This window comes from Colias philodice, chromosome 6 (genome assembly GCF_061535455.1).
Source record: "Colias philodice isolate Cphi_HAF_F1 chromosome 6, ilColPhil1 Martin Lab GWU primary, whole genome shotgun sequence".
Lineage (NCBI taxonomy): Eukaryota > Metazoa > Arthropoda > Insecta > Lepidoptera > Pieridae > Colias > Colias philodice.
In genome coordinates, this window is record NC_143091.1 from 3,589,215 (window position 1) to 3,706,818 (window position 117,604).

Here is a 117,604-nt window from a genome sequence, read left to right on the forward strand (position 1 = left end):
GTCTTGTCCTGACTTTGGTCGAGTAAAGATATCTAAGAAATATTATATTTGTAGTAAGTACGTAATACCTACCAAATTACCAATACGCGCTACCAAATATGTGTTACATGTTTATTGTATAATTTTCACACTATTGGTTTTAAACTCAAACTCAAACATTTATACAATTAGACTTCTTCTAGAAGCACTTTTGAATCGTCATAACAGTTTAACAGTTTTAACATTTACCACCAATTCAGAAAGCAGTATCTATTGAGAAGAAGAATAATCTATTTAATCATAATCGTAATCATCTACTTCACTGAAACTTTCATCGCTCGAAGAACTCGCCGTCGGAATTTCTTAATGTTATTATAAATGAGCCATTTGGAATCGTCCGAAAAGTAAGGCATGGCGATTTTCGTAAATGTCTGCACGATGATGATTACCTGTGCAAAAGTTAGCCTGGTACAAATGGTTGAATTGTTTTTTTTTAAATCAACTTTCGCTATTTATCCGACGAGTGTGACTAACGCCCACGCGACTAGTCCGCCGGTACCAGCGTTCTGACCATCATTTTTCTTTTTGTCATTACGTACTAAGACCCCTCTAGACCGCCATCCTGTTACAAAAGACCCGAAATTTTGTGTCAGTATCTCCCGGCCTAACATGTGCAATGTGTAAATGTGTTGACGTTCCAGCTCTTCTTAATATACCTATACGTCGGACGTGATCCGCTGTCAAAGTGTTGGAAAAATAATATTGAGGTTAAACAAACAACAAAGCCTGAGTGTGAGTGCCTCTCACTTCTATTGAACGGCAATCTATGTAGATTGCCGTTTAATAGAAGTTAATTGATACCTGCGCTAAGAAAATCGTCAAATGAAGAGAGATGAAAGTCAAACTGTCGTATATTTACCTGGGACAAACTGTCCAATTAGGTAAGTCCAATTTCGGGAAAGAGGTCAATCTTCGAATCTGACTCGGATGGGCAGCGTTCGGGAAACTATACAACATCTTTTCGTCCAAGATCCCGCAGTGCCTGAAGACGAAAGTCTTCGAGCAGTGTGTGTTGCCAGTGTTGACCTACGGATCTGAGACGTGGTCCCTAACCGCGGGCATTGTGCACAAGCTCCGCGTCGCTCAACGAGCTATGGAAAGGGCTATGCTCGGGGTTTCTTTGCGTGATCGAATCAGAAATGAGGAGATCCGCAAAAGAACTCAAGTCACCGACATAGCCCACCGGATTAGCAAGTTGAAGTGGAGCTGGGCTGGGCACATAGCCCGTAGAGCCGATGGCCGTTGGGGCAGAAAGGTTCTCGAATGGAGACCACGTACAGGACGACGCAGCGTAGGACGGCCTCAAACAAGATGGACAGACGACCTGATCAAGGTGGCGGGGAGCCGCTGGATGCAGGCCGCTGGTGATCGGTCGTTCTGGAAGTCTTTGGGGGAGGCCTATGTCCAACAGTGGACGTCCAATGGCTGACGACGACGACGACGACGAAAGTCAAACTGTATATCATTAGAACTTGATGGAGAGATAGTGCCCGAGATGAAGTGTGTCAGTGTCATAGGGATCATGTTTCGCCGTGCCGGGTATAGGTTGAACTTATTTCTATGTAGGTTATTAAAAAAGTAAGTGGTTAGATATTATAGAAAATATGAGGGTTTTTTCCTACTGAAAAGTTTTGAATTTTCATTTCGGGACCTTCTTCCAGACGCCGCTTCAATTATATAAATTTTCATGGTCTTAACTACATCAAGGTATAGGTCACCCCTCTTGTTTTCATATAATTTTTAAAGCGCTTCAAACTTTTTGACACATGAAAAAGAAGCAAAGTAAGCAGGTTTCACGGTACATAGTTTGACACTAAATTCCATTGGACGACGGACGAAGCGAGTCTTTTGAAAAAAATTGCATTAACTACTGTGTAAATTAGTAATAAATAATTATTCTAAGTGCACCTGGTGTTTTCTAGTAATTTCTATAACTAGTCGTCTTTAGATTTGACTGGTTCAAGCACTTCGGGATTCTCGTCCATACTAGCAGCTGTGTCCGTACGAGTCTTGTCCACTGGGTATAACCTAAAAATATTTTTTAGTATATTATTGTGCATTTAAAATCAGTACATTTCAAATAAAGCCATACTTAAACTTAATTTAGTTTGTTAATACATTCATATTATTATCATAAAAATATGAATGCTTAGAAAATAAAAAGAAATGAGAAATCTATTTGTTTCTACACTTGCGCATGCGCAGTTAAGCCGAAATCGAAATTGTCCAAAATTATTCAAAAGATGAGTTGTATTAGAGAAAAACAAATAGTGTACCATGATTTCAACTCTCTTTCTAATCGTGAAAAATACAAAACAGTCGCATGTCTTTTCTACTCTGTCTACAAACTATGCAAACACCACACAGTTTTTTTTATGATTAAACCAACTAACCAATATAAAAAGTAAAACATTTAAAAATCACACTCACCATCTCTGATACAGATACACCAAGAACACGAGGTCATCTCTGAAGCAGGCTACTCTGTGCGCGGTGGGCATCGTTATTATAAACGCGAACACATCATCTATGAACGTGTTGAACGCTTTATACATGAAGGCTCGCCACGGGAGAGCAGCCACAGAACGAAGACGGTAATTCACGAATAATTGTGGTAACATGAATAGGAAACCGAACGCGTATACACCGTTCACTACACTGTGTAACGCCCATGAGTACCAGCTGGAATGGAACAATTTGTTTAATTTAATTGCTCTTAGGGCCGATTTTTCAATGCTTGGATAAAACTTATCCGTCCAATAAAGTATTACACGATAATATTAAAATGTCACGTAAACTGTCAAATACGGGCAATTAGAATAAGTTTTTAAAATGGTAGTTTTATACATAATTCGACGAATAAGTTTTATCCAAGCATTGAAAAATCGGCCCTTACATGGATTATCTATGTTTAAAATATACTTTTGCTGTTCTAGCAGTACGTAGAGGGCGTCTGCTGTTAATAAAAAAAGTAATATATGTACACAAGAACAAGTCTAAACAAATATTTTTGGAGCTCTATAGCAGACAGTAAAGTGCGTCTGTTCAAGTAAACTTTTTTTCTGCGCTCATAGAGCCAGGAAGTAGAGCGCGCCTGCTCTTACAAAATTGTTTTGGATCTCATACAGCAGCAAGTGACACTTTGTCTGTTATAAATTAACTTTTTTCAACACTAATAGAGCATATTTGTTGAGATGGTTGTTAATCATCTCAATAGATGGCGCACGGTGTGTCCCTTAGACACATAAAAAAACTGAAAGAATAGAATAAATTCGATTGCTCTGGTGGGTCACGAGTGGCTCAATTGGTCAGGCATCCGCCCCGGAATGGTGCGAAAGGATGCGGGTTCGAGTACCGCCTCGTGATCGAATTTTTTCTATTCTTTATAAATTTATATTTATAAATTTATACTAATAGAGCGCATTAGCTCTACTGTCACCTCTTGTGCGGCTCGTAGAGCAGCGAGTAGAGCGCGCCGGCGACGCACAGCGGGTAGAGAAGCCGCGCGAGGTAGCCCATCGCCTCCGCGTCCGCGCGCGCCGTGCTGCGCTCGCCCGCGTCCGACCGCTCGCGCCACACGCGCACACGCCACCGCGATACCGATACACGCACGTGTAGTACTTTCGTCACTTTCCACGCCTAAAAATACAACAAAAAAAATGTATGCGTGTACTAGAGTACACACGTAAGAAGTGAAACTTCTTTATGACCTTAAAAATGTCACGAGTAGGGCGTAACGCAAAAATGTCACGCGTACGGCGTAACGCTGAAATGTCACGCGTACGGCGTAACGCAAAAATGTTACACTAAATTTTTGTCCAACCCCGATAAAGCAGTTTCACTTCAAAAATCTATTTATTGATATTAAATCACAAAGAAAAGTATACTTCACACCTATACTTGAGTTATTACAAGGTCTAAAATCTTATTTGAGAGTTAATCCAACTGTTTAACAGGCGTGATAAAATAATATTGAATTAATCATTTTTTAATTAAACTAGTTAAATTTGTTTCCTTTTAGATACTTAACAAAAGTTAGAAAACCTAAACAAAGACTTTTATATATCTTTTAAAAAAGAATTGCTTTTTCTATTTCTGAGCCTTATTAATTAAGTTTATTTATTACCTCTATCACAGCACTTATTCCAGCAGGCACTAGCACCAATAATGAAGTCTTTTCATCGACCAAGTAAAAGAATATAACAAGTTGGGAAAATGCGCGCCAAAACACCGTCCTAGCAGACAAGCCGGCTAGTGAACGTTTACTTCTCCAGAATGATACGTCATTTTTGAACGCCAAGAAATCGAACAGGAGCTGAAAGAAAAAAATTTTTTTTAAAGAACTTCCTATTTAAAATTAATAACTCAGGCCCCAAATAGTGTCTACTAATTCACAATTCGATTTCAAATAGAAAATCTATTGTGTCTGGGACCGATCGGGCCGCTTGGGGCTCAATGGGTTAATATCTAAGGACATTTTATTGTGTATTATGTCTCTAAATTGTATCTATAAAATCAGTTATATTCTTGTATTATAATGGTATGAAATCTAGACAAATATTTATTTAAAAGATAATGTTTATAGCAACATTGTGTGTATATTATTATCATAAGTGTCATATAATTAAGCATGATCTTTTGTATGCATGTGACTAATTTAATATATGTTAACAATTTAACATATTTTGAGGTTGAAAAATGAATATTAATTCTATTTTATATTGTTCAACAAGTAATTTTGCATAGCCCGGCCATTGAAATAAACAAAATTTCCACTCAACAAATAGCAAAAAAAATTTTTAGAATTACATATATACTTATGTTAAAAAAAAATTATGTAACATGGTTTGATGTGACTGTATAATTATTATTCTCAGGGCCGATTTTTCAATGCTTGGATAAAACTTATCCGTCCAATAAAGTATTACACGATAATATTAAAATGTCACATAAACTGTCAAATACGGGCAATTAAAATGGTAGTTTTATACATTATTCGACGAATAAGTTTTATCCAAACATTGAAAAATCGGCCCTTAGTAAGAAAAAAAAATAAGCTGAAAAAATATTTTATTTGTAAACATAAAATTTAGGAAATAAAAAATACTTACCAAGTTTTGAAAAATTACATTTTGAGCATAGGAATAAGATAATAAAGCATGCAAATTGAAGGACAATGAATATGAATATAAATTAGGCAGTGGTGTAAAAAAATGCCTGTAACTAATAATTATTTTGACTGTTTTGTCTCTTATTTGAAGAGGGACCTTCAAATATCAATCTTCTAATAATCTCATTGATCAAACTGGATTTCGTAGGATATTTTTTTTGTTAATAATATGTATTAATATTTATTCTTATAAGTATCAGTAAGAAAAGAGAAATAAATTTGTTACTGTATCAATCAATCTAAGAGTAGTCTCAGAATATTATCGAAATAGAAATAAATTCTAAAAATGGCCCTATTCAATTAGCATGAAAAAGTTAGAAAATATTAATAAAACTCACATGGCAACTGGCAATCAAGACTGTCGCAGACAAGAGATATAAATTTGTATCAGCGAATATGCCTTTAACATCGTCCACATCTTTTTCACTGAATCCCAGGCCTTTCAACTGCTCCAGGGCTAATCTCACATGCAATGCAAGCCGCAAAACTCCATAAGATGTAGGTGCTATATCTACAGTTATATTCACTTCTGTAGTTTTACTTGTCAATAATTGTAAATCTGAGATTCGAGACTTCAAAACATTGTGATGAATTATTGGTAGGAACTTATCTTTTCGTATCCTAAAACATTTTACAACATGTATTATTTTTAAAACAGTAACATAGGTACTTAAATATAATTTGCTATTATTTGGAACATACTTCATGTAAGGATATAATTCACCAGGAACCTTTGTGGATGGAAGATGTAAATTATCTGTTAATATCGACAATGGTGCTACTGTAGAAATATGTGCATATGGTCTTATCTTCTTGACAGGTTTTTCCTCTTCATCTTTCTGAAAATTAATTATTGAACATTTCAATGAATATACATAGTTATTAATGTGTTATTTTTATAAATTTGAAGAAGTAGTTACTTTAAATATAAAGACATACATACTCCTTGCCAGAGATTAAATGTTTCAGCCTGGGGTTCCATAAATGTGATGAGTGGCAATGTATGTACTGCTTCCTGGCGGAATATGTCAATAAAATCATCATACAGGCGATTTTCGTCCAGTAATACAGCATGCATATACAGTGAACCATTATTTCGTGTACTGCGAGGTATGTTTAATTTCACAACCCTAAAAAAAGTATGGATATACACTTAGAAACTTTATTCATTGAGAGCATTGTGTGATAATGAACATCCTATTCATGTTACGAACTTTAAAATTAAAATAGGAATATTTTTTTATTATGAAACTCACATCTTTGCTGCCTTACGATAATCGAACCTCAGGGAAGTGTGAACTTTATTTACTGCTGCTTCAGAGTATCCATTTCTGTAAGGATATTCCTTTACAGAAGTATACAATACTAAATGTTGCAAAGGATTTGAAGATAAATACGAAGAAAAACATCTTTCGCCACGACTACATTCGGGCGGTATAAATATTTCAGCTAAATTCCATATTGTATTAATAACGTATACAGCAAAAATTAAAGATATTACTAAACTAAACGAAATATATTTCATCGCAAGAATAATTTAACTTATTGAAGAAAATTGTGTGATAATTTAGTAGGACGATGCAAATTTTGGATGTAGCGTTCCAACGTGAAATAAATGCGAATTGCGAACTTCAACTTCAAACTTCAAAAATCAAAGTTTGAAGTAGCGTAGCGAAGATCTACGGTTGACATTGACAAGAATTGACAATAAACTGAACTTTATTTTAAAATATTTTCAATTTAAGATTAAATACGGACGGATAAATTGATTGCTTAACTTATTTATAACAACAATAAAAATGGTAAATCTAAATAAAAATACCAATATCATTTATAGGAAATCAATAATCTATCATTGGTAACATTTACTTACATAATAATGGTGTTTTATTTAATTAAAAAATAATATCTTAATTATTAGTAGTGGATATAAATATATCAATCATTTATTTATATGTGTTTATTCATAGATAAATTTAACATACAAAGAATTAGCTATTTTTTTTAAGGGTAATTTAGTCTACGTTAATATTTTTACAAACTAGCAATACGTTGTTATACGCGACAGAAGTGCAAGGAACGTAATAAATCGGTGTCTCCAAGGAAATAATATTGATGTTTTCTAAAATTTAATACTTGTTAAAGGTAAGTACGATACATATTTACGAGAAATTAAGTTTTAATTCATGTGCTTAGTAAAGTTTTAGATATAAAGCTTATGTGGCAGTGTTTTGACAGTTGTCAATGAATGTGTTTGATAATTTGTTTATTTTTCAGAATGAACAATACTTTGATTGGAGAAACAAAACTGATTTATTACGTGAAGTGTACTAGAACATAATTAAAAAGATGCAAAGAAACCAGATTAATTTCTGTATTAAACATCATGGCCATGGACGCTAAAGATTTACGAACAGACTCTGCTCTAAGTGCGTCGATCAACGATGGAAATGCGAGCTACAACCAAAGTAGCAGTCCGCTACAATCAAATCGAAATAAAGCATATCAAGATATTGGATCAAATTCATTGGGTAAAGTGGAATCGCAGGCCACGCGACCGTGTGCTATTATAGGCCCCGATAGAGTATTGCCACCGCCCCCTACCAGCGATGTATATCTCAAAAAAGCATCAGTCGATCCATGGTCATGCAATGAAAATGTTTACCGACATCAACCAAATTTTACACAGAAATTACCAGATTACCAACAAGTACGGAACATATCACCAAGGCAAACATTTCAAGAAAATATGCAGCGTATCATGGTCCCGCCTTCCTATAATTCATCTAAGAATATAGATGATTCTAACTCAAAAAATTCTAAAGTTGACATGCCATTAGAACTTAAGTATTGTGATGTGCCTTATACTATTAATCCAATTAATGGACAAAAAAGTATTAGAAACTCGGACTTACCTTTAACAAGCGTGAACCCGGCTTTTGCAAGAAATGTTCCACCCCATGTGTGGGCAAACGGTACCGGTACAAGACCCATAAGGCCTTATGGTGCACCTGAGTATTATCAGTATCCTGAGTTATCTAACTTTACAACCCCAAGACCAATGTTAAGGCCTCATCGAGCTCCTCATGATGATGCTGCTCAAGTCAATGCTGAACGTCTCTACCAAGAAGGAAACATGCGCTTCAAGCCATACCCAACAATAAAGGAAAGGTATCCTCAAGCCAGGTACGATTATCCTAATAACTACCCTAATACATTTCACCCACATGCACCTTACCCACCTCAGAAATATGATTTATCTAAAAGTATACCTCCTCACCCTTATCCCATGTATTCACAAGTTCCTATGAGACGAATTGCGGAACCAATTTTAGATTCATACCAAAGATCAAACCAACAAACAAACTTTAATCATTACCATAATCAATACATTCCTCCTCCATACGGTTCAGTGCCAGGGAACTGCATTCAAAACAAAATGTACACCCACCCATCTGAGTTATCAGCTAAACAATTAACACCAAATAAATTGCCTTATGATATGAATAATAAAATATATTTGGAGTATGAAAATAATAGAAACAAAATGTATCCTCCTGTTGACAATATGTATTATCCTGATCCAAATAGACCACCTGGATCTAAAAATGATGTAGTGTTACCCGTCCACCCCGGACATATGCCATACAATATGCCTCCACAATATATGTACAGAAAAGACAACATAACAATGAAAACATTTGACAATGTACACTTTCGAGGTGTAGACCAGAATGTACATGTTAATAGCCCTTTATTAAGACATCCTTTACAATTTTCTCCTTCCGGACTAGTAATATCACCTGCAGAATCCAGCACAAGTAATGATGCCATGCAATCACTACAAGAAGACTGTGGCTATGTAAGTCAATCATCTTCAGCTAGTGGAAGAAGCATTGATTCTGGAAACTACAGGATCCAAAGTGAAATGTACAGAAAACATGAGAATTTCTACAATTCAAATATAAAGAAATTTTCAAAACAAGTATCTAGGTCAGATTCAATTGGAAATAGTTCAGATAAGAAAAATCTTAATGTCAGACAATTTTTGCAAATGTGGAATGAAGGTGAAGAGGAAGTAACTGATGGTAATAATGCCTCTAGCAATTCAAATTTTCCTAAAACTTCTGAGACGATAAGTAACCAAGAGCAACTTTATGTTCTTGGGCTTGTTAATATACCAACTGAAGAGTTATCAAAATATGAGCATATTCAAAAAATTTCAAAATTACCTGAAAATATAAAGGGTTACAACAGTATCGAACTTCTTGATCAATATGAGCAGCTGGTTGAAACCCCTGCATTAAGACAAAGTAAAACAATCATGAGAGACTATCAGATGTCACCAAAGCCCTCAGTTAAACAACCCCCACAACTTCCACGTCCCGTTTCACCCTTAGATGTTGAAGCTAAAATAAGTCAATCAGTTATTCACAAAGAAGTAGGATGTAACTTTGAAATAAAGCCATGTAGCCCAAAAATGTTGAATGTAGAGGTTGCCACTCCTGTACAAAATATATTAGATGAAAGAGCAATAGAAAAGGTTATTAACTTGGGTATAGGCAACACATCAGTGCTCTCCAATAAGTCAGAAAACCCAACAACAAGCTGTAAAATGAATTCGCCTTTCATTTCAAATAATGATATAATGAAAACCAGTAATTACATATTTCAAGACCTAGAAAGTAATTCGGGTGTATGTCTTGCCTCTTTGCCTCGATTAGACAGTGATATAGAACTCAATTTTCCCGAAATAAATCAACAGTTTATAGATGCTAACAAATTTAATAATAACAAACCGGGAATTATTGTTAACTCAGATACAACACTTTCTACTAATTCAATGGAGTCCGAACCCAAATTTGTTACTGACAGAGCGACTCCAAAATTAAGTAAATATCGTAAAACTAAAACATATGACTTTTCTTCTGATGATATTGGTCACTGCTCTGCTATGAATCGAACCGACAGTGTAATAATAAAAAATCCAGATAATAACAGAAAGCATGAAGAGTTTGAGACTAATGTTACAACAATTATGAAAGAAAATAAAGAAACTGATGTTATAATGAGTACAACAGATAGTGTTATTGCAACGAGTAGACCTTCACCTTTAAAAACTGTTCATACAATAGACGATTGTAGTAATACAGCAATTGATTTCAGCTTTAGCAAGATAAATGAGAAGCATGACTATAGCACAGAGAGTAAAGATGTACTTAATAACATGCATATCCAAAAAAATGATCAAGAAGTAAAGTGCAATAATGACATTGAATCATTAGAAAATTCACCTGTAAGAGAAGATATAAACAATGATAGTTCAAATGCCAATTTAATAAAAAATAAATATGATACAGATATACCTTTATGTTTGCCTTCTTGTGATGATATAAACTTACAGACGATTTCGGACGAAAAAACAAATACAGACGTAAATAATGCTGATGACATTCAAAATAATGAGAATATAAACGACGACATGCTTAGGGAAGAACACCAGTATAAAAATGTTGAAGCAAGTTTGCAAATCACTGATTGTCTTGATATTGATGATTCAAATGTAAAAGAAAATATTGTATTGAATTTACCATTAATCGTGGAGGAAGAAAATGAGAATATAACAGCTTTAAATGCCACTATGAATACAAATAAAACAGAATATGAAGACCATTTAATAATTGAAAATACTGAATTAATTGTAAACAATCAGGATGAGAAGGAAAAATCCAATTATAATGAAGATTCAAAAACCGAAGCGCACTCGAATTTCTTCCAAACTAATAATGAATATAAAATAATTAAAAATAGTTTTTATAAAACGGGTGACGACTCTTATGATGAAACGAAACAAGATGAGCATGGGAACGAAGATATTTCTCAAAATAACTGTCTAACTGAAGCGTCCGTTATAAATAATTTATTAGAAACAGATAACTCTCAAGAAGATCCAAGCCCTAAATTTTCAGGAGTCGAAAAGGAATGTACAGTCTTGGTAAAGAACACAGCCAAAGCTGACACTCAAATGGATTTATGTGTATCCGAAAAGTCTGACCATAAGGATATGTCTCTTCAAGTTATTTCACATAACAAGGCTATTGAAAGTCACGTATTACATAATAAATATGTAAACAGTAGTGAAGATAATTTACCAACAGATATAGCCGAGCAATTTTTAGAAAGCACAACAACGCAAAATGTACAACGTATGGCACAAAATAATAAACTCGAAATAGATAATACACAATTTTTATCAAATACAACAATAAGATCACCGTCGAGTAAGTTAGATTCGATGAAAATTGAACCAAAAATAATGAAATTACATAACAATGATCATGTAATTAATGACGAAAATAAAACTGATATAATACAAACAAATAATATTAGTTCTGATTATATTATTGACTGTCAAAAAATATTTAATGCAGAAAATGTAAAATGCGAAAAAAAATTTAATATTCTGTCTTATGATGGCAAAGATACGGAAACGTCTCAAATAAAAAACCACGAAATAAAAACAATAGAAATTTCTTCACTATCCCAATCAAATGAAGAAGAGAACCAAACCTCTATTAATATAAGCTTAGATTCATCCATAGATAGCGCTCATAGCGTCATAGCTAACAATTCCAGAAGAGATTCAATTATAAATATGCTAGAAACTGCTAAAGTTGAACATGGCTTAAATAATAATACTGAACGAATAGTGGAAAGCGATTCGATTACAAATATACTTGAAACTGCTGAAGTTGTACATAGCTTAAATAATACTGAACGAATAGTGGACGGCAAAAAAATAGTACAGATTGAAGAAAAATCATATTATATTAGCAGTCAAGAAATGGAGCAAGTTGACAAATTATCTCCAAAAACAACTTTAGATCAAGTTGAAATTAAAGATGATTTCTCATCTCAAGCACCAAGAGCTGCTGAGATTAATCAAATCAAAATGGAGAATACACGGAGTAAAATAAAGACATACTTTACAAGTAAATATTTTTCATGGCGTATACAAAATCTTGATATGTATCATGAGGGTATTTGCAATGGTATAGACAAAGGTGATTATGTTGTAGATGAAAAAATTATGGACGGACCCATCTTAAAAGATATTCAACAGCAGAAACTGGAAATGGATGATATCATAACTGAAAAATGTCCAGAAAATTTTCTAACATTAGTCTTACCATTGGAATCTGAATCTTGTGTTGATAAAACGAATAATAAAGAACAATGTAGTGGAGATTCTGCAAAAAATGATTATAATATCTGTAATCATTCGAATGAAATTGAAGAAACTCAACTTTTTGAAGTTAAAAACACAAAACCAGAAGTATCCAACCGTCGTACTTTAAAACGATCATTATCAGATTCCGCTCTTGTATTGTTTACTGATACGGATACGACTGAACATTCTATTTTAAAAGAGCCAAAAAGACGAAAATTCACGGCTGAGGCAATATTAGAGCCTGCGGAACATGAAGATTTCTCTACTTTCATCCAGAATAATAGAAGAAATTCTATCTCTGCAATATATAACAATCAAAATGTATTTATTTTAATTGATAACGATGACGAATACGTTATTGCTCAAGATGGAGATGATAACAGTAAAATCTGTTTCACAGAAGTGTCGACTGCATTTTGTGATCCAGCTGACGCTATCCTTAATTTGTGCGTCTCTAATGAATCTGAAGAAACTTCGTTTACTGAGAACTTTGTCTCGGATATTTTTGAACCAAATGAAGCGCAGCCTATAGAAAATGATGTAGTTCGTGACACTTGGTTGGAAGATATAGCTTGCGTGGAAACAGTTTTTAATGATGATGTTGCTGAAGACATCACAATAAGTGCACCTACTTCACCAAAAAGTTTGTCTAGGGATGGAAATGACGATGAAAGTAGCACGTGTTCTGATAGTGAAATTGATCATATAGTAAAAATAAAAGAGATATATGGTGACAATTTGTGTATGGATGACGTCCAACTTGTTGAAACGTTATATAAAACACCTCAAATGGACGTTAATAAAACACTGGTCGACATTGAATCTCAAAATGGACAAGAAGTCTGTAAAAATAAAGTAGCCTCTCCACTTACAATGGACGAAGGATCTATGTCCCCAAAATGTAATACCCTACCACAATCAGAACAATATTTTATAAGTAATGATATTAAAGAATTAGATGACAAGGAAAATCAAATTCACAAAAGTCCTTCACAATATGAATGTAACTTTGCCCATGTTGAAAACAAGTTAGACAGCAACGCATTCGAAAAACAGCAAGAATATAGCGATTGCGTGGTAGATTCTTGCGATTTAAGTCTAGATGAATATAAATCATCTGAAAATCAAGACAATGATATCAATTATTCGACATCTAGTTCACCCGAAGTGTCATCCACGACATCTGAGGAAAAAAGCTCCAGTATTTTACTTAAAATAACGAGCGTAAATGGATCCAGAATATCCCAAATAAATAGCGTACCGGACATTTCGAACGATTTAAGTTTTAACTTTAGCGAAATCAAGGATTACACTTCAAACTATAGGCCTCTTATAACCAAAGCTGCTAAAAAATATATCCCTCCTCTAAAAGAGACGCAAGATCTTAAAGTAAAATTAACATTACCTCAACAACGTCTTAATAAATTAAAACAATTAAAACGTGCTAAAGATGAACCTCACATTCCAAAAATAAATCATATAAGTAATCCTATACGACACGACTTTCCTAAAAAAATTAAACCAAAGTTTGAAGATGTCCTTAAAAGTATTGATGAAATTCAATTTAAAAGGCACAAAGAAAAAAACAAAAAACCTAAACACAGTATTCCCAAAGTAGTTATTAAGAAAAACGAGAACGGGGCACATTATGCTAGTTCTGAAAATAAAAAGAAATCTTATAATCCAGACTTAACTGGTCGAAAATGGCAGCCGTGGGTTTTCATAGAAAGAAATGAATTCGTCGATAAGATGGCACAAAGAAACAAGGTTAAAGCTGTATATTGTCACAGGAAGAAAACCTTTGTTTTAGCAGAGAAGTTTAAAAAGTATAAATCAATTTGTACTGCTAAATTTGTTATTAGTCAACCGACTTCTGATAGTGCATCATCAGGCAATTTAAAATATACGATAAGACTGAAACATAACTACTGAGCTTTAGTTGAGTATTGTTTCAGTAACCGGTATTTGCAAGTCTCTGACTGTACCGTAATGGATCCCACCCTAGGATGGTCTCGTATCTAACATTCCTTCTAACATAACTTATTGTATTATTGTAGTTACCTTTATTAGTTTATTGCGTAGATATATAACAGTAAATGAAGCCAAAATTTAATTAGTGTGATTAATTAAATTGTATGTTATATGATGATTCTATTTAATAGTGCAATTTTTCAGATCTGTAATATATTCGTTATATTATTTAAAGTTTAATAATAATCTTTTGTTTTGATTAACTCAGATTCCAAAGTACATATAGTTTATAAAAGTTTTGTCTGTTGCACACTCTAAGCACTGAAATAATTTATCTTTATACATTATTATTATTATGTACATATTATATTCATAGAAAATTCATAGAATTTGTTATATTTAATTTTTGTTATTTTGTAGATAGTTTATGGTGTGTTTACGTATGTCATTCCTTTTAAGATATTATTAAATACTGATATTGTATACAAATAGTTACGTTATGTAATCATTACTAATTTTTAATATTGTTTCGACGTGTAAATATTTTACTCCGACCATCAAACCTGTGTGGTGGTCACTATTGCTCATGTATTTTCTAAGCACACAATATAAAATTGTTCTTTCCCTATGAAAGATGTACCTGTAATGTAGTAAGTTAAGGGTGAAAGTACAAAAGAGAGCGATTCAAAAATACATCACGATGATCATATTTGTTTTAACTTTTGTTTTGGCAATAGTAGTTTACATCGATGAAAATTTGGAGTCTTATACACGTTGTTGCGTCAAAAGTAATAAAGTTATAGCGTGAAATAACCAAAGCCAATACTCACGAAATAATGTTGAGTGAACATGTTTTATTCAAAAAGCTTTTATATTCCTTTAACGTTTTCGAATGTTTGTGATAACACTTCAGATATTCCATATATATTTTTCATATATGCCTTAAAACACAAAGTGCCTCGGGAAATATTTACCCTCTGAAAACAAGTCTCCAGAAGTAATGCTACGCTTTCCTTAATGTAAAGAGTGGGTTCACTTTTATCCCATTTTCAAAACTCAGTGCCTTTTGCGAGATACATATTTCATTTATTTATAACGGTAAAAACGTCGTTTGAAATATTCCATAAAATGTTATACACTTTTTCTGGTATAAAGTTCCAAAGATATCTTGTTTTAAAAATGTATATTTTTGAATATACAAATGGTATTTATATTCAGAATTTAAAAATATAATATGTAGTGTGATAGGATAAAAATATATCTATATTTGCTAATCGAACATTTTTTGCGATGCTTTTAAAGACTCAGATGTTATTTACACTTTCGTCCTGCCATTTTAGGGTCGATGTACACAAAACTCAACAAGTGCAGATTTTTTTTTCATGCATGAAATGAACACATCTTACAGCCACGTTTACAATTTTGTAGGTAGTGGCTCTATTCCAATTGTGAAAAATGTGATAACGGAACGAAATGGAATTAAAGTTTGCATTTGTTGCTTATGCGCCGACCCTATAAAGTCACTGATCTCATACAAATATGCACTCAGTATCGGATTGCACTTTGTGCCTAACCATATAAATATATTCATATTATTACAGGGTGTTATTTAAATATACCAAATAATGTGCTTTTATTTACCTATGTTGCCTTCGTAGATAAGCGTACTCTAAAAGTAAAATAGTGAGTATAAAAGTGTTAAAAGTTTAGTGATTTACTGGACTGTTTAATTTATTTTAGATTTTAATGTAATTTTATTTAATTAAGGTGGGTATGTTTAGAATATTGTTAAGTAATTGTAACAGACATTGTATATGTACAAATGTAATGAAAGGGTATTTCTACTTGATTTTACTGTTCGTGTTTGTAAATATTTACTTTCTTTTGAGGCTAAGCATATTCAATACCGAGTCTTTTGACTGATATTAAAATATTTTTTCTTTGGTAATACGTTTATGTATTTATTTTGATCGTATGTTTGTAAGCACTGTCGAGTGATATGTTGAGTTTTCGTGCACTTTGTTGGCCATTGTTATTTATAGGATTACGTTATATTATTACGGTTGAGCACTATTCGTTTGTAAGGGTTAAGGATTAAGTTTATATAGTAAAAATTTGTAAAATTTTGTTTGTGTTTTAATCGTTGAATGCATATCTTATTATGCCAGTAACGCACGTGATAGTGTATCGTGATAGACGTAAATATAAGCACACTCTGTATTGAGATACTGGAATTCGAGTGTGTTAAGTGAATATTTTTAATGGGTATAATATTTTTTCGAGTGGTACCTAGTTTTGAGAATTGTTCTAAAATTGACCAAATAAATGTGTTCTCAATAAAACGAGTTTTTAATTTGTTTTACGTTTATTAATTATCAAACTGGTATATTAACTTTGACGGCTTCTTGTCTGATGGCGCTGATGAGGTCTTGGTTAATGAGGAACACGAAGCGAAGGCCGGCTATCTGTTGACAAAGAATAATACATAAATAGTACAGCAGTTACGTATGTGGCCAGTTTCACTGCTGGCATTGACACACTAGTCCACAAAATCAATTGTTCGAAGCATACCGCATGCATTGGTGACACTGGTAAATTATATAGAAAGCTTCAGCCTCATTATGTCGGTGTTGACATTTTTACGTTACATTGTCTTTCCACTTTAATATTTATTATACGAAAGAAATGTGTTTCTCGATAAACAAAGCATTTTATTTATTCGTAATTCAAGTCAAATCGAATCATTAATCATAATATTCATATAAACGAAATAAAAATATTTTTTATTGATTATGATGACTTTGACTTGGAAACCTTGAAAAAGGGAAAGCGATGATTAAAAAATACATTATCTTATTTTAATATAACTTCATATTGCCTATTCTTTTTAAAAACATACTTCTGCAACTTTCGTCTGTAAGAAGTCAAAACCTAAGTAGTTGTTATAAAAGACAAGAAATAGTATTCAATTAGCAAGTCCTTACCTCAATTACACTATTGTGATTAAGTTTCACTTTATTCCCTTGAAGAACCGGTCTGCCGTCCACGAATATAGGCCTCTTTCCTTCAGAGGACATGAAAAACTCGCCGCTATTCCTCAGCCTGATGGTGGCCTGCTTCCTGGAGACTTTGGCCGCGGGCCCTTCCAAACTCAGATCGACGTCGATCGTATGATCCCTTGTACTTCGACCCACAGCTATCTACGAAATAAACGATCTTCAATTAGGAACCCGCCAAAAATAGAATGTCGTTCGATCGACTCAAAAACTAAAAGCGGAGCCTCGTTGAATTTATAATACCTAAAGGCAAATTATTGATCGTGGAACATAAAATATTAACAACCGTTCAATGTTTCGTATTTAAACCATAAATTTATACGACGTGAAGTATTTAATGCGATAATTATGAAGTTTATTGCATCTTTTGAATAACACGTTGATAAAGATACAGTTTTCGCCACAATATTGCAAGTAGCTGACACTCACTTAAAAGGTATTGTGTATTGCGGTAATTGTAGTAACGTGTGTGTAGATTGTAATTGGTAGGCTTACCGCTTAATTAAAAGAGAACGTTGATACATTATTAAACACAACACTTTTCTTATCTGTTAAGGATAATCAAGGTCAATAGCATTTCTATTATCTTACTACCGTATGAGTAACAATATCAAGTTTGCTTCTATAACAGAACACCTATTCGAAGTTATCTTTTAATTTTCGTATAAAACTTGGAATGCTAGTACCTAGCTGATAATAATTTACCACGCACGTAACTGTAATTAAAGGCCCTTGAAATTCGTTCGCTGTTATATCAGCTGAGTAACGCTACAAACGCAGTCAAATTCCCGAGTCCACTATCCAATACGAAATAATATTATGAAGTGTCGTCCATAATGTTAAAAATAAACAAGATAGTGTTGTTTACGTGGTTATGTTGCAGATAAGGTTATCGGAGTGTAGTGAGAGTTCGTCAGTATAACAGTGTGGCAAATATTTCAATACATATATACTAGCATGTTACGTACAAACTACAACACTGATTGGAACAATGCCGTACCTCGACTCTGTGTTAATTAATTCGTCGAGCTGCTCACGCCCGTAGCACACCTCCGCTGCAGAACTGTAACAGCGGAACCGCAGTAGTTTCGCTCTGTCTTGTCCCGTGTACGAGAAGCGAAACAGTAGCGAAACTGCCTGTTCTAACACATACATCTAACTATTTTTTATCTCTTTCTTCGCGCGGTTTCGCCGATCTCTTCTAACGCCAGCCACACTACCGCGCTCACGCCGCTATTTGTTTGCGGTGCCGCATTGTTTTCGCGCGTGTTTGTCAAAACCGACAAAAATAAAACGCGGAACTACATTGTTTTTGTAAAAGAGTATGTAAATCATCAAAACTCTGTGGGGTCATTCTAAAAATACATATGTATATGTATAGAAACGATCTTCATGGGACTCGAGTTCTTTACATAGTAGGTTTTCTCCTAATTTCTTTCTTTTTTTATTAATCTCATGCACCCAAATTCTACGAGTTTTATGTCTTTTCAAAGTTAAAGTCCACAATAATATTTCTTCTTCCTCTGACTCCGATAACGACGTCATTTCGCTTCGATCGTTGCTTCCGGACTGACTCGCATGAGGTTTCGCCGATGCCGGTTCCGCTACTCAAACTACACTTGATCACAGCGGAATTCATCTAGCGGTTCCGCGGTCATGGTTTCGCAGCGGAGGTGTGCTACGGGCGTCAGTGTTATAATAGTTTATATGACGTAAGTTAATTATGAGTTTAGTTTCAAAAGTTAAGTACCTATTGAAGTAATTTTTTAGATAAGTTAAAAGTTCCGCGATCATATAAATTCTAATAGGTACTTTTACACATAGAATATCCGAGCATCATGTCTGATATCATATCGATTCGGATTTCCATTTGTTTTATATTTATACAATAGCATTGGCATATTATATGCTAATCTTTTAGCATGTATTTATTTAATCGCATGTTACAGTAAACGAACGACGACTGAAACTATGAAATGTTTATTAACTCCTTTTCTTTTTGAATATTTTCGACTTCTGTAGCTTTACATTTAAGTGATTGTAAACATAGCTAATGAAAAGTGGGAAAATACCGTAGAAAGAAAAAATTAGACACCATTAGCACGTTACAATGACGTCAATGTATAAGAATATGTAGTAAAGTAACAAACTAACGTAGGAGAGATACTCGGAAAGGTCACTCATCTTCAAGAAAAAAGTTTATCCATACTAATATTATAAAGAGGAAAGGTTTGTAATTATGTATGTATGTATGTATGGTTTTCACGCATAAACTACTGGACAGATTTTGATGAAATTTGGCACAGGCAATCTTTAGACCCTCAGAAAGAACATAGGCTACCTTTTATTGCGAAATATGTACCACGGGCGAAGCCGGGGCAGACCGCTAGTACGAAATATAGAAGGAATAATAATTCTAATTTGAGACTGAGGCCTTGAGTTGAACCAAACTGTTCAATTCGCATTGAAAATATAAAGATGTAAATGTTTTCTTTACTGAATAAAGCTCTCGTTTTGCAAATAATAAAAATATATGACAAAAATCCAAACGCAAGATGCAATTGCAATGCAAAAGAAAAGATCATATTGCATATAATCTGATGAAATATATAAACATCGCTCAACGAGGAAAACATTGTTCTCGCTTATCGCAACTTTGTATAACTTTAGTATTACGATAGTATTATGCGTCCTCTGTTGTCATGCAGAAATTCAATGTTATATTTTTATCATAATAAATTGTATCCGAAGATAAGGTCGCAACATGGTCGCAACTTAATTCGATTTCCTGTTAAAAAAAAGGAACGCGCGCTCGAGGGAAAAATGTTTCGACAAGTGACAGTTTTATCTTGATTTTATAGTGAGAAATTATACTTTGAACAAGGTATGTTAGAAACATAGTTTTTTTTTCCAAAAAGAAATGATAGTATTAGGCTCTAATGAATTTATTTATTCTAACATCGAAAAAAAAAAATTCATAGAAGTCAAGGCATTCAAAAAGTGAAGGCAGCAGGTGCGGCAGTAAAGTCCATTTATATATTACTAGCTTTCCGCCCGCGGCTTCGCCCGCTTTGTCTAAAACATCACTATCACTACATAGTATAAAACAAAGTCGCTTTCCCTGTCCCTATGTCCCTTTGTACGCTTAAATCTTTAAAACTACGCAACGGATTTTGATGCGGTTTTTTTTAATAGATAGAGTGATTCAAGAGGAAGGTTTATATGTATAATAACATCCATCAAATAGTGGAGAAGTACTGTTATTTTTGAGGTTTCTAATGTGATGTCGTAAAAAATTACATTTTTTCCGCTTACATTACAAACGCAGGCTGAACCCTACGAGTTTTATCAAAATAATGTACTAAGTATTATACACATTGAAAAGGTCTACAGAAAAGTCCGCGATGGTATATGTCTATCTCTTATGGATAACCCACAATAACTTTTTTTTGTCATTTACTTTTTACGACAAATAATGGCTAATTTTCGATGCGATTTTAACCAATACAGCATTAATCCTTAACCAATTAAATACCTTGAATACATTGTTCATTTAATATAGATCTATATGGCCCTTTACACCGTATGATTTAAGTGAATATTTTCGAAGATATTACAGATTTAAAAATTGCGGGACGTAGCGTTTGCGGCGGTACCGGCCGGCCGCCCGGCTATCGCTGCGGGCCGCTATGTTTTTATATACAACGTTCACAGTTTTTCTGTAGTGTATTTAGTATCAGCAATGCACCCGTGCGAAGCCGGGGCGGGTCGCTAGTAATAAATAATATACTAAACCTTCCTCTTGAATCACTCTATCTATTAAAAAAACCGCATCAAAATCCGTTGCGTAGTTTTAAAGATTTAAGCATACATAGGGACAGAGAAAGCGACTTTGTTATATACTATGTAGTGATGTGTAGTGAAAATGTAGGTATATAAGAAATATTTTACAGTATGCATATAAACGTTATCGTTTTTATAGATACCTATTCGCTAAATACACAGGAAGTAGATACGGATCTACGTAATTCAATGAGATACGGTAAGATTCTGTTCTTTATCTTTAGAAAAATATTAAATACTAGCGGTCCGCCCCGGCTTCGCCCGTGGTACATATGAAAAATAGATGTTGGCCGATTCTCAGACTTACCCGATATGCACAGAAAATTTCATGAGAATCGGTCCACCCGTTTCGGAGGAGTATGCAGACTAACATTGTGACACGAGAATTTTATATATATAAGAAGAAGAAGAAGATAATCATCTACTGATAATTTTCATAACTTTAAAATATACATAACATAAAATTCATACTACTTATATTTATAGCTTCCTGTGCAGTTTACAAGTTTTTGTAAAACAATCAAAGGAATCCTTCCTTACTTCCTTCCTTTAAGTAATAGGTAATTATGTCTTTCGATTTCAGTATTTTTTGTATATTTGTAGGTTTTAGTTAGGAGGCTAGTAAACGAGCTAGTAGTATTTTTAATTGAAGTAAAACATCTCATTCCCAAGAGAATTTCCTTTGAATAGGCGGAAAACTAGTAAGTACATTATAAATGACAGATGCAAACAAATTTACAAAGAATTTTTGTATTTAAACTTTTCGAAGTTTTGATAAATAAACATTGAAAAATCCATTAGTATCATTATTAAACATAACTTAATATTTATTATTAAAAAAAATCTATTCCACCGCGCCAAAACTTTGTACTGTACAATTATATTTTTTAAAATCACATTGTACAAATTGTACAATATGATTTTAAAAAATATTAATAAAATAAACATTCTGAAACCTACTTTGCAGACGGTATGTAACTGACTTAAAAATGATTGTCTACAGTAAATTATTTAATTATATTAAAAATAAAAGGTCAAGAGCGACATACTCTTGACCTATTTAATCCATATTGTATGTAGAATTGTCTTTTTATATAGAAGTCCAACATGTAATTAACAACGAAATAAAACTCACCTAACGGCTAAATATGCAGTAAAACAGAATCTAAAGTATCTAATATCCAGAAAAGTACGAAAATGCATCTCCGTTTCTTTGTTGAATTTTCTCAGGTAGTCGTTATATTTTATATAAAATATCCAAAGAGAGTTTATCCAATACCTAGCGAAATTATGGCAAAGTATGCTCGTTCTCGTTACTATAACAGGTGAGTATATTATTTTGATCAATAATTATACAGGTATTTTATATCACTACGATACTGAACGTAGGTTATTAGGCTTCGCCATAATGAACTGAAATTAGTAGCACTAATTGTTATGTTCGCAAATTTTCTACGGTAATAAAATTATAGAAGATCATTTTTTAATGAATAGTAGGTACTTACAATATGAATTGTTGTGTAGAAAACTGAAATATTCTATAATAATGTTAACCACACGAGCGCAGTACGAGCGAGTATGAGCGATAAAAACACAAATTAATGCATAGAAATGTATTGTATTCAAATAATTATTTAAATTTTGCCTTATCAACATTTATCGAGGCATACATATTCATACGATCATTAATCTACTTTTGCCCTCAAAATGGAAATTTGAAAACAATGTGACAATGCTTCTTGTCTTACCCATGATATTGATAGAGAGTCTGATACTAAATAGGCCGACGAAGGTAAGTGCAAGCCCTATTAGCAATATTTTTATAGCAGAAGTGTTATCTCCACCTATTGTATTTATCCATACTAATATTATAAATGCGAAAGTAACTCTGTCTGTCTGACTGTTACTCAATCACGCCTTAACTACTGAACCAATTTGCATGAAATTTGGTATAGAGATATTTTGATACCCGAGAAAGGACATAGGATAGGTTTTATCCCGGAAATCCTACGGGAACGGGTTTTTCTTTGAAAACGCGGGTGAAGCCGCGGGTGGAAAGCTAGTTTACAATAAGTAGATTATTTAAAAACTTTGCTGAAGAAGTGAAGATCACGAAATGAATAGATTGTATAGCAGAAATGCATAGTTTACGATTCTATAAATGACACACGGTTCTAATCAGTCGACAGTACCTAATACGAGTAGATCTTTCTAAGCGTCCTCACGATTCTCAGTAAATTCCGACTATCACCTAACGGGTATTTATTAAGGGCATTTGCTCATTAGTACCACCATCATAATAAACGCGACAGTTATCCGGTATCGGTATACCGTTTTGTTGTTGCTTGTACTCAGAATATTTAGAAACATGTGTAGGATATGTAAATTGTACAGGAGTCGTAAGTAGGTACAAAACTCAATGCATTTTATTCTTCAATATTGTGTGAATAAATCGTTCATAATATATTTTCTGAAACTATTTCAACATTCATACCTATTTCGAGTAATAAAAATATATCGACATTAAACTTATGGTCATATATCACGTGTAAGTTTGTGAAGTTATGAGTATAATTCGATATTGGAGATTCTAAAATTATTTTACCAATCGCAATAATTATTTTAACACAACTAATTTATAAGGATTTATTACGCGTATAAAAAGTCTCTTACGTACAATTAAAATAAATATGCAAATTGAATAAACAAAATCACTTCATTAAACACTTAAAAGTTTAATGTTATGGTGGTCTCATCCAGATGAATCTGTTAAGACTATATTCCTCAGAATTGTGAATTCACGTTGAATGTAAAATGTTTTAGACTAAACAGTAAACAGAATAATAAGTAAAATAATAATTAAAGAAAAAACTAAGCAACTTTCAAAAACTCTACAAAATTTAAAGGGACCAACTGAAAGGCACTACAATCTTCACAAACTAAATTGGAATTACCATAATATGAATAAAACGACAGTCTTAGATTAATTATATTAAAATCATATGCTAGTATATTCAGTTGTGTAACGATGCGTTAAATCAATAGCAACATAAATATTAACAAAATTATGCGCAATTTCGTTGGTGCCACAATTTATTAAGTGTGCATTTATTAGTCAGTGAATAAATCACATTTAGGATAAATCTTTAATAATTGTAAATATGTTTTTGTCAATAATCTTATTAAATAGTTAGAAGCCATTGCGATCAATCAACCGTGTGCGGTGTGACTGCTTTTGACATTAGCTGTTTTACCCAATGATATTTTATGTATAGATACGTTATATACTCACAATATATCCAAAAAAATGCTTCATATGCAGTGTCAGGCACACACAAATACAAGTTTCATTTTACTTAATTTATTACATTGACAGACTGTATAAGAGAGATGGCTCTAATAAAATGATATAAACAAAAAAGACAAAGATAGTTTGTCACTTCCGCGCAGGTGTAAGCAAAAGTCATAAGAATTCACCAATTAAATATAAATAAACAAATACATAGTTGCCATGGTAATTGGCATAGACTAACGACACAGAAGGTTCAATGTTATAGATGTTACTTGTATACGTAGTATATTATTATTAGTCTGTGATGTTACGTTTCCTGCACAAGTAAACAAATGTGACAATTTCATTTACTATTTAATCATTATTATGATGTTGTATTAAAATGAAAAAAACTTTTTTGAGATACTTATAACTGTATTAAGTATTTATTACTAGCTGTGGTGTTCGTTTTCGGTCATCATTATTTCACCCGATAAACACCCACTGCTGAGCATAGTCCTCCTTATAGAACTCTATAAGGACCGATCTTACGCTATTCGTTTCAAGGCAGTTCCCGAAACCCGTACAAGGTCATCGCTCCAGCTTGTAGGATATAATAATAGTGGTGCCTAGATGAAAAAAAAAGATGAAATAAAAGAAAGGATGAAGTATTTAAGCCTTTTTTATCTAAAACACAAATAAAATTTATGTTCAACCTATATAAAGAAAAGCAAATAGCATTCGTCAGGAGCGATAATATTTTCTTTAATGTATTCAACATCATTTTTGCAAACAAACATTTTTGCCATCACGATTTCATTGTACAATATAATAAATAGATATACATATTTGTTAATTACATGCACTGTGTGGATTTAAATATAAAAATAATCAAGTATTTACCCAAATCGAAATTAATAAAATAACCGTTCTATTTTCAATAATAGTATCTACATGATAATCTTTGAACACAGTGTACGCTAGCTTTGTCACACTAGTGATTGAAGCAATGTTTTATCCCTTTCATTATTTCAATACAAGTGTCAATCATAAAGAATTGTTAATTGTTAATTTTACTCTTAAACTGTAATAATTTAATATATTTTCCTGTGATATGATCTTTCTTTATTTTTTTGCACGAATACGTGCACTGTCTGAACACATAGGAAGGCATTTTCGACAACTTTAATGTACCTATCGGCACATGCGCTCACTGGGACCGGTGACAATCTGACTGATTGCATTGGTCCCAAATAGGACCAATTCACGGAATCAGTTTTGGTGCGTTGATGACGTATCTACCTCTTGTTTCTATATATAATATCATTGGTTTTACCTACTTAATTCTAATAAAATATTTTTCTATAAGAACACACCGCTATCAAAACTCTTTATTGTTTGTCTGTCCATTTCCTTGCAAGACCCTTGTTTCTCAGAATTGCTTGCAAAATATCAATTTGAAACGAGTGCATAATTAGCATATAGCATATCTGTGGTTATAGGTACATTACAGGTTTATATACCTACACTTTTAAACACAAGTTTGTTTAAGAGATTTTATCCTTATCTAACCGAAGGGTGGATACAATAAAAGTTCAGGATGGTTAACAGATGTTAATCGGTTCGATTTCTAGGAGTGGTAAACTAATTTTTGGAAATCTCCCTCGAGGTTTCGATTCCAAAATTCCACCCTGTAAATAATGATTTTGTATGATAGATAACACAACCGTTTATTTACTACAACGTTATTTTTATACAATAAAATAATGTTGTTACCATAGTTGAATATTTTATTTTCGTTCCATTTTGCTCATACCTAATTTGTAATGAAGATTACGAAATTACAACTCAAAACAAACACAATCTATTTACCAACCATTAAGTATTTGATATGTTATCATTTATCATTAGCTTCTTAAATACTCAAGGCGAGCGTTTGTATTGTATTATACATTATCAGGGAACGAAATAATTTTATCATAATTATCTACTTATACATATATGAAACATAACACTAATAATAGGTACGTACCTACACTGAAAATACAAACTACATTAAGCTATCTGAAATATGAAAGAAATTACTCTGTCTGTCTGTCTCTAATTCAAGCCTAAAGTACTGAACCGATTTGGTTGAAATTTGAAATCATCTATGACTGTGCGGGAATATCCCTACTCATATTATAAATTGAGCTCTGAGACTTGAGAAAGGACAATGTCTATCCCGGAAATTCTACAATAACTATTCGAATTATCACCTATTCTATCAATAGTAATTACGCACGCGGGCGGAAAGCTAGTAGGTACATATGTATATTATAAACTAGCGGTCCGCCCCGGCTTCGCCCGTGGTACATATTTACGTTTTCTCTACATAAAAACCATCCTCGTACTTCAAGGAATATAATAAAAAAAGAATTATCGAAATCGGTTCAGCCGTTCTCGAGTTATGCGCTTACCAACACATTTTGCGATTCATTTTTATATTATAAGATTACTTGCTGTGCCCCGCGGTTTTACCCGCACTGCTCCGCTCCTGTTGGTCTTAGCGTGATGATAAATAACCTTTAGTCTTCCTCGATAAATGGGCTATCTAACACCGAAAGAATTTTTCTAATCAGACCAGTAGTTCCTGAGATTAACGCGTTGAAACAAACAAACTCCTCTGCTTTATAATATTAGTATAGATTAGTGTAGATAGATATGAAAAAACACAGATATAATAAGCCACTTTATAGCTATTACCGGTACTAGATCAGAATTATACATAAAAAAAAAGAAAAAAAAATCATAATTGATGTTAGATAACTTCCGTTGTTTCGTCAAAACAGCGTACACATTTGTATCGTACGAAACTACAATGTCATTTATTATTTTTCGAATTCAGACTCGTCGTGTGTAACGTGTTATCTGAATCATAAAGTTTTTATACGCTTTGGGGAACATGCGGAACAGTAAATAAAACCGGCCAAGTGCGAGTCGGGCTCGCGCACAAAGGGTTCCGTAGCAGCAAATATAATAAATTACAGTTAAATCAACCTATCTCAAAAACTATAAGAGATACTTTGATCAAACCAAAAATCGTTGAAAGAGTTAATTAGCATGCATCACCTCTATTTTTTTTAGAATTTTATACCCCGTAGTTATAAAAATAGAGGGGGGGGGACATACTTTTTACGACTTTGAGAGCTGATATCTCAAAAACCGTTCACTTTAAGAAAAATGTTTTTTAGAAAACTTTATATCATTTTAAAAGACCTTTCCATTGATACCCCACACGGGTATGTACATCGAAAAAAAAAATTTCATCCCTCAGTTACATGTATGGGGGGCCCCACCCCCAATTCTTTTTTTTACTATTTAGTGTCATATTTTTGTAGCGGTTCATACAACACATATTCCCATCAAATTTCATCACTGTAGTACTTATAGTTTCCGAGTAAATCGGCTGTGACAGACGGACAGACGGACAGACGGACAGACGGACATGACGAAACTATAAGGGTTCCGTTTTTGCCATTTTGGCTACGGAACCCTAAAAAGTGCACAATTCGATGTTTACATGTCTACAGCTATTGTATTACGTAAAAGCTAAGGATTCGCGTCACAGATAAAATAAAGTACTTTTTCACGCTATTAAATACGTAGATAATAAAACGTGTATAATAACAGTGATTACACACGCCATGAAATCATTAATGGGTCAGTCGATTCAAAAGCATCGCACGGGCACGGGCTACCATCGATGATTTTAATTTTTAACATCAACATAAAACATTGATAAATTATATGAACGCACACTTTATGACCGAAAGAAATTAAAGACGACCGATGATGCTGAAAATATGAAAGAAATTAAATTATCATCGCGAAAAATTTAAATAACCTATTCAATTTTAATTAAAACGGTCGGAATTTAACTTTATGACTTGTGTCCCTAAGACAGATGGCTCCACAGTCCACACTAACATGAATTTAAGGTGTAACTGCATTGAAGTAGCAATACATACATTTAGCGTAATTACGCCATAAACGTTCCGTGCAAAGCTAACCGTCTTGACATTCCTAATTCGGCGCGAAATAAACACGTATCGCGGTATAAAATTGCGGGCGACAAAAAACACTAAAGTCTAAATAATTTATAAAGGTTAACTTAAATTGGCTCAGACATTAACGTTAAAATCACCATTCCACTGTGTTTACACATAAAAAACGTCATGCACTAACTTAAAATAGAAAATATCTTTTTATAATAAACTGATACCGGACATAGGCAGAGTTCCATATAAGTCTGACTTCACCAGATCGATAGTCGATGTTTTGAATGAGAGCCAAACTACGAGCAAACAATAGCAGTGTTGTGTAAACACGTGGGCAGGTGAAATACAAAACAATTACGAATAATTCACATACAGATTGATACAATTGATTTATCAATTTACAGGCATATGCTATGTATTTTAGTCATGCATATAAAGGTACATCTGTGGTATTAGCTTTCTGATGCTAAGAAAAGATGAAAGATGTAAAATACTAATTATAACAATACCGCAGTTTAAAATAATATATAAGATTTTTTATTGAAATACCTCATTTGATATTATTAAAATTTATAATATGTAAAAATAGGTTTCCACAAAATTAATTACACATAAAAACTGACTGGAATAATAATAAAATGTGAATGAACTATAAAAATAAGTCTAAAAATAACACCGGTCATAGTTCAAAGCATATAAAAATGAGGTATTACCATTAACCAGAGAGCGCGCGAAATGAGTAACTATTACCTATCGTTATTTTTTAGGATTTTTTTTATATTATTAAAACTAAGTATATTTACTTATTAATATCTCATTGATACTCATACCCAATTATATCACAGATGAATTTCTGTTTATTTCGCAATACTCTTTCGACGTTTCAAACTTCCATGCACTATTATAATTTCTCTGATAAGAAAATAATAAGACTAAATAATGGCCATACTATAATAGTTACAATAATTTTTCATCGAGGTGAGTAATCAATTTTAAAATGATTATGCAGTTGTTTCTCATTTCGCGTTTTAAAATTTATGGAAATGAGCAGCAGTAAATCAAAATGATGGTACGTCATTTAATCGATTTATCGACGGTTTATTCTAATACATAGTATACGTATGAAAGCTTTTCTATGTGTATGATTAATAATTAATTAGATAACCCCGTGGAGTTTGTTCCAATCCCTACTAATCGCTACTACCCCTATTAATCTATACATATAATAAATCTGTAGAAGGGTCAATTCTGTACATTGAAAATATTGAAATAATAAAAAGTAGGGGGTGTTACTGGATCGATACCAAACCCAATTATGTGATAAAAAAATTTTTTGTCTGTCTGTCTGTCTGTCTGTATGTGAAGGCATCACGTGAAAACTAACGGTTCGATTTCGATGAAACTTAGTATAATTATACCTTATTATCCTGGGCATAAAATAGGATACTTTTTATCCCGGAAAAATACGTAGAAAAAAAAAATCTAAATTTTTCCGCGCGGACGGAGTCGCGGGCGGAAGCTAGTTTATAAATAACTCTGTCTCGATCTTCATTACGCCTAAACCGCTGCACCGAGTTAAATGAAATTTAGTACAATGTTAGTTTCAGAACTGACCTAATAAATAGGATAGGTTTTGTCCCAGAAATCTGACGGGGACTATGCGGAATTTCCTTTGACTACCTTATACCTACGGGAAGCTGCGAGTGGAAAGCTAGGTATCTACCTAGTTAGTATATATTCTACTTTTTCACCGAGCCTAACATACAGTATGAGATAGTAAAACTAAATTGAAACTGAAGCTTTAAAAATATTATAACATTGAAATATCCCAGAAACACCTGCTAAAACGAAACATTACGAACTCATTAATATTTTATAGATACATCATTAACGAGCAACAAATTACTCTGTCTCTTGAAGTAAACAAATGAAGAGAAAAAGAAAATTCCATCTTTTTTGGAATACACCAAATTGTGTGTACATTTTTTAGTAAACACAGTGAAAGTGTTTGACAGAGACATTAATGTCCTTGGTGCAATCAGGTCAGGCCACTTATTGCGTCCTTTGATATCGATCCTTCCAGTGAAATGCTTTCAATTTCTGATCGATACATCATTACCTATATGGCTATATACAAATTGATAGACCTTTGATAGAGATCGAGTGAGCCAAGTTAATGCTATACTCATTTTTCAGTATTTTTTAATACTTCGAAAAAGGCCGATTTAATCAGTATATACATTGTACAATGTATAAAGGAGGAAGCGCTTATGTTACTGTTTCAATTTAAAACAGCTGAACGGATTTGAATGATAATTGGTAAGAATAGGAGCTTTATGATCAAACAATGGTTATATTTGTTGCAGAAAAGTATAGAAAATTTTAAATTTTTGTTAACGCAGATAACACGCGATTGCGAAAATTTGTGAATGGTCCATGAAAACAGAAAAAGAACTTTCAATTTTGAGCCTATGATAAAGATTTTTGGTGTTTTTATTGATTATGGCTATATGTACCTACTGAATTCTAAATATAAAACATAAAATTAAAATTTATAGAAGTTGAATGTATGAAAAAAATTACAAATTCGTAAGGGAAACATCGAGTCTTATTGACTCCCACGGTCAATCAAAACCATCATTAGGCATACTGGTTTGTGTGGTTATACGTGGGAGTATCAAAGCCTATATATGACTAGGTATATAATTAATCGAAAAGAATAGAATGCATTTAATAAATAATAATTACTTACCTATATTTAATTAAAGCAGATTTAAAATTACTTAAGATTTTACAGTTCTGATACGAAGAAGAGCATACATCCTCATCGAATGGTCTAGCTAGCAGCAACCCGAAAATCTCAAACAATCAACCCGTGTAAAATTTTGAGGGATAATTTTTCTACTTAATAAAAACTTGCAAATACAAATTACTTCTATTTAACGCGACAAATCCCTATAAAAATTTACTTGGGCATGAAAGAAAAGATGTAAAGGTTTGTATAAGTATCTACACTAATATTGTAAAGAGAAAAGATTTGATTTTTTGTTCGTTTGAATTGAATAGGTTCCGAAACTACTGGAACGATTTTTAATAATTGTTACATAAACATGAAAGTAAGTCCTTATGACGTTCCTTATGACGACATAGACTAATTTTTAGGCAAAACAAAACTTGAAGATGATAATTATAAAGGACAAACTACAGAGTTCCTTGCCGGTTCCTCCCCCTAGAAACTGCTTTCCGATTCGATGGTAAATGGTAAAACTATATTATGACGATTTAAAAAAGCTTCTAGAAGAAGACTAATTGAATAAATAAATGTTTGAGTTTCAATTGGACCAACGAGATGGTGAAACATCTGTATTATAAAGTACATGCGACTGGCTAAATAGAAAAGCTAGTACATGATCCTAATCCTTCGATAACCACATTCAAAGTAGGTACTCCACAAACATATCCTTACCGATCTAGTAACATCACCATAGCAATACAACATACACAGTACTGACAATGACACATAAAGATTACACACTGACCTCTGCAGTAAACCATTAATCATGAAATGACAGCTGGGACTTTCGGAGTCATATTATTTTCAAGGGACAATAACGGTCAATCGATCGACTAGTCACACGCCACATAACATGGTGCAACTATACTTTTTAATGTTTAATTGTATGTTAATGTAATCGATAAGGGGTATTTGTTGATGCTTGTCAATCGAGGATTGTAAAAGTTGTATTGATCGAAGTTTTATAGTTGTTTCATGATAACTTGTGGGAAATTAGGAAGAGAGGGTTATGATTTAAGATTTTACACACGTCAAGGGAGATATTTAACTATCTGAATAACATAACGGTAATCTTGATTTTTATATACTTGAATAGATTAAAGTTGACTGTATATTATAATGTAGTTAAGAGTTCCGATTGTTATAATATACGAATGATATTGGAAATGAAGGCCGTCGGTCATCAGAGAAGATAAATAAAAGCGACATATTCTAACAAATACATCGTACAACAAACAAATAATTGTAGATATTACGTACTACATCGAACTTAATTTAATTGATATCTATTTAATTTATATATTCTATAAAAGAAAAGACGCTACAGAATGATCCTTGATGAAGTTAATTTATGCGTCATTATTTATTTTTACTTCATCTTCCCCAATACTATTAATTTGTTAATATTCTGATTCCTAAAGTCATAGTCAGTATACAAGAGGACGACAAAACACAGTTAAATTAGAAGGGCTGAAGTATGCTACAGCTTTTTGTAAGTAGAATACAACTTATTTCTTTCGATAATCCTTTGGACTCTAATGAATGCGTCACATACTTTAATAAATAATGTATGTACCTAAAATTAGATTTGTATTGAAATTACTAATGACGGGTTTTACATGGGCAAACCGCCCGAGACCATTTAATAAAATATGTATGAACTCATAAGTTTAATTTGAGTTACTATATTTCTGTTGCTTGTATCCAAATTTAATACCACAAGAAGTGATTCATTAAAAAAACTGCGTATGTTGTTATAAACCAGTAACTCTGTCTGTAATATGTCTTAACGCCAAAAACCTATCCTAATAGGCAGGCACCCACAGAGCGAGCAATCTCGCGAAAAACTATCCGCGCTTATATAGCTCGGTTACGTGCTGGCCACGGACAATTCGCTATAGCGAAAATTCGCGCGGCGCGACTGGCGGCGCGTCTTGCGAATGAATCAAATGTATGGAAATGTACTGGGCATGCCACGCGCAGCGGCGACCAGCGAGACGACCGGCGAATTTCCCCGAGCGAATCGCGCGGCACGACTAGCGATCGAAACAAATGTATGAGTTATTACGGCGCAGGCCACGGAGTCGAGCGGCAGACGCGGCGACTACTCCCGGAGCGAACTTAATTTAAAATAGTTTGTTTTTTTTTCGCGAAAATGGAGACGGAAGCTTTTATTGCAGAAATTCTAGCTAGACCAGCTATTTGGAAGTCTAGCCACCCGCAACATAATTTTTCATCATGCTATATTTTTCATATTTTTGGTGGAATTCTCCGTCTGTAACACGATTTCTATTTAATTCGTGTACTCCACTATATCTTCCAAACATTAAATCTTGAGCAAAAAAGCTGCTACTCTCCAAACAACGTCGAGCTAACTTTGATAAAGCCATCTCGTCTCCTGGTCTACACTGGTCGCGGCGGCGAACGCAACTGCCCGTGGCATGCTTACCGCGCCGCGCGAATTGCCGCGCCGCCCGTCGCGCCGTCGGTCGCGCCGCCGGTGTCCGTGGCCAAGGTGTTAGTGTGGATTTAGTTGAAAATGAAAACGCATGTTAATGTTATAAACGCAACGTATGTTAATGTTAAAAACGCACGGTTTAGCAAAACACACGCAGTTTTTTTTTTAATGAATCACTTCTTGTGGTATTAAATTTGGATACAAGCAACAGAAACTGCATCGGGTAGCAATTGCTTTGCGAGGCTGCTAGCTCTGTGTGGACCCGGCTTATTAATCATACCCCGCGAAATTTATTTCGCAGTTATTAGATTTAATTTATAATGCGACGAGCGCGGGCGTTATATGTAATAACTCAGGCCCCGGAATCACAGACACAATAGAAAATCTATTGTGTCATGGACCGATCGGGCCTCAATGGGTTAAAGAAACATATTTTTCCTTTGTCTTAATCTAAACTAATTAAACAAAAATAAGGGCCGCATATAGTTTGGTCTGAAAAATCGATAAATATATTGTCATCAATCATTAGTATAAAATAAGGCAATAAATCATTTTCGTTTTGAATATTTAATACCATGATTTTGTAAAGAGGTGAATTTTAGCCAATATTAAACTATACAATAGACCTTTATTTTCTTGTGCCTTTATTACCCGCATTACGATAATTAGGTACGCATTTTTTATAAATATATCAAAAAAATATATTCAAAATATTTTATGCTACTTTTATCGACTGACTGGTTGGCTTGGTTGGTAGGGGCCCTGCCTTCCAAGCCAGAGGTTGTGGGTTCTATTCCCACCCGGGGCAAATATTTGTGTGATCAACATAGATGTTTGCTCTGTGTCTGGGTGTTAATTATCTATATAAGTATATTATATTTAAAATTATATATATGTATGTTTATCAGCCATCTGTTTTCCATAATACAAGCGAAAGCTTAGTATGGGATCAGATCGTGCCGTGTTTGAAAATTGTCCTGAAATATTTATTATTATTTACTAGCTGCTCCGCGCGGTTTCACCCCCGTGGCTCCACTCCTGTTGCCCGTAGCGTGATGAAATATAGCCTATAACCTTCCTCGATAAATGGGCTATCTAACACCGAAAGAATTTTTCAAATCGGACCAGTAGTTCCCGAGATTAATGCGTTCAAACAAACAAACAAACTCTTCAGCTTTATAATATTAGTATAGATTATATACATTTTAACATATATTGTACACTAAATATAACAAAACCTCACCTCTCTCGACCGCATGAGGTATCTAACGAGTCGTCCCCGCAGCACGGCCAATGTGTTCTTGTCTAACTCCACATTCCCACCGGCCACAGACTGTACGAGCACTTGCCAACGCGTCAGAGAACATTCTAGTAGCCTTATATCTTTCTTTTCGATTCTGAAACAATTTTTTTTTTAAACTACCCTCGTTTTTTTTTATTTACATGAATGTAATATAAGGAACTGCGAGAGCTTTCATGTCTATGAAGATAATATTTTGATTTTACATGAATAGAATATAAGAAACCAGTGGGGTGAATATGAAACTTTTGACATTCCGGAGCGAATAAAGAAAATTATTTTTGCACTGGGTATATTTAATATTTATGATATTAAGTAACCCAATTCATTATTAGCTGTTCTTTTGATCACTAAAGGTTTCGGAAATCGAGAATTTCAGGACATTTTACGATTTTAATTACCTGTCAGCAAGCTGCATTTCAACATCAATGCCATCCTCTTTATAATCTGGTAATTCTGAATCATTCATTGTTTCCTCCGCATCAGAGAAAGACATTATAGCTTCTGGATCTATAAAAAAGATGAAGCATACTTTTAGTCACAAATCATAAGCATTATAATAAGAGCAAGCAGAATGTTGAAACCGCATGTTGTTTGACCGCCTCCTCGGTACAGTGGTTGACGCGTGAGCGTAACACCAAGGGTTCCTGGATTCGATTCCCGGTGGAGACGAAGAAAAAAAAATGTCTTGGTCTTGTAGGACACAGAAGGCTGATCACCTACTTGTCCCTAAAGAAAATCGATCAGTGAACGAATGTATAATGCATCTGCCCCTTACCCCACTAGGGGACATGGTACTTCACTTTTAGAATGTTGAAATCTGGATATATCATCCTATTTTTCATCTCGAATTCATTATAAAGGGGTATGAATCACAATGTGTTTGGAATTTTACTTTGCACTAAATATTAAAATATAATATAAGCCTTGAATTTCTATTTTCTAGACTGAAAATAGTTCTTTTAACTTGTTACTATAATGATCCTTGGTAATTTAATAATTTAATAAAAAAAATGAAGCACTTACTTTTAGGCAAAGGCTGCACAGTTTGATCAGGTAACAAATGGTATTGCTTTAATAGTTGCCAATGTTCCATCAAACTTTTAGCAGTTCTGGTTGGATAGAACACATGTGGGTTCTGTTCCAATAGCTCTTGGAATTTCTCCACGGCTGGATGGGAGTTCTAAAACATGTAGAATATATATTAGGTATTTTTAAAGTGAAACTTTTATTACATCGTCTCAAACTTTTTGGTATGTGTAGCGCATATCGCGTGACGGTCAAACCGTACCATAATTATTGTACAAATACGATAATTTTGTGCCTAAGTTTCACTTTTACCGTGGTTTCATAAAACCACACAACATGTTTTTAATCATACGGTGAGATTTATAAATGATAGACAGTTTTTGGATAAGTGTAAGTAATATGTCCTACATATTTAAATTTACTATTACATCAAATATTTTGATTAAGAATAGTAATTATTTAAATAAGTGGAACAGCAACAAAGAAGTGAAGATTATTAAGATAAAGTTCCTTCCTTCAGGAAGAGAGCTTTTTTTTAACTTTAAATTACATTGAAGGTTTTAATGTTTCATAACTTGCAATATTAATTTATAGTTTTTTTCTTCACAATTTTACCTGAATAAACAAAGCTTCAGTTAGGAAATATAAAATAAACCTTACACTAGGAAGAGTTCCAAGCAACTCTTCTTCAGCAGTAGAATAGAGTGCTTGCTGCTGCACTGCAGCTACCAGGTCAGGGTGCAAGTTCCTCATTGCAGCAAACGCTACTCTTGAGATCTCTGCATTATATAGCAGAGCATACCAACGGGACTGCAGCTCACCCACAGTGAAACGACAGGAGAATTTGACACCACGGTGAACTGTGCGTAAATCATTGGTCTGGAATATTTTTTTTCCAATATTAGTATTTTTGATATTATATAAAAAGGAAAAGTAAGGACATAAAAGTGTAATATTATAACTATTTACATTACCTGTTGAACTCCCAATATTAATGCCAAATCATCTGTCGGTTTCCATCGTCCTAAATCCTTAGTTGATAATTGACTCAATTGACCTTTACGACGAGACTTACGTCCCATACTTCCTCCAGCTGAAATTTTACTAGGTTTCCTTCGTTCTGGAACAGGTGCTATGGGTGTTGCAGGAGCGCTAGATATTGGGAATTCAGGTAACTGACTCGTGTAAGATTGAGTACGCATTCTCTTTTCACCCTTGCCGAGTGACGCACCCGGCAATCCCAAACTGTATTCGACAAGCTCATCATCAAAACGTCTTCGTTTAATAGATCTCGATGAGCTGAAACATAAATAATTTGAATTTTTGAAGTATCCTCCTACTATATAAATAAACAAGAACTCTATTAATTTTATTGTACCTGCGTCGTTTAGTGTTATCTTGAGCTGATTCAAATTGGGATGGTGTCGCAGGATATTCATTACTATCCGATGCGTTAGAAGGCGTTGCCGGAAAATCCATTTTTAAATGAAAATAAATCAACTGAGAACAAAATTATAGTTGTAAGAGAAGTTCACCATTTTTTTCAAAACAAAAATATTTTAAACATACAATTCTCGGAGCAATTATCAAGCCTGGAGAAGTAACAATTAATTGAACGTTTCTTATATAGTGGCTCTCTTTTATTCAATACCCTAATTAATGCGATAGAAAGAGACAACACACTGTTATCGGCTTGGCATTCAAATCCACATGTAGCCACTTTTTGTTCTAAAAAGGTAGTGCTTGCCTTTACTTTATCGAATACTAAAATATCGATAAATAAAAAAATTAAGTAATAAAATTGCTTGAAGATAATTTAAGATTCGTTTAATTTTGAATTATGGATAGGTAATTTCAAATTTTAAGATTCGTTTAATTTGGAATTATTCATTTACGATGCGTATTGACTGCCTTGCATTGTATGGTAGTGGTATTTATAAAAAAATATTATTAGGTATTTCGGTTTAGGTTGTTTTTATGGTTTCGTAAAAAGGTACGTACAAGCGCGGATCCAGGGGGGGGGTCACGGGGTCATGACCCCCCCCTGGGCTAGGTCCACGACCTAAGTGGACCACTAATTTAATATTAACTTTTTTAAATTAACAAATTAATAATGTTAATTTTTTAAAATGTTAATTTTTTAAATTAACAAATTAACTGTTCAACATGATGTTTTTATTGAATTTTGAGACAAAAGTAATATAGAACAATGAAATCAATTACAAACGGTAACGGAAGAGAATATAACAAAAATTATAGAAAAAGTTTATTAGGGTCGACCTGTGGTCGTAATTTAAGGACAAAAAACAGGTTTTTCGATTTTTTAAAAAATCTATAACTGCGGAATAAAGTGTAATGGTAAAGTTGTATGTAATTATTTTTTTTTTCTACAACTTTTGCTGTTACACTTTTCACACAAAACCTCAAATATCGAAATATCCCAGTTCGTGGATAAGAAATAAAATAGCAAAATTTTTTTTAAATGAACAATAGAAAATACAGTCAAATTACAACAAAAAATCGGCCAAATGCGCGTCGGACTCGCACACCGAGGACTCCGAGCAAACATATTTTTTCATTATGTTGTAACTTACAATTTTGTTTAAAGGATATTTTCTTTATCTGTGCTTGTAAGTGCTTAAGTCGTTGCTTTTAACCAAATTTCAAGACTGTGTTCACGGGAAGTACCTTGTAGGTTTTGATTGATGATTCCCTTGCAAGTATAGTTGCGAATTACAGAATATTATAAAGCTGAAGAGTTTGTTTGTTTGTTTGTTTGAACGCGCTAATCTCGGGAACTACTGGTCCGATTTGAAAAATTCTTTCAGTGTTAGATATCTCATTTATCGAGGAAGGCTATAGGCTATATACCATCACGCTACGACCAACAGGAGAGGAGCCACGGGGGTGAAACCGTGCGGAGCGGCTAGTTACAGAATATGCGGCTCTAATTGCTTTTTCTTTAGATTGCGTTGACATAGAATTTGAATTAAATAACAGATTTAAGTTATTATAGACCTGAGTTCTGATGTGAATATCAAATAAATACATGTAGACGTTCATGAGTAAAGGGATTGTTACATTAAAATGATTTAAAAAATATATTTTTATTTAATTTAATTATTAAATAATTAGGGTTTTCGCAGTTATTACTACATCTGTGCTATAACACGATACTTTTTACTCAATTTCAAGACTGTGTTTATGGGACAGGGTGCTCCCTGCAGGTATTGATTCCCTTGCTAATGTCGAAATCCTACGGTCTACGGTCCCTTGATGCTGTGAAAAATTCAAACGTTTTAGCCAACGCAATCAAAAGATGCAGCTGTAAATGCTGAAATTTTTCGCAAAATTCGACACTCCCTAAGAAATCAAAACCTACAGGGTAGTTCCCGAGTACACAGAGTCATGAATTTTAGTACAATCAAACGTCTTATAACGCAGACTAGCTTACCTAGCTTACCTAGCTGTGAAAAAATCAAACTTATAACTTATAAGCCAACGCAATCAAAAGATACAGCCGTTTATGCTGTAAATTATCGCAAATTTCGACATTATCGCAAGGGAATCAAAATCTATAGGTATTGTGCTACTTGTGTCAGCACAGATAGAGGAAAAATTGCTAAAACATAGTACATTTCATGCTTAACAACATTCGCAAGTGTTGCCAGGAATCAAAACCTACAGGGTATAACTTCCCGTGAACACAGAATCTTGATATTTAATCTTTATTTAATAGAAACTTACGTCTTATAGCACAGATAAAGGAAAAATTGCAAAAAGCATAAATTTAATATTAAAACATATAAAAATGTTTGTACGGAACTCTTGGTTCGCGAATCCGACTCGAACTTGACCAATTTTTTTTTTAAATCTACGTATCAATTAAATTACCAAAATATAGCTTTTGAAAATTTCCCACGTCTATGTGACCCCCCCCTGGCACTAAGGCTGAATCCGCCCTTGGGTACGTATTATTTCCTGTTTTCATAGATTCATTCATAGTATTTTTACATTACACGGAACCCTTCGTGCGCGAATCTGACTTCCACCTAGTTGATCTTTTTAAAAATCAATAGTCCTATCCTACTAATATTATAAAAGCAAAAATATATAAGAATGGACATATTTTGATACTCTTTCACGTAAACACTACTGAATGAGTTTTTATGGAACTTTACAATTATATAGTTTAAACATCAGAATAACATATAAGCTACAATTTACCACAGGAAAATAACTCATTCCCACAGGAAAAAATTGGTACAAGTTTAAAATAAATTGCTTCAAATAAAACAAATAAACATTTATTTTTTTAACAACATTTTATTTCGATACTTAATTACCAAATTACAATATTTATTATTTAAAATAGATGCCACCTTAAACTTGTGGCACAGCATCTCTGCAAAGCACTTTACTTTTCTTCCCGTCTGATTCGAAATGATTTGAACAAGGCCGAGAATGTTTTGAAGGCTTCCAATTTTTTAACTCAAACATCTTTTAATTGTTCTCAAGCCAGAAACCTGCAAATAACAATAAAATCCATACTTAAATACCTTTTTTTTCTCCTAACCTAAAGCAGTCATTATCAATGAAGTACTTCGTTCCTACTCAAGTATCGATAATTGCACAACACTATGGAAGTTATATTTTGCATTTTTTCTAAAAACTAAGCTGATTATGATTTCATTTCAATGATTACGGTTAGATAAAACATAGATGATTAAGAAAATAAAGTAAATTAACTTATTTATCATACAATTAACAAAAAAATTGATCAAAACACTAACCTGTGAAATGACAAATTTCTATCTTCGTCCGATTTCACATTACTACGGCTTTTACAGCCGTAAGCATCACAAGCCATGTTATCTTTAGTCAATTGTCTTTTCATAAAATAACAAATTAAACTAAAACACTCGTTTTTCATTTCAAAAATAATAATTAAAATTACCATGCGTCCGTGACCAGACTGGTCACTGAAACAAATTGACATGGGCACATGTCATTTCAAACTGTCGAACTGACATCTATCTGTCCTCTTTTTTCGCATGACATTTTGCCATAAGCCAAAAAGGCCAAACTAGTGCTATATTGTTCAATTAATTGTTACTTCTCCAGCTCAGAGGAATTAGGTTTATTCCTCTGAGTTCTCCAGGCTTGATAATTGCTCCGAGATACAATTTGACATTTGACACCACAGATAACTTTAAATTAGTCAGAGACAAAACAAATAAAATAAATAATTAACAATTTCAATGATGGACCTATACGGACCTAACGATAAAGAATACGATTTTGATACTTACTGGCAGAAATAATGAGCAATGACGATTTCTTGAACGATTTAAAAGTAGTAAAAAAACAATTCAAGAAAATACTGTCACACTGTCTTGGTATTGTTTTTTTTTTGGAATTTAACTTTTACAATAATCTGTGGCCAAAATTCTATACTACTCTGTGGTACTTCTTTTTTCAACTGTCAACTGTGTGGTCAACTGTCAATTTAATTAAATTGTTTGGGATTGAGGTTATAATTCCAAAAAAATATAAATTTTGTGTAACAACATCAAAACTAGTTCTAAATTGTGATGATTCTTTAAAATGGCTCAATTAATAAGATCATTTGCCTTAAAACCAAAACACGTAATTGCAAGATTATACAACAAGATTGTAATAACGGATGATGGATCAACTATAGTAGCATTGCACAGGGAACAAGAATTTCCCTATGAATGTTCCAAACCTCTGCCAGATGAAGTGCACGAGGATAAATCTGTACTCCGTATGACGGATTATAATGAAGTTAAAAGAGTTTTCAAAGAAATGAAACCAGAATTTGCAAGACAGCAATTATCTTCAATGACTCTCACAACACCTCATCGTTGGTTCCCAAGAGCTAGAGACAAGAAGGCCAAAAAGAATGAAATGAATAGACCTTATTTATAAACTTTTAGTAAAGTATTGTTTGTAGTATAATAATTAGTTTGTAATAAAGTAAAACCTTTAAATTGTTTCTTTTTATGTAACTCCTACCTACTCCACCACCATATTATAATGTTAACTATAACTACCAGTGTCATTTAATTAACCTTAGCCGAAACTAAATTTAATTTAAATGTTACCTTGTGGAATATAGTGTGTAACTTGGTTGTCATCATTCTAATTTTTTTCCGCAACAGCAACATAGATATGCCCATGGACCAATATATATCAAGATATTAGTCCATGATATCCCACAAAATATGTGATTTGGGCATTGACATACAATAAATTATAAACAAATGTATTGGTTTCTTCAGAATGTTTTCCTGTACACAATATAAATGACTTAAAAGTAAAAAAATAAGGTTTTTTGCACCCGCAACAAGTGTGGAAGTTGATGTATTGATTGAAGTTCGAGTTTTCTATTATTGAGCCACCATTGCTTGTTGTGTATACTTTGAAAACAATTCTTTTCAAAAAATTGTCCTCTAGGTAAAATCCTTATGAGAATTTAAGAAAATTACCTGGGAAACCTGGGCCTGAATGTTACAAAGGTTGGGGAACTATAAATGGAGAATTTTAAATAATTGCATCAATTCAAAGTATGCATGAGTCGAGACAATTATTTTGATTTGAACAAAAAAACTGCTGTCAGTTAATCATTAAAAAGCCTAAAGAAACACGTCATATCTGACTATTCAGAACAATATCGAGCCACTCTATTTAGTAGCAGTCCTCCAGAGAAATTAAAAATGCAAATAGGTATGAATAAATATCTTTATTTCAGATAAATATATTACATTCTTACATTTACACGATGAAACAGATGATACTGGATAATCTGAATATTATAATTTATTATCATTTACATGTAGGTACTATAGATTCCCTTCTGGAAAATAATACATAGAGATTCTTATCAGATTTTTAAATAAGCTCTATATTAATAAAAAATATAAATTAAATTGTTAAAGTATCACAGTAACAAATTATTAAAATTTTATAGTACTTCTAAACTTTGGTGATTAAATATTTCTAATTTCTAGCATGTCTACATAAGGCATAGAGATTTTAAAGGCTATTTTTTACATTAATAAAATATTTTTTGCACAAAAATATATGACCTCTGCACAACATATTCAAACATTTTATTATTTTATAGAATCACAACATTCAACAATATATTGCACTTTTTTTGAATAAATCTATTCTAAGTAACACTATAATAATCTCGATAATAAATTCCATGAAGTGCTATTTCTAGGTGCCATTTAAAATTAGATTTGTAAAATCCCTACTTGATTACAGTTCATACAATTATTAAAAATTAACATAAATTAAGTATGAGATTACTTAAATTAACGAAATATTATCATAATACATAATATATCGCGCACACAATATTTTACATATACAGTAAAAACATAACTTTAGTGGTTAGCCACAAGTTAATCTATTAATTCATGTTTATGAGTAAAGATGTAATTTTCTGCCAATTACTTATATAACATGCAGTAAATATTATATCATATGAGTTGATACATTATGTACCTACTTAGCATGAGCATCGACAGTACTCCATAACCTTCATAATAAATCTCAGTTGTAAATATATCAAGAATAAATTCTACTCTGTGTCAATTTGTTTTTACCCAACTTCCAAAAACCAAAGGATTTAGGATGCTCTATGTTAGTAGTATATGTACCTATACGTTTAAAAATATTACTACAACAATCTGTAAAATTAATTAAATAAGGCTGAACAAAATATATTATGACGTAATAGATATTTTACACAATGAGTCAAGTCTAACTGAAAACGAAAGATCAATAATCTAAATTATTGTCGCCTTGCTTTTTGCACGTGCGCTCAAGTCACGAGTTGGCAAAAAGCCTGATTTTAAACCTTGACATATTTCAAGGGGGCAATGACATACCTACTTGCTAAAAATACTAGAAATTGTTAAGCCATCTTCAATTCTCAAAGTCATACCATAGCTGCCAGTCTTAAAAACCTTAACAATTTATGTTTAAGCTGGGAAAAAAATAATTTAACCCATAAAAATTCAACCTAGGAGTTGAAGCAAATATTTTTATGTTTATACAAAATGACTTCGTAATCATGAAAATATGGTTTACAATTTATAAGACGATCAAACATAATATTAATAGAATACTGAGAAGATCTTTGGTATCGTGTTTTAAACATCTCAAAGTTTTTCATAGTTGCCATAAGCTAGAAATTTGTAAATTGGTTAAAACATTTAACACTATGTACTTAATTTGTAGTTAGTTCTAACAAGAATAATTATTTTACAATTTAACAGCGTGATAAACTACAAATAGGTACCAACTGAATGGTACATGAGAATTATTAACAATGCATTGTACTTAGGTTCTTATTTCTTAATGACAATTTTCATTACTACTTGTTTTAAATATTGAAACAGCTAATATACAGATGTAAGTATTAAAATATTTTTCAACAATGCATTATAAGTGCACAGCACATGACACGGTATATGCTTATCAAAATGTAATATTTGCCATGATATTTTGACACATGATTTACCTAGTTCTTGTTTAGTGGTAGCGACTAGTGTAAGCTCGATCGAGGCTCCTTACTCTTAGGTGTTGGCTGCTAAAGTTATACGGGAGCCCGAGAACTGGTTGCAAGGGGGTGTGATGTCAGCGAGCCCGGCAGACTCTCAGCTCCCTGTCGAGGTCTTGCAATTGGCGCACAAAGCCTTCATTGGGATGGATGTCACGGCGAGAACGGACAAGGGCCAACGCCTCAGAGAGGGTCATGCCACGCTTGATCATGAGGAACGCGAGCGCACATGTAGCCGAACGGGATACGCCCATTAAGCAATGCACTAAAACACGACCTGTGAATACGATTTAATATTTACATTTAAAAGGAAAAAATACCACTTCACACTGACACGTAACGAAAATGTAAAAAAAAAACACGACATTTTGACATAATCATTTGAAAATGTAAAAAAATATCAGTATTCCCTGTATTTTTTAACATAAAGTAAGCTTACAATGAGTCAAGTACATTATCAAATTTAAAAATGGGTTAAAAATCACATTAGTTTATCTATTTAACTTACCCCTGCTAATTCCTTCATCAATGAAATTGGCAGCAATATGGAAGTACTTTGAAATATCAGTAGATGGAAGATCCATAAGCTGGAAGCCCTTGTATCGAAGTCCAGGGCAATCGCGATAATACAAGTGGTCTGTATCCACTTGAGTGTAGCGTTTGCCTTCAGCCGTGTTCAATACATAGTTAATACCCATGCGCCTTAAAAAGGCTTTGTCTTTTGCTGCCACACTGTAAAGAATGTTTCTAGTATTATTTTACATACTATGTATGAAACATATTTTATTTGTCAAGTCAACATAATTAATAATTTACCACAATATTTTTAAAAACAATAAAACTTTCAAATGTTATAGTAAATTCACTACAATTTTTCGGAGATCTGACGACATAGGAAAGTTGACGGTATTCCTTATTAGTTACCATGCTTACTGTGGTACTATGAATATGAAAATTTGTACATTTTTCTTTCTTTAGAATTTGCGTATGGGCTTTTTTATATTTTAAATTTTTCTCCACAGTTAAGACCCAATATCTCCGAGGGGATAATTTGATATTAAATAAAATATTCTGAAAAACTTACGCATCACCAACAAAGAGGCCTGGATAAACTTCATCTAGATCTGGCGTGGGTGTATAAGTGATGCCATCCAAAGGCCTTGACCTATAAGTCGATATAGAACTCAGCACTGAAGACTGAGACCCTCCATACAACTGTAAATTTTTATCCTGTTCAAAACAACCACAAAAACACTGTCCCATTTTTTTCAGTAAATACTTGATGAGTCTATATCTACAAAAAATTGTATACATCTCATCCATTAGATGATGAATGAAAAAAAAATGTAAACTGATATTATTGTTTACCATTTAAAAATGGTCTAGCTAAGTAAAATGTTTTTATTAATTAACAATCATTAATGATAATGATCCTTTGTTATTAAGCAGTTGTTTTTCGTTTTGAAAGCCACAAACACTGGTGAAATATAAACAAAGCACACACAATTGTATTATATTGATAAGTACCGTTGAACTTCTTAGATGCGATCCTACCCGGAGGTCTTTAGCTGCGCTGTATGAATGATATCTCGGGTATAGCGAGTACTGCCAATAGAGGGTTTAAAATTTTCATCAACAAGCTGCTATTGTGAATTCATACAAGTTATTAAGGTGCATAAATATGAATTGACTGTGCGTCTTCCATTTATGTTAAAAAATGTAATTCAGTTTTAGATATCAGTAAAAGGGTTACCTATCTTAATCTCGAATTTTAATATTCCGAATATCATAATCCAGAAAACGTTTGGACATTTTTTCATAACCCCGAATTTTAAAATTTCGAAGTTTTGTTTGCCATATAATCGCAACTCCGAATTTCATTTGCCCATTTCTTCATTTGTACGACGTTTTACAATCCAGACGAATGAGTTCCAGACATACGAAATCTAAATGCACAAAATCCAGATGACCGTAATCCATATGCACGAAAGCCAGATTTTTAAAACACAAATTTTTGAAATACAGTTGATTGATATCCAGACAAACAATGTCCAGATTTTTGAAATTCAAATAAACGATATCCAGAAAAACGAAATCCTTCCAGGGGGTCGCAGCACGAACCTAACCTAACCTTCTGAATAGATTTTAACACTTTAACCTTTCTGTAATGGGCAAGTGAAACAATAGCGAGTCGGTTCTGGCACTCGCCGGCCGCTGCCGCGGCACGCTCGCTTCGCTCGCTCGGCTCGTGCATGGGAGGTCACAGTTCAAACCTAACCTAACCTACTGAGTCGAATTTGACACTTAAACCTTTCTGTAATGGGCAAGTGAAACAATAGCGAGTCGGTTCTGGCACTCGCCGGCCGCTGCCGCGGCACGCTCGCTTCGCTCGCTCGGCTCGTGCATGGGAGGTCACAGTTCAAACCTAACCTAACCTACTGAGTCGAATTTGACACTTAAACCTTTCTATAATGGGCAAGTAAAACAATTTACTTACTGGTAATGTTTATTTTCAGGCAATAGTAAAAGGTATAATCACGATTGTATGGGAACCAAATAAAGAGATTATGAAAATCTGGCAATAGTTTATCTGCTATACGATTATATGGGAACCAAATAAAAAGATTATGAAAAGTTGGCAATAGTTTATTTGGAAAATGGTACGATGGGAAACAAAAAAAAGTATTCTGAGAATCTGGTATAACTATATCTGGATTATGAGAATACGGGAAACAAAAAAATACTTTTTAAAAATCTGGTTTTGGTGTATCTGGAAATTGATTCATCTGGGAAATTAAAAAAGGAATTTTAAAAAGTTGTCATTCATTACATCTGTCTTTTAAAAGTTCTAACAACCGTTTTCGGGATTTTAAGATTCGGGTAATAGAAATTCGAGTTTTTAATAGGTTACCCAGTAAAAGTTACATATTGAATACTTCTTTTTATGGAACAATTAACTAATCTTTAACACAAGCTGTGTTAATATATAAACACAAGCGCAGAATATTAATTATAGTTATTTTCACCTATAATAATATGTAAAATTATTATAAAATTATTCTTAGACATTTACAATGAATTGCGGTTTACATATATCATTAAATCATAACTTAATTTTGGAGAATTAATTGACTGAGGCATAATAATAATGTGGTTTGCAGTGTAATAAGCGAAAAAAAATTAATTTAAATTAAATTTCAATGTTCATAACTCACTGTTGAATAATGATTAGATTAACTTTAAGTGCCTAATAGGGTTAGCTTTAGTTAACTGCCGCACGAATTTGTTGGAAATATTTATATTTTTAGTTAGCTAGGTAATGTAAGATTGTAATTCCAAAATATTATCGTTAGGAAACTTGTAGTTTTTTAGTTATTAATTTTTAAAGTTAATAATTTTTTGTGCGAAAAAAGTGCATTTATCCGTTTTGTTGTGCAAAAAAGCGGACCAAGACGTTCCATTTCACTGTACTGTGACTTTACGCTGCGGCCGGCGAGTGCCAAAAGCGATTTTAGGGCCATTCCTACTCAAACAAAAAAAAATCTACGTAGGTAGGTTAAAAAACTATTAAACTTTTATTTTTAATATCCAAATAGGTAGCGAGGAGCGAAGCGACGAGCGTGTTAGGTTTACTCTTGAACTGCCGCACGAGCCGAGCGAGCGAAGCGAGCGTGCCGCGGCAGCGGCCGGCGAGTGCCAGAAGCGACTTTAGGGCGATTCCCACTCAAATAAAAAAAACTACGTAGGTTTTCACAACTTGTTTGTATTTTATTTATGTATGTATCGTAAAATTTTTGTTACACCAATTCCATACATTTTGAGGTTAGAATAGGAAAATTGATTTTTCTCCAAAACTATTGGTTTCCTAACTTTCCCCTTTTGGTAGGAGGGTCCCCCCCTCCTCCCGCCCATCCCCCACCCACAAAAAACCTATAATACGTGCGGCAGTTCTCTAAAGAAACCCCGCCTAATATATAGTTAAGGTATAAATAAAGATGTATCATTTACGTCGCAGAAAAGTGATATGCCTCCTTTTAGATGGCTCATAGTCTCGACCTTGAATCGATGACTGTTATGTTATAAAAATAGTTCTAGGCTATTAAAACCTATTTTTGTTGAATTTACCGCTGGTGAAATTATGCGATTAAACTTATTGAATGTGTGTGGTATAACGTCTTAGAAGTATATTATGATAATTTACTTACAGAATCCCTATAACTCATCTTGATGCGACTTTTAACACCGAATGAACTCTAATACAAATATTTTTATTTTTTTAAACTTCTCCACGATAGCTAAGGCCTTCTTTGTACTTTAACAACCTGAATCTCATTACTTAATTATGAATAGATATAATAATACTATTTATTTAAAATATACACTGTTCTCTTCAATTTATAATAAATCTATCAAGCGACACAACACTTATCCATGATCCATCTGATTATTAAGTGTCAACTGTCAATTGCTGTCAAGTGACAACTGACAAGGAAACATGACTTATTGCGCCAGGTGTTGCCCGCTAAATGGGAACGAGAGCTGCATAGTTTCGTTCACGTTTCGTTCATATTGTAATGGCTACCATTCATTAGCAAATAAGTGGAGAAATCGGTGTGTGAATGAGAGCGCCGCGTTTGTGTTGTGTGTGGACGATACAGATTTGTCCACGGATGGGTATGGCTCGATGTTGTTGGGAAGTTTTAATGAATTCTAGGCATTAAGTAAATCTCGCATATATAACGTACTAGACTAGATTTCCACCCGCGGCTTCGCCCGCGTTCGTCTGCATAGTTCCCCTTTTCTGTGGGATTTCCGGGATAAAAAGTAGCTTAGCTTAGAAACCCACATACCAAATTTAATTGTAATTGGTTCCGTATGTAGTACTTGCGTAAAGGAGAAACAAACATCCATCCATCCATCCTCAGAAAATTTCGCATTTACGATATGAGTAGGACAAGGCCGTAATACAGCTAAATCGCTGCCGATTTTAACTGAAAAATTTTAGAATTCAAGCAATCGAATATAAACGTGCTGACTGCACAGAGGTCAAAATGAGGTGACAGTAACTATGCGCAGTAATCCCACCCTCATTTCACTCGGCGCAATTCTTAAACATCACCGATTATACCTAGTTGAATGTTTCAAATAGTATCTAATTTATAATAAAAACTAGATTTCCGCCCGCGGCTCCGCCCGCGATATCAAAGTAAAACCCGCATAGTTCCCGTTCCCCTGGGATTTCCGGGAAAACCTATTTTATGTGTTAATCCAAGTTTTCCTCTATATGGGTGCTAAATTTCATTGTAATCGGTTTGGTAGAATTTGCGTGAAAGAGTAACAAACACACACACATCCTCACAAACTTTGGCATATAAAATATTAGTAGGAGTAGGATACGTAGGATTACATAATACATTTAAAAATAAACTAAACAACCATCCGAAATAGACTCATCTTCTTCTTCTTCTTATATATAAAAATGAATCGCAAAATGTGTTGGTAAGCGCATAACTCGAGAACGGCTGAACCGATTTCGATAATTCTTTTTTTATTATATTCCTTAAGGTACGAGGATGGTTCTTATGTAGAGAAAACGTAAACATGTACCACGGGCGAAGCCGGGGCGGACCGCTAGTTTTAAATATAAATGTCACAAAGCTAAAAAAGCAACGATAAAGTTTTTCGTACTGATACTTTATTTTCTGTACTTCAATTATTATTTATCTATGAAATAACATGTCATTGTGTCAATTGTCAAAGTCACATCGCTTGACAGATTTGTATTTGTACGCTTTTGTCAGAAATTAGGTAAAAAGCGTAACAGTGATTTTTAGTGTAAATTCTTTCAGCAATTTGTGAATGAAGTGTAAAAGATTTTTAAATTCTACACCCGAATTTTCATGACGAAGAATTTAACTTTCCATTTAGATGAAGATGGATGAAAAAGAAGAATTGCATCTAACCTCTCAAGAGTTACAAGTGCTATCAGAACTTGACAGGTGCCGCCTTCTTGTTATTGTTTATAAATCAAAAGTTTTTAAATAAATTTAATCTCCCTATTATTTTCAATGGGTTTAAAGTTATACTTGTTGGTATACTGCTAGTCTGCTACCAATTAAGACCTTTAACCACTTACTCTAAAGGCCCTAAGGAATTTCAATCTTGTTTGGGTACTCAACTTTCATATTGTATGTTCTACGACGCTATCGTTGCAGTAGCATGTAAAAATGTAATTCTTTTACAAGTGTAGTGCATATCTGTAAAAATTTAAAATCTAAATATTAAAACATTGTTATAATCTATTTAAATATTTATAACATTGCTGCAACAAGTCCTGATCAACGCAATTTAATATTGATAAAACTGCAATATAGAGATGATCTTATTTGCTGCTATATTATTTCATGTAATTTGTTACAATATTTCAGTCGCCAGTTTGGTTTCCTGAAACTACGAGGCAATGAACATGGCAGAACCCGTGCTCTGGTGCTCAAAGCTGTCAAGTATCTGGAGGGGATGTTGGTGCAAGTTAAGGTATCCATAATATTAACAATAAGAAATTTTATATAGCATTTGAATGCTATGACACTAAATATCAAGTATTAACGATAGCTGTGAAAATATATTGAGAAAAGCATGGGTAAAAATTTTAAAAAGCTCATTAATTATCTTTTATGTATATGTATCTCTGATTTACCTGAGTAAAAACTATTTGTGTGAGATAAGCTGTATCATCCACCCATTAGTGAATTGTGATAAAACCTAAAACATCCACTATTATTCATAAATACTTGAGCTTTCTATTGGTGACCTGAATATGAAAATTAAGTAAGTAGTGTATAAGCAGTTTCCATTACAAGACTGAAAATCTTATCTGATATTAATGTTTATTGTCCTAGAAAAATCCCAATTATGTTTTATTATTTAGACAGATCCTTGTGAAACTGTTTTTTTATTAGGAGTTATAAAAATAATAAAATAAAAGAGTTTGTTTTCTCACATCAGTTACATAAAATAAGTTCACACATTTTCAGTACATATAAGTGTGAGACTGGTGCCTAAACTAGTTAATAGAAATTACCTGTATTTTAGGTCATCAGACTTAGTCCTCACTTAGTTGGAACACATTTTCAATTAGTTAGGACATGGTGTAACTGTAGTAAGCAGCTAGAGGTTGTATAAAGAAACTGTCCTAGACTTTAAATAAATCATGGGTTTTTCAACCAACCTACATTGACCGGGTGCACTGATTTTGATGTTTCCTTTTTTTATCTGAGGGTTGTTGCCTACTGGTTGGTCCTATTGCACGCCTCATAAGCGAAGCGTTGAGGTGGGTACTACTGTCACTTCGCGCAAAACATCTGATTTCTCAAACTTAAAATGTCTTTATGTATCATACATTGCACTTGTAAGATAATACATACACACCCATATTAAGAAAAAACACTATTTTTAACGTTCATGATATTTTTGATGTCATTTTTGTTATTTAAACTAGTTAAAAAACAGTTTAAAAAAGTTCTGTCTTGGACGTCCGTGTGTCTGTATGTGCGGATCCTTTTTCTTGTTAACATGATAGCGACCGAAATACTTTACTAATCGAGTCTTTTTTTTTCTCTTACGCTTGAGTATGCTCAGGAATAGAACCCTTTCATTTTTCAGGGTCTGATTCGATGTGGTTTAATTGTTATTAAATAAACAAAAATAATAATTAATAAATATTTATTAAAAAAAAATTATGAGGCGTGCACTTTTGGATTTTCCAAATTATTTCAATTTTGTCTAGTTCTGTCAATTTGAATGGTTTAATTTTTTGTTAAAAAATATACATTCTTACAAACTCTCATGTTTATAATATAGGTAGGTTTTAAAATTTAAATACTTACTAAACATTTTATTTATTTAGGAGGAGGAAAGAGCATGTTCACCTGGGGCGAGACGAGATATATGTATTGATCCAAAAACCTACTGCAAATTGGGTCATTTCCATCTCTTACTAGAAGATTATGCTAAGGGTATGTTATTCTTTCTTATATATAAAAATGAATCGCAAAATTTGTTGGTATTGGTAAGCGCATAACTCGAGAACGGCTGAACCGATTTCGATAATTCTTTTTTTATTATATTCCTTGAAGTACGAGGATGGTTCTTATGTAGAGAAAACGTAAATATGTAGAGATTGTCTAATCTAAAAATGAACGCCCCTCCACTGTGTTTACGCTCACATTCAAAGTACGTGTATAGACGCAATAAACACAAATTGGTCTGCCTTATTGGTCGTTCAGTCCTCCAGTCCAGACCATGCCCGAACGACAGGACCAGTTGGCCAATTAGTGCATAAATGACGCGATGCACGACAGAACGGACGTGTCTTTCCGTACATAGCGCGCTCTCCCCGCCATACAATGCTAGGCACCTGAACTGATCGCCCGATTAGTTGACAGATCAGTGCGCGAGAGTCAAAGTTTGCAGTAGAATCGCCGCGCGCACACATATAAAGTGGTTCAATAATTATTTGTCCTCACACATTGAAACAATTAAGTTTATTGGAGGGGCGTTCATTTTTAGATTAGATAATCTCTACCACGGGCGAAGCCGGGGCGGACCGCTAGTTGATTATAATATCAAGTAATTCATAGTTGTATTTTTTTAAATTATTGAATTTGGTTTGGGAAATAATTATATTGAGTATGATTTCTACACTAATATTATTTGTTACTTTGAATTGAATAGGCTCCGAAAATACTGGACAATACGAAACTACGAAAATATTTTACCATTAGAATCCTACACTATCCCTGATGAATATAGACAAAATTTTATGATGTTTTAATCCTGAGTCAAAAAATGGTTATTTTTGGCAGTTTTTAAATTACCATATTAGAATTGTTTTTCCTTTTACAATAATGTTCATTTAATATCATTCATCATATCATCATCATTTTGAACAGCAATGTCAGCATACCAAAAGTTCTATGCACTAGAGCAGGACAACTGGAAGGATCCCTTGTTCCTGTATGGATTGGGCTTGTGCTATTATCACTACAATGCATTTGATTGGTAAGTGAATTCATTTTATTTTACAAAAGTTGAGTAAAAATCTTTTATTTAATTCAAGAAATGTCTTTGAAGAATCATTTCATTTTGAAGTTTATTTTGGTTTTATTATATAGTGATTATTATAAGTAGATCACTTGAAACAAATAGCAGGCATTTTTTAAGAAACATAATATTAATCAATATTTCTACTCAAAGTCAGTTGGTCATGTATTTGTTCTGTAGTATGTAATTATTCATCATTATGATAGAAATAGTGTATATTTTTATATATAAAATATGTACATAAAGCAGGTATTAGGTATGTTCATATTTGTATGAATATCCCAATGCAAGGGAACATTCTCATCTAAAATTGGGATACCCATATAAATAGTTTTATTTCCATTAAATAGTGTTTTTACTTTGTTACTGATAGAAATTCCGAATTACATATTTACCAATTAAGATGAGGGCTCTATGACTATGTCCCAATATTTGTTCTAAATTCTAAGCTTTCTAATATTATGTAGTTAGAAAGATTATTTTATTTATAAGGATTACAGAGGCTTTTTTTACCTTATGTTATTTACTATTCAATATAGAATTAAATAAATCATTGAACATTATTTAAGTCATTAGCCATATTTATTTAATTTAATAATTTAATAAATATTATAAAGAGGAAAGGTTTGTATGTATGTATGTATGTACTATGTATGTATGGTTTTCACAGATAAACTACTGGACCGATTTTGATGAAATTTGGCACAGATAATCTTTAGACCCTGAGAAAGAACATAGGCTACCTTTTATTGCGAAATATGTACCACGGGCGAAGCCGGGGCGGGCCGCTAGTCAATACATATAATATTTAATAATTTTCGATAGATGGCGTTACCTTTGTTTAAATTAAAGGATCTAAATAGATAAATATAATTCGTTATGTATTGGTATTTTATGTCGTGTTTTATAACATCTTTCAATCATATTAAAGATGGACACATAAATTTTAAATGTCTGTATTTTTTCATACGATTATAATAAAAATTTAAAATATACATAGGTATTTACTTATCCTTTATCTTCTTCTTCTCTCTTATATATAAAAATGAATCGCAAAATGTGTTGGTAAGCGCATAACTCGAGAACGGCTGAACCGATTTCGATAATTCTTTTTTTATTATATTCCTTGAAGTACGAGGATGGTTTTTATGTAGAGAAAACGTAAATATGTACCACGGGCGAAGCCGGGGCGGACCGCTAGTTATATATATATCCTTTATTACATTTAAAATATATATACTAGGTTAGCATATTATTTTTCAGTTTCATTTGATTCTATTTGACTTGGTAAGTAAGTTTATTTTTATCCAACAATACATAATGGATTTACATGGGCCTTATGTTTTGAATTACCTTAATAAGTTCAACTTTAACATTCAATATCATTCAAAAAATAATAATATAGCAAATACTGCGTATACTGCATATTAATAAATAAAAAGAAAAAGTTTTTTTTATAAAAAAAAGCTCGTATTTTTTTGTATTAAGAAGGAGTAGGCTATATAACTTATCGTCTGATAATTGCCAGACTTATTTAAATATTAAAAAAAATACAGAGCTGCTTCTGTCTATGTTAGAAATCTGGTATCAAGCGAACAAACTGGTTTGTTATCAATCCATTTGGTTTAATTTATATTTTCGTGTTTCTTCAAACGTAAAATGGTAATTTGAGCTTGTTAGTTAAAAAAAATACATTCGGACATCGAAATAATTAATATTAATAGACAAAGTTTGCGTTTTAATTTTTTTTACTTAGGTATTATATTTATTGGTTTATACTATTTATGTATAAATTAATAGTAAAGTCTATATGAAATTAAAGATTATTTTTAACCACGTCTTCTTATATATTCAATGAGGTGTTCAACTAGTTGCCATCTAAATAGAAAATCCAAAAAATAAATCATAAATTATGGAAATACACCTACTAACAATAACATTTATTAAAATTACAAGTGAGGGTAGTTTGTGAAGTATAAATATAAGATTATTAATAAATATTCTAGTTTTGTATTAGAACTATATAAATTATAAACCATTAATTAATTATTAAAAAAGCCCAAAAGGAAATAACTAGCCAAATAAAAAGAATTTTTTTTATGCAACAAAGAAGTAATTAAATGCAAGTGGAGTATGTTCATAATAGTTGAGAATCAACAGGTGGGCAAAGGTGCATTGAATGAAAAATTGCAAAATGTATGTATGTAGTTTGAGTTTGAGTTAATTACTTAATTACAATATCGCTCCCTTCAGGGATACCTATTATAGATTTTTATAATATGTATAATGTATATGGCGTTGGTTGAATTATCCAATCTATTGGGTTTTTTGTTAGAGCTAGTGGAAATCACACCTGTGTATTTCCGAATTTCAAATTAAACTTTGTTATATGGTTATTCTCATTCTTTTTTCCTTATCTGGGTTTTTCTTTCTAGACTTTTCAATTTTCCGTTTAAAGCTTAACGGAGTCATCCAATTAATGATCTCAGTTCAGTCTATTTTTTAAAATTAATTAAATTAATTTGGCAAAATTTATCTTTGCTTGGAATTTAGTTTATCCTAATATGATATTATGCTACATATATTTTGACATCAAAATCAATTCTCAAAAAATGTCTCGAGTACCACTAATTTTTTCCTCATCTATATTTTTCAATGACATCAAGACAATTTCCAAAAAATAATTTATTTATTATATAATTTATCAATTTATCATTCTTTTAGAAGACCTAACATAATATTTATTTATGTTGCAATCACTTTTCTTGAAATGTGGTAAAATATTCGCAAACAAAAAAGACACAATGTTTTATTCATCCAAATAAAGTTTCGAACAAAGCCTTGAATAAAACATTTTATGTATAAATTTTCATAATTCTTTTATATAACAATCAATTATTCTTTGTTATATTCAAAATTTTAAAGTAGACGAAGAAGGTGTCCTCTCTTTTATAGCCGAATATTGTCGTTGCGATCCGAAGTAGGTGGTTGTGTCGAAAAAGTGTGTACTGTGGTGTGTACCTATCTATGCCTATGCTGTGATTCACCGGACGTAGGACAAACGCGGGGCGGTCGGTAGGGCCGGCGGGGAGGGGGGCGGCGCGGAAGGGCGCGGCGGCGCGGGGCGGTGCACGTTGCAGCGCGAGGTCGTCGCTCGCTCGCGCCGCGTACTGCCAGTCGGGAGCGGGATGCGGTGACGTAAACTGCACCGGCGCGGGCCGCGAACGTAGTGTAGGACGGGACGTGTCGTGTTTCGATAGTTTTATGAATCGAATGCCTGCTCTGAACCATCCTGTCACTGTGTGACTGTGCTTGTGCTGACCTGTGACGACGCCCCCGCTCTTCACTACGCGGGTCACGGCAACCACATCTGCTCCGGATCCGAGGATCCCCGAAATGGTGAGTGCGGTCGAAGCTCCCGATCGCGGTTTGTTTACGTCGGCCCTTGTGCTGCATCTCTCTCTCACAACCTGCCGCCCGTATACCCTGCGTCGCTTTCGTGCGCGACTCTTTCTATTTTGTTTTGTTTTCCAAAATCCAGACACCTACGTCGACGGCTCCGAAGCTGGTCCCGTCGGGAGATCGCGTTTTTGTTTGTGTGCATGCTTAGTGCATTTTTTGTAGTATCTTTTCGCAGGTAGCCGAGGGATCCTCCCCCAATCGCTTATCTACACGGCTTGCAAGTTCGCAAAATGACGACAAAAAGTGATGAATGTGCAAGCCAATAATGAGCTTGACGTTGCATAAAATGTAGGTCGATGGTGTGTGGCCGCAACAGTGGTGCACGCGATGTCGTGCCGCTCCCTTCGCCTAGCCGCTGCCGGCCCTTATTATGAAACGCTCTTTGTAAGTCACTCTAATTCCCATTGATCAATTGGGTAAATGTTAATGTAAACAATGCAATTTCAAGCTGAACGAGATTATATTAATATTATACCTAACATAAAATATTTACTGAAACACCCTTTACAATATTATTATTTATTATCATATTCGGTCCGTAACTTTGCTTATCACATATTTGAAGTTAACATATGTACGTAATATGTACGCCCATATTATAAGCCACCACAAAAAATGTGGTCGGTACCCACATCCGTTCTATTGTCATTCGTCAGGTATGTTTCTTTCCGGCCCTTTCAAATAGAAAGTATGGAAAGCGTTTAAGTATATTTTACTACAGATTTAGCCATTCACGTCGTCGGTATCTCAGAGTCTTGATTCACGCGAAGAGAGTATCGTAATCATTACGTATAGTCACAGGAAAGTGAGTCATGTTGCCATACAGCCGGTAGTTTCGCGCAATTTTGTCCGCGCGTCATTGGTTCAGTGGGACCGGTAGTGCGGCTTCTGCGATATGCTCGGAAATTCAATGAGAACGATTAAACAATGCATTGTATCACAGCCGGGAAAACCACGATACTGACTTGACACAATCGCAATTACAAGTATTTCAATGGTTCCGAGTAATATTGTTAGATTGGTAGATTCGTTAATTCGATGAAAAAACGTACACGTTTTAAGAATATTTATAAGATTAATTTGCATAATGTTCGGTGACCGGAACTTGTAAGTAATTTGACCTCAGATCGGCCACAGGTATAGCGGTGTCAAAATAGGATCTTTTTTTGTATTTCAAATGCTACATCGAACGGTTTCACCTTACGTTCTATGATCAGCTTACCATCGAATTGCTATCGGCAACCGGTCCGGGCATTATCACCGCTATCCGCCACGGCTAACGGTATCTTATGGATCCCCAAGAATAGACTTGCGTAATTTATAACAGCCTTCGTTTCTAGTCCCTTCCTATGTTTACGTGAGCGCAAAAAGCGAATAATATTCCATATTTCACTGTGATCCGCATTGAAATTATTCATGTAGTATCATTATCATTCATAAATTCATATAGCAGTGATGATGTTACGAATGTTCCAGTCGAGTTACAAATCGAATCCGACTGTTTTGAAGGATTTTACGGTTACATTATTATTCGAGCCGCATATTTTTCGTCATTTATGGCAATGAGAAAAAAAATCATGTGAATAAAATCACGTAATTGCAGGCTTACTTGATCTTAAATTCGAAGAATTCATAGGATTGCTCGCTAGATAATTCTTTTAGATTGCAGATTACCGTAGTCTACGTCTAGTTTCTAAAAAAGTTCGGCCGTATTATTCTTAGAACTCACTGTACACTGCAAACGTTAAAAAAGTCGACGAACTCGAAACTTTTTGCCCCTTGTACATTTCGTTCTAAGAATGCTGTAAATCTTGCATCTTGACAATATTTTTTCATAGCTTGAGCATTCATATGAATGAGGTTGAACGTGTTGTCAGAAACACATGGCTTGAACTTTTTTGCATTATGCAATACCTTCGCTCGTTCTTTAACAAGCCCAGCTGCCAAGTTGAGGTATTTGTGCGATAGAAATGAAATGCTAAGTAATAAGTAATCAATAGCAGCTTGCGGTGGCGCGTGCGACGCAGGTGTAGGCCGGCTGCTGTCACACCTGTCGTCGCATCAGCTGCGTCTTGCTAACCTTTGTTCTACCACACTTAACTATGCACTAAGCTCATAGCATCTGCATGCAAAGCCGGCCCTAGAACTAATAGACGCGAAGTGCCAATAACTCGTATTACAATCAGCCAGCTTGGATGTACATCGTACATATAGGTAACAAAGTTCAATAGCTTACAAACCTTTACTATTCTCTTCATGATAATATTATGGTAGGAGCTTTTCATTCCGTTCAATACTTTTGGTGATTAGTTCATGAATTTTTATTTACCTAGAGGGATTTATTAATGAGACGTGTTGGTTTTAACAATAGAACAAAAAGTTGATGTAGGTACTTTCTCCAATTTCAGTAATCGAAAATTCCATGAATATATTATTTGGTATTGTATTGTATAGATAATAATTATTTGATTACGTAATCGTATGACATAGTGGAGAGCCTTCAATACGTTTAACACGTAGTAACAGTTTATCAGGTGTAGCTTATCGCTTGTAGTAAATTGCACATATACTTTACACTTAAATAGTATTGTAGAATCTATTGTTTATTGTATTTCGTAATAGCCAATCCAAGGATATTTACTTATATACCTATGCCTACTTTTTCTTCAACATTATTTCTGAAAATTAGTTACTTTCTGCATGCCATTTTTATTAGTATTTTCTTAACTGAATATTGTTATTTGTTATAGCGGTTTACAGAGGATAAATACCAAGCTTTACAAAGTATAATCTGTAGTTTCGTATAAAGCAACAAATAAACGCAAGACAAAGCGAAGCAAGGGAGCATTGTTCCTTATTGTTCCATACGGGCCCCGTGGCAATTAGAACAGGTAGTTACGTATTTCTACGAAATCGTGAACAAGAATTAACTCATCCTGTATAGTCAGTCCTTAATGCAGCTGTACACACATATAACAATACGTTTTTATTAATACCTCATTTGTTAGATCATGTTTCACTTATAATTCTATTTGTAACACTTACTCCATGAAGTAAAGATGTAAATGTACACAGTGAGATACGATTCTTTGTTATAGGCGATGAATCATGCCTAAAATATTTATTTACATAATATATTATGAAGTAGCTAATATAATATATTAAAAATATATACTACAAGTTTATCGAGTTGCTACATTTTAGAATGATAAAATGAGATTATCATATAAGATTGTAATTTTTGCGTGAAAAGAATTATCTTCGCAAAATAAAATTGAGACGTAAGGCTACACGAAGCAATGGACGGTGTAATTTCGTATTGACTTAGAAGCGATGTCTTTGACATCATATTTCACCCTTGGCCGTGTCAAAGCCCCGAAGATGTCCTGTAGTTTTCATAAATGGCAAGTTTTATGAGGGCCGGTTATTTACGAAGCGCTCGACGCGTGCCGCTCGCATAATGTGTTCGTGCGATCGACTCGCAGATGTATCGTGCAACGCAACGCATCCGACCTTGCTCCTTTTAACGCTGTACAATATTTCTCGTTCTAGAGTAACGACATAATTCATATCTGTAATTTTATAAACAATAGTCTCATTATTACCTCTCAAGTATTCTTGTACCCTGATTTTGTTAGGTAATGATAGATGGTGTTGTCCATTTTATACTCACTCGTCGTGTTGTAACGTTAGTTACTTGCCATGTAATTTCAATAAATACTTGTTGACATTATACCATAACAAATGCTTAAATATGCGATGTATTCGTGCCAGTTATTCAGTAATACCAATAGTCGTTAAACCGGAATCCGTCGAGTACGTTTCGGCTTAGCCGGAATAGATTTCCAGCGCAATGTTTGTACACAACCTACCTATCGCATGTAGCTCGTATTCGGCGGCGGTCTCCGACCCTAGTTAAATAGTGCATCTATGCATATACGGAAGATGTACGGGCGGATCCCATTTCCCCCTGCCCTCCTCACCGCGTGCTCCGCGTCACGTACGCATCGCCCTTTTACGCATATAGAAGCGCGTTTGAGAGGGGCCGCGCGCGCACTCTCGTCCTCTACCAACTCGCCCGCTAAGGGTACACGTTATTAGCTAACCCCGCCGCTCCCCTTGGCACATCACATTTCGCCCTTCAACGCTTTTCGGTCGTCTAGACGCGACGCCCTCCCGACGCGGAGAATAAATTCACTCAACATTACTCGATGCAACTAATGTAACATTACGTTTTGTATCTAGGTCAGGATTCAGGATCTAAGTACAGCATGGCTAGTACGATGGTGACTGCGCGCGGTCGTCGACACTAACGGATCGCTATTTATACCTGCTTCGTAGTGCACCGGAACTCGCTCGATGCATTCACTGCAAGCGTCTCTTCTCTGCCAATGACCTCTTTAGCATGTTTAATACACTTCCTGAAACATGAGAGTTCAAAAGTGTTTGTCTTAGTATTTATTTCAATATCTTAATATACGTCATTAGCAAGTTCTTATTTTGTCTAAGTTGCGAAATGGAAGTTGTGGCAATTTCGCCCTTCAGCTTGTTTAGGTTGCGTCATACACCGCCTACATCTGTAGGGCTCGCCACCCACGAATGACATGAACTGTGTCAAGCAGCTTGCCCTAGTTTAGTCATAACTAGAGTTTTTTGTAAATTACGCCCATACTTTTTTTCCGGATATCATTTCTTTGAAAATTGTTGAGATATAATTCAACGCAACTCTTATAGTTCACACCTATGTTTAAACACATTATTCGTTATAAAGATTACCAGTTTTATTTAGAATAAGCCTAGAGTTATGGAGGCAGATTGTTAACTAGTGATTTAACATCAGTTCCCTGCGTCTGCGAGTGGGTGCATATGTTTATTGGATCTTTACTCGATGTGCGAGCGTTGGCCGCACTGGAATTTCCGCGAAAAAATCGGCGCGTCACATTACCGCGTCACTGGGTCGCGCAACGTCATAGTACAAGGTCGCAGTCTATAGTCTATAACCAATATTTGATTTCCTCATTATTAATTAGATCAAATGAACGGGACAAAACAAGAGCAATCGTAAGCAAAAATCTAAATTGTGTTCAGGGTCACTTTTTAATCCTGGACTTCTTGAGTCGAAAAACACAGTGCAATTATAATTAAGTACTTAGTAAAAGTAAAATATAATTCACCCCATTTATAATTACTTTTAATAAATTATTGCTAAATTGTAAAGTTTTATTTTAGTTGGAGAATATGATAAAGAATGACTTACTATTTTTAATTGATATAAATTATAACGTAGTGATTGGAATGTGATGACAAATAAATCCGTGACTCAGGTCAATGGCATTCAACATACTAAATCTAGTGATTACGTTGCAAGGTCTTGGCTAAATATATTTTAAATCGCATTCGTATTCCAGTTTAAAAACGCTGTCAATGGATTTAAAATCCGCTTAGAAACGAATTTTATTATATCATATTGTTAGGAACGTTTTCCTATATTTGAACATGACCAAAATGCCCAATATCAAAAGTGATTGTGATAACAAACAAGTTCGCCGGATACGATTTGCGTAGGTGAGAATTTAGTTATCTATGTTATACGCGAAATAAATTGTAGATAACACAAATTGCGTAAGTAAACATATCGTAAGTTACGTACTGTGAAATAATACAGATAACACGATAAAACTGTGACTGTAATGCCAGGTTTTTAAAAATGTTACATTTAAACTAAACATATAAAATAATTTTTCCAGGTTATAAAACAAAAATGTATACAAATGAGTCACGGAGCATAGTTAACAATCCAACGTGATCCTCCATACATAATTATGATACAAGAAAGCTGTTCTCACGGATGTCGATTCGTGCTTATTTAGCTAGCATGTAAACTTGTACAATAGGCATTAGAAAGCGGGCGGTGACCACAAAAAGGGAGCATTGGAAGGGCTCCGTTTCGACTGAGTCGCTTCTTGCAACACGGTGTTACGGCACTATTGAACGATAACCTCTCCCCGCGTCCCACGGTCCACAGTACGCCATACCCCGTACGCAGAATCGCCAAATACAGACGCTATTGTATGCCGAACAATCTCTGACGTTGATGCCTTCTAAATTTTCACAAAGGGTTCAACCCTTCTAAATCGCAACGTTGGGGATGGGGCATAGTTTTTAATTTCATGCATGTAAATAAGTATTGGACTTGTTAGGACACTTGTGTACCGCGAGTTGCAGGGAAGTCGTCAAGGGCACTCTATTTTGTAATGTAATAATAGCGTTCAATGTTGAGCTCTTTTTATGTTAGGGGAGCATCGTTTTGCATAATTCTGTGAACGATTTTGACAACATGTTCGATTTTCAAAGCACAACATAATATTTTAACGTAATCTAAACTGAGGAAGAAACAAGAATTATAATGTTTATTTAACGACGACATAAAAACTCGTTCCCATAATACGAGGCGGCCGTATGTGATAATCTGTTGTTTTAAACATTTATAAAACAGTTCTAGAAACCAGTCTGATGAAGCTTGTATTTGTTGATCTCGAAGTTTTTTTATGAGCGCATCGGGCGTGCATTTCTAGTACTGGTTCAGAATGCAGCTGTACTGAGCTCACTTCCTCATTGCACGGCCTCGCGGTGTCTATGCATTGCCTTCTGCACGTCTTATTTGTGCGTGTTTTATGCACATATGTGAGTTCCTATATTTAAACAACGTTGCTATTCCTTTTGAACACAATTTAATTCTTATCTGTTTGCAGAGAGAATAAAATAAAATAGATTCTCAAAACCAATTAAATGATAACTTAACACAAAGTAACCTCTGCAAGTTAGAAGCCTGAAGTACCGTAAGGATGGCCTCTACGTGCCCGGTCACTGCGAGCGGAATAACCGGCTCGTATCTAATGTTTCCTTAGTTTAATGCAAACAACTGCCTTTCGATTCAATAACTTAAGGGGCCCTGCTCCGAAATGTATGTTTCTAAATCATGGTTTTTGGATAGAAATCATCATATTTAAAATCCTAAAAAAATATATAGCACAGATAAACGTTTGATCTAGTGACTTTTTTGGATAAAAACACAATATTAAACATTTGACTCGATCAAAAAAAAATCAGAAGTAACATCGATTTTAAAAGCATAATCAGTTTTATGAGAATTAGGGGAACGCTATGTTTATGAAAATTTGACATTTCATTTACTAATCAGGTTTTACAGGGAAGTTTTTGGATAGATTTTTAATTTAGCCCTTATTTTTTTCTATATAAAATATAATACGTAAAATGCGACTCGCGCGCACCACGTCAGTGCAGCCAGAGTCCAGCCGGACGTTATCGAGGGAGGACCTGTGCTAGTTTTGCTCCCGACCACGTTGCAGTCGCCGTTCGCGTATTAGAACCGAGCGGCGAGTAAAACGGCGAGCATGTCACGGTATAAATAAATCAGTAGTTTGATTTTGTTAGTTATCCTAGGATTATTGTTGTAAATATAAATTAACTTCTTATTCTATACTATTAAACGAACAATATTTGCATATTAATATATTTGTTTGTAAATACAGTGTGGAAATTTTCGATGGGCCCTGGGTGAAAGTACTAGAAATACTGGAGATAGCAAATTTCCTTTATTTTTAAAAAGAAATAGAACTGCATTCAAAGATTTTCAAAAATTTAGAATACACTAACTTACTTATTACATACTTATATTCAATTATTATTTTGCCTTTTTTATTTGTTTTACTTTAAATTATTATTACCAATATTTTCAGAAGAAAATAAATTAATGTATCCAGAACGAGAGTTTCATTTTAAACTTTAAATGTATGTATAAAATAGACCAAAAAATTTTTACGAGAAATTAACAATAAATTATCTTTTATATTGTTTCTATCGATTTGAATAATAAAATAAAATTTGAAAAAGGAATGTTTCTTTTCAGAAAAATTTGCTATCCCTAGTATTTCAAGTACTTTCCATTCAGGGCACATCGAAAATTTCCACACTGTATATATACAAACAAATATATGTATAAATATGCAAATATTGCTCGTTTAATGGTATAGGATAAGTAGTAAATTTATATATCAACAACATTCCTACGATAGCAAATAAAATCGAACTACTGATTTATTTATACTGTGGCATAATCACCCGCCTTCATAGGTCACCGGAGTTCATGCCGCGCCGGCTCCTGCGCAACGCGGGCGCGAGCCATCTCAGTGCCTAAAATGCCTAAACTTTCAGTACAAAGGGCTCTTAACGCTATATTATTCTATGTCCGTTATATTACAACACCTCGACAGATTTATATGACACTTCTGTTAATGTTCTGGTATAGTTTGTTTATTGCACTTTACCTAGATTTATACGAATTTCGACTCGATTTTGATACGCTAAAGATTTGCTTGAAACTTTAAAGTTGATAAATCAACTATTAGGAGTTAACATAAATTGTACATTTCCAAGTAAAGCTCATTTAGAGAAACTAATTGCTTTAAAACGGCAAGAATCCTTAGCAAGGTTCAGTTTATACAGGTCACGGCAAATATGCGCGGAACAACTGTAGCCATGAAGTTAGAAATACTCTGCTCATAATCCGAAATAGATATTGCATATGAAACTCTAGTATATGTTAGAGTATGAGTGGTAGTTATCGAATCGCACGAAAGTAGGTCAACTTGTATGACGGCAGCGATAAATGAGCCCTCGCTCGTTCATTATCAATTTGTGCAATATATGCGAGCCGCTGCTTTGACTCAAATACAATGTAATCATGGAATATGTCACCGATATGGCACGGTTCGATCCGATTATCCAGCTATCGATCCGGTGACGGCTGAAAGTGAAAATGTGGAATTGCAACTGCGAAAATGGTTCGAGGTCAATTCAAAATATGTATGATCTATATTATAAACGTTGCAAACTAAATTTACTTTCATTCCTGTTTGCATTGTTGGCGCAAGTATGTTTACATAAACAAAATGTTGCCACGGCGATTGGTACGGTTTTGTGTTTATCGGAATGCCTTTGTGTTGCAATTGTAGTTTAATTTGTTATATTTTACCTAGATATTTTATAGAATAATTGTTTATACTGGCAGTATTAACATTGGCTTTGTAATTTGTACAATGTTATTTGCTCGTGTTCTTAATATGCAATATTACTTTTGTCTCGTTTTCCAATGGTCAAAACAGCTCAATGTTTTGTTTTATTTTTACTTTCTGGTGACTTTTTTATTTGAGATACATATTATGTATTTACAATACAGTGTCATTCACTTTTATGTGTCATGCTGCTGAGCTAAAATTATTTTGTATTGGCAACTGTTGGCTGGTCGTTCTTTCCGCCGTAAAAATAAATTTTACAGTTATAAATGCTTTGTTTATTTTTCTTTCAGTTTTATGTCAATTGGTTCACCAATAAAAATAAAAAGTTAACGCAATAAAACTTTAATAACTATATCTTATATTTCATCCGTTAAAATTTAGTAGGTAATTTAAGAATTGTCAATTGTTTATATTAGTTTTGTGTTTCGTATTTTTATTTTTCTGCCACCTATTTAATTGCACATAATTTCACTTGAGCAGTTTAAATATGGTTATAGGTAGATTCATAAACAGGGCCAAGGCTTTTATTGCACGTTTCAAATAAAGTTTGATAGATAACAAGCTAACTTAAATGCAGTTCGCGTTGCATACAGTTGCCGTGGCACCAAGGTCGTGATGCAATGTGGTCAGGTGAATTGTAGGTACGGTAACGTTGAATGCATCGCGTGATTGCGTCACGTTTATATTGAGCGTCATTACTCAAGCAATTTACTTTATTAATGGTTTTAAACTGTATATATGTCATCTATGTTTTGTACTTCCGTTTTAGTTTCCCATTGTACAGAAATTTGTACTGTGTATATTTAGAAAATTGTCGTTGCCAACTGCTAGCATCCGCAAAATCAATATTGCTATACGCGCTTGTATCCATCGAAACGATCCTCTCCTTCAATGATAATAATGGACAAACAATCAATACACTTTCTTACAGTTAACTGAGTTTGAGTTTATTGACCATTGTTTTTCAGATTGCATGAAATTTATCCATAACATTTGTAAAAAATACAAGCATTAAATTTATTTGTTCTAGATCTTAGAAGCGTAGCAAATGCTCGCAAAATATTGACCTCGGCATTTCTTTCGTGACCTGGTCAATCTCGTTTCAATCCCTCGCGTTAATGGGGAAGTGGGTTATTATTACACTTAAGGTGATGAATTAATTTTTCTAACATTTACGGCCCTTTTTAAACCTTCGTAATTTTTATATTATTAAAGTTGTCGTGATGAAAATTCTTGACAAGAAAGTTCAATAGTAACACAATACGTCTACCGTTTTAGAAACATGATTCCATGATATTTTCTCGATAGAAAAAAAATACAAAGTTCTCATTGTTATTTTTTTATAATCTCTGGCATCTTCAAAATAACAAACGTAAAGTTACGACTTTTTGGATATTAACTATAAAATATACAACCTATACGTCTACCGATTTAGAATTTTGAAATATGCGATGGTTTTGAAATAAACAAGAAATACTTGAAATTAGCGCGCGACCAGCCAATATAGCGAGAGCCGCCCTGTACCTTCCTACCCCGATCGCTGCACGAGTCATTCCCGCTACGGCCGTCACACGGGGAACTTGTGTCGCTCGCGCAATCGTAAAAAAGGGTGACAACACGATAAGACAAAATGAGACAAATGGGGACAATAAAGAAAATAAGAAGAAGAAACATAAAGGTTGGAGGAAAAAGAATGCTTACAATTGGAACAAATTAATGAAGTAAGTTGGTTTTATTTTAAATTTGATGATAATTGTATTATAGACGATGTTTGATATGTACCCCTGTTTTAAGTACATAACGAATGTGTAAGATTTTTTCATTTATAGCATAGATAATCTTTTCAGAAATCCGGAATCCAGAAGGAAAATAAACCCACTGATTGTTCACAATGTGAACCCACTCCTTCGTAAGTACCTTTATTCAGTCAAAAATGTATGTTATCAACGTTCTACTGGTTTTATCGCATGATTCCATTTTTAGCAAAAAGCAACAAAGTGCAAAGAAATAAAAAATCATGGTGAACTTAGTGGAAGTATGGCGGACATAATATGGAACAGGAGCTCATTGGAGTAGTATTATATTTAAAAAAATACGAAATAATTTCAAGAATTACATTTCTTAGAAGGTGGTAGATAAGTATGTTGTATAAAGAATTTGATGTTGATATTTATTTCATTTATACTTACTACACCTGTGCGGGAAATTGCTTAGTAATAAAACAGGTTTATATTCATATTTACATAGTAATGTGAGTTTTCATTTCGAAAAATTTTGTGTAAGTATATTAAATTGAGTTCCTGGGTGATCTGGAAACACAATTGGGCCCGGAAGATGGCGCTGCAGTCACTCCTCCTAATGACATGAACCGATTTGGATGAATATTGATTCGCTTTCACATTAGCTAATATTATGTATTTTTGTTGTTAGAAAGTAAACTTAATTTAATGTTTATAATACATTATTATTGGTATAAATAAGCCAGTGTTCGTCTCACATTGCTGTACCTGCCTACCTACCCTACCAGGGCCTAACTTTGTTCTGGCTATTTTATTTTGATTATTTGTAATGAATAATTACAATTATAATAGAGTGCAAAAAATAAATACATGCGTCAATATATTTTGTTTTTTTTTAAACAATTTTTTTATTTAAAAAAATATCATTCCGACCGCGGCTTTGCCCGCGTGGAATTAGGTTATATCGTGAATCCTGTTTTATCCCACAAAAGTGTTCAGTTCGGATAAAAAGTATCCTATGTGTAAATCCAGGCAATTAGCTATATTTTATCAAAATTGGTAATGTAGTCTTGACGTGATTAAGTAACAACTAACAAAAAACTATACAAATTAACATCCAAAGTTTCGCATCAGTTTTACTGTATTAGTGATATCTTCCACTCTTGACTTTGACTGAGAAGAATTAGGGTTTATAACTTCTTTCAGAAATAGTACCTTTCATTTCTGGGCATGATGTAATATCTACGTCAGCATCAAATTCTATCTAAGTCAATTCAGTAGTCCGCGTTATTGAGTACCATTTCATTTTTTCAGAGTAACAATATTTTTTGTTATTTTAAAGATTATTTATAACCTGTATTATTTTGTAATAAAGTAAACATTACGAAATAATAATAATTATTAATAATGTCTAAGTAGTTGTTGGAAAGAAGATTATTTGTTTATAAGCAAGAAAATAAAACCAATAAATCAACAATTGAATAAATGTATAACAATATTATAACTGTATGACGACTCCATACATGTTTGTCCCGAGTCGGCCAGCGGCAGCGCGGCGAGTTTGCAATGAATGACTTCGCGCACACCGGCGTTCGCGATAGCGAGCTATTAGACCCCGCCCGCCAAGCAGTGGATTTTTTTTTGTGTATCGTCTTAACTAACATTCCCCTTTGGTTGTAGATGTCGTGGGAAAGCTTCGTTCATTGCCGCTAGCTACATCACGTGGTCTAGCACATGGGGCGCACCTAACGACTGCTTACTTCAGTTATGTAAAGTGTTATGCTGTACGACGAATGAACTCTATAAATAGCGGTCGATCCGTCCTTGAGCCGCGCGAGTACGCAGAAGTAGGTCAGGCCGAGCCGAGCCTCATGCCGGTGTTACTTCCTCCCCACACTCCTCGTTCCCTCCCCGGCAACACCTCTCGTGTACCAAACGTACAGCTGCAATGTTGGCAAAACGAGAGTAGCTTCCGTGTTTACTTGCCTCATTTCATGTGGGCGATCTAAATTGTACCTACGTCTGAAAAATTTTGCCAAAATTTCTCTTATATTCGGTATCATTCTAATAGTATGACAAAGAAAAAGATCTATATCAAGCAATCTTTACTAAAAGGCAAATAACAGGTAACCGTAGCACGTATCAAATGCTGTATCAAAAATAAATAATCTTTTAAAGAGACCCCGTAAGCCAGGTGCATATTCCACTATTGTCAATTTTGTTTTTTTTTCTGGAGATGAAATATAATTCAAACGCATACATGTATTAAATCGCTCCTGCCATCTTATTACAATAATTTCGTTACCTGAACGTATTGATACCTCGTTTTTGCTGGCAGGTAGCCGGTCGGATTAAGTCCCTCGCTCGAGGTTAAGTACATAATGAATCTTTGCGATAATTTCTCATTAAAATAAATTCACCGAATCTGTCGGGAAATACAAATCTTTATTGAATAAAAATAAATAAAGGATGAAGAATAACATTTTTTTAACATTTGGAAATTTCAACTTATTGTTACAAAGAGCTACACGTGTCATGTTATCAATCATTGTGATATCGAAGTTATTGGTACATGTTAGAATCTGTTTGTTTATTGTGATATTTATATGAGCGAGGGTTCAACCGGTTTTATATCAGAGTCCGCCTGATATTCTTATCTGCAGAGCCTCATAAATTGAGCATGAAGTGTTAAGTAAACATGGTCTACCGATGGGTAATGAGTATACTTAATGGAAAAGCGTACGAGTGTAAGAACAATGTCATGCTTTCGAAGCACAAAAACATCCTTTGATGTTCTGACGCGATCGCCTCGCTCCAAACCTGTCGAGTCTGAAGTATACAATGCTCTTCGTAAGGGGAGGTTGAATTACATTTTTTAGACGGTCCCTTCTTATCCAACGAAATAGCATTGTTAGGTTACAACCAGTTTATGACAAAGAAGTTTTTTTAATCGGAAATATTATTGTATGTATACAGTCTTAAGGTGAAAAAATGACGTAAAACCATATTCTGATGACACAAACAAAATTTTGTAAAAGTTCCCTCGTTACGTAAACACCCTTTGTAAACATTGTATGGCTTCTTTAATAAGGAAATCGGTATGAAGAAATAATATAATGGACAAGTACCTAACATAGCGTGATATTTACCAATTGTTAGTAGAGCCAAGTAGAGCGATACATGTGAATAAGTAATGTTAGATGGCATTAAGTGTATGAACGCCGCTGCGGGCGATGTCGGTGAAAGCTCTCGTCCATTCCTATACTTGTGTGCGTATATAATCGCCATTTAATTTGGTCGGTGGTATCGTGTACAGGACGCCACCTGCCTCACTCCTTTGTTTCGACTTGCAAATGTCAGGCGAGGTCATCTAAATAAAGTTATACCCGAATGCGTCCGATTCGGAACGCGATCGCTGTCTAGACGTTGCGTTGCATCGTCCGATCGATTGCACGAACGAGCCTCAGACGGTCATCGACCCCGCGGGCGCATCGGTGACGTTACGCTCCGGTGATGCGCTCCTCAATAACCATGTCCACGGATGTTACGGACACGTCAATTTTTGTAACAAACTCCTGCGCTGGCTAGATTCTTTTGCTTTTTGCTCGCGTTTTTGTTTGATAGTTGAAAGCCTCCGTTACTTTACCAGTTACCTGAGCTTTTATTCTTTACATAAATTCCATTAGGTACTTCATTTTATGGAATCGTTTGGGCTGTATGGCAATTTCTCTGTGAAGTTTACCACAAAGATTTTTGTATAGTTAAGCTTAAATTATAAGAAAAAAAAATTGTACCTACACCATTAACTTGCCGATGCGTACAAGGAACGCATTTGTAAAGAACACAGCGCAAAAAACATGCATTGAATGTTCCCGAAGTTTAAGGATCACTTTGCCTCACTGTTGTACAATAATATTATGGTTATTGTTGGTTTGGCGTTTGCTTTTATGATTATTGCTTTTTCTAGGTAGCAATGTACTAATAACTGCCTGACCTTCAAGGACATTCAAGAGCAGACGGCTACAAAGACATTACCCTCAGCTTTCGAATTTTTTACGTATTTGCGTTGTTATCTCAGGCAATTATCTAACTATTACAAACGTCACGCATAAAGAGTAAATTACAAATATTTACCGAGACACTTTTTTTAACAATCACTACATTGTTTATTTATTATTCTTTGCGCTTTACTCATTTATTTGTTTATTCGAACGTAACCTCGACCTAGTAGATATTTGTGGGTCAACGTTCATTTATCTTTCTCTCCTTGAGCCTCATTTTAATTGATGTATTCATTGATGTGTACAAATTGTACAATGATCTTAAATAAGTAATCTAAACACTATTAAGGAAATGAAACCACGATCGTTACATTAACCTGCTCGACTACTATAGATCTAGTAGATGGTCTCGTGGTATGTTTACAAAGGGTGGTGGGTTTTTCCTACTAGGGCGACGAAGGCTCTTCAGATGGCGCTCTACGTGTCGCCGGGATTCACGCGGGCGGCCGATGCGCATCTCCGCTTGGCGCTTATGTTCAAGGCGCGGAGACACTGGGGCGCAGCCGCGGTCCACTTCAGAAGGGCAAGGCTCTCCCCGAACCAAGACGCGACCTTCACCAGACTCGAGCTCAGCTTCCACGCTGCTCACTTGCTGGAAGCGAGAGGGCTCAAGAAAGCCGCAAGAGATGCCTATCAACGACTTCTCAAGGAACCTCAATTATCATCCACTCTGAAAGCGGACGTCTGTCGTCAACTAGGTAAGAGTTCACCGTTAAACTTGGCAATAGAAACGGATGTTATAACATAACATTCCATATGTACACCGCCTATTATGTTTAAAAACGTCAGATTGCAAGAATCTTGGCGTGGGAAAATGTTGGGGTTATATGAACCAGTTGCTCAGCATTGAAATGTATGAAATGTAGTAACATTCGTCATTACGAGTGCTATAAAGTATAAACAAACATTACCCTCGTTGTGCTTCCGTGCACAGGGATGCTTACCGGTTATGGCTTAATGTTATTCAACATACATAATTGTATGGAGTATTGTACATGCGAACTGGTTTACCTTGTAGAGAATGTTCATAGCATGAAACCGATTTCCGAATATTTCTAGGTCATTATTACTTTCTTTATAGCTTCAATTATCGACGTAAGCGCATGTTTCTTGTCGATTACAAATTAAAAAAAATCCAGTGTAATGTTGTAAGTAAAGATATGTGCGTGTTTTAAAAGGGGTTGATGGCATCTGCCATCACTATCTAGTGTTTCAATTTTTTAGCATATTGTATGTTTATAACTTTTGTTTGTTACAAGATAACACTTAGGTGTGACTTTAGCGAAAAAATGGAAAGGCACGAGAGAGTAATAAATAAATAAGCATTTTACTTTCACGTTGACCTTGTGTTTCGCAAGAATAATATGTATCAGATAACAATGTGAGTCTGGTGACCTTAAATTTTTGGTAGGTTAGATAGATGTCATGAACAATAGAAACGTATATTTAAGGAGGGTATTGAAACATTTGATACGTGTCTACTGACATTGTTGCTATCATAGACAGTAAACCGGTCAATTAAGAATACTAGAAAGAGATAAAATTCTGCATTCGATCAATTATAAACATCTCCAGGATGCTTAAACGACCGTTGCGAGTCGTAACGACTAAAAATATTAAAGAATCAGGTAAATTTCGATGAGCATTCCATCAATAACCAACTTCCGCAGGATGGTTATACCACCGCTGTGCGTCTCTCGACGAGCCGGCAGCCCGAGCCCGGGCGGCTATCTGGTGCCTGCAAAGGGCAGTTGCGGCTGAACCGGAGTCTGGAGCCGGGCTCTACCTCCTCGGGAGGTGCTTCGCGGCCCAGGGCAAAGTGCACGACGCGTTCATTGCGTACAGGAACTCGGTGGAGAAGTCCGAGGGCAACGCTGATACGTGGTGCTCTATTGGGTGAGTGCTTTGAATTTTGAAACTGATGGTAGTAATAATACGTATTAAGTGTATAAAATATGTATGTTCTTTCTTTGGATTCGTTTTGAAATGATTTATCGTGATGATCGGTCATCTGGGTAATATGGCTTTGTTTCATGTAAACGGGGTTTTCTAAAGGTACTCCGGAAATGCAGATAATGCAATGCGTGAATACCATTTTTTGTTTTAAATTGATCACGATGGCTGTAGACGTTGTGGAATAAAGTACTTTAATTAATTATTTATACAGATGACACAAGAAGAATTATAATGATTGATTCGTTAAATATCGCTTAAAAAGGAAGCAAAGAATTCATCAAAGTATGTACGGAATATTTTTTGTTTTATGTCTCGTTACCTATAATATACATATTTGTCACATATTTGTATTGTGACTACAAAAACTAGTAATTTCAGTCAGCTTAAATAATTGACCGGTTAATTGACAAAAAATCTATATTAATTAGCGTATTCGAAGTATTTTACTCAAGCATAATGATAATAATCTGTTTTTGTTCAAAATTACCATGTTATTATAGTAGAGCCAATTTAATAGGCAACATTTGACGTCTATCAATTTTATCTTCATAGGGTGGTAACCTGCTTAAAAACATCGATTAAAGTGAATTAATCGATACGGACTTGAAACATTTGTCAATCGAACTTGAAACACATGTCAATAATTTATGATAATTTTTATTCCCAAGTAATCAATGCATTCGATTCTAGATGTCAGATTTCGATTTTTAGAGTAACGTCTCTGGTATTTAAAAAGAAGAAAGGTTTATTGATACAAAATTGTAGCGACGTCAGTTCTTTAAATCAGAAATTGTTTATTATGTTTAGAATGGTTTATCAGTAAAATCAAATCATAAAATAACTTGTATCGGTCATTATTATTATAACTATGTAATCGTAATTGAAAAAAGTTAAACAAATGTGCAGTTCTAACAAAACGAAATATCATGTTATTCTATGTCGTGGTTACTAGGTTACGTTGTTGAATTTTGTTGAAATGTCAAATGTTGCCTTTTAAAATGGCTCTACTATATTTGCATAATTTTATTGAAACTGATGCTAAGGAGATTAATTGCGTCGCTGCCAAATATATTAAACATAATTAAATTATTCACTTATTTAACAGGCATTTAGTGTCGAAGAAAACGAAGTCGGTATGAATTTATTTTATAATGTTACAGAACTGGAATATATTCAAGTGTTTCATATCAGTATTCCCACGAATTAATTTGAATGTTTAATAAAATAATTAGGCACGGACATTAACGATATGTGTATTCGCGGACGGACGTAGGATATCGACACCGATTTGTTTTGCGTTCTCACGATTTATTGTCCGGTTAAGGAGGCAACAGGAAAGACGTTTTTCTAGGATATCGGTTACTGTTATATGTGAAAATGTTGTAAAAGTAAGATGATATTAATTATAATGTAAATAGGTTTGAATAGGATATCGGAGTCATCGATCAAGAAAACAGCCTGATTTTTTTTGTTAATTAAACTGTTTTGTTAGTCTTATCATGTTAAAAAGGGTGAATTTACACGCATTATAAGAAGGAAGTTTTTGTATTGTCATATACAGTTGTAGCTTAACATTCATCACGTTTTGTAGACATCAGTTTCATTAGATCATGTTAGGTTAATATCTCAGATAAAGCGTGTTAGCTAACATTACTCTCCTCCCAGCGTGCTATACCAGCAGCAGAATCAGCCCATGGACGCGCTCCAAGCGTACATATGCGCGGTGCAACTGGACAAGGGCCACTCGGCCGCGTGGACGAACCTCGGCAGTTTGTATGAGAGCTGTCAGATGCCGCGCGACGCGTTCGCGTGCTACAACAACGGGGGCTCCGCGGCCACCGCCTCGAATACGGCCCTGAGACAGCGACTCGCGTTCCTGCGGGCGCATTTGGCACACGCGCCCATGCCGTCCGTCACTGGCAAGTGAGTATCCGGTGGTGGGTTGAATGCGGTGTTGTTAATGAACTTTGTTGTGTATTTTTTAGCAACGAACAGGGTTGGGAATGTTTTGTATCGGCTTGTTGTTGTTAATCAATTTTAGTTGATTTCTCAACGATACGTCAATAGAAAAAATGGCTTCTAATTTTAATGAGAATACTAATTTATTTGTACGTGGTTATCAGATTAAAAGAATTGTATTTTTCCATTCGCTCCCCGTTTTTGTACTTAATGAATAATATATTTCTGTATCGCGTTCATAGTTAAAACAAAAACGAGGCGTATACGAAAAAAATAAATGAAATAGTTGGAAGCGTATAAGGACATCATAATTTACCATCATTTAAAAAATGTGAAGTAAAATATTTTTTAATCATGCAATTAACCTATGCGAATAGGTTTTTTGTCCTTTCATTAAATGAACGAATACTAATTGTCGTATGAGCGAGTTTATTTCTCACATAAAAACTCTAGTTAGTGTGGCTGTAGGTTTCCGTTATACGCTTCATCTCTATGCAAATTATACAGACTGATAACCAACATTATAAAAACTATATAAAATCCTTGAAAATTATAATATTAAGCTTAATATAATTGCAAATTGCTGAAACTTTGTAGAGGATTTACTTAAAATATAGAACTGAGAAGATATAGAGTAGTTTCAAATATTATTGTTTACAACAAATTTTGAAATTGTTGATGACTATTTATCAATTACTCTACAAGTCTGAAACTTTTTAGGGGAATTTGTCATAAAAATGAACTATTATTTTTTTTTTAGTTCATTTTTATGATATGAAAACGAATATCTTATAGGTATGCTACATTTTGCATGGACGATATTCGCAATGTGATTTGTGAAATTTTAATATTAATTTGACATTAAATTCTTTTTACTGTTTATTGGAGCTTACAAGTAGTAATAGATTTCTTTTTATATCATTTGTTACACAAGCTGAGTACAATTGCAAATGATAATTAATTAATGTTGCGTATACTATTTATGCAATGTATGTTTTTACATAGACTTCCTTTTAATATGAAATTCTCTAAAGAAAATACTTTGTTGATATTTCTTTATATGGCACATACAGTTCATAGTAAACTAGTAAGTTGTTTGTAAATCTACATAATGTGGCACTGAACTATATGTTAACATTATTATACAATAGTACACATGTTTTTACATAATATTAACTTTATTTAACATTTTTTTTACTTATTTTACAAAGGATAGCCACAAATTGTTAACACTAATTATAGACATACAAGGAAAATGCAATTTAACAAATCAAGTGCAACAATTAATCTTCTTATATATAAAAATGAATCGCAAAATGTGTTGGTAAGCGCATAACTCGAGAACGGCTGAACCGATTTCGATAATTCTTTTTTTATTATATTCCTTGAAGTACGAGGATGGTTTTTATGTAGAGAAAACGTAAATATGTACCACGGGCGAAGCCGGGGCGGACCGCTAGTTATAGATAATTATATGTAAAAAATATTGAATACCGAAAAAATATTTTCATCGATGTTTTCGTCTACACAATGAACAAGCTTATAATATCTAATATTAGATAATAATAAGGAAAAAGCCATTTAATTATTTTCCCCCATATCGTAATCGCCTTTACTGAAAAGGGCATCAGGGTACTCAATTATATTATACCCACACAATCCTCTAATTAGGCCTTCATATATTTGAATGTTCCGTGTACTTTATTTCATACATATTTGTGTATTTTATCATTCCAGTCGCACAAGTTGGCTTCATTACTTATTAGCCACCTCCTCTCTTTTTAATCGTCTTTACTCAAAAAATACATCAAAATACCCTTATTAATTGTTATAATAATATATAATCTGTGAATTTCTGTAAGTGTGAGTGAATCCCTCATGTATTTTATAGTTTCAATCTCACAAGTCGGCTTCTTAGGCCACCTCCTCGCTTCGTAATCGCCTTTACTCAAAATACCCTTATTAATTATTATAATAATATATTTATTCCGCCTAAATTTCTAATGAATCTTAAAATGCCTCATGTATTTTTAGGTTCCATATACTCTATTACATATTTACCAATACTTATCTTTCGTAGACGTCGTCCACTGCCTTCTATCGAAGAAGCGTGGAACTTACCCATATCTGCGGAAATGTCATCCCGGGCGCCCAAGTCCGCGCCACCCCCTTACCCGGGGAAACGAAGCGGGAGTATAAGCAGTACTACGCAAGAGGAACCGATCCCACTGACTCCGAACCAATTGCAGACCTTGCAACACTTGCAGAGGAACTCGCATAACTTGTCGCCGCACCAACAAGTATAACTTTGTGATTTTTTTTATTTTTTTTTTGGATATTTTGTGATTTTTTGTAGAGATGTGTACTGCTGGAACGGTTTTGAACAAATTAAGGGAATAGATCTTATTTTGTAGCAAGAGAAAAATTTTCTGGAGATAAATTTTAACTTCTTTATCAATAGATTGTAACGTTGTATAATATTTTGATAATTCTGTTTTGTATACTTACGTCAACAGGGCAATAGACTATATCGCCAGGCGGTTAATCTTTTAATAAAGTCTTAATTTAAAAATACATGCACTTATTATAATATTTTTGTTCCATACAATATCGTACCAAATTTCATATGTATCGATTTTATACATGAATATAGCACCGGTAACAAGATGCCCATTCAATTAGTGAAATTGATTGAATTGATTGAGAGAAACAAATTATCGACAAACTCAGACCCTCTTGACCCGCGTTCCTTTGGGAAAGTTGTATTACGTTGTAACTTTAAGTCAATTAGTGGCTTATTTATATAGCGTTGTGTTTTATGTGATTACGTTTGAGCGTAACTTTATGCGTTTTCATGTATCTTGTGGACGTTTATGTACTTTATGAATGTTTGTTAGCAAAAATATTAGATAATATGGTTATTATTTATGTATTGTTTTACTTGAAATATGGTAACTATAATATTATATTGTTTCAGGCGATGATGCAACAGCTTCTTCAACAATACAGATTGTCTCAAGCGGCGAGATCGCGAGCGGTTTGTATCTAAAATAAGAGAAAATCCTTATCCCTCCCCCCCTTTAGTATTAAGACGGCGGCAGGTTTTTAGGTCCCTAAATTTAAGAGCGTTATTTGAAAAACTATCTTGAACAAATTTGTGCTTTTTTTTTAACATGTCAATTTTATTATAGTCATCGTCTACGTGAATTTGAATTTCGAACGTAGTCAATTTTTTTTCAAGATAGTTTTTCTTTTTGAAATGTCAAATTTGAATTTGGAACGTGGATTTAAATTTGTTTTTTTCTAATGTTGCCAGGTAGCGAAAAGCGATACCACCGCGACGAGCGGTAGCGACAACGCGGAGTCGCTCGCTGAAGATTTACTTAAGAAGTTCTCAGATACACAACCAGATATTAAAAAGGAGCCCGCTATGAGTGAGTAATATATTAAATTTTTTTAATATAAGTATAAATAACTAGCTGTTCGCCGGATGTAATGTATTTAAAAAAAATGTGGATAAAAACTATCCTATATCAGTCTTCTGGTGTTAAACTTTTAACCAAATCGGTTTAGCCGTTCTTAAGTTACAGTGTAAGTAATACCATGGATAGATACGGTCGCGGTGTAGAAAAATATTTTTGTAAGTACATGAAAAATGTATTTACATCTCTTACAGAACTGTAAACAATTTTTGAATAGATACATTGAGATTAAATACAAAGATTGTAGTGTAGATCTAAAAGTACTTATTATTAAGACAATTAAAAGTTATTTTCAAATAGGTTCTTTTATAATTTCAATGACCGTATTAAGTTTAAACTGCAATCAATCTAATCAAACAATAATTAGAATAAGTTCCACCCTTCCTGGCAAATATCGATTTATTTCATACCAACACAAATTGTTTATTTTTCCGGTAGAAATTGTTTGCGTTTAGGTATCAATCAAAACATAATTTTATTTAACGGGAAGGAAATTCATTTATGTATAATCGACGTGATTGTAGAAGGAAGGGTTTTTCCAAAAATTTAGTTTTACACTATTATTTCCATGATTTTCGAAATAGAACATAATATTATATCAGTCTGTAGTAAAATTCACAAGTGATCAAACTTAATATGATAATTAAAAAATGTGATTTTTTTTAAACGAACTATCGTAAATTTTCTTACACTTATTATTTTATAAAAGGAATAGTTTAAACAGCTAATAAACCTTATAAATATTTTGAAATGGAACTTGAACAAGAATGCACGAATGATTTTTGAATGATTTTTTTCGGTATTATGTACAATTACCTAACAATATCCTAATTTTTATATACTCATACAGATTATTAAAAATATATGATAAATTGTTAAAACACGCGTACTCTATTGCAATAAAACAAAATATTCAATACCGTTACCGCTTACATACCATAAACATAAAGCATTTGCTACAATATCTATGTGACCCCATTTGAAAGCCATATAAGTTAGAGCCATTTTCTGTTATCCGTTCTTGGTAATGTTGAATCGGGGCAAAGCCAAATACAAATGCAAAGACTTTGTATTATAAAACATATTTTTATTTAATTTATAAGAGCCAGTGTAATAATATTAAGAACAATGTGTTACAGCAGAATTATCATATTTAATAATTTTAAATTAAATTAATGATATATTCAATTGGAAAATAGGAATTAGTTGTTTCATTATTTATCAATAAAATCAGCGCAGTATCGAATGCGATATCTCAAAATCAGGTCAAATTACGAGAGATTTACAATTTATCAAACTGAAATTCAAATATTAATTATTTATTGAAATTGAATATGTTTATTTAATTTTGCATATAAATTTATGTGTTATTTACATTTACAATATAAATCCATTCACAAATCATTCATATTAATTAAACTATAGGCAAAGTATTTGTTCCTCATTTGCATTTAGATACATTGTTAATGTTTGGAATGTTGCATTTTGTATTCAAAGCTACACGTGTTTATAGTTTATCGTGTGCTGCCTGTTTTTATACATTAAATATATCAATGGTTTTTTTATATAATGACTTTTTATGATATATGGGCCTAAATAAATTGATAAAACTCTGGATTATGTATTTATTAAAAAATATGTAAATATGTAATATTATATGCTCTAGTAAAGTGATTGAACACACACAAAGTGAAGTCACGAACACAAACATAATGCAAACATTTTAACACAATTGGGATACGATTTCCTTTTGTTATAAGTAGCTCTGAAGTTCTCTGCTGATTGAAATAGTATACGTTATGTAATCATAGTGATATCGCGTAAAATAGGTTAAATGATAAAATTATTAGAAATGTTGTAACATCGGGAATTGTTCGATACGGTTTTGTAATTATCATGTCGTTTGTTTAGATAGTATTCGCGGAGTTTTTATATACATCATGGAGTTTTAATTAAAAATTATACAGTGACAAAATCGTGTCTTTGATACAATGTTGACGTTATATCATAATTCGTTTGACATGAAAATTAAAAGTGAGTATTTGCTGTTCATAAAAATTAAAATTTTACGTCCATACTCCGGTGTTTTTACCAAATAATATAAAACAAAGTCGCTTTCCACTGTCTGTGCTTTTTCTATAAAACTACACAACGGATTTTGATGCGGTATTTTTACTAGATAGAATGATTCTCGAGGAAGGTTCTCATATAAGGTTTTAGACAAAGCGGGCGAAGCCGCGGTCGGTAATAGTTAAATATAATTTATATAAATTGCGTGTTAAAAGTGCGTGTGAACCCTCATATTGCAGGCGATTCGGTCTGTTTATCGCGATGCAGATTGAACGAAACACGAGTTTCTTTAACATCGCGACACTCGGATGCGAGTTGCGATTAACACGCCCGTTCAGTTTCCCTACGATGTAATTGGCGTGTAGATAACGTAATGTAACATGCAAGCGCAGTGTACTATTTTTCTCTTTAAAATAATTTTTCTTGGGTTTTAAAGTAAATGATTTTGTGGGAACAATGTAAATGTAACGGTTTGAGGAATGTTTTTGAAAGAGTGGCTAATTAGTGAGGTCTATGACATCATGTAAAGTTATTATTATGATAGGAATAGGAAGTATACGTACAGAGTAAATATTTGCATATACATATTACAATATTCATATGTGAAGTATATGTTTAGTTATGCACAATTGTGAATATATTTGGTGTCTAAGATTTATGATTTGTGTAAGTTAAAAGTTTTATACCGGCATCGCGAAAACATGTGAAAGTAATACGTTAACAAGAACAATATACAAGTACTTACGTATTTGAAAAAATATAATTTAATTTTAACATTTCCTTCATACAAATTAGGTATTTAAAAAAATTAAATTTCTAAAATATAACAGTAAAAAGTTTGAACAATATTAACAAGACTTCACGATCATCAGTATCGCTGATTCTGTTAGGCGCGGGACATATACAAGCGGCGCGGCGCGCATCGGGCGCACCGCGGGCGCGCTGTTGGCGTCCGAAAATGATATTTATATAGAGTGGTTAAATGCATTTTCTTCATGCATAATTTAGTAAAATTATGTTTTTTGTGCTAAAAGAGATTAACATTAATTTGAAAGTAACGATTTTGTTTTGATAATTCCTTGTAAGTAAATAGCGAGGATAACCCCACGATTGCAAATATATCTTTGTTGAAAATGTTGGAATTTACTTGGAAAATTTTATAGTACTTTTAAAGTAATTTTAAAGTAGTGCTGGTGTAATGATGGAAGAAAAGAAGGTTAAAATAACACAAAATTTATATTGTACTAGCGGTCCGCCCCGGCTTCGCCCGTGGTACATATTTCGCAATAAAAGGTAGCGTATGTTCTTTCTCAGGGTCTAAAACCATACATACATACATACATACATACATACATACAAACCTTTCCTCTTTATAATATTAGTATAGATAAAATATGGTTTTCAAACACAGGTTTACATTTAAACCATATAAATCTTATCATTAAAATCTCAGTTCAAAAGTATTTACAGTACTGATCATTCCACAATATTATTACAATTACAAATAAATAAAAAACACAATCAAAATCAGGATTATCTTTATTTCTGACATTGTAAATACATGGGAACTTTCATTATGCTCTTCTTCATTTTCACTTTCCCTACTGCCATCACCTGTGTAAATCATTTCATCGATTAATTCAATTCACCTTTAAAAACAAAACGAAGAAGGGTATGTAATAGCAGCTCTATATAATTCCACACAGAGAGAACACATTTTTGACTGACAGGCTACCGTCTCCTATAGACCGGGAGATACTGACACAAAATTTCGAGTCATTTGTAACAGGATGGCGGTTCTACAGGGGTCTTAGTACGCAATGACAAAAAGAAAAACGATGGTGTGAACGCTGGTACCGGCGGCTTAGACGCGTGGGCGTTAGTCGAACTCGTCGGAAAAATAGCGAAGTCAAACGATTTGTAACACAAAAAATTTAGAATTTACCGATAGCCCATAAAAAAGAAGTAGGCGGTAGTGTCATGCCATACTTTTCCGGTGTGACTTACAGCCCGCCATACCGACGCGAATGTGTTGATTTAAAAAAAACAATTCAACCATTTGTACCAGGCTCACTTTTGCACAGGTAACCATCGTCGTGCAGCCATTTACGAAAATCGCCATGCCATACTTTTCGGACGATTCCAAATGGTCGCCATACCGCCGAAAATCTGCAAATTTTTTTTTTTGTAAAAATTGTAACAGACAAATGACTCGAAATTTTGTGTCAGTATCTCCCGGTCTACTACCACCCGATTTGTTTTTGATTGTGTATGACCGTGAATTGACCTCTATTTGGATGCGATGGGGGAAGCGCGCCTGCGGTACGCCTGCGGTACGCCCGCGGCGCAACCGTGGCGTGCCGCCTCGTCGCCTTTCCAAAATTCTTTCATACAAAATGTATAAGAAGGACGTGGTGCAAAACAGATTCAAGAGGCGCGCTTATGGCACGCCCGCGCCCGCGCCGCTTGTGTTTGACCCGCGCCTTACATTAATTTAAACCAAGATGATTTATCTGATGCTGTAAGATCATTAAGACTTAGTTATTATTTATTAATTTATACCATGGAATATCTTTCTTGAATATGTAGTCAGCCAAAATGAAAACGATATATTTAATGGCCAAAAAACATTTTAGGATTCGATCCTTCCCCTTTAATTAAACTAACCCATAACTTCAAATAGTTAAAGTTCAATTTCGTCCAACAGAATCAGGAAACAGCGACGCGGTGCTCGGCGGGCGCCAAGCGGTAGTGAAGTTGGAGCCGCTAAAGTCGGACCCGCTGAAGCCGGTCACGTTCAACATCAGCATGACGGCCAAACAGATATTGGACGCTTGCAAGTGAGTATTTGTGGTTTTTTAGGTGCTGGATGGTGATTGGCGGATTTTGTTGGCTTTTTGGGGCATTTTTGTATGGTTTTGGGTTGTTAAGGACTAGGTGCAGAGGTTGGAGGCGGTATGAATTCGTAGATATAGTTCTTAGGACGCTTTGGAGTTTTGTAAATGATTAGAATTGACGTGACTTTACAATTTACCTTATAAAGACAGCGTGGTTAAAATTTTCATTTGATTGTGAATTAATACAAAGTTATTAGGAAATTTATAAAAGATTTTATGAGCAATTTGTCAAAATATATCGTACTTGTTACAAGACCTTTACTGATTTATATTGGACATACTAAAACTATAAGCTAACCGACGAGTCTCAATACATAAATGTTCGCAAAAAAAAATGCTAGGATAAACAAATCCTATGTATTATAAATTATAATTTTTTATAATTCTAATGTGTTTTCCCCATACTCGACACATATTAATATAGTTATCCGAAAACTGGAAGGTTGTGAGTATTTTAGTGGTATACTGTCGATTATTTTAATGGTTTAAAAAAAAATAAGTCAAAGTCCTAATTTATGTGATCATTAACTCACAAACTATTATACTATATGCAAATAATATAGTATAAAATGTTATTGTTACATATTGAGAACACATGCTTGCTACAATTTAATATAATTCATAGGTCTCCTATACAATCGTCAGATGCAATTTCACCAACTTCACACAAAGTGAAGCAAAAACGGTAATTAAAGCATTTACTAGCGACATTCATGCATCCTGAGATTACGAACCCAAAGTAAACAATTACTGGAGATGAGATGAAAATATAAACATATATAAAAAGATACAGATATAAATATTACGAAAAATATTGGAGAATCAAATCGAAAATCTATCGACTATAATCGAAAAAGAAAAATACAAAATTTGTATACATGATAGAAATGATTAATATGTATGATAATTGATAAGTTATAATTATAACATTGTTTTAATGTACACTCTTGAACAGTATTACATTAACTTTTTCATTACATTTTAATGATACTATTTATGTATTATATTTGGGTAACCTTCACCTTAATACCCTACACGGTTCCATTGTGAACAAATTTTATGTACAATTTTTTTTTGTATATTGATTACGAATTAACATTATTTTATACAAAAGTAAGGAATTTTGTGTAAAATTTTTTTTTTATACAAATGTAAGGAATTATACATTCCACGCGTTTCGTATCTGTTTTTATATGCTTTGCATTTTTTAATTGTTTGCCACGATGTCTTCAAAACTGCCGAGAATCTTGCCGGGTCTGCTCGGTAGATGAGTTCCGAACCGGCGTGTAGATTGTAGATACCCTCCAATCGATCCCATGCGCTTAGTTGAGCTTATTTTTATTGATTTCCTTATTATTTTGGTAATCAGATAAAATCGTACGAGTGCAGAGAACTTAGTTGTTAATGGACGGAGAGGTATAATTACAAAATAATAATCATTGCTATAAGAATCAGTCAAGTTGATTAAAATCTATTTTATTGTTGTATGTATCGATTTAGGAAAGTTTGTAAATCGTACGAAGCTTCTCCGTCACCTATAGGACATACGACATTTTTTGTGGGTGTAAATCTGATTACCGTATGATTTCAATGATTTTTTTAATTCGGTGGGTTTTTATTTGAAACTTACCTTCGAGCGGTTTACTTACGAGCGACATATTTTGCAGAGATAACGCGGGCACAGCGTCCTCGTGGTCGGTGCTGGGCGAGGCAGCGGGCCCGCCCTTACCGCCCGGCGTGCCCGCCCCGCGCCTGGCGCCCGAGCAGCTGGCCCCGCCCGCGCCCTTCGTGTACGTGGAGTCCAAGCGCGACGCCTTCTCGCCGCAGCTGCAGGACTTCTGCCTCAAGCACCCCATCGCCGTCGTGCGCGGCCTCACCGCCGCGCTCAAGCTCGACCTCGGCCTCTTCTCCACCAAGACGCTCGTCGAGGCGTGGCCCGACCACGCGGTCGAGGTGCGCACGCAGCTCATGCAGTCGGCCGACGAGAACTGGGACCCGAGCGGGCGCCGCCGCGTGTGGGCCTGCGCCTCGCACCGCTCGCACACCACCGTGCGCAAGTACGCGCAGTACCAGGCGGGCTCGTTCCAGGAGTCGCTGCGCGAGGAGCGCGAGCGCGGCGCCGGCCCGCCGCTCGCCGGCGCGCTGTCCGACTCGGACGGGCGCGAGTCGGGCTGCGGGCCCGCCAAGCGGCGCCGCGGGGCGCGCATGTTGCGCTTCGGCACAAACGTGGACCTGTCGGACGAGCGCAAGTGGCGCCCGCAGCTGGCCGAGCTGCAGAAGCTGCCGGCCTTCGCGCGCGTCGCCTCCGCCGCCAACATGCTGTCGCACGTCGGCCACGTCATCCTCGGCATGAACACGGTGCAGCTGTACATGAAGGTGCCCGGCAGCCGGACGCCCGGCCACCAGGAGAACAACAACTTCTGCTCGATCAATATCAACATCGGCCCGGGGGACTGCGAGTGGTTCGGCGTGCCGGACGCGTACTGGGGCGGCGTCAAGGAGCTGTGCGACCGACACGGCCTGTCGTACCTGCACGGCTCGTGGTGGCCGGACCCGGAGGAGCTGCGCGCGCACGGCGTGCCCGTGTACCGCTTCACGCAGCGGCCCGGCGACCTCGTGTGGGTGAACGCGGGCTGCGTGCACTGGGTGCAGGCGACCGGCTGGTGCAACAACATCGCGTGGAACGTCGGGCCGCTGACGGCGCGCCAGTACTCGCTCGCGCTCGAGCGCTACGAGTGGAACAAGATCGAGAACTTCAAGTCGATCGTGCCGATGGTGCACCTGACGTGGAACCTCGCGCGCAACATCCGCGTGTCGGACCCGCGCCTGCACCGCGCCATGCGCCTGTGCCTGCTGCAGACGCTGCGCGCGGCGGCCGGCACGCTGGCGGCCGTGCGCGCGCGCCACGTGCCCGTGCGCTTCCACGGGCGCGCGCGCGGCGAGGCGTCGCACTACTGCGGCGCGTGCGAGCGCGAGGTGTGGCACGCGCTGCTGGTGCGCGAGCACGAGAAGCGGCACGTGGTGCACTGCCTGGCGTGCGCGCGCCGCGCCAGCCCCGCGCTGCAGGGCTTCCTGTGCCTGGAGGAGCACCACATGGAGGAGCTGGCGCAGGTGTACGACGCGTTCACGCTGCACCGCCCCGCGCCGCTACACCCCCCCGCCCCGCAGCACACCCCGGTGCCGCAGCTCGTGCCCGCTCCGCCGCCGACGCCCGACTGAGCACTTCGGCAGCTCGCGAACACCCCCTCGGTTTAAGTTTCCGGCTAGGAGCACGCTAGTTGAATCCCCGACGACCAACTGTAGTGATAGGCGTTTGTCGCGATCTATTTTTAATACCCGGCGCTCGGTTGTAAAATTGTTACTCGAAATTAATATTTTTGTGGACGACGCGATTTTGTAACTAGATAAGGTTTACACTTTACACGCTCCTCGATCACTTTTGTAATTGTGTGAGATATTCGTAACGACGAGTCAATTCGACGGCGGATTCGCCGGCCGTAGTAGGTTAACTGTTAGTGTTAGCGGCGACCTCCGACGGCGAGCGTGAGACGGTTTCCCGGGTAGCGGAGGGAGGGTTCTGTAAAGCGGAGGTCGGCCCGTAATATGGTCTCATGTACTCGAGTGTTCACCACGTTAAGTGTATTATTTTTGTATAGAAGCATATTTATTTATTTCGTCTGTACGACTCGTTCGACTTCAGTAGGGTAGTCTGCATAGCGAATTAGCACTAAGAGAGAGGCACGGAGAGGCTCTGCGTTTTAGGAGGGTCTGGCGAACAGTGCTGAAATGTCCCAAAGAATGTTTTATACTCGCGTAGGCAAATTGGGGAATCGCACTTTCAAACGATTTATTCTTGTTTGGGATCTGACTGTATTAAATTGTAATGGACGATGGGCGAGCCGATTTCGTGACGCTAATATTAACTTATTCGGACGTGGCTTTTATTGTATCGAAATTTAATGAAATGTGTCGGTCCGGTACAGATTCATCGTGCATAATATTTAGGTCAAAATGCTAAGTTATATTTAATTTTATTGCATGTTATTTTTAATTTAGCGTCTGTGAAAATCGGCTTTAGTAAAATTTGGATTGGATTGTAATGAAATTAGGCGTAATTTTTGGCTCGATGTAAATTAGAATGGATAGATGGATAGTAAAGGAAAGCTCGTTCTCGGCGCGGTGTCGTCAAGAAGCTTATATCTAATACACTGGAGATTTCAGTATGAACTGTAACAAGAAAATATGACCTTGAATGACGCCTGTATGTTTTTTTATCCCTTTCACACCTAACTAACTACCTAGGTGTGAAAGGGATAAAAAACATACAGGCGTCATTCAAGGTCATATTTTCTTGTTACAAGTTATAATGTTCATACTGAAATCTCCAGTGTATTAGATATAAGCTTCTTGGGTGTCGTTATTTCTTTGGAAGTTTTATGTATGTTGTGAGATTCGATGTTGATTGTGTTCTGCGCGCGTCGAGAGCCGAGACGCAGTGTTGGCATACGGAAGTGTTGGATTGTATAGCGAATACCGGTATCTATAAGTAATTATAACATCACTGCCATGTATGACCTTACTGTTTATACTGTAATATTAAATTTTTATTAAACATGTAATAATATGGATTTTGCTTTTTATTTTACCTCTATATACCGCCCTTTACGAAGTAAGACATAAAAATAAATCTGAGAAATGAGAAAAAGTACAAAATGAGACAGAACAATTTATCAAACTTCTTTTTTAATTTTTGTATGGGTTTAGGACCCTACCACAATTTGTGAACTCTGCAATTTACACATATTAGCCAATTTCTGGATCTGTTTCTTTGTTATGCTTATCTGACAGATGATCTATTTAAATATAATTCAAAGTGTCAAACAGGCTATCAGATAATATTATGCACTAACGGTAAGAAGTGAAACCGGTCCTAAAATATTGAAATGAAACAAAATCCATATAATTTAACTACTCTCTTAATAATAACTGTCCGTTATGCTTTCATCCCTTGACCACTGAATCGATTTTGATAATTTTGTTATATTAAATACATACTTTGTATTTCTAGCTGTCATATTCAAACCACTAAATCTAAACCTCTTTTCATGAAATAGATCTCAGTACAAGGAAGTGTAGGAATTAATTATAAAAGAACAAGTGCAAGGTTTTTGCTTTCTCACATATATTTTCTTTACCATCTACTCTAAAAGATCCATCATTAACACTACCAATAAAATTGTACATACGCATACATTAATCATTTTTCAGATTAGGTAGTCGAGTACTATGGCTATGAATATTATATTTTTACTTATACATGGATTGCTCACCAGTTTCACTTTCAATTTTCTATAATTTTTAGATATTTCTGTAATTTTTAACAGTGAGGGAGACAATCTTCTTTTATCAGACTAGCTGTAGATAGATAAATACTAGCTCCCCGGCAAACGTTTTTCTGCCTTACTCTGCCTTACACTTAGGGTTATGAAAAATAGATTTTGGCAGATTCTCATATCTATTTAAGAGGCACACAATATGTTAGAAGAATCGGTCCAGCAGTTTCGGAGGATGATTGTACTATGCTGGCATAGATTCATTTGATCATTTCATTATCCATATAATATAGATATTTTCTCTTTTTCATACATACTGTGTACAAATAATGTGAATAATACAAAATAGCCTCTATAGATCATAGAGACAAAAATTTATCTTTCAAGTCAAGGAAAGGAATTGTCATTTAGGTATCTGAAGACGGAGAGGTGTAAGAAAAACAACATTTACATTGATATTCTTTATTACTACATCACATACGTAATACATTAAATAAAAACGTCTAAATATATCTTAGGCTTACTAAGATTCAACATCAAGTGCAATGAATAATGCAAAAATACTATACTTATGATAAGAAAGGAATTCTGCAGTCACAGAAATCTTAAAGCATAAAGAATGACACAATGTTACAAATCACAAGGCATTGATAGACGGAAGGAAGATCCACGTAAATGTAATAAAAAATCATGTACATGAATTCAATAAAATTAGCTAAATCGAGCAAATTTATAATAGTAACTTTCAATATGGATATGTTAAGAAACTGTGTTTACACGATTCGTTAAGATGGTAAATTTATTAACATTAGTTAGGCGTTCTTATATAAATAGGGTATTCATTTGTGAAATTGCAATTATTTAACCCATGTTTCATTTCCTTAACATCGATCGGAGGAAATCGAGCCACCTTTTTATTCAGTCCTATGATAAAATATCATCACGCAGATAATTATGTATACAGTTTAATATAATGGTATTTATTTAAGTAAGCTTTTATAGCACCTATAGTTATGTCACATTTATATTGTGAACTATCTTAAAATACATGATACAAACATTAAAAATTCGTGCAATAATTATGTATAATTTAAAATTAATTAAGAGAGCGTGGAATGAATACAAATTAAATGCAGATCATATAAAAATATGTCGTATATGATTAGAAAACTAAATTTTTCTCCAAAATTCTCTCGTTTGGCATTGTGATTACACATAATCATTTATACATTTTAAATTATCGAGTTAAACTGATCTTACACCTAACGAAAATACATTAGCTATAATTATAATAAAATAGCAATAAAATATTTGATACCTAATAGTAACAATCATCATTATTATGTGTGGGGTTTTTGACTTCGATCCTTTAAAACAACTAGATACACAATCCTATAAAACGAACTTAACCTGTCCTCAAGAAAGGAACAAAATTGAAGCAGAATCAAGCTTATTGGCATTACTTTTAGGTATTAAATCAACGTACCAAAAGCAATACATATTACTACCATCAACCATGGTTTGTCAGTACACGCGAAATAAATTCAACCTTATTACTATGAATTAAGGTCGGATTTACAAATCATCGTTGATTGTGTATGTAGTTGTTACGAAGGATTTTTACTTCCATTCTTCACTTTTTACTGTCAAACTTTCACAAAAATCTTTACTATAATCCCACTTTACGTCACATTATATAATAATTACAAACACAAACAAAATTCCGTTTTTTGTTTTTTCCCTGCATGCACGTTACCTCCGTTTGTACATATTAAAATGCAATGTTATTATTATTTTTATATACATATGTCTTAAACATAAAATTACGTATAAAATGGTTTACGGTCAATTATAAATAATATGCATATGAGAATTAAAAATGAAAATGTCATTAATTTATCATTTGGAAGACATAATTCGATGAAACTATAACAAATAATTTTATAACTTTAACATGATTATCTATTGATTAAGTAATGTAATAATTATCAGTGCTTAATAATATTATAATTTGTATATAAATTACTTAAAAGAGGCCTTTTAACATACAACTTTGTTTAACAATAAAAATAAAAATATACATTTTGCAAAAAAATTAGGCCTGTATTATTTGAGAAAATAAGTTTCGTTATGTAAATGCACTAACAACATCATAATCAGATTTTGTTTTACTTTGATACAAAATACGATAACATTTAAATACACAAAAAATGTTGTGTGGTTTTATGAAACCACGGTAAAAGTGAAACTGTTCGAACGGTTCCGAACACTGCTTTGTGTAGCGCATGTCGCGTGACGGTCGGCTGCCGAGTAGGTATACCTACTCGGCAGCCGCGATACACGCGACATGCGCTACACAGACCAAAAAGTTTGAGACGATGTAATAAAAGTTTCACTTTAATAATATGTATTAATGGTTATACATATTAATAATAATTCGTATATGGGACCTGTGCGGTTTTAGTTTTTATAGATTTAAACGATAAGTTTCTCTCTCTCTACCCTACAAGACTTTTTTAATGTTTCATAAGGTTACCTACTATTGGAGCAAAGGATCAATTTCAAATGGAAAGTAGCAATAGCTAATATGGATTTATTTTTGTGCTTGACAATTTTTTTATGTGTTAATCAAGAAAATGTCTCTTCAATTGCATTCAAAATATTTAATGTGGAACGAGGATAACATTTTATAAGCACTTCTATTAGCTGGTCCGCTATTCTAACGCTAAATTGTGCAACTTTCCAAGAACTAACATTTAAAACATTTATTAGATTTAACGAGAAAAGTTTGCGCGCTTTTAATTTTGAGCATCTAAACTATAGAGATATTTTTACACTAAACATCTGTGCCTTTTTCTACCTACTTTTAAATGATATTAATAACCAAAAACGTCGCATTTTCTTGAAAAATAAGTAAGTTATATAAAGGATATTATATTAATATTGTAAGGGAACATAATAATATACTATCTACACGTCAAAGAATATAAAATGCATATATTTCATCACGGAATACAAAACAAAGCATTAAAAAAAATCATCCCACTTCTGAATCTACTAAAGTTTCATACAATTTTCATATCTATTTCTTAAAGTTTAAGGTGCACATTTGAGTAAATATTTCAGTGAAATTAAATACACAGGGAACGCACGATCTTTTACTTTATTTTTCTAAATATTATAAGTATTTAAAATTACATACATTTTAAATACGATTTGTCGCGATCGATTCTGTGGAAAAAATGTTACAATACAAGGTTAAAATACCTGTTTAATATTCCGTGAATATTATTAAATTAAATGCATAACAGTACTTTACATTGACCCTTATGTCTTTTATAATAAAGAATAAATTGTATAAACAACACTTTAAGTACCTTGTGAATTCTTAGTTTATACGGGGCAAAGAAGACAATATGACAGCTTTACACGGCTTATATTCTTATAGTATGTATACTATTTACGCATTGAGTTGAGCAAATTTAAATATTTAGCCATTTAAGTATTAGATAAGGTAACAAATTGAAAAAAAAGGAAGAAATATAGACTCACGCATGCATAGATTTAGAATCAGTTTTTCAATTTCAGTCACTTAAATTTTTTAAACTTTCTTTGGTTAAACAATACATATACGCATAATTTTCAAGTTACATTGTCTTCTTCGCCCCGTATAACTATATCGATTATATTTCGTCCTATATTTATAAGTTTATAACATTTATGTAGATCGCAGAACGGGTTTACGCAACAAAAGTGCTGAATCAGCAGACACAATGGGCAGCTCGTTGGTGCAGTGGTATTTTATTAGATGCGGTACACTTTCGAACACGCGGTCTTTGGTTCGTACCTGGAAATCATTGATAAGTTTAATTGGCTTTGCAACTTGCATTTTAAACAATAGTGTGCCTGTTCGAATTTTTCAAATTAAAGTTGATTTTTGAAAATATGTTTTATTAATTTTAGGATGAATTGAGAAAAGAGTACATATAAGACGACATGAAAATGACATGAATAAAAGACACGAACTGATTCTCTAAAATCTAATATTCTTCGTTTTCTTGTAACACAAACCCACATAAAAATAACCCACTGGCTTATTCAGTTTATATATATTTGTGTGTAATTCGTGTAAAAAAATAACACAGCATCCACAATTGCAGTTTTAAGTATGAGTTTGTCTATGCGTGTGCATAGATGCGTCTGTGTGCATCCATGTGTGTATAGTGTCCGTATTTCCATCTGTACACTGTCTGTTATATGTATGTATGTATGTATGTACGCCTTTAGTACACCTACGTATTCGTATGCGGCAGCGAGTCTCTGCGGAATTACTGCGTAGCGAAATATCTGCGGAACGTTAGTACACAGCAATGTTTTCGCAACTTTTTCGCAATGATATGCCAATGTAATTTTCGACGACTGCAGGTGCAGACGTAATTTTTGTAAGTATTTTTATAATCTGCGTGTCCAATTGCATAATACGGGATAATCTCGAATATAATGCAAAAATAATTCAGTATTTTCGGCATCCATGGTGCGAAAATCTGTCCTCACCGACAGATCGCGAGCTGACGCTTTGCGATGCGAAACATCACTAGCGAAACGTATGCGTCTGTGTAATGGCCATTTCGCAGGTCCTTGCGAAACAATACTGACAAGGACGCAACTATTTTATCTATCTATGTGCTAGAGTGAGACATATCATATGCGAAAACCTGCCACACTACTTACAGTTTTTTCGTTGTTTCGCTGCCGCATACGAATGCGTAGGTATACTAATAGTCCGGGATCCATCGCCCATTTTTGCAAGTGATTACTATCAAGCTCATTTTTCGTGAGTAGCTTTATTTTGATGAGATGCCCAATAATTTCATGTACGAAACTCTCGATTGTGCTTACAGAGGTAACAAGGATAAAAATTTTTGAATTGACGGTTCTCAAACATTTATTACGCAATTTGTAGGACAATATGTCTGTTGAATTATATAACAATTATATTAGTTTACCACAATCGAGAGTTTCGTACATGAAATTATTGGGCATCTCATCAAAATAAAGCTACTCACGAAAAATTAGCTTGATAGTAATCACTTGCAAAAATGGGCGATGGATCCCGGACTATAAAGGCGTTATGCTCACCACGCCATTAGGATCCACAAGTAACAGATGCTTGTGAGCACCTCGCCTTGCGCCCGTCAGCACAAACTGGCCCGCGCACGCGCTAGACTCGCGCACCAGGAACTGTCCGTCCTCTACTACCAGCTAGAAATTATATAGGTTAAATTATAAATTATGTTTCGCTTATTTATAAATATAAAAATTATATGCACCTTTTTGTACCCGGTTCTTTAGGATATTATTAAAAAAAAATGTATGCGTGTACTAGAGTACACACGCAAGAAGTGAAACTTCTTTATGACCTTAAAAATGTCACGAGTATGGCGTAACGCAAAAATGTCACGCGTACGGCGTAACGCGAAAATGTCACGCGTACGGCGTAACGCAAAAATGTTACACTAAATTTTTGTCCAACCCCGATAAAGAAGTTTCACTTCAAAAATATTATCTGAATGTTTGTTGAGATTGTTCCATTATTGGTAATTTGTCATTCATAAAAGATAGTGTTGCCCATTCAAATCACATGACTTCACACGCTAGTAACTTGCACCCGTGCTAACGCAATGGATTATGGAACAAAGGCTCGTAGGCTAATAGCGTTGTCTGCACACTTTACCATACCGAACTACTCTCTGGTGAAGTCATAATTCACAAGCTACCCGCATAACTGCGCTTTTTGAGACATCAATGAAGCTTGCGGGACGGCAACGCCGCCTGAAGGCTTAACTTAAAAAAAATGCTTTGTGACGTCATATTTTACAATCACCCGCTCCGTCACGCCCTTCGATATAACACCATGGAATTAGGGCTCACGTGCCAGAAGGGCTGCTTGTACACTTGACCCTATCAGCTCGGTCTCCGGCGCTCCGGTGACGTCACACAAGTTACTCATTCGCAAAACTACGCCGTGTCGAGAAATTAAATCTCGCGAACCAGCAGCTTTACCACTTCATTTAGGTAACTGTGTACTTTCACTCGCTTGATGACGTCACACTTTACACTTACCCGTTCTGCCGCACTCCTCGATATAGCCCCATGGAACCAGGGCTCACGTGCCAACAGGGCCGCTTGTGCACTTGGCCCTAATGGCTCGGGTTCAGGCGCTCCGGGGGAAGTAGCGGGGGACGGGGACGATGACGTCATCGGTGCCGCTGTGAACGGTTCTGGAACGAGATAGACATAGCTATCTATACTAATATTATAAAGAAGAAAGGTTTGTTTGTTTATTAAAATTAGGAGTAACAATTTGAAAAAATACTTGTTTTCTGCTAGAAATCCATAAAAGAAGATAATCATTTTATAGATTAAGAGCCGATTTTTCAATGCTTGGATAAAACTTATTCGTGCAATAAAGTATTACACGATAATATTAAAATGTCACGTAAACTGTCAAATAAGGGCAATTAGAATACGTTTTTAAAATGGTAGTTTTATACATTATTCGACGAATAAGTTTTAACCAAGGATTGAAAAATCAGCCGTAATTCCATTTATCCCATAAATACTCTAAATACTCCTTAAATATTTAGTATTATTAAATCAATACTTACGCATATCGAAAATATCTGTGTGATGGTTGGGTAGTAGTGCAGTAGGCGGCGTTCTGGGAGGCGGAGTCTGGTTTACGTAGTGTCGGACACTTTCTTCGCAACTGAAATAAACACATGGAAGCATAATAAGTATTATATTAGATAACTTTTAAGTAAGAACACGACATATTATTATGTATCAAACACAACACATCCAGAACATCACATTTATCAATACAAACATAATATTATCCTCATTCCTTGTTTATATTATAAAATGAATTACACATATTCAATTTCAATACGTACATTACCCATATCATTTGTAAACTGAATAATAACTATGTTAGTTACAAATCTATACTATTATTATAAAGCTGAAGTTTGTTTGTTTGAACGCGCTAATCTCAGGAACTACTTGACCGATTTGAAAAATTCAGTGTTGGATAGCCCATTAATTTATCGAGGAAGGCTATAAGTAGGCTTATTATATATCATCACGCTAAGACCAACAGAAGCGGTACCACGCGGAGCGCAGCTAGTATTATATACGAGTTAATAATAAAAAATTGGTTGTCTGTAAAGTCGGTTTACTGACGATAGTTGAACGTGACAACGTCCGATTGTGCTTCTTTGTCGCTCGTTTCGCGCTCTCGCTTGCACATCAAGCCTTAACATGGAACGCCTCAGAGCGAGGTAACGCCGCATGAGTCATGTTTTTTCGTGCGTGCAGCCGGCTCTATCGAATTATAAGACGTTGTCACGTCAAAAACAATGAACTCACGAGGATATAGGCGCCAACGAGGCTAGCGGAGGAGGCGGTGGGTGTCTATGCTGAGATATCGGTGGCACTGGCTCGGGCGGGATCTTGTCCGGCATGTCGTTGTAGTACTCTCTGTCCTCTAGGCATGTGACGTCACTCGCTGCTGTGCTCAGCGCACGAGAGCCGTTTATGTTTATCCTGTGAATTATTTCATGATAAGGGAAATCAGGTTGTGAAAATAATCACTACATAGTATAAAACAAAGTCGCTTTTTCTGTCCCTATGTATGCTTAAATCTTTATAATTACGCAACGGATTTTGATGCGGTTTTTTGTAATAGATACGAGTGATTCAAGAGAGAGAATTTATTAGGTTTTAGACAAAGCGGGCGAAACCGCTGGCAGAAAGCTAGTGTAATTTTGGTTTTATAGCTTACAATAAGACCGGTTTTTGTCAAGAATTCTTGGTTTATTTTTTAATGCAATTATTTAGACATTCATGACAAAAACAATCTCATGCTTTATATGAATGACTCAAGCATTAACCAGTTTGTTAATTAAATGACAATGTTTACTAGAGTTCTTAATTAAATATGCTTATAAATTAGTACTGAATCTGGGGAAAATTTTATAAATATGCCAAGTTTAAAATATAAGGTAACGCATCTATTACATTGATAGAGATGTAAAATTTTTTCTTTATTTATTTCAATCATTATTTTTGAGAAATCCATGACTGATATTTATTTATCATTATTGATCTATGCACAGCAATACATGACTCATTGCTATAATATATTGGAATTCTTTACACCTTTTTTTCGAGAATTCCATGAATCATAATACTATAAGGAAATTACCACATATGGCTATATGGGATTTAATCTTAAAAAAATATAACTTATGAATTTGGATATTAAATATTTTAACGGATTTTAAACGAGATTTATTTGTGCAGTTTTGTTTATTGTGTGTGACTTTAATTTCTAAAGGTATAACACTGCGTAAAATCAATCACAAGAAAGTACTTACGAATTTGGCTTAGTAAGAAACTCCTTAAATCTCAGTTCAAATGCTTGTCCAATAGTGGCTATAACATCTTGAGCTAGTCGCCCGCCACATTCAAGCACATAGCAAGCTCTCCATTCAGTGGGCGGTGCTGATTTAGCCACATACGCTACAAAATCTAGTGAGTCCTGTTTAAGAGACATATTATTAGCACAAATTTTAATACAATGACTATAAGTTTTTGAGTTTGACGACATTTTACAGTTTATATGATATATCTTTAGATATTATACAAAGATAACTGCTTGTATATCAAGTCTAGGTTTTATTCCTTAATTATTAATTTCTTTCCTTTTATTAAATATCATCTGCTCTTATAGGGTAAGAAATGCTATGCTGTTTCATTAATTAAACAGGATATGAGAGAAGAGATTATCTAATAATAAGACTTAAGTTACTTTGATTTTGGCAGCTATTGAACAGCAGGCTATTTAGGATATTTTTGTTGTAATTTTCTTATGAAAATTTGTAGTGATAATGAAGATTGAGATAGCATGTGATACAGATCTGATTTGATTTAATTAAGTATAGATTTTATTAAGATTTTATAAATAATTTGATTAAAAATACATTTTTACCTTCTTACAACATTCATTGTATCCTGAATGACATGATCAAGAACAATACATATTGTTTTTTTATCAACTAAGAACAAAACATATATAGACAATGTCTCACAGATCTATCATTGACCCAATTAACCTTATGTTTTTACTGTCAGATAACTAAATGACTTCAGAAAGTTGCATAAGAATATACCTATAAGCATTTAGAATTTCTATGAACAAACCTGATCTCCACCGGACGCAAATGAAACTCGTGGCATATCATGACGAGCGATTGTTTCACCACCTTCCAATGCAGCTAGTGTTATTGCTCTCGATGACACTGTGAGGGCCACATTAGAACCAGAATGTGACATCCTTGGCCTGGGAGCAAGCGCACACGCCGCCGCCTGGCATATACGACGCTTTTTATCTGCAGTTCTTAAGCCTGCAGCTGCACACACTCTGGCAATGCATTCTCTGCAAAATTCACATGTAAAAGTTTATATTCTATTTGAGAAATCATGAAAAGATAGACATTGGTGAATACTCACTTGGCTACTTGTGATCTTGTTTCAAAATCCAATTTCTTCATTGATGTCATAACTTCCATGCATCCTATGTACTATAAATATAAAATTGTTATTACCTCAAATAAAATTAAACACTGAATTGAATGAATAAATTATGCAGTTGTCTTACCCGCACTGCGTAAGTGATTCCATCGCTTGCCAAAACAGAGTCTGGGTGAAGCCACCCCCTAGCCGGTTTTGCGACAAATGGCCCATTTTCCGCCATTTCGTCATTCAGATTCTAGTCGTTCACCTCAAAATGTTTTATTTTCTTTTTTACACCTCGCCTACTCCCAACTAATAACTTTCATTGTGATTCAAATCAATTCAGGTCGTCATTGTAGATGCTAAAAAGTTTTAAAAGCTTTTGTTTAAGAATGATTTTTCGACGTGGAAAAATAATTTAATTATATTAAAACACAATCCAGATAGTTTTAACTCACCAACTAAATAAAACTTTACTGTAAATATTACTTTTCCCTTGAAAATCAAAAGGCAAACTTTTTTGACAAGATTTCTATGACTGATTCGAGTGACATTGTCATAATGACAGGAAACAATTTTTTGATGCAAATCAGCAAATGTCACATGCTAAAAGCGGTACATTATGTTACATGGCAATAATTTAATTTAAATATTATCTCTAGCTATTCGTGTGAAAATTACATTTCTTACAAATAAATAAGAATTTAGATTTCCAAACAACTTAGTAATTGAAAAAGAAAGGTGTACATTATTTATTTTATTTATTTAAAATTATTCTTACAAATTATTACAATAACTTAAGAGCGTATACGCACTATGCGGGTAGCCGCATTGCGGGTAGCCGTCCGGCTGACCGCAAGCACAATTATGTACGTAATATTCATTTCTATGCGCACTGCGATGCGGCTACCGCAGACCGCACAGTGCGCATAGAAATGAATATTACGTACATAATTGTGCTTGCGGTCAGCCGGACGGCTACCCGCAATGCGGCTACCCGCATAGTGCGTATACGCTCTAAGTGTCCCACAAAACTGCACATGCGGTTTGTCTGTGGGAAATGCCAGTTTGTCTGTGTCTACCTTTTTCAATTAAGATTATTCGTAAAAGTATAATTATTCAAAATATTAGAAAAAAAGTCTTATAATACACAATGAAGCATTTATTGAAATATCGAAAACACAAATTAATTATTAAATTAAACATCTTTTCCACCAAAAATCTTTTTACTTCTAATTATTTGAAGCTACCAAGTGCCTATATTTAGATTCTTATTATAAACGTATCTACTTAATAAAAACTGTATGCCCTTAGATTAAGGCTAGCCGCACACACAAAATAATATTGTCAATGCAAGATTGTCAAAAATCTTCATCAATATATGGTCCCCGCACACTACGCAATATTATTGGCAATTTTTCATGGTACAATCTGAATTCTGACTCAGTCGTTCCGCAGCTAGATTACGTGCGCACGTTTAACATAATGAATGGAAAGAAAAGAATCGTTGCATTGAGTATTGCATTAATTTTACTATCTAAAAAAAAGCAATCAAGAAAGAAACGATGGATTAAGGACTGGATGAGAAAAAAATTAATAATTTAATTTAATTTAATTAATTAAATTATTATTTAATTAAATTATTGTTTAATTTAATTAATTAAATTAAATTAATTTAATTCAAAATTCAATTGAATTAAATCTTTAAGCTTTCCGAAAATTTGTTCGTATGGAATTAATTTTTTTCTTTACGTCTTCTCTCGTGCTATTTGGTTTGATTTTTTGACGTGATAACGTCTTTAAAATCATTTTAGTCGGGTGACATGTTCAGAAACTTGTGTCACACCAAAACCTCACGAGCGCGATCGCAGGTATAACGAGAGAGAGACGGACCGATCTCCCGTCTCATCTCGAGCGCTGCCACCGTAGACAGAGAATCCAATAGACACCGGCAATGCGTGTCGCAGAAAGAGATAAAAAAGAATACGTCACAATATTTAGGGTTACCATGTGAGGGAAAATTTACCCCGCAATTTGAAAGATACATATCTCTCTATCATTATTCACATAACATAAGTGGATAATAATGAGATATTCACATTACTTACATGTATAAACTAATTTATACTAATATTATAAAGAGGAAATGTTTGTAATTATGTATGTATGTATGTATGGTTTTCACGCATAAACTACTGGACCGATTTCAAAAATTCTTTCACCATTAGAAAGCTGCATCTTCACTGAGCAACATAGGCTATATTGCATTTTCAAAAAAATTAGAGATCCTTTCCAAAAATGCAATAATATATCCTTAATAAAAATTCTGTCATCGCGTGCGCTGCGGAATCTATTGAAAATAGAACAAATAAATGTTCTACGGTATTATAGAATGGACCAATATCTACAAAAAAGTCCGCGATATTCCATTCAAAAGATATAATGAATTTTTAAAAGTGTCAATTTACAGAAAATAGTAGACCTATACTGTTTAATACAATGAGGAGGCGTAGTGCGGGACAGGGTGACGGTGAGGAGGGAAGGGATATTCGCAAGAACTACTTTGATTCCGATTTGAAAAATTCTTTCAGTGTTAGATAGCCCATTGATCGAGGAAGGCTATATTGTACCATAACACTTAGACCAACAGAAGTGGAGCCACGCGGGTGAAACCGCGGAGCGCAGCTAGTATATTATAAACATATTACTTTTAGATGGGTAATACATATTATGTATATACAAAATACCTATCACTACATAGTATAAAACAAAGTCGCTTTTTCTTTTCTTTTCTGTCCCTATGTATGCTTAAATCTTTAAAACTACGCAACGAATTTTGATGCGGTTTTTTGTAATAGATAGAGTGATTCAAGAGGAATTGGTTTTATTATACATATAATTATTAATTATTATTATATAATTTATTATGTTTTAGACAAAGCGGGCGAAGCCGCGGGCGGAAAGCTAGTATATTATATAATATGAATATATATCATTATCATAATCCCATATGAAAATGTGTATGTAATGATAATGTAGATGAAAACTCGATTGTTTATTTGTAATAAAATACGATATTATGTTTTATTTTTTATAAAATAAAATAAAAAAAATAAAAGAATGTTTATTTTCGTAAGTATTAACAGATGTACACACGTTAATTATATTGACCGACCCGCGAAGGCGCAAAATAAAACGAAATTTACTTAATAATAATTTATTGTAATTAAAAAAATTACATTTAAATTATCTCTAACTTAATTAACTACAACCCTCCGGTTCAATGTTGGAACCAAGAGTGTCCATTGTCTTCGGCGGGGCAGCGTCGCGGTGGTGGTGATTGACGTAATACTTTCTAACCTTCGGTTTTGGTTTCCAATCTGTTCATCCTGTAGCTACAATCCAAATTTGTCGTAAATTATCCGGTTCAGGAAAACTGGAACAAGCCATTGAATATTTCAGTCTTCAGATATTTAATTAAATACACACTGCAGAATATATATTATTATTTCCCATAATAGTGGGTAACAATTTGTAGAAAAGTTGGCAACACAAATTTTTTTAGGTTAAAATTAATAATTGTTATTTTTGTGGTTTTTAAACAATGTATTCAAGTCAACAGCACGTGATACACAACATATTAACACGCTGAAATATCATGAAGGCCTATAAATTGATAAAGAGTTGTATACTTACGAGTGAAAAGACAATCCAGGCATTTTCGTTCCACTATCACTTTTACACCCTTTAACGCTACACCGCACCATGGTATTATTTTACAAAGTATTAACAGTAAGTCTAAATCATTTGAAACCAAACATACCATGAATTACGTAACTTAAAACATGTAAAAACTATATTTTTATGGAAGACGATGGCTAGCTGTCAAACTTTGTTTATCAAAGTAGGTTGCTATTCTTGAAAAAAGCGGCACGCTGGGTGAAACAAAAAATTTTATCATTCTCTCTCATTTCTTTACACAACACCGGCATAAGTTGCTCTTTTTCTTGTGTGAATGCGACATAAGATATCAATTTGTCTATTGGTTTCTCTGTCTACGGCTGCCACCAATGGGGATGGCAAGATAAAACTAATCTCAGATGGCGCTGCGTACGGTTGTTCTTAATGGCGTCAGTTTGACAATCTTGAAGCGTGTAAACAAAGCAAAAAAAACATATTCTGGGGAGACTACTGTCGATTATTCGACAACATGGATGCGAAACTGTATGCTACTTGGAGCGTGCTTGAACTCAAAGCTGAGTTAAAGAGAAGAGGGGCTGATTTAGTGGAAAGGGAAGCTGATTTAGTGGAAAGGTAGGACTCCTACAGAAAATTCTGTATGTTTGTTTTTGCATATGTCTAGGCCAACTTGGACCTTTGAAATCAATTCTCTTACAATGTTTGAACAATTAATATCATAACTGAGTAACTTATTATTCAATAGTTTGTAAATTTATTATGTTTTTCCTCATTTTTCTATGGTAGCAAAGAATACAGTTGTGTAACTAATCTTAAGTATTTAAGTTAGAATTATTGAGGCTAAAGTAATTCAGGATTATATTTATACATACTAAGGCTATGGCTTATGGCTTTTTTAACTTTCAGGGCTATAGAGTGATGTTTAATAGTTTTTTTTTCCAGGTTGGAGCTGTATGACAAAAACTTTAACTTTAATACACCACAACTCTCTCCAAATGCAATGGAACCCTCTATTGTACTTCCACCACTGGAGATGTACCATGACATAAATAGTAACTCTTTGTTACCACCAATTGAAAGACAATTTATTAGATATTATTTTGAAAGGTAAATCTATAATTAATGGTTTTAATTTATTGTGATGATTGTTGCTATTTTACAAGAATACTAAAGTTTTCTGTAATTTTGCAGATTCAACAAAAAAACCGATGCGTCAGAGAAATTATATGAAGCCAGATTCCTCTTATTGATAAGATCTGCATTTGTCGGTGGATACTTCTATATAAAAGGATTTGTCCAGAAGACAATGAAAAAACTTTCTTATCAAGTTGACATCAAGATAGATGACCAGGGTGGTATTGAGGAATGTCATTGTGAATGTCCTGCCGGAGCAGGTACTGAAGCACACTGCAAACATGTTGGTGTGGTATTATTTGCTATACTGCATATGGGAGACTACTGTCGATTATTCGACAACATGGATGCGAAACTGTATGCTACTTGGAGCGTGCTTGAACTCAAAGCTGAGTTAAAGAGAAGAGGGGCTGATTTAGTGGAAAGGGAAGCTGATTTAGTGGAAAGGTAGGACTCCTACAGAAAATTCTGTATGTTTGTTTTTGCATATGTCTAGGCCAACTTGGACCTTTGAAATCAATTCTCTTACAATGTTTGAACAATTAATATCATAACTGAGTAACTTATTATTCAATAGTTTGTAAATTTATTATGTTTTTCCTCATTTTTCTATGGTAGCAAAGAATACAGTTGTGTAACTAATCTTAAGTATTTAAGTTAGAATTATTGAGGCTAAAGTAATTCAGGATTATATTTTTACATACTAAGGCTATGGCTTATGGCTTTTTTAACTTTCAGGGCTATAGAGTGATGTTTAATAGTTTTTTTTTCCAGGTTGGAGCTGTATGACAAAAACTTTAACTTTAATACACCACAACTCTCTCCAAATGCAATGGAACCCTCTATTGTACTTCCACCACTGGAGATGTACCATGACATAAATAGTAACTCTTTGTTACCACCAATTGAAAGACAATTTATTAGATATTATTTTGAAAGGTAAATCTATAATTAATGGTTTTAATTTATTGTGATGATTGTTGCTATTTTACAAGAATACTAAAGTTTTCTGTAATTTTGCAGATTCAACAAAAAAACCGATGCGTCAGAGAAATTATATGAAGCCAGATTCCTCTTATTGATAAGATCTGCATTTGTCGGTGGATACTTCTATATAAAAGGATTTGTCCAGAAGACAATGAAAAAACTTTCTTATCAAGTTGACATCAAGATAGATGACCAGGGTGGTATTGAGGAATGTCATTGTGAATGTCCTGCCGGAGCAGGTACTGAAGCACACTGCAAACATGTTGGTGTGGTATTATTTGCTATACTGCATATGCGCAAAGATAAAATAATATTAATAACAGAGTCACAAACGCAGCAACTCCAAACGTTCCACAGACCAAAAAGAATATTTACAGGAACTCCAGTTAAGGCTCAAAATCTTGTGAAACGAAGATACAACAAAAATGTTATTTTTGAGGCATATCCTATGAATTCTATAGATAAAATAGCCTATAATAACAGAATTCGAAACCTTGTTCTGAATTTGAACTCTAACATGCCAATGAAACAACTGTATGGACCTGCTAACCCCATTGCGGTTATACAAGATCATGATTATTTAAAAGATACTTCAGATGTGATGCTTTTGAAAAGCCTAAATTTATTAGAAATTACTGCAGATCAAATAAGAGAAATAGAAAACGAAACAAGAAATCAAAATTCTAACTGTCTTTGGTATGAATATCGTAGTTGTAGGATAACAGCCAGTGTTTTTCATACTGTTTGTAATCTAAGAGCACAATCTTTAGAATCATTTGCAAAACAGTTACTCAAACAAAAAAAAAATTTCATCCCGAGCCACAGCGCATGGTCTAATAAATGAACCAAATGCACTGAAGAAATATTCAGAAACATATGGGCTGGTTCCTGTGCAGTGTGGCATGTTTATATCAAAAGATAGGCCCTACCTAAGTGCCTCACCAGATGCCTTACTTGGCGAAGATACTGTTTTGGAAATAAAATGCCCATATGTAAGCAGAAACAGGCTTATTAGTCCTGAAACTGTACCATACATTCAGACTCAAAATGGAGAACTGTTATTAAAAAAACCTGTCCATATTATTTTCAAGTACAAGGACAAATGTATTGCAGTGGCAGAAAATTCTGCAATTTTATTATATATACTTTTAAAGACATGAAAGTAATTTATATTGAAAAAGATGAGGTATTCCTAAAAGACATGTTACTAAAATTAGATTATTTTTTCAATAATTATGTGAAGCCTGAAATCATAAATAAATATTTATATAAAGATTATTATAATAAAATAAAAACAGCTAAAATTTATTTATGAGTTTTATTTTATTTTACAATGCACTCTCGGAAATTACACAACATTAAACATATAAAAAATATTTTCGAAGCTAACGGCACATAGTAAGCATTAAGGTCATTTTTTAATATCTTATATGTCTTGGTTAATCCAATTAAGCGCTCTATATGTACACGTTGTGAGGCTATTTTCCTGTCATGTAAAAGAGCAAGACCTGGCAATTGAGCTTTCCCACGTAAGAAACTAGGTATATTTATACCAATATTTTTGGATGCAAATAGGTCCTGAACATTAAAGCCTCGGTCTGCCATTATACTATCTCCTTCATCGCACAATTTCAACAGCTTGCTTCTCTCAATCATTTGCCGATCACTAATTGAGCCACCAAAGCCCTCAGAACAATAGGATAACAATCCTCCAGGGGTAGAGCCCACTAAAAACTTTATCATATTTTTATTTTTATAATTGCTAAAAGTAATTTGCTGTGATTTTGGGTCACTTGGTTTTGTGATGGGTATCTCTGTGCAGTCTATAATCACCCTTGTTGGCATTTTGTTTTCTTTATACTCTGCTGGCATGTAAAAATGAACAAGGTCTCTTTGAGGCCAAATGTCTATCATTGACCATAAGTCATTGACGAAGTTCACCCACGTGATGAAAATGTTTGAAACTTGTGTCTTACTGATACCAAACATTTTCGAAAGTTCAAGATCAGTACTTGCTCTTCGAAGTTTTATCAGCATCATAAGAAACTGATCTTCAGTTGAAACTCCACTTACCCCACTCCACCTGTATTTAAGATGATTTGCCATTGGCAGTAATGTTGATAGAACAAATTGAAATCTTTCATAATTTTCTAAGCCAGTGTAAAACTTTACTGACTCTTCATCGCTTAGTAAAATATCTGCTGAAAAAAGAGACAGCATTGTGGCAGTCTGAGTAGCAACTGATGATTGTTTATTTTGATTAAAATTGTCACCACAATCAACAGGTGGATCAAGGGAAGAAATTTCTAACTCTCTTTGATATTCCATTATATATTGTGGATCTTGAGAAGTCGATGGCTGTGGGCCTGTAGATGTTGAAGGCTGTGGGTCACTTGAAGTAGATGGATGTTCACTTGATTGCTGTTGAAAAAGATCCTTTTGAAGGTTCCTTTTTGCATGTCTTTCGTCTCTTGCACAAGCACTGGCTGATATTTTTTTTTGGTTCCATGAAAAGAGACTCGGTACTGCATCTTTCTTTAAAAACTTGTGTGCACAAGGCAAACCTAAAAACAAGATGAACAATTATTATGTTTTTTTTGACATTATGTAATGTTATTAATTTAGGTTTACAGAGGCTATCTTGAATGAAAGAACTAACGTTTATAACACTCACCTGTAGTCACACTTAATGATTGATAGTCATTTTCATGAAAATGATCTCGACATAACCTCGTCGTTTTTTTAGGCTCAAAGTTTTTAATCCTTACGGCAGCTATCCACTTTCTTCTTATAGTAGGATTTATTGGGAATTTGTGAATGCCAACGTTTTTACACCCAATTACACAACATTTAGTCATTTTGATGATATTTGTGAAGAAATTCTTTATGATGCTATACAATTCGACAGATACTTTGGAACAATCGTATACAGCGCCACTTTGACAGTTGTCTTCCCCATTAAAGACGTTATCACGTAAACACAGAGAAACTGCACAGAGATACCCATCACAAAACCAAGTGACCCAAAATCACAGCAAATTACTTTTAGCAATTATAAAAATAAAAATATGATAAAGTTTTTAGTGGGCTCTACCCCTGGAGGATTGTTATCCTATTGTTCTGAGGGCTTTGGTGGCTCAATTAGTGATCGGCAAATGATTGAGAGAAGCAAGCTGTTGAAATTGTGCGATGAAGGAGATAGTATAATGGCAGACCGAGGCTTTAATGTTCAGGACCTATTTGCATCCAAAAATATTGGTATAAATATACCTAGTTTCTTACGTGGGAAAGCTCAATTGCCAGGTCTTGCTCTTTTACATGACAGGAAAATAGCCTCACAACGTGTACATATAGAGCGCTTAATTGGATTAACCAAGACATATAAGATATTAAAAAATGACCTTAATGCTTACTATGTGCCGTTAGCTTCGAAAATATTTTTTATATGTTTAATGTTGTGTAATTTCCGAGAGTGCATTGTAAAATAAAATAAAACTCATAAATAAATTTTAGCTGTTTTTATTTTATTATAATAATCTTTATATAAATATTTATTTATGATTTCAGGCTTCACATAATTATTGAAAAAATAATCTAATTTTAGTAACATGTCTTTTAGGAATACCTCATCTTTTTCAATATAAATTACTTTCATGTCTTTAAAAGTATATATAATAAAATTGCAGAATTTTCTGCCACTGCAATACATTTGTCCTTGTACTTGAAAATAATATGGACAGGTTTTTTTAATAACAGTTCTCCATTTTGAGTCTGAATGTATGGTACAGTTTCAGGACTAATAAGCCTGTTTCTGCTTACATATGGGCATTTTATTTCCAAAACAGTATCTTCGCCAAGTAAGGCATCTGGTGAGGCACTTAGGTAGGGCCTATCTTTTGATATAAACATGCCACACTGCACAGGAACCAGCCCATATGTTTCTGAATATTTCTTCAGTGCATTTGGTTCATTTATTAGACCATGCGCTGTGGCTCGGGATGAAATTTTTTTTTGTTTGAGTAACTGTTTTGCAAATGATTCTAAAGATTGTGCTCTTAGATTACAAACAGTATGAAAAACACTGGCTGTTATCCTACAACTACGATATTCATACCAAAGACAGTTAGAATTTTGATTTCTTGTTTCGTTTTCTATTTCTCTTATTTGATCTGCAGTAATTTCTAATAAATTTAGGCTTTTCAAAAGCATCACATCTGAAGTATCTTTTAAATAATCATGATCTTGTATAACCGCAATGGGGTTAGCAGGTCCATACAGTTGTTTCATTGGCATGTTAGAGTTCAAATTCAGAACAAGGTTTCGAATTCTGTTATTATAGGCTATTTTATCTATAGAATTCATAGGATATGCCTCAAAAATAACATTTTTGTTGTATCTTCGTTTCACAAGATTTTGAGCCTTAACTGGAGTTCCTGTAAATATTCTTTTTGGTCTGTGGAACGTTTGGAGTTGCTGCGTTTGTGACTCTGTTATTAATATTATTTTATCTTTGCGCATATGCAGTATAGCAAATAATACCACACCAACATGTTTGCAGTGTGCTTCAGTACCTGCTCCGGCAGGACATTCACAATGACATTCCTCAATACCACCCTGGTCATCTATCTTGATGTCAACTTGATAAGAAAGTTTTTTCATTGTCTTCTGGACAAATCCTTTTATATAGAAGTATCCACCGACAAATGCAGATCTTATCAATAAGAGGAATCTGGCTTCATATAATTTCTCTGACGCATCGGTTTTTTTGTTGAATCTGCAAAATTACAGAAAACTTTAGTATTCTTGTAAAATAGCAACAATCATCACAATAAATTAAAACCATTAATTATAGATTTACCTTTCAAAATAATATCTAATAAATTGTCTTTCAATTGGTGGTAACAAAGAGTTACTATTTATGTCATGGTACATCTCCAGTGGTGGAAGTACAATAGAGGGTTCCATTGCATTTGGAGAGAGTTGTGGTGTATTAAAGTTAAAGTTTTTGTCATACAGCTCCAACCTGGAAAAAAAAACTATTAAACATCACTCTATAGCCCTGAAAGTTAAAAAAGCCATAAGCCATAGCCTTAGTATGTATAAATATAATCCTGAATTACTTTAGCCTCAATAATTCTAACTTAAATACTTAAGATTAGTTACACAACTGTATTCTTTGCTACCATAGAAAAATGAGGAAAAACATAATAAATTTACAAACTATTGAATAATAAGTTACTCAGTTATGATATTAATTGTTCAAACATTGTAAGAGAATTGATTTCAAAGGTCCAAGTTGGCCTAGACATATGCAAAAACAAACATACAGAATTTTCTGTAGGAGTCCTACCTTTCCACTAAATCAGCTTCCCTTTCCACTAAATCAGCCCCTCTTCTCTTTAACTCAGCTTTGAGTTCAAGCACGCTCCAAGTAGCATACAGTTTCGCATCCATGTTGTCGAATAATCGACAGTAGTCTCCCCAGAATATGTTTTTTTTGCTTTGTTTACACGCTTCAAGATTGTCAAACTGACGCCATTAAGAACAACCGTACGCAGCGCCATCTGAGATTAGTTTTATCTTGCCATCCCCATTGGTGGCAGCGCTCGAGATGAGACGGGAGATCGGTCCGTCTCTCTCTCGTTATACCTGCGATCGCGCTCGTGAGGTTTTGGTGTGACACAAGTTTCTGAACATGTCACCCGACTAAAATGATTTTAAAGACGTTATCACGTCAAAAAATCAAACCAAATAGCACGAGAGAAGACGTAAAGAAAAAAATTAATTCCATACGAACAAATTTTCGGAAAGCTTAAAGATTTAATTCAATTGAATTTTGAATTAAATTAATTTAATTTAATTAATTAAATTAAACAATAATTTAATTAAATAATAATTTAATTAATTAAATTAAATTAAATTATTAATTTTTTTCTCATCCAGTCCTTAATCCATCGTTTCTTTCTTGATTGCTTTTTTTTAGATAGTAAAATTAATGCAATACTCAATGCAACGATTCTTTTCTTTCCATTCATTATGTTAAACGTGCGCACGTAATCTAGCTGCGGAACGACTGAGTCAGAATTCAGATTGTACCATGAAAAATTGCCAATAATATTGCGTAGTGTGCGGGGACCATATATTGATGAAGATTTTTGACAATCTTGCATTGACAATATTATTTTGTGTGTGCGGCTAGCCTAAGGATTGGTCTCCGCGCGCACGCTACGACTAGATAGGTACCGCCGGCGTACTTGAAAAATGCGGCAACTAATAGTACGCCGAATTCGGCGTACCCAAGCCAGTCGTGTCACAAGCATTGTGTGGAGAGGGCGAACCGATAGTTTATAAAGATTATGAACAAAATCTGAAGTAAAATGCCTATTTGTGTCATAAAACTATTTAAAAATAATACAACAAAAAATAAGAAAGACACTGGGATCACGTACCATAAACTAAGTATCGTATTATTCGAAATTTCTCCTTTACTTCGAAAATATTTTCTACGAAAATACGACGCCATTCAGTGTTGCCGTACTGCATATCCAAAAAAATACACGTGGTTGAGGAAATCTTTTAGCAATAATTTGAACTTTTTTTTTCAATACTATTACTAACACATGTATAAAAAGGATTATAACAATAATTTATTTCTGTTTAACCATGTTTAACTGACTCATATAATATGTTATTTTTTTATTTCCGCTTTTTTACTTTTAAACAACCTTTGTGACTATACTCTATAGTATAGTAGCGTCGCAAGTGGATTTGAGTTGTATATTCATGGATTCGATTCCCGGCCAGGTCAGGATGAAAAAAAATATTTTTCAAACTTCTTTCCAAGATGCCAGATTTCCCATTTATGGGGTAAAATTTATGTAGCTGGCAGCCCAATTCTTCACACACACTAGCGTCTTTACAAATTGCCTAACACACACTACAGAAATGAGTTGCCGCACTCACAGAGCTATTGTTTTTAGATGGGGCGGTATCTAGTCGTAGCGTGCGCGCGGAGATCTAAGTGTATGCCTATAGAATTTATTAACTATGTTTATTGTCCTATAATAGGTAACTAGGCCAAAATAATATATTTTGTTTTTCAAATGGTTATCAGTGATCACTATTTGAATAATTAATCTTCTCTCTAATATACCTAGTAGTTACACAGATCTTCTCTAACCACGGAAACTCAATGATATGGAGGGAAGGGAAAGGGATTTTAGATAGCTGGTAGTTTTAACTAATCACAAAACTTAGTAAAAAATAGAAATTCAAGAAAGTTCAACATTGTGATACAAAACTTATAGTTTCAAATTACGATGTTGCAGACACAGTTTGATCCGGACATGAATTCATTTCCTCTGACTGATGAACTAGTTAAAGCATTCGTGATTTGGAATGTTGAATCCAGCAATAAGTTCCTAGTTTTGTTTTATTTTTTAGGGTCCTCTAGTTAGGTAAAAAATATGACTGATATTAGGAATTATTTTTTTTATTTCCATTTTTGCGCCTGGCTCAGCCTGGGTACTTAGATATTTTTTAAATTTTAACAGATATTATCGTTTGCACTTTAAAGTGGATCTATGGTCTAATCTTGATCAAATCGGAGAGAAGTCCAACAAAGAAAATAATTAAGATCTGTTAAGCCGTTCTTGAGTTATTAGCCGTCTAACTAGCGCTACATTATTTTCTTAACGGATCATGTAGTCTTTAATTTCTAAATACCACATTGAAAGATTTTTTTCTTTTTAAAGCATACCTACCATATTAAAATTATTATTTAAGATTATGTTATAATATCACCTTTACCTTATTTAATGACGCTATAAAACAATAGAAAGAATCAACGAATGCGGCCTGTATCGGCTACCCCAATATATGTATAACCTATTCGTATTTTGTACCTACACTGCAATTAGTTCTTTGTTGGAATGTTTTAGGTCATTACCCCTATTCACAGTGAAATAAAACACTATTCGGCTTTATGCCTTAACATTACTTAAAAACTTATGTTTTTTTCATATTGAAATTCCATATCTAAGTAGTTATATCGAAAAAAAAAAATACGCAAAATGTATGTTGAAAAAATTAATTTTACATCTTAAAACAAATAATTGATTTCTTAAATACATTAATATCTTAATATCTTATTTTAATACTAAGTTTAATACTATTTATAAAGGCGAAAGTTTGTTGACAGAGCGTGTGAAAATCATCAGCTGAGAAATCTATCTAAGGAACTTCCGGATTATCTGAGTAATAAGCAAAGTATAATATATATTATATACGTCTTACTATTTATGCATATTTAAATTGTTTACTCTTATTAAATAATATTACCTATAGTGTAGTTAGTGCATTCAATAATGATTAAAAGTAATACAACGTAAATTTATACCTACTCAGTGTGTACTACATTTAACTACACAAAAAAACATTACTTATTTATTTTTAATCATATCGCATCGTTTAGAATTATGAAAATAATTAAAAATTGTAATAAAAATATTTTGATAAATCGAAGCCGATTTAATAACGACATGAGAGAAAAAAACAGTAATTTGTGAAAATCGTGAAGTCAGCGGTGGATAAACGTTTACTTTTATTGTCAAATCAACCCCCGGACATTAGCAGAATAGCCACCTCGAGAGTTGAGATACAACCTCCGGGACGCGTGTACACCGAAGTGTGATGCTATCGCGCTCACTTTTGTTCTATAAACTTTGCGCTCATAGCTCGTAAGAATTTTATTTCATTTTGTTGAATGGTTTGTATTTTGTAATAATTATGTACAAAAATCTATCTTTACATATTCTATTATAATTTTCTAACAATATGCAAAATAAGAAAAAGACCACATTTTCTATTTTATTGATCAAAATTTTATGTATGCATTTTATCGATTACCTAACTGTTTGTGTTTTTAATAGACTTGTTTTAATATAATTTATAAAGAAACACACTGGATTTAGAATAACTTATCCTAAAAAATAAAAAAAAAACATTGAATTCAATTTTTCACGCAATTTCAACAAACACTGTGTGAATGCGGAAATCGTAGCTTCGTAGCCCGTAGCGTCGTAGATAGGGCGGGCGGGCGCGCGTGCGTGCGTCAGTGCTTTGCCGGCGACCGCCGCGTGTCGCCGTCCGCGCTCGGCATGCCAAACCACCCCCGCATTCTGCAACCGACTACACACCACGCGCCCCTGTAAGTACACAATAACCAACATTTTTAAAAATAGAATCTAACAAAACTAAAGACAAGACATACTTTTTAATTCAAAACTTTACGTTCGGATTCACGTGGATTGAGTGGCTGTATTCTCAACGCACAACAAATGAGCGGTTCGTTCGATAGCCCACTGCCCCTGTGAGATGTTTCCAAGTGAGCCCTCCTGAAGGGTTGTATGAATTCAGATTAAAAGCACGGTTATGAATGTTTGAGGTATTTGTTACCTCATATAGTAGAAAAAGGGGATTCTAAAAAAAAATAACACGTTTCGTTATTGCCATGTCAACAAAATATGTATACCTAGTATGGTTATTTAGATTAATCTTATTATTGTAAAACGGGGTCGGCTGTAACTTAGTATTTACATTGTAATATACAAGATAATCGCCTTTACATTTCATAAGTACGAGTAGTTAAACATTTTTATCACGAAGGTAGCATTAAAAGAAACTAAAGTTAAAAATAACTTATTTCTATAATCGTAAAAGACAGCAGAGAGTAATTGTTGCGAGTTGCTTTTATACTACAGAAATTGCTATAAAAACGAGCAACGAGCGATGTCAATGGATGCGACGTAATTAGCCTGATATCCCTGCAGCAGACATTTTCTACCCAGCATTTTCACTCAACATTTCTTTTTTTCAATTAATACTCACCGTAAATGTGTTTTGTAGCCATTTTTCTCATATATTATAAACTTCGTTCGTCTAATTTTCGATAAGAATACTTAAGAAAGGATTAATAAATGACTACGATAAATATTGCACAACATCTAGGTAAATTAGGCTCACCGCTCAATATAATTAGACTTGGCTTGGCCTAAAAGCCTAATCAAATTATGAGTTTCTAGTATCTCAATAAGTGAAAGAATACTATGTGTGAGCATATATCACATTATGTAATAGGTTTAAGACATTACGAAGAACGTTCGGAATGGTATATGTAGAGCTTTGACCGTAACAGTGCTGAGGTCATTGCCTTTTATAACTTGGATAGTTTTGTTTTGGCACTCATTCAGATATTGTTAGTCCAGAATATTAATGAACTTGTACGCTCAAGTTTGGATGCAAACAAGTGTCTGTATTTTATAACGAGTACCTAGTCATTTTTGCGCTACATTATTTCATACATTTCGCTTCTTGGACATGGTCGTTTAATTTTTGTTTTAATCATTTGTCTATCAAATATAGCTTACAATATAGGATGGTAATACATAAAAGCTTATAACACAGTACATACTACATTTAATCATCTTGGTGAATATCAAAATACAGACACGTTATAAAATGCAAATAAAGATAAGGGATTCAATATAAAAAGTCACTTTTACATACGTCTACATCAAATAATTTCATATTCTGCGAGATAGGGTTTTTCCTCACATTACAAGCCATCTCTCGCATAAATGAATACGTGATTTATTAATTAAGTCCCGCTGTCTTCATCCGCCTCTTGGTTTTAACATGTCAAGTCTCAGAGGTCATGGCACTTAGCCCGAAGTAATTTTATATTTTGTGGGTAAAATTCGTCGTGCAATACGCGAGTTATTTCACAATTTGATTCGAGTGTTTCATTGTTGCTACGAGGAGCTTTCCATTCTTAAAATATAAGTGCTCTTCATTTTTATTTTATCATTCAAAGAAAAAGCGTGATGTTAGACCAAAGTACATACTTCTATGTTATATTAAGTTTATCGCAGACAGACGGAAGGACACTCCGTACTTTTTACATTTTTCATCGCGACGGATATTTTCATTTTTATTCTGTTGCTTTTCGCACTTCTCTTTATTGTGTCTGCCGCATAAATGCATATATAACGCAACTTTTATAATATTTACAGTAAGTTATAGCTTACAGAAAAAATAACTTGCAACATCAACAGTTCCTTTGACAACAACAAAATACGTTATAATTAAACCTAAAGGCTATATAAAAGCAATTTGCTTGACAGGGCGATAAAATAAGCTTTTCAGCATCGTCGAAAAGTATTTGCGGTCGGATAATAGATTGCTAATATTGGGTAAATCCCGTAAGTTTTCCCTTCCGAATAAGCTACTCTCATTCGTCTTTTCCACGGCGTACAAGGGTGTCGATATAATAAGTGACGAGCTTACGTTATGGATATGGGCGCGGCGTGCAGCAAATTGAGTATTGGTTACTTTGATTATATTGAATCGTAATGGGCTCTTCCCCTGGTGTTTAGAATAATAATCTTATTCACTTTCATTCACTTTCATTCACAAGGATTTTATTCACTTTACTCATTTAAACATTTTAATACTGCTAATGTGAAATATCGTTTTGTGTTGAAGCTACATTATAATTACGATCTACGATTGTAGCTATAATTTAAATGTTTAAACAATTTAATAGATTTTACGTTATAAAACGGTTGTAAGTACATGTATTTATACTGAACGTGCCCTATGGCAATTCAGCCATATTAGTATGCTACTTGTCTCGTCTATGCCTGTTTCGTCCAAAATTTGTTTAAAACCCAAACGTGTTCACAAAAAACCAATATTCTAATCTGTGTACAACTTAATAGTTTGATGTACAAAAATGCTTATAATATTGGTAAAATTAATGATTCTTAGACTCTATAACACGAATGCTTTCCCCACGAATGATATCCCCGTAAGAAAACACGTCAGCATTGATTATTTCTGCTTTGAAAACACAAATTAATGAAGTTATATCGGGTCGCGGGGAATATTTCAATTTGAATGCGACATTCCTTTGATAAAGACGAAGGTTCTTGAAGCTCTTTTACGATCGGCAGTTTTTCCTGAAATACAAAACCGTGCGGGCGGACAATGGCTGTGTATAGCTAGCTAATGACAAACCGTCAGACTCGAGACATTTATTAAGCAGACGAAGTATTGTGTTACTTAATGTGACAGCCCTTATTTGTGCTGCCAAAAACCGCTGAGTTGGAGCTTTTTACATACTTTTTGCAACGTTCTGTATTATGTCTTTATACTTAAATGTCGTAAGTGAAATTGTTAATTCA

At 34.2% G+C, this 117,604-nt stretch overlaps 10 protein-coding genes and 2 long non-coding RNA genes across 14 annotated transcripts; 5 read left to right on the forward strand and 7 right to left on the reverse strand.

Moving 5' to 3' along the window:
• Positions 1-1,578: 1,578 nt before the first annotated feature.
• On the reverse strand, positions 1,579-6,819 carry LOC149487586 (lipid scramblase CLPTM1L). The gene is made up of 8 exons (XM_089696174.1): positions 6,466-6,819; positions 6,153-6,339; positions 5,912-6,048; positions 5,548-5,830; positions 4,166-4,354; positions 3,479-3,678; positions 2,470-2,721; positions 1,579-2,067 (listed from the first exon to the last, which is right to left on the reverse strand). The coding sequence occupies exons 1-8, from the start codon at positions 6,732-6,734 to the stop codon at positions 1,974-1,976; spliced, it is 1,611 nt and encodes a 536-aa protein (XP_089552300.1). The 5' UTR covers positions 6,735-6,819; the 3' UTR covers positions 1,579-1,973.
• A 440-nt stretch (positions 6,820-7,259) lies between these two features.
• LOC149487587 (uncharacterized) lies at positions 7,260-16,753 on the forward strand. The gene is made up of 2 exons (XM_089696176.1): positions 7,260-7,354; positions 7,487-16,753. The coding sequence occupies exon 2, from the start codon at positions 7,596-7,598 to the stop codon at positions 14,370-14,372; it is 6,777 nt and encodes a 2,258-aa protein (XP_089552302.1). The 5' UTR covers positions 7,260-7,354; positions 7,487-7,595; the 3' UTR covers positions 14,373-16,753.
• Positions 16,754-16,757: 4 nt separating this feature from the next.
• Positions 16,758-37,769, reverse strand: Rcd5 (microspherule protein Rcd5). The gene is made up of 8 exons (XM_089696177.1): positions 37,581-37,769; positions 37,177-37,501; positions 36,863-37,081; positions 36,200-36,356; positions 35,575-35,683; positions 35,117-35,270; positions 17,396-17,611; positions 16,758-16,876 (listed from the first exon to the last, which is right to left on the reverse strand). Exons 1-8 carry the CDS (start codon positions 37,679-37,681, stop codon positions 16,787-16,789), a joined length of 1,371 nt encoding a protein of 456 aa, XP_089552303.1. The 5' UTR covers positions 37,682-37,769; the 3' UTR covers positions 16,758-16,786.
• Positions 37,770-40,508: 2,739 nt separating this feature from the next.
• Positions 40,509-41,331, reverse strand: LOC149487589 (uncharacterized). The gene is made up of 2 exons (XR_016315687.1): positions 40,996-41,331; positions 40,509-40,728 (listed from the first exon to the last, which is right to left on the reverse strand). It is a non-coding gene; the product is annotated as an uncharacterized LOC149487589 (long non-coding RNA).
• A 341-nt stretch (positions 41,332-41,672) lies between these two features.
• mRpL42 (mitochondrial ribosomal protein L42) lies at positions 41,673-42,216 on the forward strand. Its single transcript, XM_089695863.1, has one exon. The coding sequence runs from the start codon at positions 41,810-41,812 to the stop codon at positions 42,152-42,154; it is 345 nt and encodes a 114-aa protein (XP_089551989.1). The 5' UTR covers positions 41,673-41,809; the 3' UTR covers positions 42,155-42,216.
• A 739-nt stretch (positions 42,217-42,955) lies between these two features.
• On the reverse strand, positions 42,956-49,242 carry LOC149487591 (dual specificity protein phosphatase 13B-like). Of its 2 annotated transcripts, XM_089696182.1 has the most exons (5): positions 49,007-49,242; positions 46,329-46,406; positions 45,886-46,016; positions 45,310-45,533; positions 42,956-45,078 (listed from the first exon to the last, which is right to left on the reverse strand). In XM_089696182.1, the coding sequence occupies exons 1-5, from the start codon at positions 49,022-49,024 to the stop codon at positions 44,879-44,881; spliced, it is 651 nt and encodes a 216-aa protein (XP_089552308.1). In that variant the 5' UTR covers positions 49,025-49,242; the 3' UTR covers positions 42,956-44,878. The 2 variants fall into 2 exon arrangements, with proteins under 2 accessions (XP_089552308.1, XP_089552309.1); XM_089696183.1 differs by lacking the exon at positions 46,329-46,406.
• A 1,344-nt stretch (positions 49,243-50,586) lies between these two features.
• Utx (Utx histone demethylase) lies at positions 50,587-89,255 on the forward strand. Of its 2 annotated transcripts, XM_089696178.1 has the most exons (12): positions 50,587-50,800; positions 51,230-51,335; positions 52,708-52,816; positions 53,753-53,861; positions 72,654-72,961; positions 73,934-74,159; positions 75,885-76,142; positions 78,259-78,478; positions 79,156-79,215; positions 79,495-79,612; positions 84,438-84,570; positions 86,295-89,255. In XM_089696178.1, the coding sequence occupies exons 1-12, from the start codon at positions 50,730-50,732 to the stop codon at positions 87,844-87,846; spliced, it is 3,270 nt and encodes a 1,089-aa protein (XP_089552304.1). In that variant the 5' UTR covers positions 50,587-50,729; the 3' UTR covers positions 87,847-89,255. The 2 variants fall into 2 exon arrangements, with proteins under 2 accessions (XP_089552304.1, XP_089552305.1); XM_089696179.1 differs by lacking the exons at positions 50,587-50,800; positions 51,230-51,335; positions 52,708-52,816; positions 53,753-53,861 and adding an exon at positions 57,037-57,302.
• LOC149487593 (uncharacterized) lies at positions 67,638-68,839 on the forward strand. The gene is made up of 3 exons (XR_016315726.1): positions 67,638-68,184; positions 68,311-68,372; positions 68,447-68,839. It is a non-coding gene; the product is annotated as an uncharacterized LOC149487593 (long non-coding RNA).
• Positions 89,256-91,763: 2,508 nt separating the features above from the next.
• Positions 91,764-100,092, reverse strand: Shc (SHC-adaptor protein). Its single transcript, XM_089696180.1, has 10 exons — positions 99,998-100,092; positions 99,685-99,901; positions 99,537-99,607; positions 99,228-99,462; positions 98,402-98,565; positions 97,392-97,568; positions 96,629-96,729; positions 96,084-96,241; positions 95,100-95,222; positions 91,764-93,807 (listed from the first exon to the last, which is right to left on the reverse strand). Exons 2-10 carry the CDS (start codon positions 99,778-99,780, stop codon positions 93,679-93,681), a joined length of 1,254 nt encoding a protein of 417 aa, XP_089552306.1. The 5' UTR covers positions 99,781-99,901; positions 99,998-100,092; the 3' UTR covers positions 91,764-93,678.
• Positions 100,093-105,104: 5,012 nt separating this feature from the next.
• On the forward strand, positions 105,105-106,621 carry LOC149487595 (uncharacterized). Its single transcript, XM_089695864.1, has 2 exons — positions 105,105-105,311; positions 105,396-106,621. Exons 1-2 carry the CDS (start codon positions 105,205-105,207, stop codon positions 106,201-106,203), a joined length of 915 nt encoding a protein of 304 aa, XP_089551990.1. The 5' UTR covers positions 105,105-105,204; the 3' UTR covers positions 106,204-106,621.
• Positions 106,622-107,178: 557 nt separating this feature from the next.
• LOC149487596 (uncharacterized) lies at positions 107,179-108,304 on the reverse strand. The gene is made up of 3 exons (XM_089696181.1): positions 108,034-108,304; positions 107,433-107,923; positions 107,179-107,221 (listed from the first exon to the last, which is right to left on the reverse strand). Exons 1-3 carry the CDS (start codon positions 108,215-108,217, stop codon positions 107,189-107,191), a joined length of 708 nt encoding a protein of 235 aa, XP_089552307.1. The 5' UTR covers positions 108,218-108,304; the 3' UTR covers positions 107,179-107,188.
• A 604-nt stretch (positions 108,305-108,908) lies between these two features.
• Positions 108,909-110,316, reverse strand: LOC149487597 (uncharacterized). Its single transcript, XM_089695865.1, has 2 exons — positions 110,218-110,316; positions 108,909-110,133 (listed from the first exon to the last, which is right to left on the reverse strand). The coding sequence occupies exons 1-2, from the start codon at positions 110,289-110,291 to the stop codon at positions 109,011-109,013; spliced, it is 1,197 nt and encodes a 398-aa protein (XP_089551991.1). The 5' UTR covers positions 110,292-110,316; the 3' UTR covers positions 108,909-109,010.
• Positions 110,317-117,604: the final 7,288 nt, after the last annotated feature.

Bases quoted from the DNA above. Each gene is read 5' to 3' on its own strand.
- LOC149487586 (XM_089696174.1), bottom strand. From the start codon at position 6,734: ATGAAATATATTTCGTTTAGTTTAGTAATATCTTTAATTTTTGCTGTA. The intron at 6,049-6,152 runs GTATGTATGTCT...ATTAATTTTCAG, and splicing joins CATTTAATCTCTGGCAAGGA to AAAGATGAAGAGGAAAAACC. The intron at 2,068-2,469 runs GTGAGTGTGATT...AAATATTTTTAG, and splicing joins GTGTATCTGTATCAGAGATG to GTTATACCCAGTGGACAAGA.
- LOC149487587 (XM_089696176.1), top strand. From the start codon at position 7,596: ATGGCCATGGACGCTAAAGATTTACGAACAGACTCTGCTCTAAGTGCG.
- Rcd5 (XM_089696177.1), bottom strand. From the start codon at position 37,681: ATGGATTTTCCGGCAACGCCTTCTAACGCATCGGATAGTAATGAATAT. The intron at 35,271-35,574 runs GTAATTAAAATC...AAATTGTTTCAG, and splicing joins GAAATGCAGCTTGCTGACAG to AATCGAAAAGAAAGATATAA. The intron at 17,612-35,116 runs GTGAGGTTTTGT...TTTATTTCGTAG, and splicing joins ACCTCATGCGGTCGAGAGAG to ATAGCTGTGGGTCGAAGTAC.
- mRpL42 (XM_089695863.1), top strand. From the start codon at position 41,810: ATGGCTCAATTAATAAGATCATTTGCCTTAAAACCAAAACACGTAATT.
- LOC149487591 (XM_089696182.1), bottom strand. The intron at 46,017-46,328 runs GTACTTATCAAT...AAAAATTTACAG, and splicing joins CGCATCTAAGAAGTTCAACG to TTGTATGGAGGGTCTCAGTC. The intron at 45,534-45,885 runs GTAAGTTTTTCA...CATTCTTTACAG, and splicing joins GGCCTCTTTGTTGGTGATGC to TGTGGCAGCAAAAGACAAAG.
- Utx (XM_089696178.1), top strand. From the start codon at position 50,730: ATGAAGATGGATGAAAAAGAAGAATTGCATCTAACCTCTCAAGAGTTA. The intron at 52,817-53,752 runs GTATGTTATTCT...CATTTTGAACAG, and splicing joins ACTAGAAGATTATGCTAAGG to CAATGTCAGCATACCAAAAG. The intron at 72,962-73,933 runs GTAAGAGTTCAC...CAACTTCCGCAG, and splicing joins GGACGTCTGTCGTCAACTAG to GATGGTTATACCACCGCTGT.
- Shc (XM_089696180.1), bottom strand. From the start codon at position 99,780: ATGGCGGAAAATGGGCCATTTGTCGCAAAACCGGCTAGGGGGTGGCTT. The intron at 96,730-97,391 runs GTGAGTTCATTG...TGTTTATTTCAG, and splicing joins TCGTTGGCGCCTATATCCTC to TTGCGAAGAAAGTGTCCGAC. The intron at 95,223-96,083 runs GTAAGTGTAAAG...TATAATTTCTAG, and splicing joins CGAGGAGTGCGGCAGAACGG to CTGGTAGTAGAGGACGGACA.
- LOC149487595 (XM_089695864.1), top strand. From the start codon at position 105,205: ATGGAACCCTCTATTGTACTTCCACCACTGGAGATGTACCATGACATA. The intron at 105,312-105,395 runs GTAAATCTATAA...GTAATTTTGCAG, and splicing joins ATTAGATATTATTTTGAAAG to ATTCAACAAAAAAACCGATG.
- LOC149487596 (XM_089696181.1), bottom strand. From the start codon at position 108,217: ATGACTAAATGTTGTGTAATTGGGTGTAAAAACGTTGGCATTCACAAA. The intron at 107,924-108,033 runs GTGAGTGTTATA...TCTTGTTTTTAG, and splicing joins ATCATTAAGTGTGACTACAG to GTTTGCCTTGTGCACACAAG. The intron at 107,222-107,432 runs GTAAGTGGAGTT...ACATGCCAGCAG, and splicing joins TTAAATACAGGTGGAGTGGG to AGTATAAAGAAAACAAAATG.
- LOC149487597 (XM_089695865.1), bottom strand. From the start codon at position 110,291: ATGTACCATGACATAAATAGTAACTCTTTGTTACCACCAATTGAAAGA. The intron at 110,134-110,217 runs GTAAATCTATAA...GTAATTTTGCAG, and splicing joins ATTAGATATTATTTTGAAAG to ATTCAACAAAAAAACCGATG.